General features: G+C 39.6%; 1 protein-coding gene across 4 annotated transcripts; it reads right to left on the bottom strand.

The window, feature by feature from the left end:
• Positions 1-3,996: 3,996 nt before the first annotated feature.
• On the bottom strand, positions 3,997-51,788 carry sfswap (splicing factor SWAP). 4 transcript variants are annotated; one of them, XM_068574104.1, is made up of 20 exons: positions 51,432-51,506; positions 50,368-50,439; positions 49,751-49,914; positions 47,720-47,851; positions 45,880-45,956; positions 43,124-43,349; positions 42,869-42,969; positions 41,468-41,618; positions 37,819-38,080; positions 37,443-37,595; positions 37,171-37,264; positions 31,855-31,921; positions 30,830-30,933; positions 30,596-30,725; positions 26,927-27,123; positions 20,233-20,726; positions 18,705-18,836; positions 18,131-18,271; positions 10,877-10,949; positions 3,997-4,648 (listed from the first exon to the last, which is right to left on the bottom strand). In XM_068574104.1, exons 2-20 carry the CDS (start codon positions 50,394-50,396, stop codon positions 4,583-4,585), a joined length of 2,793 nt encoding a protein of 930 aa, XP_068430205.1. In that variant the 5' UTR covers positions 50,397-50,439; positions 51,432-51,506; the 3' UTR covers positions 3,997-4,582. The 4 variants fall into 4 exon arrangements, with proteins under 4 accessions (XP_068430205.1, XP_068430201.1, XP_068430202.1 ...); XM_068574100.1 differs by lacking the exon at positions 50,368-50,439 and having other exon boundaries at positions 51,432-51,788; XM_068574101.1 differs by lacking the exon at positions 50,368-50,439 and having other exon boundaries at positions 37,819-38,005; positions 51,432-51,788.
• Between the last annotated feature and the right edge of the window lie 70,108 nt (positions 51,789-121,896).

The raw sequence follows: 121,896 nt of genomic DNA, 5'->3' as shown, positions 1-121,896 counted from the left end.
TGAACTCTACTGTCCAAATGTTTTGGAGAGGCGACTACATGGGTCAGACCTTAAAATCCCTTCGTACAAAGACCTTGTTCAGCGAAGATGGAGACTCTAATATCTATAAAAAAAAGTCACTGACCATCATTGAACACAATACCTCTCATTATCCTCTTAAAACCCCCCCGTCCATCCTCACTGACTAAATTCATAACAATAATCCAGAATGTCGGCCCTAATGGCACTTTAAATATAGGGAGTTTTTCAGTCTGTCATGTTTACCATCAGAGCATCACTGAAGAGTTTGAGGGTTCATTCATAGCCAGCTACTTATATTTCAATTCACAATGTTAAGCATGTATTTAAAGCTGCGACCACAAGATGTGGGTCAGTGCCCATTTGACCAGGTCTGAAGTATTACTACGTCGGTGATAACAGCTGATAACAGACATTTAAGGGGCTGACAAGATTTGAAAATGGAGCCATATAAATTAATGCGATAATATCTCACAGATGCTTTGCTTATGTGCTACTTCCCCCTCTTTGTTATTCATAGAGCTGTTACTCCGTTACTCACTGTAAAATGTTGGAGATTACAACTGATTGCTTTTTTTTATCTGTATATTGCAACAGAAACGATAAGAAACTTTATATTATTCATGGTCTTTGCCCAAATGGGCTAAAATGATCAATCTGTGATAATGCAAGCGCAATCTTCGAAATAAAGGACCAAGTTAACTAAAAGTGATGCCATGGGGTCTCCTTTGTAAAAAAAAAAAAAAAAAAAGAGAGAAAAAATGAACATTTGAACCTCTCATCATCTTCAGAGAACACTTCATTAAGTACGATAAAGAGTACGAGACGAGCCATGTTAGGTCACGCACAGCAGGACGCTGTTGTTGCACATTCTCTGATGAAACTTTCAAGGATGTTGTGAACACCATCAACGGCACAATGATCAGCATCAGCGCCGTGGAAGCAGGTGTTTTGTTTATGACAGCTGGCGGAAAACACCTGCGAAGGCAATTCTTTTCAGAACTTGGCACAAAGCATCTTTGAAATAAAAAACGCATGGGCGGACCAAATGTTCTTGGCAGAACTTTCAAAGCATCTCCTCCTTTGGCATCACTATTAGAGAACACTTTTTTAAGGATGTGAAATCCACTGTAGCACAACCTGCTTGTTTATTATGTCCGTTACCCATGAGCGAGGTCGTATTAGGAAAATCAATGAACTAAATAAAACACGTCCCTTAATAGTTTCCTTTCGTGCTTTATAGTCAGCATCTTTTAGCAATTATGCTGCTATCTGTGCTTCACCCATGCTGGATAAGATCACAGGCTTATTTTATCGGACAGGCAGGTGAGTGTGAGGCAGCGAGGGAACAACCCAAATGCAGATAGCAGAGGCAGATAGGGACAGCTCAATGATTTAATGACAAGTGGGAGATATAAAATAGGCTCACGAGCAGACTCAGGTAGGTTGACAAGCAGGCAGGCGCACGTGTGCGCGACACCAAAGCAGCAACACGGCAACTAATGAATGACAGCTAATTGGGGAAAATGAGCGTACGGTGTATGTCCTGATGAGGAAGTGAGGTGCAGGTGCAGGATGCTCGGTCGGGTGCGGGTGAGGGGAACGAGGTGATTGCAGGGTCGATGGGAGCGGCAGGATCCGGAATGACGTCTGAAGGAGTGCGGCGGACAGGTGAGGAAAGACCCCGAAGGGGTCAGGGACAGTGGGCACGAGAAGAGAGGGACGGAGAAGCAGGATGGACGGGAAGCCGTTCACACAATGACATCAGCAGCCATGCCTGCATGACTGCTTAGGGTTATTATTGCCCTAAAGAGCTGGTTGCATCGTACATTACCTCGTACAGGTTTTTTTAAAACATTATTCTAGGACCTTTGATGTCTGCATGAAGGGCCTTGGACTTGACTTGCCCTAAAGGACCTGTAACCTGACCTCATCCTGCGCTGACATACTTAAGTCGACGACTTGGACCCGTTTCAAAAGACTTATGACTTCACTTGGACCTCCTCTAAAGTAAAGCTCTGCGGTTACCCAACACCCCAGTGTGAAATCAATAAATAACCTTTCAGCTTGCCTTGAAGAAACCTTGTAAGAAGAAAAAGTGCTGGCAAATGTGAGACCGTTGCTGGCTTCCAACAGTTATTGCTGGAACTTGTTTTGACCTTTTCTATAAGATGCTCAGCTCTATCCCTTCAGCGTGTGCAGACACGGGGAGAAAAAAAAAGTGAAGTCGCAGGCGTCGAGTGTACCAGCAGAACTTTGCAGCTCTAAAGTGGCCAGCTTTGCTGTTTCCACCTCGGGCGTCACTCTGTCGTTCTGGATAAGTAACGAGAGGTTTGGTCTTAATCAAAAGGTGATGAAATACATGAATTACATTATTGGAGAAATGGTATTGCTTCTGACTTCCTTCCAATCTATTTCTCCCCGTGAACATTTGAGCTGTTTGTGTCTTTAATTACATTGAGCTGATTACTGACTGATTGTTTGTCCTTTTTAACTCCCATTCACAGAAAAAGAACAAGCTTTTTTTTTAAAAATACGACAACTCATTTCCCCATATGATGACAGTTTCCCTCTTTTTTGTATTGTTTGGAAAAACGGTTGATGTAGACTTTATTCACTTACTAATGGGATAAATAACTACTATTTTACGACATAAAGCATAATTGCATTGGCAGGAAGTCGGAAGTAGTATCAGTAGGAATTGTGGTAGATAATAAAAAAAAAAACAGAAGATGCATCTAATAAACAAATCCATCCACTATTTAAAACTCTTTGAGAGATATTCTCAAACAAAAACGAAGGTAATTACTTCTCTCATGCAGTTGTGTTCAACCTCTGTACTTGCAAGCGGAGACAAAGCCGTCCAATTTAGGAGAATAGAACAGAAACCTATCCAATCCAATTTTCCACTCTGTCTAGCGACTCTTTGGACAACACCGCACTCAAATCAGATTAAATAGAAAGAACTTTTGCCAGAATCCGTGTTCAGGCAGAGTGCTGCGAGGGGGATTTTGAGACAAATCACTGTAAAAGGGAGCAAATTTCGGGCTCTTGTTAGTGGAGACAATTTTAGTGGCTGTATTAGCTGAGTTATGGACCGGGCCAGCGCCAGCAGACCCCGGCCTGCCAGAGGGGGGCCGCCAAGCTCCAGGCCTTGAACACTCCGCTACATGGGTGCTTATAATGTGAGCTGACCACAAGCCCCCCTGAGCCCTGGTAGGTTACTGACAGGCCAATATTGTGTCGGGAAATGATAAAACCGAAACACAACTGCGTTTGAGTCAGACGTTCGTCAGGAGGGTGAAACTGTTTCACATTCTCACAGCCGGAGGCTGGAAGCAGCTTTTTGCTTGTTGGTGCAGGTCTTAATGCTCCTGAAGGTGATGAGGGCACAAGCATATTGACTTTCCTTAGCAAAGAAGGCGCACCAACTGCTCTTCCTATTTTCAGAGTCGGTAGACCTCGATCTACTCGGTGTCCTTTCACCAAAGTGAAGACCGGTTGTGAATGAGAAGACCGCTTTAGTTTTATTGACACTTTAGGAAGAGGTCGTTGTCCAGATGCCGTGATGAGAATACTGGGGACGACTAAGGTCACGTCAGTTCATTCTGCAAACTATTTCTGACCCCGCTTTGACTGAACAAGTACAGCGAAATGGTTCGAGTGCCAGCTAAAGGACATCGGGAGTCAACAGTTATGTTTGTCTGGTTTATCAGCAACACCAGAGTCAGTACAGTCGATGGAGGTGAAGGTTTAGGGGCAGTACACACCATCTCTTCAATCTTATCAGTGTATCACAAATGAAGGGCGGTGACGAGGAGGACTGGAGGACGCAGATGCGTTTTGCTTTAAATAGTTTCAGACAGTTTAAAAACTTTTGTTCCCAAAATGCCAGAGTAAAAAAAAAAGAAAAAAGAGAACAGCCACGAGTAAATCATAATTGAAAGTTTATTAACAGTTTGGATTACAAAGTTGTTCTGCATTAAATTTCATTACAGTACAAACCAGGAACTGAAGTAAAAGGCCACGCACTAGAGCTGAGGGACAGAGGAGGAAATTAAAAGAGCTTCTAAAGCAGACGTGTGAGGTGCTGGAGAGCAAAGACAGCTGGGGGCGAAAATAAAAGGGAAAACAACAGCAGAGAGCAGTAGATGAGGGAGGAGAGAATTGAGCTCATCAGAACAACACGGCCCTTCATAGAAGGAGAGAGCACACACCTCCGGCAGCTTCACACAACACTGCAAAGAATAGCGGTGAGAAAAGTCAAGTTTTAAAACAGGATGCAAAATGAAAAATTGATTATTTCCACATTTGCACTGAAACTAAGCAGCCTACTGCTGACATGATCTTTGAGGTGCCCTTTAATCTCTCTCACAATACTGCAGAAGACGTCAAATAATCAAACTGAATCTGCCAACGATCCCAATCCAGATCAATGTAAAAATGGAGGACGAACAAAGGGAGGTGAAACAGATTCAGGCCAAACGAATCTCCAGGCAATCGGAGAATGCCGCTCACTGACTGGCCGACGGTGTCGCGGCCAAGTGGAGAGCCGCGTCCTGCTTCAGGAATTGGGAGGCTGGAAGGTCTTGGAGGTGGCCAGCATGGCTCGCACTTTGGCCATCAGATCCTGAAAAAGAGAGAGGGATGAGTTTAATGTACATCTCCACACATCAGATAACTGAGAATGTACTTAAAGTGTCCATCAATTGATCCCTCCGAGTCCAATAAAGGACCGCAAAGAAAATATCCAGCTGCGCTACAACGAGCAGCTGGATCTTATTCGGAATTATTGACGGGAACATCCACTGTCAGTGTTGCTATTGGTTTGAATCGCTCCGGGTAAGAGCTGCTAATGTAGCCACTGAATCAACTCCCCGCCCTGCAAGCGTTCAGATACTCATTGTTTTGTTTTACCACTGTGAGCCGCCCACTCAAGTTGAAGGTTAATATGTTGTGTTGGAATAAAAGTCGTTTCGGAGTGTGCTTCCCTCCCCCGAGCCATCAGGAATTCCTGAATACAGCTTAAAACATACTTTAAGTACCAAATAATACCCTGTAAGCAGTGGGAATTAGATGCATCCTTTCCTCCTCAAATCCTTATATCTACAGTTACATAAGCCTCTATTTCAATAGCTGACCTACTCAGTAGAACTTTAAAAAAAAGAAGAAGATTTTCTTAAATGAAAATTATAATTCCATTGTGGAGGGGAAAAAAAAAGCAGCATTAGCACAGCGGCCTGCCTGGCGCGCACCGATTACACCGCGTGACGGGACTCAAACAACGTCTCCTTTAATTAGAAATGAAATGTAACTTTTAGGTGGAGCTGAACGGCAGCAGGCTTCACGTTACGGCTTGTGGGGGGAAAAAAAAATAAAATAAACACATCCCCGTCAGCTGTGTGCTTCAGATCCGACCGGATGCGTAACCACTCGGGTGAGTAGAACTGGCTGTCTTCTCATGTTTGTACTTCGAAACAGAAAACACGTTTCATATTGTGACATTCACTAAAGCTGATGTTACAGATACAATACGACGCTGGCAAAAAAAAAAAAAAAAAGAAGAAGCAGAAAACAATCTCCCTCCAGCGTTTTGGAGCAAAAGGAGGAGGTATCGTATGGATCTGCATCGGGGGGTTCCCAAACACTGGGTCCTGGACCCACAGGTGGGTCGCAGGAGATTTTACTCGGGTCGCTAAATAGATTTCTTCGCTACACCTTTGAGCCACGTGAGAGAGCCTGAATGTTCGTGAAGTTGTGATAACTGTAGCCGACTGACTACATTAAATATAATATAAAAGGCATGCGTGACCAAAAAAAAAAGCCCGCTAACTCCACTTAAATATGTTTTGTTAAATTGATGAAAAGAAATGTGAAGAATAAGAGGAGCCTGAAATCATATATTTTGGCAAGTACGTCACAACTTCATGGATCACAATATTCAAATGTCAATTTTTGACACCCGTAGATTGTAGCAAGGATGAAAAACAAAATGCCAAATTCCATTCTTTCCCTTTTCAGGTGGAAATGTTCAGTGGGCTGTCCGGGGGCAAGCGCTCGCATTTCCGAGTGAGGACGTGTTAATCTGCATCCCGGGAGTGATTCACACACGCATGGACAAACACCCACCCTTGAGCTCTCCTGACAGACGAGACAAATTAACAGCTGTAATCACAGAGGGAAGCAGCCGTCATATCACATCACTCAAAGGGCTTTTTCCCCCTCGAAACCCCGGTGTATCCGAACACACGCACGCACAAAAGAAGTCCGGGGGGGGGGGGGGATGTGAGAAACAAACAAACGCTCCATATTATTGACAGCCAAGCGGGAAGTTGCTTTACGGATGATTCTCGTCTCTGTCCAATGAAAATGCAGCGAGGATTGTTTGACATGAATAGATTGTCACGTGTTGCGTTGCAGCTTTCGACGGCCGACTCTGGCTGGATTACACTGAATAAGGATGAAGCCCTTACACAGAAGAATTCCTATAAAAAATGCATCGAATGATGACCTAAATATTCATTATATCATCGAGCAGTTTATGAAACATAAATACGAGTTTCTATTTGAAAACTGTTGAATGATCAAATCGCTGACTGCTCAGACGGGCTGACAGACAACGTGTTCCACACTGGCCTGTGTTGAAACGCTCAATAGTAAAAAAAAAAAAAAAAAAAGAGAGAGAGAAGAACTATCTCGCAGAGAAGACAACAATTCACAGATGTTCTCATAATGGCAAAATAAAACTGCGAGTCCAAACTATAACTGTGTAGCTGAATATCTTGAGGGAGCGATGCAGCATCTTGAGTTCTCTCTTTATCTCGCACACCTTCACACACCCGCCTGGGATAAATTCTCCAGAACTTTCCCTCTTTCATCCTTTATCATGCTCGAAGACAACCTCCACGAGACCTGACCATCTCAAAGTTTGTACAAAAAATGAAACCGAGAATGAAAGAAAATCCCACACGCAATGTAACAGATCCCAAATTAATTCCACGAGAAATATACTACAGTTAAACTTTAGTTAAAAAAAAAACCAAAAAAAAACCTAAGGCAAGTCTCAAACAAAGCATCGAACAAGAGTAAACTAAAAACAAATGGAAAAGAAGACGGAGGAAGAAAAGACAAACAGGAGGAGAATGAGAGAGTGGTTGAGGCGAATAGCAACCAGGCGCCCTCGGGGAAGAGGAGACCATTAGGCAGATGAGGATGTGCTGAATTATTCAACATGTGTTTGTAAAACATCACAGATGGGGTATAAGTAGTTAGTGGTTGTGAATCTGTGCATGTTGCAACAGCGGCGAACAGCATGTTTTCATGAGCTCGCTTCTGTCGGAACCGTCGAGATGAAGGAAGGGCGACGAAGTTCTGTTTGATTATGTGAGCGAAGGGAATTCAATGTGTCGTTTCATGCATCCAGACTGGTGAATTATGGGGCGCTTTTTGTATCCGCGGCGCATCTGGGGGAGTAAACACCGGGCAGTCGCACGCAGACAAAGTGGCTCGTGGCCAGAGGAGAGAAAATGTTCCAAAATGTTGTGTTAGTTGCACCCGTGTTCACAGAACAGCCCGTGCTGCCTCTCCATTCACACTCTATTGACCTCCATTAACTCGAGTCCCAATGCTTCTTGGATTCTGGCCTTGACTTCAACCTCTCTACAGTCAGTGCGACGCTGGCTTTCTGGCAGGCTTAACTGTTCCTGCAGCACAGGTTTCATACGTCCAGTGCCACACAACCGAGTAACAGTCCACTTATGCTGTCAACACACACGCCCCCATCCTTTGACGCGCGTCGTTGCACACAGGTTGCACGAGGATCGGTGAGACGTCCAAATATTGCGTCACGTGCAAGTAGAAATGAAATGACTGACATTTCGGGAGTATTAATCAAAGATGGCGCTCCAACCTAAGATGTGTATCATTAGGTCAGATGGAGTTAAGGTCGTGAGACGGACGCCGACGTGCCTTTCATCTTGGAATTGATTTCAGGCTTTTGACAAATCGAGGCGACGCATTCGGAAATTTGTCTGGAGGAATGTTCCTCCGTCTTTCGACAGCAGTCCAAATGAAGCAAACGAACAGTGTGTCACGGTATTACACTTAAGTGCCGGTCGAGAGAGGCAGGCAAGACGAAAATAGAAGAGAAAAAAAAGAACTTAAATTGAAGCGAGGACAGTCGTGACTATTTGTCTTAATGAGAACTGATTGAAGTCAAAATTGTCTTGACAACACTTTGGATATTTCACAAAGAACGGTGACACGAGCGTCCGACGAGGAAAGAAAAATAACTCAAATATGTATTTGATTAAATTACTCTTGTGATGTGTGCACTCTCCTTTCCATGAATAGACAGCCGAATATTTTTCCCTCTACGGCGGTGGCGTGTACATTTGAAGCGGCACGACAAACAGTCATACGTTAAACATTGTTATTTGAAACAAGGTGGTAAAGAACCACTGAGGAGTGTGACGTTACATTTTTGAGTCATATTTCTGTGCCACTGTTCCTTTTATCGTGTTTATGTGCTCTAAACACCCCAACGAGGCGCACAAAGCTCCACGGATAAACAAAACACATCCCATTCAATGTATCGCATACCAACAGCTGGAGCGAGCGCAGTGCACCACGCATTGTCATTCCCACAATCGGTGCACAAACTGTGAGAAACTGGCCGCACGCAGAGCCCGGAGTGTGATTGCTGTAATTTTATGGATGAAAGTGCCTATGCTGTCTTTAACTCTCAACGGGTGGTCGCGGCTTCCGCGAGCCATCGACGACAGTCAATACCATATCACAGGGTTCTCAAATTCAAGGACGTTGCAAAGATTTTATGGGCACAATTCCCTCAAATTGGAGGATCCAATACGGCGTGGCGCGGGACACAAACTGAGGGTAATTACGGCTGACGCCCCCGTAGTGTGAACCCTAACTCTGCATGTGGTCAGTCTTTGTAAATGTCTTCAATGAGCCTCGAGTGCTGGAATTTACATTTGCCGGGCTTAGCTGAAGGTTTGCTCAGCGTTCATTTTGGAGCTTGTTTGTGCCCTCGAGGCAGATGGATTGTGAAACAATGTTGGACCTGTGGAACACACACACACACACACACACATGCAGACAGAAGATGTACTTCAATTCACTTTTTTAAACTTTCCAAAATGTTCAAGGCTTTGACTTTTAGCCCCCTCAAAGTCGCACGCTTCTCAGGATATCGAGGACACACAGGAACCATACCATCGCCACTTTTTATATTTGTAAACCGACAACGTGAACACAACACTGACACCGTTATCGTTTAAGTTGATACGATGGACATAACTTATTCACACATCCAGCAGTTCCACATGGATGCAGAAACATGAGCGTCCATGTGGAGTTGTGTTTCTGGACACCTGATGAATGACAAGTCCAATATTCTATTCGCTCCATTTTTGGTGCTTTCCAATCTGAGCGGCACATCCGGCTGTGTGGCTGCTTCACGCGCCGCTGAGCTCACCAGCTACTTGCTAACTGTGTCCGTCTCCACTTTGGTGCTGAGCAGGGAAACATCAACCCCAAACCGTAAAGTGCTGCGCAGAAACACGCCGCAAAGCTGCAGATTAAACTCATAATCCTCCGTGGGAGTATAAATGCGAGCGACCCTTGCCACATTGTCGTTTTATATAATTTATTATCTAAAAATATAGATTGGAGCCGCTCGACGGCAAAATTGGAAACAAACTAAACAAAAACTGCATCCTACAGCCAAGGAGACAATAAAAACGGGAGGAACATTGCATTGAACTTCACCTCCAGTACCTCAGCAGAAGTGGCAACCCACTCTTTTTTCTTTCTGGTACACGGAACATTAGTTCTGCCTCCGTCCTCCACAGAGAGGTAAGATCCCACTTCCAAAGAGACAGCTTTTTTTTTTTTTTTTGTCAGGGGCAAGTTTGCCAAGGTCTCTGTATTCACATTCAACTGGCATCCACTCTTCCTAAAGTCTTGGCTTTGCTCCCAGAAAGAGTGCAGGGGGTGGAGGTGCAATTCCAGACGAATTGCTACAGTTGTAGCATGCAAACGTTTGTCAAAATGTTCAAATGGGAGAGTATGGGTGATGTAAAAAAAAGGTAGACAAAATCCCGGAAACCCCTTTCAACCCTGGAAACTACTGCTTGAGAAGACTCCAGCTGATTGGACGGTGGGCTTCACAGAGTCTTCACACAACTCAAAGTCAAGGTTAAAGCTTTGAGCAGCTGCAGGTGCTCACTGAACAAAAAGTCTGCCGGTGAGGGCGGTGTGGTACGGTCCACTGCTCCGGGTGAAGCCGGAACAGCTACTGTGTGGAAAATTAACGATTCACTCAAACTCAAATGATGCGGGTGTGATGTTTTAGACCTCCTCATTTTGATATTGACTACAGGATATAAGTTAACACACACACACACACACTTCAGTGTCATTTTCTACTAGTGTGTGTATGTGTTGAGTAATTATTTTCTACTACACACCTCCTGTGTGGTAGAAAACGACGTCAGGCAAGAGATAAATGAATCTATTCTACAAGATGCAGGTGAGAAAATCTGTACCGTTAGACCAATTCTCAAAAATCCAAAATTAAACAAATTAAGCTTAAAAAAAAATACAATACATGCATGTGTTGTATAACCCATACAGGAGAAATAACAGAATATGTAGATGGTATAAAACATTTATTCATGTAACATTTCCCTTCAAAAAGGTCCGAGACAAAAAACAAGGCAGCACTTTATGCTTTTCCTCTGTGCATGCTGGAAAGACATAAAAGCACTATACTTGTATTTGGTCGGCTGTAAAGTTCAGCAGAGGACATATTTGGGGAGAAAACAAAGAACAATACCTGAGTTATTTTGGCCTGAACGGAGGATACAATGGATGAAGCCACTGCCTTGTCTTTCTCCAGAGAACCACCCCTGTAGAGAGAGAGAGAGGGAGAGAGAGAGAGAGACACACACACACACACACCAATCATGTTAACAGGAGAAAGGCTATACAAAATTCAGAATATCTTCTGAAATGTTCAAAGCTAGACCGACATCAAGAGCTGCAGAAGGGAGCAGAGAGAGAGAGAAACGGAGCGGTAAAAAGAGGAATGACATGTGATCTGTAAAAATAACTTTAAATAGCCATCCAGAGCCCAGACGACCACATCAACAATGTCAAACGCTGATAAGTTTCTAACCACGCAGACAAAAAAAGGACAAAGTGGCTCAGATTCAACTTCTTGGCTCTGTCCAAAGCTTTTCATATTTCTTTATCGGACTGCCCCCTAAGAGTGTCTGTGCAGGGCTCTGACGAAACCACTTTTGGAATAAGTTGTGTTCTTATCTCCTGCACGTTGTCTATGTATGAGACGCAGATCTAAAAACAGCGACTTTAGTCTCTCGCGGTGACACGGCAACGCTGCGTTTACCATTTCAGGGTAATGCGAGTTAGAGAGATCCTAAATTAACCGGATCAATTACAACTGAGGGCCGAGCTGCCGAGAAGATCAGCAGTTTTTACATATTTAGGGAATATTTCAGATACCAATTTACATTTTAATGAACACTCAAGAGTGCTTTTTTTTTATAAAAGGCAATGCAGAGTGTTTCTTTTAGGGATATCAAATAGCTTTCATGTGGGAAATATCAATTTTTCATATGTAAAATAAGAATTTCACAAGCACTGCCAGCAATAATACACAGAACCCTTAGAGACAGTCCAGTACGGAGGAGGAAAGACACATTAATAGTCCAGGACCCTTCACGTCCTTCACTTAATTAATTTGTAAATCTCTCTTTAGGAAGACGATACCCACGGCAATGATTAACCTCTTCTAATCCATCATCTGTCATCGTACGAAATAAAGGACTTTACCGTGGCTTTTTAAAAAAAATCACAACTCTTTAAGATAATTCATATTTTGTTCATACTTTAACACTTTAATCCCATCCTTTTGGCACACTTATAAATGATGTATTGTTTCTTATCTCGTGTTTTGCAACCCATGGCAACAGGGAAGTTTTTGAAGTGTACATCTGTGACGCCGAAGACGAATATCCATGCGAGTGGAAGATAAAGATGTGTGTTCTCCTATCGGTGTCTACATTTTCACAGTTCATTACGAGGTGTTCAGAATAGGAGAAGCCACGTGCATCAAGTTGATAAAACACAACGGGGGACAAGAAACGGCAGAACAGGCCGCTGCTTGAGGAATGGACTCCTCCAGAGTTAGCCCATTGGAAGAGCGGGACAATTCAGAACGTGTTTATCTGTGCGTGTAAGTCATTCTTGGGCATTACACCCGTTTAAATTCATAATGTGGGATCTGTATGTCTCGATCTCATCTCTCGTTCAAAAAAAAAAAAGAGAGAAGAAAACAAGCCATTCCCTTTCTGGAGTCACTCCAATAACTCAGAAAGGACCGAAAATATGTCAAATTCAAAAGAATAAAAAATAATTTAAAAATGAAATTAAGGTTTATAAAATACCGATGGGATGTGAGCAAACTCTCCCGTGGCTTTATGTTTGTAAAAGCAAAACATATTTCCATGGAGTGTCATTTTTCATGTTTTTTTGTGGATAAGAGCATATTTATTTAAAGTTCCACAAATCAAATATGTGCACAAACAACATCTGCTCAGTAGTCGCTAAACATAACTTCCAAATCTAACGGCTTGTATTTGGAAACTTCTGGGGAAGAATGGTGAGTATTCATCTGTACTATACATCTTTCATAACATCCCAAGAACTGCCATTGCAGCTTCTTTAACGTACATATTTCTCTCTCACAGAGAAATATGTAACACAGGGTTAACCTGGGATATTCCAGGACTATTATATTGCTTTGGATTTGGCCTCCAAGCGTTTCTGTTTTTGTGGTCACTCAGTGTGTGGAAGTGATTTACAAAAGCTAATGCGTGATCTGGAAAGATGAGGCTATAGTAAGAGCTTTTAATACGGTGATAAAGATTTGGATTTAGAAAGATTGACTTCATAAGGGCCCGACAGATGACCTCAATAAAGAGGTCAACAATTTGATTTTACAGCGCTTTCAAAATAGGCCTTTCCTTTGCATAAAAGATCCAATCTGTTCAGCCTTTTATGGCTGGTCTAAAATACATAAATCCCCAATAGTGGCTAGTATTGGCGTTTAATGGAACCTCTGTCCCAATGTGATGCTCATTTGTTCAGAAAATATGGTCTTATGTTTTTTTTCGGTGTGGCACAACAGCAAGAAAAATGCTGTTTTTTTTTATGTTGACTTTGTACACTCGTATCCTCAACAACACCTTTCACCTTATCTTTACAAACACACACACACAGACTCAATATTTTTCCGAAGGATTTCACGCTGACCTTGACTGAGATTATGTCCATGAACTTCTTCTAGATATTCAAGGAAATATCCGACACGCAGCGGCGGGGAGTTCCTTTGCCCCCTCGTGCCCTCGCTTTGTAACGGCTTTATGGGAAGAAAACATCATTTTGAACCCTGCAAATCCATTCATCTCGAAAATGACTTCAAGAGATATATTCATGATGTTCTGATAAGCTGGAGAGGCAGCACTTAAGAGTTGCATAATTTTCTGTCACAACTGATTATTTGTGTTTCACTGTGGATTACAGCGTGGAAGGTATTAACTTTTTAAACTTCACGATTTACATTTATAATAATACTTTAAACCACCATCTTTTGAAACCCCGAGCAGCGCAAGTGTGCTTCACAGAGTGGACAGTAATCTCCCAAGAAACCTTATTCAAAATATAACAATAGTACAATTTTTCCGGCTACGCTCAAACTGTAGTGAGGCTGATGATGCTCGAAGGCAGGGGTCAGCAACCTTTCCTCTCCAGAGGGCCATTTTGCCCTTTTTTCCACCGAAAAAAAAAAGTCTGGAGCCACAAAAGCTATTTGATATCACAGCTTCTGAAGTTTTATATATTGTCATATTATATATATACAAAAAAACTATAGGTTGTTGTATTCATGATAATTATAATAATTATAGAAGAAGAATAAAGACAATTTTTGTTTGATTGAACTGAATGAATTCATGTTCTCTCGGTTCAAGTATAAAAAAAAGGGCCGCATTTTAAGAATAAATTACATAACAGGAAGCTGAAATACAAATCTTAAAATAAAGTACTTCATTTTCGAAAAATTCATTTAAATGAATTGTCTTTGCCCTGCAGCTTTAAATTGAGTTAATTTCGATTTTAAGGGATGCCGCCAGAAAAAAAGTCACGATATTATATTAATCTCATCTTCTAATAAAGACACAATTGTGTGCAGGGACTTCATCTGTGGTTATTAAACCACTTCCAGCATTACTCCCCTCTCCGTTTACAGCATTGTTGGGCAGTGAATTCATGCGTTAGTATTCTGATCATTTTGGGTATTCTGATCGTTTGTATTTTGTGCTTTCATTTGGGATGCGAGAGCGGGTAAGTTTGCTCAAAAGAGTTGTGCTTTGTCTCGCAGTGGAGCGTCACATTGTCTCGTGCAATAACCATCACGGTCTCTGCACATATGAGACATACTGGTTTTGAACTGCCCGTGGGAAGAATTAACATTTCAGAGTCTGTTCATTCTTGGTTAAAAGCTCTGCTCTCGCTGTTCACGTTTCTCTTTTTGGAGGACGCTATGAAATAACTTCTCTGACTCACGTATTGTTCTCTGACTACTTGTTTCCGGCCCCGTCCTCCATAGGTACATCCCAAGTCTCTTAATAGCCCTTTCCTCTTTTCAACCGGAAGTTGCTCTGCGCCACCGTATTGACGGCCGTCCCAACGCTCTTATTTCAACACTGAGCAGCGAGAATGAAAGTCTGAGAGATGAAACACTTTCTACATAATGTATTGTTAATTCCATTCAGTGATGAGAATCATTCATGAGCGCCGGGTATGATGACTTCTGTCCAGTGCTCAAGAGAAAAGTCATGTTCTGGGTTATTTAATAATGATGTCACAATCAAAATTGAACTAATAAATAAGACAAATGCATTCTGCCAGTCGAACTTGGTCCTGTTGTTCTTAGCAGGTAACATAAGACTTTCTTTATTAGTTTAAGTGTGTCATTTCTCCTCGGAAAAGACGCAAGTGAGGGAAACAGGGATGCAAATAAGAGACTGGCGATGTATCCTAAATCTCACAAGAGTTGGGAAGTTTATCAGAATCCACACATGTGATCGGCCGAGTGGCACCACGTGATGTAATTTACAACGCATGTAATTGATCGGTGTGTTTCCTGGACCTCTGACCGAAAGCTGTAAAAGATAGAGAAGCTGCGCCGCGCTGTCAAAATGTAATAACTCTCAACGATCTATGGTTTGAGGACCAAGTCCGGCCACAACAGCGTCTGGGTCTGGACTGCCTATTAGTGACCCCTGCCTTATCTCATTACACAGCTTTTCAGAGAGCAATGAGAACAAATAGACATTTTAGATATAGATTGAACAAAAAATCCCCACATATTTTACAATATGGTGTCTGTGCAAATAAACCAAACAATACTTAATCATTGGCACTTCTGAACAGAGCTATCCGTCTGAGGGATATAGTTTCCAAATCTCTCACTTTATTCAGACGAGCATATTACTTAAAAAAATATATCAATAAAAAAGCCTCTTTTAAAACCTTCCTTGTCCACTTGGATATCATTTGGCCCTGCCAGCTTTTACGGGTCTCCTCCAACTCCGCTGATGCAGAAGGGGCTTATGCACTCACACACGGGGAAGAAACTCAAAGTCCAGTCGTTTATAAGCTGCAGCAGCAGCACTCAACGTTATCTATACACTTAAATGTCCTCGCAGGCCGGATGTATGTCGACCAAACCAAACAAAGCTCTAAAACTGACGGTAGAAGAACATAAGACTGCTAATCGCACGAAGAATCTTGAGCATGCAAAGTGAACACAAAAACCACGGATTCAACTTAACATTCTGAGGGAAGTGAAAATATTTCCTTAACCCCAACAGGAGGCGGGGACCGAAAAGATAAACTGTTATGCAGAGAAAGTGACCGCATTCAGACACGGAACGCAATTGTACCTCACGGATTAAACGAGGAAATTAAAGTATCTCGTTTCTATGGATGGTCTCAGACTCCACCGCCTAATACATGGCATATTTGATTTTAAAAGATATGCATTTTCAATGTGACATCTGACACTGATGCTTTGGAGACGCTAACTGCGAGATTCAACATTCACAGTGATATGACCCGATGCGACGTGAAGGGCAGCATTTCTGTGTCCGTTAACAAGCCAACTTTCTTCTGCTCTGTGCTAGATTGATGTTAAACAACTGCTTCATCCCACTAATCATCACCTCTGTTCGCTGAGCATTTAGCACTGTACAACCCCCCCCCGCCCCTGCACACAGCTCCATTCTTGAAAGTATGCTGCTGGATTAGGTAAAATCATCTCCTGTAGTACAGTGGCTGTACATTTTGTTTGAGAACAAAGAGGGAGGAAAAGTTGGAGAGTGAATTAGCCTCATGTTAATTTTGCAAGCCTACATATTTCCCCTCTAATATTCCTAAGTTATTGTACGCCGCTTTAACTGTCTCTTTGTTGGAAATATTAATACGAGCAAACCAATAACCCCAAGACCTCAGAGGGGATTGTGTCCGCTGCCGTGAATACATTTGTGTCTTATGACCTTGAAGCTGAAAGATGTTGGCTCTCAGCCATCATCTCACTGGCTCGTTAAGATTTAATGCTTCGGTTATGCTGGATATAGAATTCCTTTGACAAACGTTGTTTTACCCACTATATTTTCATATTCTCAAACTGAGTATACTTCAGACTGGCAATATGTCACCCAGCATGGGCTCTAATCACCACGCCATTTTTAAGAGGGGGAAACCATTCCACGTCTTTCGTAGACAGCAACACTGTTTAGAGGAAGATGAAACACGTTTAAAGTTCTATTTTAAATGGACTCATGTGAATTTATCACTGACCTTTTATAACTGAACAGATGCTGGGTTTTCTATCCCCCCAAAAGGGGCGTGGCGTTTTGTGAAACGCGGTCTAATGATGGCCCATAATTATGGATGAAAATTACACATATTGATCATTCTGAAGTAAAATGATGAACGTTTCGTTCTGCCAAACAGCGATACAGTGTACATTAGTGGAGGCAGATTTACCACTCAAACCACTTTTTCACTGCCCCTAACCCAGCTAATCAATCTAATGTTGTAAAGCTCCTGCCGCTCTGGCTGACACATTTTTTTTACAGGTCACTTCTTTTAAAACAAGAACATTTTAAAATGGTCGTAACTATAATGGCTGCGTACTTAATGTCATGCTAAAAAGCTGAGGCTGAATATAACATAAGCGTTTGCCTGTTTAGTTTATGCCAGGACAAGCAAGACAGAGGTTACATTTAGGCTTTATTGTACATATTTTCAAACATTATGTTTCACTTGAATGGTTTTAAGATGAGGACTAATGTGTTTGATGAACATAATGCTATGTTGGGTAACAGGTTTGGCCGCAGTTGCTAGAGCGTACAAATCCCCAATGTCTTTTTCCCTCTGCAAGCCCACAAAATTGTCCTTGGAAGTTTACTACTTTAGGTAGTATTCTGCGTGGTTGCTTCCAGCATACATTAGAGGAAATAAACACCGTTTAATCCATTACTTACACTTTTGCTGTTTTTTTTAAAAAGGCCTAATGAAAATACACCACCTTCAAAACATATTGTATCGCTCTTTCTATAGCCCCAAGGACACCACTTCAACATGTGGAGAAAAAAAAAATCATTGTTCATAATTGTTCATTTCAAAACAATAACAGTAAAAACGTGTTTTTAAGAAAGAGTTAGTGTTCGTCATCATGCTCAGTTTGGTCTTTGACAGGAAGTATCAATCAGCACAGTTTCCTTCAACAACCAACAGCTGTGTTGTGCTGTTTCATGAGACGGAAGATCCAAAGACTTGATCTATTGATCTAATTAAGACGCATTTAAAAGCAAAAGTAAAACAAATTGTATCAATCTCCTTGGCTCTACTTCCTGCCTACAAGCTTTTGTTTCTCTAGTGAAACAACATTCAGTTACACCTGGGAAAGCAGTGGATTGGCAGCCGTGTAAAGGGTTACCTGGAGTGGGTCAAGCTGGAGGCGGGGCTAGCTGATGGGGACAAAACTCTGCCGGGTGAAGAATATGGGGAGAGAGAGGAACCCACAATTTGCATCTGTCCTGAGGATGACAAGAAGCCTCGTCTTTTTTCAGGAGGGGACCTTGGAGACAAATGTGAGAAGGAACTGAAACATTGCAGATTCAAGCAGTGACACCATCCAGCACACAATCTATCAAGGGCATGGGACACTGTCTGAACATAGTGCTTGTGTATTCAGAAAGGCCCTGCCTCATATTCATGCAAGTACAAGCTGCCCATCGGAGTTCCCGTCAGTGGTCATTTGGGGATTAAGTATCTGCCTTGTAGGTATGTTGGCTAAATATACTTCTATACAGACACAATTTAAAACCAATACTCAATGTATAGTAGACACACACACTATCAACACTGTATTGTGTGACTGTTAGAGCATCTTTCTGCCTTAACGGGTGCGATGATCAATGCTTTCAGTGATAAAGTCAACACAGTTCTACGTCAGAGACCCATGATTGTTTCTCTCCATGCAGACTCATGACATCTGCTGTTAGGTTTACCTGGATTTCGAATGCCCCCTGGGCAGGCCGGCGCTGCTGCTGGGATGATGGTGCTCCCGCTCTCTCTCGTCACGTCTCCGCTCGGACGAGACGCCCCTCCTGTCTCTTCTCCCCGGGGAGTGCGAGCGGGATCTGGCCAGACAGGCGGACAAAGAGGACAAGGCATTCACTTACACAACACAGAGCCTTTAGCAGGTGAGCTGATGCATTTGAAATGAAGAACATGAATAGAAAAGGGTGAAAAGAAGGCGATAAGACAATGACAGAGGTAATATGCAAGAGGAAGAAATAATGCAAGCTATCCGGATGTTTTTTTTCAAGGAACTTGAAACTAGGAATAGCCAGAGGATGGTTTGCAGTGATTCCATTAGACTCGGCTGAGGTGGATGTCACATAATTCACATGAACGCAATACAGTCTCAATGCAGTGCAACTGGGCCACAGGACAAAAACACATATGATAATTATGTATTTTACTTTAATATACAGCATGGACTTTAAATATGTAAATACAGTTTTTCTAATCTAGTCCAAAAAGAAAACTTTTCACTTTTCACTCTCAGAATTCACTTTTCAGAGTTCTTTGCAATTGATTAACTTTCTCCACTTGCTTGTATGTAGAGACGAGACAAGGAAATTATACCTCTTTTTCTTAAAAACAAAGCCAAAAAAGAAAGAACAGCAGGGTTTAAATTAGCTTGTGGAGACACAAAGTCAGCTGGTCAATATTGGCCTATTTGACATATAAATGTCAAACCAAGCAGCCCAATCTCTACCTTTGATCACTTGACATCAACCTTTTAGTTAATTCTTAATTCACAAGTTCTTTCTCACGCGTTCTGTTAATTCTCCCTTTTCCTTCATTATGCCTCTTTTAACTCCTACATTTGTTTCATAAATTCATTCCACATTCATCACTTTCTTCCCAGAAACGAGAACAGAGACCAAAAAATGCATTATTTTCTATTCATGTTTTTGTTCATATGGATGCAGTGTGCTATGCGCTGAAGGTTTAGCTGAAGTGAAATATAAAACAGAGTGTTCAATCACTTAGTTCTCAGTCTGTCACATTAAATGTCTTATACAGCAGTTGCACCAATCACAGTGCTGCTTCTACGTATCTTTCTATTCAAAGATAACTCTGTTTCTTGACTCATCCCCTGTAATTTGCATAAACTGAGAGGTTCAAATCTTTACTGTACAACAAATGTAAATTATTTATGCAGCAAAGCAGCAGAAAAGAAACCAATAAACCAATATAAGTGCTTCCACCGAGGGGCTCTGACTGTAGCGACCAGCAGCAGAGGAAAATAAAGAGCTGGACTGCTACACTGAGCACACAGTCTTTTCTCCTAAAAGACTCATTTATCTTGCTGAATCGGGAAAGTGACATAGTCATACAGTGAAAGAATATGGATGTGTAATCCAAGCACAACACTTTGAATAAAGCTCAAATGTAATGGTTTTATACTGAGAGATTCCCAGGCCTGACACTGGCAGTTTTGAGCACACGGCCAGGGGGTCTTACCGGGTCCTGCGGGATCTCCTGTAGGCACTGGGAAGGGCGTGTTTGCTCTTCGTCTTTGACTTTGACCTCGATCTCGACCTCCTCTTGTGTTTTTTCTTCTTTTTGTCTTTGTCCCTCCCTTTGTGCCTGTCTCTGTCTCTATCCCTATCTCTCTCTTTCTCTTTCTCTCTCTCTCTTTCTCTGTCCCGCTCTCGATCCCTCTCTCTCTCGCGCTCTCTTTCTCTCTCTCGATCTCGCTCTCTCTCCCTGTCTCTCTCTCTCTCCCGCTCTCTGTCTCGATCTCTGTCCCGGTCCTTGTCTCGGTCTCTATCTCGGTCTCTGTCTCGTGCTGCTCCTCTGGAGGTAGTGTGGGAGGAGGAGGAGGAGGAGGATGGAGGGTCCCTGCTGCGATGCGCTCCTTTGTTCCCCACGGCCGGCCTTTGATCCTGAGGATACGCAGATGGTGCAGACGACACTTGGGGAGGGTCAGACAGGACAGAGAGGGCTTCTTGCAACTAGAACCAAAAAGAAATAAAAGGAGAGAGAGCAAATACGTCAGTGAAGGGATCGTTGCAACCGACACAATAGGACACTGGACCTTTTCTTTTTAATTGCTAATGTATTGATTATAATAAACAGTCAGGCTCCCTCTTTATCAATTGGGAAATTGTATTAATTCCCAAATGCTTCATCTCTCTATTGAGCAGGATTGATGTAGCAACAACAAAAGAAGGTGGTGGTATAATATAATAAGGAGATACAAAAAGAGTCATAGTTCCTTACTCTGTTGAGAAATGATTGATTCTATTCTTCTTACATAAAACAAATCCTTACTCAGCTGATTAAAATGTGTGAGTTACACAACCCAGTGCAGCCCTTTGGCTACACGCTGAGTTACAACTGTCAGCTGCAAAGTGCCTCTAATTACTCCAATGTGGGTCTGCCTGCTCGTATGAGATTGACCTGCTGCTGGATTCCCATTGAAAAGACGGCTTCAGACCATCAGTGGATTAAACACGACACTAAACCCTTCAAGGTCAGATTTTATCTTCCAGGGTTGGGTCTTAGATTGCTCCTGGGGTTACCCATGTTACATATGTATGAGTTCGTGGTACCAAAGGGGCAATTAGATCAAGAAAAAGATCAAATGGCATATTTTATATGTTACCGTTCACATAAATGGAGTGACTGGAATGATGAATATGGAAGACAGCAAGGAAATTAATCTGGCATGTGACTTCAATCTCTCCAATTCAATCAGCCCGCTTTTTAACCTTCTGCTAAAATTGGTAAGAAATGGGTGGAGCATAACAACAGAGGCAGGGAGGCACAAAAGGAAGTAAAGAGGGAATGATGCTGATGAAAGAAGATGAAACTAGGAAGCAAATGTGGTGAAGAAGTACAGGCTGGAAAGAGAGTGCTCACAACAAAAGACAATCAATACGTATCTATAAACAGGCAGGGAAGAGGAAGAATATTTATTACACCTTTCTATTTGCACACTATCTGGTGTCTGGGCTAAGGGAGAGATAATGAAATGATAGGAAGCCAGGTTTGGTTTAAAATTAGGACTGACATATTGGGAAGCTTATCCCAACACCAGAATGAGAAAATGTCTGCCCTCTCACGCCTGCTCCGGCAAGATACGAAACTTCGGACAGTAAAAGGGAGTAACGACGTAAAGTTTCAGTCCATGGAGAGGAAAGGAGATGGGAAGCTGAGGAAAGGAGACGAGAAGAGGAACACAGGAGGGGCATTCTATCAATATATAATAATAATTACTCAATACAATAATACTAACAATAATATATACATTAATATTATATAATAAAGAAATAACTACTCATAACTCAAGCTACAATTTAATACCAGAGTCACTTTTACGTAAAAGTCAGGTTGGCAATGTGATGAGGTCGGACTCGGCTACATTACGTACTACTTTCCTCACAGCAAAGCTCTGAATTAAATGCCATAAGATGAATAAAGAAACTACAGCAGCACAAGCTAAAACAATTCACAGAGAGAGTTGAACATATATATATATATTTTGCTTGATTAAAAGCCCAGTAAAAAAAAATACATCACTTAATTATTATCTCCCAGGCTCAAAGAAAATAAAAATCCATTTAATTAAATGTGCAACACTGTGAAAGCTTCCCTTTTTTACATTGTTAAGGAGAATCTTCTCATGTTAAATTAGTCTCAGCACACAAAAACAGCCCGTAGTCCCAATAATTATCAGACCAGACTGCCTCTGTATTTTCATTTTACAAACGGCACATAATCAAATACGAAGAAACAACTTCTTTTTACCGTTTTTTTTATTCTATGCTTATTATCTGACATGACTCGTATTGAACAATGCAATGTGTATTGTCTGACATGAAGACATAGATAAGAGGCTCGGTGACAAAATTCTAATTAATTAGATCTAATTAATAAGGAAATTGATGGGAAAATGTTTGAGGAAATTCAGTGTGAGGAGCAGGCAAGCCTCCCTCATGTTCACAATGGTCATTAATCAAAGGCTTCGACTGCAAAATACGCTTTAAACTCCATCACTGATGGCAGCCCGCGACAGAACCGAGAACGCTCGTATTCCTTCATATCATTATTTTCCAATTCATCTGCGTTCTAAGCGGTGCCACTGCTCCCCTACTGGGCATCGGGGCTCTTTCCAGAACTGTACCGTCGTGCCTGAATGAAGAGAAACATTTATGTTGTCATCTTTGCCTGACTGACAAAACAAATCCACAATTGTGTGCAAACACCAGCAATGTCCATGGCTGAAAAGAGCGCTTTGTGGAGTTATGATGGACATCTCAAAGAAAGAATTCTCCAGAGCATATCTACTGGAGCTGCTCCCGATTTTAGATGATTTTAAAGTCTGACCTACTAATTTCAATTTTGGATTTTCTTTCCTTCTATAACTAACTAAAATGTGATGCATGCACACATATTTTTGAAACGTTTCTTAATTAAATTGAATTGTTTGTTCACAAAAGAAAACAGAAACCCACGGTCCCAACATACTGCACTGTATCACACCAACCGGTTTTCTGGCTTTCAAAATACAGCAGCATCAACTTGCAAAATGCTGCTGTCATAATATTCACCACAACTAGAAGTTATGTCTAATGACCTTAAAGTCATTGTGATCTCCCTTAACATTAGTTCTTCAAAGTGCTTCTTCAGATTATCACATCATTACACATCCTTGCGCCCTTGTGCCAGCTGACAGAATCAAGCCGTAAAAATAGAAAATAAAACCCACTGTACTCAAAGTAATTGCTTCAACCTTGTAATGTCATCGCCTATGTTACTTTTCATTTTACCGTCCCAGCACATAATGCACTCTAATCGCTTCTGAACATGTCTAATGCTTACCAATGACCACTGTTGATTAAATAGAACCCGGAACCTCACCACCCCGCTCCTCCAAAAAACAGAAAAAAATTAATGATTGTTAAAAAAAATTTAAAAATAAATAATTAAAAATAAAGTTTTATTTTAAAGAAGAAGAGAAAAAAAATTGGGAAAATGTTTTATTTTGAAAAAGGACCGGATGCATCCATCTCTGCGTTTAAGCGTCTTGACATAGGCTACGTTACCCCAAAAACAAAAAAGTCTGCTTCAACTCTTCCGGTATTCTGGTCTAAAATCAATACAGAATATCCTGAGATTGCCAAAAAAAGCACGAAACCTCTGCTTCCATATCCAACATCCTGTCTTTGTGAAGCAGGATTTAAGATAAGCAGAAGACAGGACATAAAGGTTTAAGTTAAGCAGTAGACTGGACATAAAAGTCTAAGTTACGGAGTACACCAGATATAAAGTACACACATCCAGTGACTCCCAGCACCCTGACCCGGCTCCCACTGATTCAGCGTAATAGTGAGTTGTAAATTTATGCACTTTATATTTGCTTCATGCCGGTCGTATCATTTTATTAGGTCATATTTATTGCCCACACCGTGAAGGCCGGTCCGTGAAAATATTGACTGACACGAAACCGGTCCGTGGCGCAAAAAAGGTTGGGGACCGCTGCGTTAACACATCCAGCACTAGACTGACCACCAACCAACACAAGCTCACAATCACCAGCTGCCCATGCATCCATCTCTAACACGTATTCATTAGTATGCCAAAGTCCTGGATGTTGGGAGTTCCTTCTGGACACACACGCTCTGATGGACACTGCAGCAGTCACAGAACATCTGGAAAAGAGTGACAGAGCTGGCGCAACATCGACAGGAGCGCGCCAACCGCCACCTGGCCCAACCGGCTATAGGCCAGTTCACCACGCTTCACTTGGGTTCACACGAGGAGCTGAAATGAAGCATCCATCAAATGGACTCGCAATCTACACGTCAAATGACCACCACCGAGACATATTAACACTAAAGTATATGACAAAGGGCTTTTACAATCTGATAATATGAAACTATATTGCAATACCAAAAAGAATTTGGGTTGACCTCTTCTTTAATCACTTCAATTGTCACCTCACTAGTCACTGCCAAATCTACATTTACATTCCTCTACATTCTGTATTGATACATGTTAGTTTAACAGATCACCCAAGTGCCCACTTCACAAGTGTGTTGTGTAGATAAATACCATACAACAGTAAGGCATTAAGAAAGCATACACAAACACTCCGATTCCTATGGGATAAAGTCATGAAAACTATAAACTCATAGCTCCAACAAAGATGACAAAACAAGCTCACTTGTTCGGTCTTTTATTTAAAACAGGACATAATGAGCCGAGAAGGAAAATAAACTAGGCTTGTTTTGGAGTGCCAGCAGCTGCGCAGTGATTAACTTATCCAGCATACAAATCCCACCTTTTTGATTGATTGTAATTGCTGTCACAGTCCAGGCTTAAAGCTGCTCATTCATTGGAAGCAGTCTAAGCTGAGCCTTAGCACAGATTTAGCTCAATAACAATACGTCACGTACTTCATCTCCTGTGATTGTGACCTTTAAATGAACGCCGTTGATGAACATGAACATAGTCCCTCAAGAACCAGACCTTCATCTCCTCCTAATCAATTATTGCATGAACTGAAAACGTCCATCAATACAGCCATACACAGCTCCTAACCGCCTACAACTTCATTTGCACATCATCAATAACGAACCATCATAGAAAAGAAAACACAATATGCCATCTGGTATCAACAGGCATACAGATTGAGGCTCTTTTGGTATGGGGTACTAAGCCAGCTTTACTACATGTATTTTTATGTTTACTGAACCTCTTCTATGAACAAAGACTTGACTTCAGTTAAAAAAAAAGAGAGGATAAAAAGAAAAAGCAGAGCCAGCTAAAATGTGCCGCTGACCTGAGGGTGCATACGTCTAGCCAGGGCTGTGGACACTAACAATTTGATGAGGCAGGCTCCATTGTGCTGACAAATTTGTGCTTCTTTATCCAGTGCCATTGGGCCAATAGTGGGTTTCATGTTTGTACTTTGAGTTATCAAACACCATTTATTATTTTTTTTTAAAAAAGCCTAATCTTTGCGGAAAAAAAACTGTTGTGTTTATAATCAAGGATTTTCGAACATTGTAGTTAATAAAAAATCTCAAAATTTGTATGTTAATAAACAGCTCACAGTAGCAGGTATTGTACAAATGTGCAGGGAGGTTATGTCAAGGTCTGCAAAGTTTGTATGCATGTCAGTTCAAAATGTTTGTTATTCGACTGCTATGCTTATAACAATCAAATGCTTCTGAATATTAAGGAAAAAAGTGGGCAAAAACAGGTGAGAGATGGTCCTCGTCTGTTCTGATCACAGCCAGATACTACTGTAGTTCTATGAGGGAGGAGAAAATGATTGCAAAGACAGAGATGAGGAGATGAGTGATTACTGCCAACCTTGACAAATAAAACTGAATCATCAATGCTGGCTGAAGCGGCAGTTTGAATATGAATGCAAACATGCAACGAATAATGGACACTGAATTTTCCCTTGACATTATAGACGACTTCTATTTTTATTCTGCCGGCACAAGTGACTCACCGCACCCCAACTTCAGTTGGACAAGTGTGACGAATGTGTGTCTCCCTGTACATGACCTTTGGGATTTTAGAGACCCAAAATGGTTCAACGCTGACATAAAGTCTCAAACTGCAATCAAACATAATGAATGTTGCAGCTTTTCGGATTGGCCAGGTGTGAAACAACTCTTTAAAATACAGAGAAGTGTATATATATATATATATATATATATATATATATATATATATATATATATATATATATATGTCACTCGTTGAATCAGGGGCCAAGACATTTGTACAGTGTGAAGTCACGCCCTCCTTGGCCCGTGATTCATCACGTTAACTTGAGTCATCCATGTTATCGACGCCTGAATATTGCATCTCGCGAACAGATGGCTGAATTTGAAATTATTGCAGGCATTCGGTCTGAGAGATTAATAGGGACTTGCAGTGATGGGAACGTGATTACATGAATATATTCTTTACAGCACAACTTTCTTTACGCTGTTGTCGCTCTGAAAGTTATGAAATATGATACACTGAACATGTGTCTTGAAAGGACACTTAGGACTTTTGGGATCAACCACTCAGGATTGTGTCATGATTTGAGTGAAAATGATATGGTCACGCTTTTAGTTTAAAAATGGTTGGCGCATAAACACGTGTCAAAACGCTGGCCAAAGTGTATAAACAATTCACCCACCTCAAGCTGTGCAGCTGAGTCCAGCGCAGCTCTCTTGGCCTCAGGCTCTCCAGCAAAGGGGCCGCGGAGGGTTTGTAGAAAGAGCGCTGCCTTCCTCTTTCTCTCCGCCTGGAGCTGTTTCTCCTTGGACTCCTTAGACGCCTGGGCCAGCTTCTCCCGGGCGGCAGCGGCCAGACGGTCCTCCAGTTTCTGCTTGGCTATGAGAGGGTAAAAACAGGTGAGAGATGGTCCTCGTCTGTTTTGATCACAGCCAGATACTACTATAGTTCTATGAGGGAGGAGAAAATGATTGCAAAGACAGAGATGAGGAGGTGAAGAGTGATTACGCTCTGCTCCTTCTGACCCCACGTAAATGGTCTTTGGAAGGCAAAAAACTTAGAAAGACAGAAGAGGGTGAAAAGACAGAGAGCGAGTAACACACGCATGTACCGAGTGTAGGAAACCAGAAAATATAGAGACAGGCGTGAAAGACAATAAAGAAATGATGTTCAAAGTAATTCTCAACAAGATTATGTCACTGTCAATCCGCAGCAGATGGAAACTTCCTTAAGAGAAAAATGCAAGTGTTCCTGCTTTCAATTATAAGGCCTCACTCCCTATGTGGTGGGTATTTTTCGTGCAACACAAGGATTATACAGAAAAAGCAAAGTAGGAGGGAATTTGTGGGTGGGGAAGAGGAGACAGACATCTGAGTGAAATTGGGGGAGGAAAATATGCATGGTTTTGAGAGATGAGGAAAAGAGATAAAGTGACAGAGACGGGTGGGGGATAGATAAGTAAAGAGAGCGCAAGAATGAGATGAGTCACAGTGAGAAAACAGATGAGTGCGACAGAAAAAACAAGACAAGATGGTAACGTATGAAGCAAATCCTAGCGGAAAACAAGTTGTTGAAGTTATGCAATCACCGGGTCTTCTGCTATCTCTTCAGGGTTAAACAGACTAGCTGCTGAGGCCAATCATATTTGAGTATAGTGTAAACAACAGCCGAGTGGAGCAGAATCCCACCGCAGCCCAGACGGTGACACAACATACCGCGCTAGCCAGGCTAAGTCTGGCTGCTGTATTTATTCACTCAATTTATTGTGGAGGGAAAATATTCAGTGATCAACAGAGAAATGAATTAATTCACAACAATTTTGAGATCGGATTGATCATTTAAGATAATCATCAAGCAAAATGCCGAACTTTGTCTGGTTCCAGCGTCTCATTCGGTGTAATTTGCAGATTTTTTGCATTATTGTGTATTAATGACAAAACATTTACGAATAAGCAACGGTTCAGTATCTATAATTACAGCGTATCAACTTCCCTGAACATATTCTCCCATTTAGTTAAGAGATACTGGTATTTTCACCAGTATGAAATATACACTGGAACATGTGTGCAGCAACTTGAATGATTCATGTACTTATCACTGGAAACCGCATTTATAGTGTGGCTGCTTTCCAGACCATCACTACAGATTAGCGTTCTGCTGTCTGCCACGGATTCTCCTGCTATCTGATCAAGTTAGGCCCGCTGAGTGACAGCCACTTTGCCACACAGCAGAGCCAATTCAGTCAGCTATTTATTAGGCTTTGCCAGCCTCTTTCTCTGGCTGTCTGTCAGCTCAGAGGGAGAACATTACTCTCGGAGATTGTTCCACTGAACCCAAACGGGAGCCGCCAGCATGCTTGGGGAGTAACGGAACGCACGGTGGAGCGGTTAGGACACGAAAACAGATCCCCGCATTCGGTTACAGTTACAGAAAATACATTTTGTAAAGAATAATATGTTATTCTGGTTGAAGGGAGATTCCGACCCTTTTGCTCCATCCTTAAGGGCATTATGACAACTACTTTAGAGCACCACCACTACCTCAATCATGTGTCTCTGCGTGGCAGCCTCATAACATATCGCAGCAGAAAAGGAGTATGTCGGTATTAAAAGTAGCAAATGAGTATTGAAAGAAATAGAATTACCTCAAGCAGAAAAAACATGAATACAGAAATGTAAACTACTTGTGTAGGACCTCACCATTCATAGCATAAGAAGACGACAACTACGGACATTTTTTTCAGGTCATTTAAGTTGCTTAAATTACTGAAATACATTTCACAATAAAGCATTACCGTAGTATGCTTACGACACAGAGCAAACTACTACGTTCACAAAGACGATCTTGGTGATGTACAGTTCAACCTACATTTTTTAATTAAGATCCAGAGAAATGTCTGGCAACAAATATCCACTCTCGGGAAAACTTTTAGAATCGCTTTGGTCATTTGCTTTTTTCTTTTCTCAGTAAAAATGTCTCAGCTTTCATGGCGGAGGCTTTGAGAGGCCGACATCTCGGCGTCTGCTCAAGCAATTCTTGAGTCATTAGTAATGATCAACTAGGACAGACATGATGGTTATTTAGTGGGATGATGGAATTTCTTTTTTTTTCTTCACACTTTTAGTATAGAAAGCTTGTGCGACTGGTTAACAGCTACGGTCAGATGGATTATTGATAATCACAATTGCATCAGCAGGTTGTCAGTTCTTGTTTGACAGAGATGTGAAAATGTACTTTTGGAAAATCATTTTATGTTTTAGCTGCAGACGAAGGTGAAGTGTCTTTTTTATGCTAAAAAGGGTGCAATTGAACATTTTGGGGTGTGCACAAGTACAACAAGATGCAATGAATCAACTTCAAGTGCAATAGCTTCCAGCTCCAAGTAAAAAAGCCTATTAGTTTTTAAATTAATAGCCGGTGATATATTACAATAAATGAATATTTTAGACATGTGACTCTAACCTTGAAAATAAAATTGGCAACATGCATGAGACCATTTTTTCTTTTTTTATTCAGTCCCTTATGCAGGTGCTCTCTGTAAAAAAAAAAAAAAAAAAAAAAGGCACGATCACCAACCAAGCGTGATCGTAATACATAAGCGGAGCTGGATGCCATAGGTCCTATAAAAATCCTGATCAGAGCGAGTGTAAACCTCTTACAGGACAAAGAATGCTTTTTGCGAGTGCTTGCATTCTGAGGTAGACAAATGTCAAGTGTTTCTGAGTGCAAAGTCACTGATGCATTCCTTTAGTTAAGGAAAGACTGAGGAGAGCGAGTGTGCAATACTGTACAGCCAAGAGTGAACAAAGGAGAGACAGAAATAGAGAGAATACATCTCCATTAGGCCTTTGGAGAGATATATGCTGTTGTTTGCTGTGCCACACTGCTCGTGTCTTACTGCAGGGTACACCCTGTTGAGAGAATATATAATTCAGACTCTACAGATTTATTCATCTCCACTCTTCCTTTTGTTTTTTTTACTCAAATTCCAACCCTCATGGTAAGTAACAGCATGCCAGTGGGTGTGACAGAGATGTCTTGTAAGCACCTGCACTTACTCTGTGCTGACACAGAGAATTTTAATTCTAGCACACCCACGTTTAATAGCCACTGTTGAGGGAAAACGCAGGAAGAACGACACCGACGGGTATCTAAATGCACAAACTGACAGATAGAAGCAAGGAAGTAACAGTCAAAATCTAGTCGGATTAAATGTGTAACATGTTCAACAAAGGAGGGTGAATATTAGTGTTTAGTGTTTAAAGAGGTACAGTGCCTAATGCAGTGAAGGATCAATACTGTTTTTCCAATAATGGGTCTCAATTTCCCAACAATCTTTTCATATTGATACCTTGTTTTGCCTCCAGCTCCTCCAAGCTGAGGGAGGGTCTCTTCTCTTCTGGTGCAATGCCGGGAGCAGGATCCTTATCAACCACATCAACTTCACCCATCAGAGCCTGCAGCCCCTGCTCATCCAGCAACTTCAGGCAGAAATTGATGACAACTTAGCATTAATGCCAGTTTTCTATACACACCAAAGCAACCCTTGATCTACGTGCATTGTACAGAGCAAGCTGAACTAGACCTTGTCCTCGTCAGAGTCGTCGTCCAAACGAAATCTGTTCTTCTCTAGCGGCAGCATATCATTTTCCTTCGCTTTGATGGCAAAGCAGATGGGGGCAAAAGAGGCTGTATTGGCACAAAGAGACAGGAGGCATGCGATTTAGAGAGGACAAAAGCATATTCATAAGTTTATAACTGGTAGACAAGTACATCCTGGACATCATTTGTGTGACAGTAAAATGAAAAAATGCATTTAATAAAGCAATTAGGCTCTGTTTTTTTTCAATGACAAAAGGATGAAAGGAAAGGCTGGAGAAAGGATTAATGAAAGGAAGGGCAGAGAGAACAAAAAGATGGAAAAATAGAAAAGAGATCAGGCAGAAAAGGCAGGCCGAAGAATATGTTGAGTGAGAAACAGATACAAAACAGATATACACAGAGAGACGGGCAAAACAAATGAGACAAGAGGCCTAATACAATGAAGAAAGACAGACAGACATACAGACAGACGGTGGGAGTTGACACTGTGATAGTGTGACACATTGGATTCTATTTTGTAATCAAATGTAGACAGTATAGAGTACACAGTGTGCCTCATTCCCTTAAGAGATAACCTTCATATAGGACTTGGATCCGTATTGTAGAAGGCTGGGTAGTTTACTTGTGTACCACTGTGTGCAGTTATTAGTTTTCTTCGGCCTGCTCCGTGACCTGTCGCCCCCCAGTAGCCTCAGAACACAGCCCTTAATTTGCATATACGTGCATGTTTATGATCCTGCCAGCGCTGCGCCAAGCAGACTCTTTCATCTTTGCATAGACATTTCCAGCCTGACATCACCAAATAAAATTGCTCGCATAAATACCAACAGACTCGCAGGCAGCTGTGTGTAAACACCAACATATGAAAGATACACACACACTAGAATAAATATGTGCATGTGTACTCACATAAACACATATTTACCCATAGGATTTGCAACTAATTTACTGAACGAATGAACTAAAGAGGAAGTGAAAGTAGTACAATGTTCTGAGCATTTTTCCTACCTTTTGTCAGCATGGAATCCTGGACCGACGTGTCCGATTGAAGCGCACCATCGTCCCCTGTCTCATTCTGGATGAACAAAAGGAAAGTAGAGAAAAAGAATAAGTAATTATTGTCACATCTATAGTAACATATCTGTATCAGTTTCCTACTTTTATACATTGAACCAGTAACAGTGAGCACACAATTGTAATTTACTACCGTATATTTCGCTGTGTTATGTGTTAACAAGAAGGATGAGAAGATGAGATAGAGATTCCATAGAAACCTGCTGTTCTTCGTGTCAATATGATGCACTTTCATGATGAGTTGGAAGTGCAGTAGTAATATGTGCAAGTTGGTGTTTGGGGCATTTTCAAAATGTTGTTTCTCCCAAAAAGGAATTGTTGGTGTGAATGCTTGTTTGTAGTAAAACATCACCGGTGGCTGGATTTGAAATGTTAGGATGAGTCACTCCTCTGCATAAATTTCCGATTACACTAAAACTGTTGCGTCTCAGTAAGGTAATCGCTCCTCTGCCAAGTTCTATCCACCATTAAGGTTTGCACCCCTGAAGTTGGCTCCCGACTGTGCGACAGAAAATGCTGCCGTGGAGAAGAAGCCAACAGCAACTGATGAGAACAAAAACCTCCGTGTGGCCTAATGGATATCTTCAAGCACATCGCTATAGTGGAAGCAAGTAGAGGAACTGAGTGGACGAGAAAAGGTCAGAACACCATTAACACTAGCAAATGACTCTTTAGAGCAGAGCCAATCTTCTAAGATGAAACATTTGATTTCATACCGTCAGTGCACAGTAATGGGAAGTAAGAAAAGAAGCAGACACTGAAAATGATTAACTTGTGTACAGCAGCAGTTTCTAAAGCAAGTCCACATTGTGCCTCTTCATGTGCATTTCGGGTTGGCTGTGCAGCACATGAATGCAGATCTCGCCTTCATTCACACGTCAACATGGAAACACACCACTCGCTGGACTGTCATTGGTCTTTGAAAACATTACGGGTAAAAAACGAATCAATTAAAACTCTACAAAGACAGTAATTTAAAGTTAATTTATTCTGATTCGCTTTACTCGTTGCAACAAGGAAATGTCTTTACTGTATAACTGTGATGGTTATTGTCCTGATGCAGAAAGATAATTGGACAATACAAATCTATGCTATTTAAACCAGCTTGTCCTTGAAAGATGCTAAACTATAAACATCTCCATCACCTACTTGTACAGAGGCTTTAAAAAAGGTGTCGTCATATACGGTAAATTAGGTTTCTGTACATAACTGATCAGCATCACTTTTTTTCAGTGTTATTTGTTTGATTATAGTTCATAACTCCTCACTTTTTTCTGTAGTATAACTTGTTGCTCACATAGTTTTAAACACCCCAAATAGTCTCTCTAGAATCCCATCGTACGGTCTATCAAAAATACTTTCCAAGAGCCACATTGTGTGCACAGGTCGTAGAACCACAAACCCTCCGTCGTGACACCTGTGAACCAAGTGTCCTTCGTCGTTATCCCAAACACAAACTGCTGATAGAGGGAAAGGTTAAAGTGGTAATGAAGCCGGAGCCGCATGAGGTATGTCTTACCGTGTTTGAAGGATGCTTCAAATGCCGCGTCCTATGCACAGATGTTATTTAACAGTGCCTTCAAAAGTCAAAGCACTTCACCAAGGCCCCAGAGAATATAAATTCTAAAAAAAAACTCACATCTAAATGCTAAATCAAAGCTCACAGGCGAAGAAAGTCACTCTAATCCAGTCTAGAAAAACCTCACCAGCTGGAGTGAAGAAGGTTTTTGTGCTCACACACACACCGTTAGCTTTGTCTTTAGAGTCATTGGATTGATTCGCACACAGGACAGTTGAGAAAGTAATAATCCTCTTTTTACATCGGCAACTGAATTTCTGCTTGTTTTCTTGTGCAGATTTGTTCAAAAACTACCTTATATCCCCCAAAAATTAAGTGGCGGCTCAATTCAAATATAAATTGAATAATAATCAATTGACATTGTTACATTTTGTTTATGAAAAATAAGTAAATTCATTGCAAAAGTAAAGCTTTCACATTATAGTAAAATGCTCCGCCAAAAGTAGAACATTGTGTGTTAAATTGACTCATTCCTAAATAATCAGACATGATGGGATGAAAACGGCTCTGCTGTGGCCGAATTCAATTGCCTTGTCGAGACTTCATTTGAATGCCTCTCGTAACTCGTCTCCCTGTTGTGACATTCTCATAAATGTGAGTTCACATTAAGTTAATTATTCATCTTTAAAATTGGCTGACAATCTTATTTTGAAGCTTACGTTCGCACATTAGCCACAAACTCACTCTCGAACCCACATAGGGTCTGTTGAATGCTCACCAAACAAAGGACGACGGGGTCCCAGAAGTGAAGCGGGACTTCTATTAGAGCGTCAAAGACTTTCTATACAAACTTCTGAGCACATCTCTGCAAATGGGAAGCAAACACATCTTCTGATGGTTTGGACGATTTACAAAATGCTTCTTTTCAGATAAAAGTTTGTATTTATCCATTTCAAAAGTGCCCTGTTCTGAAGATTGTGAAGATTATATTGACAACAGCAGCACCACCATCACCTCTTCCTCCTCCTCCTCCTCCTCCTCGTCCTCCTGCTGCTGCTGCTTCTGCTGCTTTTTGCTTCGATTGACTTTACCTCAGTCTCACTTTTTCATTACCTATGAAAATATAAATAATAGCGCTGACAGAGCAGCGATATCTGCCTCCCATTACCCACGGGAACCAAATCACAAACACAGGGCAGGTTTCTTGATAGAAAAGCTGAGCAGCTGCTGGTTGGAGCAGCCTGAGCTGTGTCATAATGGGCCACACTCCTCTGCACTCTGAAAAAGCTAATGGATTTGATTCATCAGAAGACAAATTACTCCTTTCAAAACATTCTAACTTTCTACCTCTCTCTCGCACAAAGCAGATCTGACGCACATTGAATATATGAGTATACATTGAATATATGTAGCTATGTGGGAACAATCTATTCATCTATCTACCCACCTTGTTTTATGCTACAATCATTTATAATTCACTTGTCGGCGAGGGATGATGGCTTGATGTGGCTCCTGTAAATTTGTGAACACCGACTGAATACAGATGACCGAACACCAAAGCTCACTGCGAGACCTGAAACGCACTCGCGCTGAGACACTCTGACACATTCTTGTTAGAAAAAGGTTTGTCCTCAGAAAGTGAACTTCAAATTAATTAAAATTGTGCATTTACTCCTGACAGAAAGTGGAGAAGATGAGGGCTAAACTGCCAGTTGGCTATTCTGGAGAAGTTTTCTAAAATCATATGCAACATCAATAATTGTATAAACCCAACTAAGAACTACTTTATTTATTAAAAGAAATTGGAATTTTTTTTTTGTAGGTGCATGAACTCCAAAACAAAGTAAGTGTGGAAAGCCTTGAAACAGCTCTGATACCTGGTGAATGCACGACACTACGCTTGGTCCATTCATCCTCAACGGTGTCATGAGATCAGATTCTAAAAAGGGACCTTGACAGAAAAAAAGACTTTGCTTTGGAGAAGTTAAGATCATATTTGCTTTCATTTGGTGAAAGAAGTTATCACTAGTTATCATCAATATAGAGAACATATACCACTTGTCCTTGCATTTGTCTATTCACAAGTTAAATTAGTGGCATCTTTGGTAGAGTTAATTTTAAAGCAACCAAGTCAGGCCATTGTTTAGTGAAGCTGACTCAATATTAGGCTTAAGCAGTCGGAGTTAGTAACTCTAGGAGATGCCCACTTGATTTGACTGTGTTTTTAGTATAAAAATCCCTCTTTGTGTTACTATTCTACCACTGACCGTTAAAAAAACTAAAGAGGGAAATCTCTCACCCAACAGATTGTAAGATGAAGGCTGAGTATCTATATAGCTTTTTTCAAAAGTTCCTAATGATAAGACTTTTCGTTGCAACCTGAGTTCAGAGCGTCCAGAGTGTTTCAAGTTAAAAGGCTAGTGCTTTTATGCCAAAATTCTATACGGACACTATAAGGGATCTATAGTTCAAGACGCTGGCAGGCATGTGCAATATCCTGTGGGGCTCGATTGGAAAAATTGCAAGTGTATAAATTAACATTTATGGTTTTTTTCTTTTCTTCAAGAGTAAATATTTTAAATAAATTACATTATTCCCCTTCCTGTTGAACTCAACCGGAAGGGGAGAGAAAAAACTACAACGTGCTCGGCATTATTATGATAGTTACAGGTTCTATTGCATATCAGGTGTGTGTTACTGGGGAGCTAAGCTGGCCAGCAGATCTAGCTTTTGACAATCCTCAGCCAATTCATCTCTTCCTCGTTCTCTTTGTCATTCTCACCCTCCACTCCAATATTTTTCGATCAGCTTATATCTAACTTCAGGATGGCAGGTTCTCGCTTATCAGGAGCAAATAAATCTGCTAATTTCAAGGTTGACTGTAAGTGCGGTGAATGCTTAGACAACCTTTTCTCACGTCTTAACGCTGGCTGCAAATGCTGTTAAACATAATTACATACAGGTGTGTGGAGAACAGTGACAGGAGACAAATGGGAGAACAGTGTCTCCTTGGTGCGAAGGTCATTCTTGGGTTTGTATCTGCTCATACTGAGCTTTGACTGAGCATCAGAATGAAGAAAATGGAATGAAGAAATAGTGAGTAGAAAATTACACCAAGAGGAAAAAAACAATATAACAATGACATAAAATGATGTCGGTCAGGAATAAAGATATGAATGGATCTCTCTCAGAAAGGGAGGTTAACCTTAATATTGCATGAACGATTGGGTTCAATTCTTTATTTTTAGGTTTTATACCACCTTCTGTTAAAGCCACAGAGTCCTACTGATTTAATATTTAATACACGCTTGTTGTTCCTCCACCTGATTGTACGGAACAGATATCATTTCATTTAATCATCTCTACAGGCAATTTTGGTTATGTTGGTCATAATTACACTCATCTGTCACATGGCCAATCTCAATTTACCTATTTAGTGTTTTGATCATTCATGAATATAAAGCAGCTGTGATAATATTGTGGTTGTAAGAACACAAGAAGCATGAGAATAAATTAACTGAACACTGCGAGTACTCATACAAGTTAATGGCGATGTGGTAGATGTGCTGGTCAACTGTATCAAACTCATTCAAATGTCAAAAATACAAGTTGTGTTCAAAGTTGTGAAAACGGGGACAGGATGTTAAGTGGCTCACATGCTCGACAGGAACATGTGTGCACACTCATGCACAGGCCCGCATCCATATAAATGTGTATAAAGCTTGTAATACCTCTGAAAAGCATCTTCCTTCCTTCTGCATGAAGTAATTCTTCTTAAACTCATAATAGCTGTTATATTGATTCCATGACTGCAGAAAGTCAAACCTGCAGTAGACAGGGGGAAGAAAACATACTGTATAAGTAAGACGTGAGCATTCATAAAAGATAAGCCGAAGGATGATGAAGAGGCTCTGCAATACCTAAAAGGAGAGTTACTTATAAGAGTTCCTAGAAAACAAGATGTGACAGGAGCAACACATTTATTTTTGGTAAGGACACTTACCGCGGATCATTCTTGGCACGGACACCGGCCTCAAACTTAACGCCGTTCCTAGCAACGTACTCGGCCAGCTTGTCTATGACTGGCTGGGTGTCAGGCGGTGGGGGGATGATGGCTGCTGATGCCGGTGCGGAAACTTGAGCTTCAGGTTTCGAGCTGTTTTGGGGGGGAAATTAAAAGGTTAAAGGTGTTAAGATGAGGCAGACGTTTCAGCCATTAAAACAGACGCAATCTGTATTTACCTGTCTAATTGCGCTCTTAAATTACAGTGTTTCATTTGAGTGATATCTCAGACCCTATGTTTTGAGAAAATAATGTAAATACCAAGAACCCTACAAATTCATCTAAAAATGTCACGAAAAGTTCAAGTAGATCGTACCTGGTTTCTGGTACAACAGCGGGAGCAGCAGAGCCGGCGACCTGAGAGGGAGCTGCCGCTGGCGGTGCCATGGTAATAGTTTCAGATGGGGTGGCTGTGGTTGCCAGATTAGGCAAAGTCTCAGAAGATGTAGGTGGAGCCATGACAGGCGTGGGCATACTGTTATAGTACGAGCTGGCATCTATCCCTGGGGGAGGCGGAGCCAAGCAGAACGTTCCATCAGGAAGCATGTAGTAGCCGTAGTAAATTGCTGCTGCATTTGCTGAAAAGACATGAGGAGGACAGTATTACAGGAATTTCCTTCCAGAAATGCTTTAATTGTGCCTGATGCACAAAGCATGAAAGGGACTGTGTGTGCAGGGTTGTATTAGGGACCATCTATGCTTTTTTTCAAAGCCACAAAACTGTAATTTTACCTCACAGAATACAGGATTTGTTAGACTTTTCCTCCACACTGGTTGCATGCCAACCGCTATCTGTAAGTTAGTACACCAACTATGGATGAGTACCTCTTACAAAAAAAGAAAGCAATTGAACCATCCCTTTAAAGGCCATAGTTTGTATGGCGCTGTATGGCGGTATTATTGTTGTTTGATGTGAAATGATGCTGCTTTCACAACAGTTAAGGGATGATTTACCAACTCATTCCAGAGTATGGTCTTGGCAATCTATTTATTTATTTATTTGTGTCCATTTCAACCTTGGTGAGGAAGAGCAACAGGTCAGGCAAAAGTCATCTGCCAGTGGAAATAAAAACTGTCAAAACCAGGCTTGTTTAGTGAGCGTAGAAATAAGAAAATTGCCATATTTGGGATTAGTTAAAATGACATTCTATGACAAAGATAATAATTTACATCATGATTTTGCCTTTCATGACACATCATTGTTTCCCTTCTAAAAAGGTATTAAGTTGACTTAAACCCATGGTTTGTCTCATTTTACTGTAAATAATTGAAATTGGCCACAGGACTGCAGCACATCTGTGTGCTTGTTGTGGTCAAACCTCAAGAGTTAGGTGGAGTAGAAGTGTTCATTATACAGATGTGATGGGCTTTCTGTTGCTGGCTGTCTTGTGTCCTGTTTACTGTTGAGCTATGTTTTTGTTGTTTTGTTGCGTCTGTTGCAGCAATTATTTCACATCAGCGGTGGGACTATGAATTAAGATGTGACCTATGTGTGACAGGGTCATCTCGCTTATCAGTGCGTTTGTATTACAAAGTTTCTTTATTGAAAAGTGAAAGCGGAAGAAGAGGGTTTAAATATACAGGGACGAGGATTTAAAAAAAATGGTAGGTGTTAAAAATGGAGACTGTGTGATATTAACACATTAGTCACTGTGTGTGTGATATTAACACATTAGTCACTGTGTGTGTGTGTGTGTGTGTGTGTGTGTGTGTGTGTGTGTGTGTGTGTGTGTGTGTGTGATATTAACACATTAGTCACTGTAGTAGTTGACTTTAATGACACATCCAATTCCCTCCAGTAAGGAAAATTGAAAACCACAGCAGCAGCAGCTTTCATTTATATACTTGACATAAGTGACAGTTGAGATAAAGACTTAAGATGTAGAAGTGGAAGGTCAAAAAGGAATTTAGTTTAACGGTTTGTCAGATCGCTAGATTTATTTCAAAGATTTACTTTAACACTGAAGTTAGTTAGTGTCTTTGGAGCTGCTCTCATGAGGGTCAGATGGAGTAATTAAATACAGTAAATTAAGAGACTATCCAGTACAAAAGAGATAATGGAGCCACTCATTATCCAGACCCTGTATTAACATCATAGGTGGCAAGACAAAAATGCACAAAGGACAAGAGAAAGCTTTCTCATTGAACCAAGCATAGCTACATGGATGGGCAAATTCGCTGAACCCACTTTGAGCATTAATGCATATCAATGGGCTTAAGTAACAAGGTCATCCACAACCAATCGACTAATATCAACAGCCCTTTACCTGCAGCAAAGATTAAGTTAAAGGACATCCTCCACAACTGTCTTGAGATGAATAAATTGCAGTAATGGACAAGTTAACACTCACGGGTCAGCAGAGGCCAATGACCAGAGGTAAATTTAAGCATTCATTTTAGGGGAGGATGGAGACATAAATGAAATATGTACTTAAGCATGAGTGTGATGAATAATGTGGAGTGGGGGAGAGGATGTGACTAATCATGGATGGATACGTGTATGACCTTGCATACAGCATATCCACGAGCCAGGTATTCTTTTGAATTTAATGGAAGTGCTATTTTCTACAGGTGCTCATAATTCTACAATTCATCAAGTTCTGTGTCAAAGCGATTCACTACTGCGATGCACAAGTAGTTGTGGTTCCAGTGCTCGTTAACTTACACTGTGACGTACAGGTACATGTTAGATAAAGCCAATTGAACATGGAGGGAAAAGACCTTGTGATTTTGAATAGACATTTAAAACTCAATGTATTTAGTGAGTACTTGTGTGAGCAAGAAGTGACTCCTAGACTTGATCATTTTGTGTTGCCCCTTATTGTCAATATAACGAGAGATATCCTCCGCAAACATTTTTTAAAAGGCATAAATAACACATTTAGCAAAAAAAGTTTCATGCAGTTGTCATAAAGTGGGCATGGTACTGGAACCCATGGAACCCGTTTCCATTCATATATCTTAAGGTGAGAGGTGAAAAGTATGAATTTTGTTACCTTTATAAGTCGTAAAAGAAGGTTCAAGGTAAAACTTTTTTTGTTGGACACACTTATTGTCATTCTGAGATGAACGGGTTTTGACTTATCTTCATATTCCTGTTTATCCATTTAACTTACAATGCATCTTAGGCGTTTGTCAAAGCGTGTGGGACTATGATTACTTGACTATATCTTTGATGTAATGTACAAAATTTCTAACACAAAGAAGATTAGTTAAAATCAGTAATGCGTTGTGTTTTGGTCAGGATGCTGTATACATTGTTCATGTGAACAAACCTTATTAGACACTGGCTAATCGTCTAATCGAAATGTTGCGCGCACAAGGAGCACGCATCCATTCAAGTCTGATATGAGCTCAGGTGGATTAGAAAGGATGAAACTGAGAGATGGTTCAGGTCAGGTCCTCTGGCTTTCAGAAGGCGCCGTCTGCCCTGGATCACCTCTCAGCTCAATACTACTTTGCTGAAAGGTGTTTAGAAAGCCTTCGTGTCAATAACAGACTATGGTCAGCATTAATTAGTGGGGAGCTTTATTGAACAACCAGCAGCAGAAGAACGCTTTTAAGATGTTTGAGGGCTGAGTGGAGGACCGTGGAAACGGCATCCTCAGTGGATTAGTTGTAAACTGGTGAGGATCTGAAAATATCTCTTCAGAATGGGAGCGAGTGCCAAAGGGCAGAAGTCACTTGGGCAGAAGTCACTTGGACACTCCCGCCCTTTTAGGTACGGGTAGTTAAAAAAAGTTTTTAAAAAATGGAACAAGACAACTATGATGGTTTATAATGGGACTTATTGACTTTGATGGAGCTGGCACAGATGCAAAGAAAATTGGAATACAGTCAGAGACATAATCTCTCCCGTTTTGTATTATATTCCTTGTTGCAGTGCATGTGAATGACATCAGCCGGCAAAAAGTTAACATCGACCAAGGCTGTTGCCTAGCAATGCAATTCTGGTCCAGACTCACGGTCAGCAGAGTACTGCGCTGGTGTGCTGGGTACTGCTGCGTCCGTCACTTCTTCTGCTTTGGTTGCCACTGTTGCTGTTCCGTTCCTTTCCTGTCGGGCTTTTCGTACAAGTGCTGCCAGAGGATGGTCTGGATCCATCACTTTAAGAGGCTGCAGAAGAAGAAAGCTGGTTTAGTGCAGAACAGTATCACACCAACAAGTTATTTTTTTCTGGAAATGAATACTAAAGACATTGAGATAACACCATGTGCACCATGTATAATATATATATTATAGAAGTGACGGAATCCTTTTAGAGTAATATCATTATAGATACACCACATATTCAAAGATGTGAAGTCAGAAACCATGAAATGCAGAGTGATATTTAAGCATTAGATACAGAATATAATAGTTCACCCCATACAACATGAAGCCTTCATAGAGCATTGGCATAGCTGAGGAGAAGTGGAAAGCCTTTGTTGGGAAGCAACTGTCAGACAGCTTACTGTTAAAAAGAGCTCATTATGTTTTTGAAAACATAACATGCTTCCATGCTTCTTCCTGCTCTGTCAAAGACTAATCACTGTCCTGACAATGTACATGAAAGCTCCGACAAGAGAACTAACGACATGAAGACAGAAAATAGTGATTATAGAGAATGCAGTGACAGACTTACAGACATACTTTTGCAACATTAAAAATGTATTTCTCCTTGAGATGAGCCTCAAGCTACATGTCTGGTGGTGGAGAGGGGGGGCCTCTCATTTTGATTCTGAGATGTGATTATAAAACGATAATCGATACATCTTGATGCAGCTACAGTTGTATATACTGTATTTATATTTTCTCATGTGACAATTTGCTTTTTTTCCCCTTCTTTTTTTTCCTAAACATTGCATACTTGTAAGAAAAAAACAGTTGTATTTATTTTCATTATCTTTAATTAATACAATATTAGTAACAAATAGAAGAAATGTGTGATCTGGAGTTACATTTCCTCGCATTTCAAAGGGAACCAACAGAAAAATGAAATTAGTCCTTGGTCCAGATGTCCACTTATGGTGCGTTACTACCACCCGCTTTCCTCAGTGACTCCATGACTTTAACTGTGGTTTGGTTGTAAAGTATCACTGTGCCGTAAAAACGCTTAGCTGTATTGAGTTTTAAATTTCTGCTTATCGAGTCATAATCGTTCAGGAAAAAATAGCGATGCATCTAAGAATATACTATATTTTCCCCACAGGCATATATCCAAAACACAAAAATCCTGAAAAATTGCCTGATGGGCAGTTTTTCTTGACATAGTCAAATGTTGTGAAGATGCATGGTTTTAACATCACAGCATCACAACATAAAGTATCAACTGCGTCCAACAGGTAAAGCTCCACGCTGGGGGACAGACACTCTATTTGCATTACCTTCACCAGCTCCTCCAGGCGCGAGCACCTTTTAGGGGCAAACAGGCTGGGATGGAGGTAATTGCCATCGCCATCGTCATCTGAATCATCAGAGTGGGATTCTACAGCAAGAAAAAAAAAAAGTTGAAGAAAAGGTCATGTTGGACATCATATTTAATGCAGAGCGTCTTACTGCTCTGTTCGATTGCTCGTGTACAATAGATGAGATATTCCTGAATTAATTACAGGACATGATGATTCTTGACAGAGACTCACCCTGCGACTGCTCTTGCTTCTTGGCGGTGACAAAGTTGTATCGCCCTTCCTTCATGGCCCGCAGGATGTGTTTGTAGTAAGGGTTCAGGTAATGGTCAAAACGAAGAAAGTCAAACTGGGAGTTTCCGGACTGTTTAGCTTTCAGGACTATTTCAAACTGAGCCCCCTGCTGAGAAACAAAGTTGGCTGTCCTCTCGATGATGTTGTTGGTCTTGATTGTTGCCGGCTACCAAGAAAGTACAAAATAGAAAAAGCATATATGTTTTAAAGTGAACATGTGCAAAAAAAACTGTACATATTTCTTGTCGAAGCACTCTTAAAAACTCAAACTGGGGTTGCAAAGTTCATGGAATATTCAAGGTGGAAACTTTCCATGGAAATTAACGGAAAATACTGGGAATAAAATGTGATATATTTGCTTAGGCTGCACATGTCATATGCAGATAGAAACACACACACACACACACACACACACACACACACACACATATATATATACACACATAAACATACATATTCACCCAGAGTAATGTAACTGTAATTCCTGCAATTCCTATTTAATGGCACGTAGAGCGCTGCTGAAATTAGTGCCTGGTTACAATTAAATTAAATCGGGATGCTTTTAACCAAAACCTAAAACTATGTATTGTTTTTAGTTTATTATTTGCATGTAAAAATCAATTTACTAACCCTTTGTGTAAAGTGAGTGAACCTGACGGCTGCACATAACATTAGAATGTAATGCACACTTCATAAATGCCGTCTAAGGACATGAGCCATTTTGGCCTGCAGGCATGTTCATGCCAGGCCTCTATGTTCATTTCAATGACATTAATTCTTAAAGCACACGTGGGGGGAAAATCAGTGAAACAAAAAATGATCCATTATTAAATTTGGTCTCCCTTGTGTGCTTTTAATGATTAAACCGGCATTACCTAGTGTGTGCAGAGAATATCCAAAAGAACCAACACATCTCATCAAGATGAAAGTGGGTAATACTTGTTTTACGTTGACTTGATATACACGAGGAAAGCTTTCTCTGCCTCTCTGGTGCATTTGTTGCACATCATCAGGGCTGCAACTAACGATTATTTGAATAATCAATAAATTGGATTAAAAAAAATGTTTCCTCAAAAAGCATTAATTTGCAACCTTGTTTTACACAAACAGAACTGACAGTGCAAATTCACAGTGCAAAAAAATCTTAACAATAAAAAAATATGAAAATAAATAAATCTCCTTTTAAATCCTTTTAAAGTATTTTAAAAGGAAGAAACATTTCAATAAGACATTATCGAACCCAACAGTGCAGCTCAAACACGGGGATGAATGACTAGCTAGAAAGCTAACGACAACGGTTAGCCTAGCTGCTACGTTATTGTACCAACCAAGCAATGTGACCAAGTAGTAACATACGAGAGGATACAACGGGCCATACCAGAACCACCTGGACCTTCTGTCTGCTGCGCTCTGCGCTCAACTCAACTTGTATACACAAACATCTCCGCGACTTATTGAGTGGCATAATTATCGTGTGACACAACGAAACCGATAATGAAATTCGTTGCCAACTTTTTTAATAGTCTATTTTTATTGATTTTATCGATTTGTTGTTGCAGCCCTACATGTCATCCCCTCATGTCGCTATACTATATTATATTATCTATTGTGACCACTGTCGGCTTTTTGGTAAAGGTAATTGCCATTACAATAATTGTATTTTAGGAGAATATCGTATCAAAAATAGACGGTTTACTTGTTAGTTAGTGGTCTGAAATGTGAAAAGTGGTTAGATTCTGGCCAAAGAGCGTTGACATTGTCAGTCCCTTGCTTTCTCTGCTATAACTATATGATAAAAAAAAAATCAAACACATAGTCTTAAAAAAGCAACGACAAACACACTGCACTGAGATAAGAGAATGATATCCTCTCACAATCTAGGGAGTAGACACATATTATATGCATCTACAGCAGCTATGTTGTGCTCTGTATGCACAAGGGTGTTTTGGCTGTTTCATACCCAGCATGCCATATACTGAATATGCACACAGACCGTGCAACCATTAAAGCTTGTTTTTCTTCTCATGCATAAGAAAGCAGCTGAAGAGAGTCATTGAGGGTTATGGTGGCGGATTGGCTTCGTCCAGAGGGAACATTGTCTGACACTAAAACACCAGATAGAACAAAACAGCAGCAATGCATTTAAAATGTGTCTGTTTGTTTTTTTTCTCCTGTTGTTATCATTGGATCTTATTTCAATATGACACATTGTGTATATATATATATATATATATACACACACACACACACACACACACACACATTTATATATACATATATATATATACATGTGGCATGTGCTGTTTTATAGCAAATATGTGGCAACATTATAAAAGAATGATTATGACACACAAACCTCTTATTTTATAGGGAAGGAGAAAGGAGATGTTATTTCACATAGCAGATGCTTGAGCGGCTATTGATTAGACATTTAATGATGGGATGTGTCAGGATCTGGGTGGCTCTCTACCTATATTATTTACACCAGCAATATTAACTATTTCTGGTCTAAGTCACACAAAATGTACATCCTTTGGAGACATCCTGATCCCAACTCGCATAAGAATTATCAGACTTTTTTTTTTAAGCTTATACACCAAGTGGATACCCACTGCATGTTTATATGCTGTGCATAAATAAACTGTGTACAAGCGCACAACAGGGCATTAACATCAGTAAGGATATTTAACACTCACCAGTTCCACATCAGGAGGAATAGCGAGTCCCGGGGGAGCTACAAACGGCTCCTCACTCTCCTCGGGCTCTGCCTCTTCTATGCATGTGAAGAGATAGTAGGGCACAAAGCATGAGATGAACTTATGCGAGTCATTCATAATGACAAGTATATAGACCCTGCTAGATATCTATCCAGTTCAGCAGTAACTTCAGATTAATTTTGAATGTCTAAAACGTTTTAAAAGTGGGTGAACCGCATGTGCCCCCACATATTCTATCCATTATTCAAATATATCACAAGAATGTACGACACTCTTCATCCTCTATTCTTAACCTTCGTCTGACCTGCGTAAAAATATACAGGTTCGGTGAAAGTTAGATTAACATTATAATGTTGCACTGTGGGGGTGTCTGCACAGCAATAAAGTAGACAAGCTACTCAATTCAAAACATAGCATTCATGGGAAAAAATAATCCAGGCATCCCCTCGTTCCTACAGATTTCACTTGGCTTGTCGTGCGAGGTGTGACATGGGTACAGTTTTTGAATCAGTGTTTGGCGGGGCCTGAAAGCCAATGAATTGATAATTCATGTAGGAGATACCGATCCCTTTGTTGTTTGAGAACGCTTTAAACAACTGGCCCGTTACACCACTACGATTGACAAGCTTGTATTTGGCTGCTAATTCTGGCATAATATGTAAACTTCACGGTTATTACACATTACAACTATCCCATCAAAATCAAACTCCCTTTGAGGCTACACATTAGCATTTTGGTGGGGGACATTTTCATGATTTTGTATTTGTGACAATGTCGGGGACCGTAAAGAAGGAAAGCGAAACACGATAACAAACTGTAGCAGGGATTCAACTGAAACCAGCTCAAAACATTAATGGCCACTGTGACATGACCCTCATTGACTTATTCCCAAAGGACAAATTCAACTTGCATCGGGAGTTTTGGCTGATGTAGTCATACTCTGGAATGGCTCTACAATCTCCCCAGAGAGAGGCATTTAGTCTGGATAACTGTCAGGCCACTGGCTGAGACAAAGTGCTTCTAGCTATCACTACATCAAATATTCAAAGTTGCAAGTGTGTGTGTGTGTGTGTGTGTGTGTGTGTGTGTGTGTGTGTGTGTGTGTGTGTGTGTGTGCGTGTGTGTGTGTGTGTGTGTGTGTGCGTGATGAATGGATGACAAGCAGAGCGGGAGTTCACAGGTGATTAGCTGTCTAAATGTCAACCCACCTACCACTCATAGTGAAACATTTTTAAACAATTTTCGTGCAACAACTGCAGGGCCTCAATAGAGGGTTGTTACAAAGAGTTATAGTTAGGTTTTATGGTATCATTCTGTAATATTGAATTAAATATAAATAGGTTTGACACCTTCACTGTGTTCGCTGCAGGCAAAATATTTACTTGAGCAGCACCATTGAGGTCGCATACTTGAAGATGGTCGCATGGATTAGAATAGTTTAAAAAGAAGAAGAAGAAAAAGAAGACATGGATAAAACATGGATTTGGCAGACTTGCTGTGTTCTTCACAGCAGAAAAAAAAAAAAAAAAGTCAAGCGGCTAAAAACTTTGGCACAGATTCCACCACAGGGTTTTTCAAGCAGTACATTTTCATAGAATAGTCATGTGAATTCTTCAAACAGCCAATAACTTGTTGACAAAGTACTATTCGGTGAGTTAGCTCTCCGGTCAAAAGCCGAGTTTTGCTTTCCGGGTTTTGTCGCATGGTTCCTACACAAAGTGTGTATGCGTGTACGAGTATGTACAAATGACCGACCAACTCCATACTCAACCGAGATCGACTGAACTTTCTGACTCGTTTGTGAGTGATGTGTTCTCACCACATTCCCTGTTGGCATCCTCCTCCACGGTGGGCTGAGAGGGATCATAGTAGTCAGCACTGTATTTGAAGGCCACTGCATTGTAGGTTCCTTCATCAGCCAGAGCCTCACTCAGACGTTTGTACTCCTCCTCTGAGGAAAACAAGAAAAGACACAATGGAGAAACATTTACAACAAGGTTGATGATGATCATTCTTTAATAAGTTAGCAGAAATTGAAAAGGTTTCTCTATGGTAATGTAACATTGGATCACTCAGAAACATCCACTCCATAACATCCATATATTAGGAATACTGTATTATGATATGTATTGTGTTATTATGTATAATACTTATTTGGTTGGTACCAAATACTTGATGACAATTTCATGGCATTCTCAAACCTACAGATAGTTTTGTTGGCTTGAATCCATGGAGATTTTTTTCAAACACGGGGCACTCTCCCTTTGGTTTCGTTTCTTTTCATTCAGAAGAGGAAAAGAAGCATTGCTTTAAGCCAAAGAGGAAGAAGTTCCTGAAGAATGTTGCATTCACCCAAATATCAACAAGGCAACCTACTGCGTCGCTAGCTCAACGCCGACCCCGGTTTATTCTGGCCAGCTGCTAACAACTGTTGATTTTACTAGACAATTATACGTGGTTGATTGGCCCTATACACTAACCTTTTCCTATTGAAATTCATGGGAAATTATATCTTATCAAAGAAGCAAGGGCAAAATTGCCACTAAAAATATCAATATTTCTGATGCGTTCCTCCTGCTGTCCTTTTTAAGGGACAGATGGGTAATAGCCTAAGTGAATGGGGGTCAGGCAAATTCAAGGGCAAACTAGCCTGGGGTATGAACCTTCTGCGGTGCGAGTGTCCGTGTGTGTGTGCGTGTGACACAAATCATTAGCCGACTCATTCTGTCCTGTCAGTTTGGGCATGAGACACATATTTCACATGAAACTGTGGCTTATAAATTCAATTACACTCATTAAGTCTGCATTTCAGAAGGGTGCTTTGTCATCGAAACAGCCCGTTTCATTATAATGTAAAACGACTGAGATGCAAGTATCCAAGGGTTGAAATGGGATTTCCATAGAAATGGCAGCTGTTGAGCTCAGCGTCAAAGACTCCTTTTTTAGGGAGATGAAAAGCTGGAAGTGCCTTAGAGGGGGCTAGAAATCATGATTTTTGGAAGCCTAGATTGAAGCGTATACCAAATTGTAAGAGTTGCCACAATTCTGTCTGTACAGACACGCTTGTCAAATTGGTGTTAGTCTATTTAAAAGTGTTAATAGAGGACACTGAGATTAAAGATTTGTGGGACACTAATTCAAACACTGACTGACTGCCTGCCTGCCTGAGAGCAGAGTGAACCTTTTAACTGCCGATGGGAATTTCTATCGGCAAGCATCGAGACAATTTGCAAGAATCATAACATTATGCAAGTAGAAAATGGCAACACTTGCCAATGTTTACAATCATATACCACAAAGTTCTGTTTAATGATAAATGAATAGTATGAATAAACATTTTCATATAAGTATATGTACACAGAATATATTGTACATAGCAAACATCAATGGTTAATTTTAAGAAGACATGACCTCCCTTTGAATTTCTCATTTTAATTCCACATGTTATAGAGCCAAAGCATGTATGTGGGTAATGAAGGTATCTCACATCGTGTTTAAAATACCTGCAATTACATTTGGTCGGGACTTTGCTGTGGCTCATTAGCCCGTCACGTCATGAGATGATGGGGTGAATGATCATAACGACGGATGATTGATGGGCCCACAAAAATTCTAACAGGGTTACTTTATCAACTGCTAATTAGCTGCCTTCATCAAACAATGATGACTAAGTCATATATATATATATATATATATATATATATATATATATATATATATATATATATATATTTATTTATATACACACATACTCACACACACGTCCATATTATCCAGCAGAACCTATTAAGAGCAGATTTACATTGACATATGCCATAAGTGTATGTGTCAGAATTAGCACTCCATTCACCTTGTCTGGCTTCCTCTTCCAGCAGGTCAGTGTGCAGAGCCAGGTACCTCTCCTCATCGCACAGCGCCTCAATCCTGGCCTCCTCCTCTGACAGCTGGTAGGATGTATTCCATGACCCGCTGTCATACTCTGAAAGGTCATGTACGTGACCACGCCCGTCGTATCTGTCGGATGATAACAAGGATTAGAGAGAAGGAAGTTGACAAAGAGTTTTATTCACAATATGGATCTACTTACCGAGGGGGAAAAAAAACAAAAACAAATTTACATTAACAATGCTCTACCTCAGTAAGTCTGTATTGAAGGGTTATGCTTGTAAAATACTTAAAGTGAAAATGTATCACAATACAGACAATATAATAATGCACTAATTAAGTCCTTGGGCTTAATTGTCGATAGTGCTCTTAAGATACCTAGCAAGTTTTCTGCCGCTATTTCCTTCTTGGACAAGTCCTACAAACCAACAACCCTACATCAAAAGAAAGGCAAACAAAAGAGAAACAAACAAAGCAACTCGCGTCTTACCTTACAGGGTTCAAATCCCCCCTGTAACACTCATCACTACGTCTACATCTGCAAAGAGAGTTACATTCACACAAACCCGAGCACATAAATACCTATCCGCAAGAACCCAAATGGACGACATTTTCCAGGGTTCGTCCCTCTACGGCACTTCTCAGTTGCAGTTTCTTCACGAAGACAAAGAAATGGGGTGCTGTGGTTGGCATTCAGGGTTTGGCAGGCCCCTTAGCCTACCTTGCTGCGGGAAAACTGGGTTATGTGATAAAGACACACATACAAAGGCTGTACAAATGAAACACAAGTTGGGCCACCGCAGATCAAGGTGATTCAAAAAAAGAAAAATGCACTATTTTAAGGTCATTAAGTGCTCTGCATGGAGGTGGCACCAAACCATAACTGCATCGCATGCAGTCACAGTTTTGTAGCAATGTTAAAAGTACCTATAAACTGTTTTAGTCAGTCTATTGGCATGGCATATTTTGAATCACCTTAACTGCTGTAACTTTAGTCTTGGTTAGAATTTGCTCTGGCCTTGTGGACTGTGGCACTGCATAGTACAAACCCACGTCCTTTGCTTTGTGCACACTAAGTTTTGTCTGCAAAACTGAATTTGAAATGGACAGAGAGAAGGAAACATCTTCTGCGTGGTACCCCATTATCACTGCTATTTTATTACACTATTAAGTGGGCCTGTGCTGAGGCTAAAAAGTTCCCCAGAGGAAATTCTCCCCAACATGCCAAGATGCAAAGCCCACCGTAAGCTAACATTTGTAGTCTTAGGTTGGTTATGGAATTTAATTATAGTCGCTTTTTTTTCTCTAAAATAGACGCCAATGCCAGTGTATGAGCTACACAGCCCAAACTAACCAACTGAGTACATATCCTAAAGATAATTCAGCATCATGGCTACTGTTAGCAAAGATTTCCAGGAGTTTGCATCTTCACAGGTTTTTTTTTTTCGAAAGATTAGATACAATTTCTTGTCAGTTTCAAGACATCCAAAAAACAAGTTAACACACAAAGAAAGTAAACATCGTCGCCAGTTGCAGGTATTCCCAAGCTTCTGCAAGACAAACGCCAAGTGGTTCCTTGAAGTCTGAGGCCAACTGTAAGGATAGATGGTTAGCGTAATGGTTCGGTCTAAGTTTGTTCAACCGACCTATCAATCATGATGCTCTTGTCCCCCATCCATGGGATGAGATGTTTTCCATGTTCATGGTAAAGCGCCCTTTCGTCGTCTGGAAACAGTTTGCAGGCATATCCAAACACCAAGAGGTCGGCGTATTTATCACTGTCACTCACATCCTTCTTCACCGGTTTGTTGTTGGGGTCTTTCTTTGCCGCTCCGCGACGATACATCTCCCAATTGCTCGTGAAAACGAGACGAATAGTGAAATAAGATAGTTTCAACAGTATAGTGACGGATTTCTGATAACGAAATAGCTTGCATGTGGTCCAAATGGTACGATAATCCGTGATGTTGTATCCCAAAACTAAATTCTACGTGCCGTCTGTCGCCATGTTGGAAAGGAAGTAAATGCACTTGCGTGCACAGTCCGCACTTACGACAAATTGTCTCCGTTGTTAAAATAATCCCTAATGAAAAATAATTAGATTTAAAAATACATGTCAATTACTTTGAGACTTGGATTTCATTTGAACATCAAAAATGTTTTATATGAGTCGTAATTTCGCCACTGAAGTGATTTTACATTAGTCGAATGTGCGGATGATGAATGACGCTAACTGAAAGCTTTCAACCCAACGTTACCGCACGAGGAGCGTTGAGGGTAAAATAAATATAGAAATGGTCAGGCTGTCTAATCAATAGTGCAGTGACGGCCACATTATTTATCCCTGTTTTATGTTCATTTTATGTCTATTTTACTTCATTGTAAATCCCTTTGTACTCCATCAATTGTATGAAGGTGTTATAAAATAAACCTAATGTTATAACAGTTCAGTAAGAATCATGTATTACTCATTACTGCTGCTGACCATATTATGATTGCTTTATTGTTTTAGTTTTGTTTTATATGATTCTTCCAAACTCCCAGGACAGGCAATAATTGTTTGTATATATTAGTTTTATTATGTAAAACACAGTATACATGAGCAAGCATTGCATAATGCAATGAAAACTGTAAGCAAGATATACAGAAAAGACAAAGATAAATACTTTTTAAAAAAACAGGTGAACAGCTGAACAGTTAAACAGGTGAACAAGTGAACAGGAGCTATCTCTCCTCACAGCCTCCTCAGCCTCATAACACCCTAATCCATGCATCTCCCACGCCACCATAGCAAAAGCGAACAGAATGGCGAACAGTGGATACCATTTAAGGAACTGAAAAAAAAGAAGAAAAACATAACCCACACATCACTGCTCACCTTGTTCAGGCGAGAGTAAGCCCTGTGTTGCAGACACTTGATAACATTTTCACACACCCCTTCTCTTGGGAAGCAAACTACAGTGGGTTGAGTGCATGTTGGACCTAGGACCCTAAGGAGATGGAGCAGCAGCCGATCTGAGGTCTTACTTATATGTGGCTTAAGCCATCTTGGAAACGCTCTACGGGCCAGCTGCCAGTTCTCCTCTGGAGTGATCAGCAATGATTTTTTTAAAAATTGTATTTGGTTGTGTCCCTGATTTGGACTAAACTGTTGAGTTTAATTACCAGTTATATTTTTAGACACGTAAACTAATATCAGTAATGGAAATACATGTTTAGCCTTACCAGTTCTATTCATGTCCTTTTTAAGCATGTGACTGCATCAATAATTTCTTACACAAATCTGGCTGTGCAGATGGTAGAAATGAAGCATTCACAGTCTATTGTCTTCATTGATGAATGCAATGTAAGCCAAACATATTTCAGAATAAATAGCACACTAGCAAAGACTCGTGTGGACCTGTATCTCAATATGATTGTAATGGACTTACTGTTGATCTTGGTATTGTCATGGTGTTATCAACAAAAAAACACACATCTTTCCACATAAAAATAATAAAACGCTATTGCTGCCACAAGACCGTGCCTGCAGTGGATCAATGTTGGTACTTCTTACGTGCTTCCATGCACTATTAATAACAGTCATTAATATACAGTCATTTGGAAATTTGATTAACTATTATTGTATAATATGCATGGTATACATATAAGACATGGCATCCAACCCTTGTGCTCACATTTAACATCTTTCAGAAGCCATGTCACATAAACTTGCCCAAATTACCACTGGTGACGCCTACATCTTTTAAGTGTTATTCCACAGGGCTGAGAAGTAGACCATGCTTGGTTTCCTTCATAGGCATTCTAATAACCCATTCATAATCACCACGGGACATTATTATACTGCATTTTTAGGATTTTCTTTTTTTTAATAGCCGGCCAGGTTCTAATATTTTTTTATTTCCAGCTATATTATATAAACATATCATGTAGCTTTTCATAGATTAGTAGGCAATGAGAATTTATGGTGAATAGTTTAATTTTGGGCATTTATGTTGCACTTTCCTCCAAAGCATCTCCTTCAACATTACCACACACTGATGCTAGCCAGCTACTATCGCCTTCTACAGTTTCCTTTTGCAGGTTATTGCATCTTTCCTATGACGTCTGAAATGGACCTCTGTATACATTTGCGCAGTGCGTTAACGTAGAGTGGATTACAACATAAACTAATGATAAGTGTAACAAAATAAATGTGTGGAGGATCTCAGCAAGTCCTTCACTCCTTAGTGATTTGTTAAACCCTGTGGTTTACCGCTTGGAGGGAGTTTATACAACGAGATTTCAGGATTCAGCCAAGTGCCTTTTTTTTATAGTTCTTCTACACTACAGAGCTTTTGTAACAAGGCTTTGCATTGAGTCCAATCTGATAACCGGGAATAATACAAAAACACAATGAACAAACATTTAGAACAACCTCAATGTCATGTGAAAGAATGTTCTTCTCTGCTTAATGGATAATTATCTCAATATATGTTATTGAATACTAAAGCTTGATGCTTGAAAGATGTGTTAATCCATGATTTGTAAGTATGTGCCAAATGAGAACACACCCTGTTGAAGTGACAGAAGGTAGTTTCTGACTTGAAATATGACCTATCTATACTGCCTGTGGAGCTTAGGATACTTGTGTCTGATCTATTAACTGCAGTAGCTGGGATCAATGTTGTCATTACATGTAGACTCCAGAGGGAGAAGCCGTTACTGTTGGTTATCATCCTCAGGTCCCTTGGCTGCACACACTGTAACTCACTAGTTCCTATGAATGAACAGAACGCTGGCTCAAGGCAATGTAAGAAAAATGATGGTTGTCAGCTGATAAAAAGGTCTGACTTCAAGACATGGAACAAAACAGTGAGACCCTCTCTATAACAAACACACCAAACCAAACTCTGCTGGTGCCCTTCTGTTGAAGAGGCACTATGTCACACGTGATGCATTATCAAATACCAGCCCTGTCAAAACCATCAAAACCAACTGCTTTGTGTTTCTACTCATTAGCATCAAACTAATGAGCGTCTGTGACAGACACAGTTTCAACAAGCAGTAATACATTATTGCTTATCTCCAAAAAACACTTGGGGTGAATGTATTAATTGTGAGAGCAAAATATGTGGTGTAGAATTACCTGATTCTTTTTAAATTAAGGGTTGTGGATATCTCAGTCTCAAGTATACAAAATGGGGAGATGATTTTGTTTGTTTGTTTTTTTTAAAATCAAGTTTAACAATGAACAGAAGCTGAAACAGTTATTGATTGTGCACTCTTCTGTGCTAAAAAAAAATAACAAAGAAATGGAAGCCTGGGGAAATGTGTACAGCATGGGTTGTTTGTTTTGCAGGGTTGGAGGTAACGCAAGAAGCTGGTTTGTATTTTCCAGCTGTTCTGTAAATCCATGTTAATTACTGTCACTCATCAGCACCTGAACATGTTTTCACTAGGCAAAGTTAAAAAAAAGAAAGAAAGAGAAGTTAAAATTAAGATTTGTTTGCGATGTACTGTGATTAATCGCATAATGCGTCAATTTCAATAATGAAGGAAAAACTAGTCTATTCCTCACTGTTATTTTAAAACAATGTTATCAGAACAATATAATAGGCACTCTTGGAGCAACAGCAAGTTACTCTGGTACTCTGAACAGGTACCAGAAGAAACATTTGTCTTTTATCACTGAACGACAAGCCAATCCTTATTTTGTCCATGTTCAGGAGTAAGGGTCCCTGTGAGGGACAAGCCACTCCTTTTTTTGTCCATGTTCAGTTTGTTGCTTACCTCAATGTCAAAGACCAGCAATTGATTCACTTCATACAAAAGCAATAAGCACTTTTGATGTTTTTCAGTTCGGTTCAGTTTTTCTTTATGTCGCACTTTCCTCCAAAGCTTCTCCTTTAACATTACCACACACTGATGCTAGCCAGCTACGATATTTCAGGATTTCAGGATTCAGCCAAGTGCCTTGTCCACACTGAGAACAGAGAATAATACAAATAAAAACGCCTTTTTTACCATTATCTTTAAGGTCTTTTATTTTTTAACTGTTCCAGTCAAAAGTTACTGCTTTGTCCAATTTATATTGTTCTTCTGTGTTTATACAATCTTTTTCACAATAAAGAAAAACTTGGGTAAGACACATATCAAATATTCTGACTTATATTATGTGTGTTATGTGTGTTATTTTCATAGAATTTATCCTGAACACATTTCTGTCCCACAATTACATTAATTGTCATTTAAGGTATTTATATATGATCTGATTTGTGAATTTAGAGGAAAAGGTTACTTGCTACTATGATAAACTATGCAGGAATATATCTAAACAATGGTATTATTGTCTCCTGAGCAACATTTTACCACCTGATGCCTCACTAATCAGCTCTCAAAATTAGGCCATTAGACTGCAGCGACAACATGAAGAAACTTTGAATGCTCTGAGTCTATTCTTTGATCTTGCTGAGTCGTCCTCTGAGAGGATTAAAGTGTCACATTAGATAGTTTTGCGTCTGTTGAGAATAATATAAATCTTCCAGTCCCCCACAGTGTATGACAGCATGAATGAAAAATGCAAATCGCTCCACATTTAGACACTTTGTTTTTTTCTTGTTATGCTTGGCACAACGTGTCAACATTCACAAGGGTGACGGGAAAGACAAATTTACAGTCTCGGATAAAAAGGTTGCGTATGAAAATTAAATTTAGTTTGCATTCAGCGGCATATTGAACAAATTCGTATGACTAAGCATGGGTTGTGTTACTGATACGGGGATCTTAGCAAACATGCTGAAAGTCAGTCACAACAGACTTGTAACCTGCTTCATGTGATGTCCCACACCGTGAAAAGAACAGACGTGCGCTTTTGACATCAAAGGTTGCGCAATCAATCCAGGCGGTCCCTTCTCTGAGTGACAGGTCGGACAGGGCGTGAGGAAACGAGGACAAATGTCTTGGTGCCGAAGCTGTCACTTTTATTTAGGAGCAAGATGAGTCAAGTTGAACTGTATTGCAGAGGCAAGTGGATTTATTGGGATTAGTCAGAGGCTTAATGGGACCCCTCGGCTCTTATCATTATCTCACAGAGCCAACCCTTCCAGGTGGGGTAAGACAAAGTATGAAATTATTGGTTTAATATGTCTGGCCTTCTCAAATGAGGCCCTGCTAATCCATCAAGATTGTTTGTGTGAATAGGCTGTTTATCTGCTTTGTTCACAATACCTGGGTGATTCATGTAGTAATTAAGCCTACCTAAGAGAGATTTTAGCTTTTATTAGCCATCGAGATCTGTCATAAAGGTGTTTATGGTTTGTCTTAAAGTGATTCAAGGTGTACATAAACACAAACCGAAATCCCAGCAAGTGTACGTGCGCGCGAACACAAACTCACACATAATGAGAAGATGAAAAACGAGAAAGATGAAAACGCTCGCAGAGAGGATAAATCAATATCTTGCACCTTAGTTCTGTGTGTTTTTCTGTTGAAACACTACACACAATCCTCCTTGTACTCGTACCATATACTATATTCTTTATGCATATTTAGCATTTCAGCAGGATACTATGCTAAACATGTAATTTTCACAGCTGCAGCCGTGAAAATGGCATGAGTTCAGTGATGAGGAATGGGTAGATATTTAATATATTCTGCATGTCACCTCTGTTGTGATTAAGTTCATGTTTTTAAAAAAAATTCCAATTTATTTTTGCGTCTCTTCTCTTATCAGACTTTTCCTACACTGGAAAATTGTTCCAACTCTGCGTCTTTGTCTCTTTTCTCCAAGTTTCTGTCTTTCATCTTTAACTTCCTAACAGCTTAAAGCAGATATTTTAATTCATATTGTTTTTAGTTAATAAATTGCTAATTGTAGAGACGTTGCTGCCTCCTAATTGGGTTCTCGGTCTTGCTCTTCCTCAGTGAATAATCAGGTAGGCACAATTGTTCAGACCTAAGGCACCAAGAATCCATTGTCATCCAGATATTTTAATATTACCATCATATATTTGCACTTCAATTAATTTATGGAAAGCAGGTTGAGCGTGGGCTCTTAAATAATGCTTGTGAATTTTGTCCCACAATGTAACATTTCTTCATTCAAGTGAAATTACACATTCAAATCATAAGAGCTTGCGTTTCTTTCAGGAAGGCTGCACTTTGAATGCCTGCCTCTGCCTCAGAATGATCAGTCTCTATGCAGTCAAAGTCAATCAGATACATCAACTGAATCCAGATTGGCTTCTTTAATCATACTAGACAGCAGATCTTAAACATGAACTTTGGAGGTTTTTTTTGGGGACTGATCAAAATGTATTATTGTATCAACTATTTAGAGGTAACATTTAAATAATCAATGGTGGCTTTCTTTCAGTAAATTGACCTTTTCCTGTGGCCTTTTCCATGAATAATCGAAATGCTGTGTGACAGCAGCTCTTGGCAGGATTGAATTAGTGCGAAGTAAAGCCCATTTTATCCTGACCACTGTCTCAGAATATATAGACGCTCCCATGAAGCCCAGACTTGGCATTTCACTTGCTGAGCTACAGGTCCAAGAAATGTAATCACAGGAAGTATCTGTGACCGCAGAGGAGAGCAAACACCTTAGCTGGCCCTGATCACAAAGCAAGCAAAACGTTGCTCCATTTTGAGTTAGAGTTAGCTGCTGGGTGAATATGATATTTTGTACAAACATTCATAGTTGAGGTAAAGCCTGTTGACTTTGCTGAACGTTTTGATTTGCACCACCAGTGGGTCAAAGCTACCATTTCTCCTACATAAATATCTCAACATGTAGTTAATAGATCGTCCCATATTTTTGTTGTACAGATATTCATGGTCCCAAAAAAAGAAGCATAATGGTGGTCTTTTGAGTTTTCTACAAGCACTGTGATCAGGTTGGTCCAATACTTTGGTTTATAAGCAAATATTACAATGGATAACAAACTAGAGTTAATAACAAACAAGATGGGGGGAATGAAACATGTATGCTGGTGTTTTAAGCAGCTATATGCTTCTGGTGTTATTTATTTTTATTTTTAATTTTGTCAGAAATAACTGTGCCACGCATCGAATGATAATGCTTGGTTCGGGACGTGGCTGTGGTAGATTTTCTGGTCATTTTGTTGCAGGTTTTATTATGCTGTATTTATGTCTTCATAACGTTCAAGTCGGCTGCTCAACAACACTGAAACCCCACAGAAAAATTAAAGACAAACTGCCTATTTTATTGAATTGAATTGAATCTTTATTTACCAGAAAATCTCATTGAGACGAAAAAAATCTGTTAATCATGGGATACTTTTCTTCTCTCCTACAGGAACATATTTTCAAAGACAAAAACAGAGCTGCAAAGCAGAAAGAGAGCAAGAAAGGGAACACCACTCTGCATGTGCTGTTTCTGCCCAAAAGCTTTGAATGAAAACAGAAAATGGATGAGAAATAAATAAATGGAGAGAGACAGAGGGAGGGCATTCAAAAGTTGATCACCAGACAGGGACAGCCAGTCGGCCGACACTGGCAAAAATGGTGAGCCTTTTTTTTCTGAAGAATTGATGAATAGGATAAACAAGTAGCACTGACTGAGCTGTGGTCAGCACCGCAAAGGGCTCGTTCTTCATTTTGGCCTCGCTGGAGTCTGATGGAATGGCAGCCTGACAGTCTCTGACGGAGAAAGCACTGGAGGGCAGGACGGTGACATATTTCAAATACTGGACATCACCGAGGATGATTCGACCATTATGTTTATGTCTTAATCAACATATTTAAGTAGAGGCAAAGACTGAAATCACAGCCGGCTGACATGCTCTGCTGGTCCTTGGTCCATGCAGAGAAAGCTCCATCTGCCATGGGTAACAAAAAACAAAAAGAAGAATGTTTTTCTCCATCTCCATTAACAACTAAGGCATGTGAATAGAGAGAAGCAGTGTACAGCCACAGAAGGCAGCTGTAGTTGGGACCCATACAAAAGAGCACTGCACTGCCACTAAGGACACACAAAGACGGGAAGACACAGCGTCCTCCACAAACAACTGCAGATAGCTAGGCAACCTGTTGAAAGTGCCATGAAAAATGATGAATTGTCTCGCACCCCCACTCTATTACACCGTTTCTATAACGCATTTAGCATATGGTGTGTCTGCACAGCTGCTGCTGTTGGGAATATTTTGCCGCAGAATTAATTTACCACTTTGGTTCGACTCCCTGTGACAGGCTGGAGAGCTTTTCTGTACCTGAGTGTTAACAATTCTCAAAGGTATCCCTTGGTTGCATTGTATCTTTGCAAATCATATATGAGATGTAATGAGGTGTTAAAAGCTAAACTATTGAAAGCCAATTGTTCTGTGTCCAGTGAGTTCTTATCCCGCCACACTTCTTTTTCTGCATCCTAGAGAGCAAATTAGATCTAGGTGTCTCTGAATAATCTATTAAACAATCTGTTGTATTCCAAGTCTCCAGTCTGTTTAGCAAACATACTTTGTTACCCAAGATCATGCCTTCAATTGGTGGCTGTGATGTGTTGTTCCCCAAGATGGATCTGAAATGGGACCGTAGATTGATTTGTCTTCATTCATTCTCTCGTTTGTCCATCAATCACATGCCTTAAAAAGATCACTGATTGGATGTTGATTCATCGAGGGGGTTTGGCTGGCGCTTAGGCTGATTGACCAAAGGGCAAAGCAGATGAATGCTGAAACAATCTCTTCATTTACAAAGCCATTTCTTCTTTAAAGTTTCAAATATGTTTTGTTTACTCGCCAACAGTCTTCTTATTCTCTGTCTTTGTTGGCTCATTGCTGTGTTTCTCGACTTGACTTCCACCTGTAGATCAGTGGAATAGTTTGATACCTCTGTGATACCATTGGCGGGACTGTGTCTCCCATGTGAGTGTATATGTGCCCTTGTGCATGTACATAAAAGAAACAAAACAAGGATCCACTACTAAAAGTTGCTCCAGTGCGAATAGAGGTCAACAATTCCAAGTGAAGATTTTAAACCACTAGTGACAAAGTACTGCTTGAGGAATAAAAAAATGTAAGCTACATAATTTAGTTGACTCATAAAATATTGAAATTTTCCAATGAAAAACCACGACTGCAAGCTGGTGTCAAATAAAAATGCAAATGCATGTTCGTTAAGCCTCAAGTATGCACACAATGTGTTTTGGTGAGAAATGTTGACAACAAAACTGCAATCCAAACTTCCCTTTTACGTATGCCTAAATATGAAGTCAGCAAAAAACTGCCACATTTTGAAAATCATGTAGCTCCTGTAAAACTTTACGTCACTTTACGTCGCTACTTTATAAAAGAAGTTTGCATATTACTTTTTCGCTTTTGTTCAATCAGCTCAGAAAGGCCCAGATGTTACTTGCATGAAAAGGATTTAATCTCCATCTCTACTCATTTCTCCTTCATTTTCCTGCCCCAGTTTGAGAGTATTGATCACTTGTGGAGATTGCTGCAGGATGCTGCAAGTCATTGTATAGACATGCCAGTAATGAGGATATGATTCCACCACAGTTCACCTGGGCTGGAACGGTTGGAAGGAGGAGAAGTGAGGAGGTGGGAGGAGAAAGCTGAAGCTTGGCGGATCCTACTTCTCCCACCACCCCAGGCTCCGTCTGAACCCACAGGCAGCATCTGCTCAGGGCTACAGGAGATGGAGGGAGATCTATTTATTACAGTAAGTATTATGAGATACACATGCAAGTTGCTGTCGGTCTATGCTAAAAAAAAGTACTTCATCAAGTAGCACTGAATTAGCATTTTGGACCTTCTAATAACTGACTAAAATATCTTATTTTTCTTTGTTAGTTACCGTTTCATTTGCACCTTTATTTTAGTTTCACTGTGATGAACTGTTGGAGGTGAAGTATGCACGTGTAATAAGTGAGCAAACTGTGGAAATACTGTGTTCACTAGTGCCAGCTGGGACTCAATCAGTCAGCAAAGGCTGAGTCTAAAATGAGCAGCAATAGCGGAATTAATCACGATAAAGCACGGTCTGCATTTTCTGTTTTTTCATTTGTCAAAATGACACAGAGAAAACAAGACTAGCAGTGATGATTAAACACACAATATTACACGCCTAATACGTCTGAGATCTGATAGATGGTCCAGAGAGCGGGCACAGAGAGAAAATGTTTCCAACCATGGGTTGTGACCTGTTGATAATATATATATATATATATATATATATATATATATATATATATATATATATATATATATTTATATATATATATATATATATTATATATATATATATATATATATATATATATATATATATATATATATATATATATATATATATATATATATATATATATACATATGACATGTACTGCCTGTTAACAGATATGAAAACATTGGTCTCTTGCGCTGTATGCTGTATCTGGCACCTGTTTTCTTGTTGCCCCACACAGAAGCTGATTTATGAGTCAATTTGTTCCTTCTGGTGTCAATAATGCATTTTTGGAAGGCACACCTTTCATTACTGGAGATGGAGGGCAACATGTTAATTAGTTTTGATGGTGTTAATTAAGTCTCATAAACAGCTCAATCTTGCCACGCATTATGGACATTTTACACAGGTTTCATCTTGCTATTCACTATTTCTGTGGAAAGAAAAATCAAACAATAAAACAACATTCGATGATGTACTGTGTTCATGACTAGTCTATACAGGTTTGTTGCTATCCTTAAACATGTATAAGTACATATATGCCAACACATACCATCCACCTCCTCCTTATACTTTACCAAAATAGAAAAAAACTGCTGAAGATATACACTCCAAATATAAGGGAATATGTGTAACATATATGTGTAGTGGAAAATGTAATGCTTTTCTTCTGAATGTGAGTATTACTTTGAAAGTTGACTTCAGTTCATCTTGACGAGTCGGATGGGCGCCATCGAAGTGGGGCAAAAACAGCACAGCCAAACAACATCTTCCAGACAGGCACCAAGGCTTGTCTGCATGAAGGGAAGGAGCGTAAAGGGCAAACATTTCAATAATAATTGTAGATGTATAAAACTCATCTTGACCTATTTTTCTGGGTCAGACCTCCGAACATCGGTGGTGAAGAGCTCTGCCCATTTAATTGAATTATTCAAAGTTTCGGTTTAATAAACACAGACATTTAGGTGTTTCACATCGCATTTGGTTTCTCTAAAGGTGATTGATAAGGTTAATATCCATTACAATTGGCGACGAGGATGCGTTTGGACATGTGATCTGGACTCTGCTGAATGACAGAAAGCCACTACTGGTTGATTCCTCCTGGAAGGTGAGAGGCTGTCCTCGGACGGGGTTTTTGAGATGGCCTGATTGTGAGCGGACAAGAAACCCAACGAATGATAAAATATGAGCAATCGGATTTGTTGTACCTTCATGAGTGGTCTATAGGACCATCTGACACAGAAGCATTACAACTCATTACACAATTGCTGCTTTGAGAGACAGATTTATACTTATCAAATGGTTCTGCCTTGTTGATGACAACATGTTGCAACCTGACAGGTAAAGCATGCTAATTAGTAACAGTAGTTCTATTACATTTCTTTGCTGCAAATGGTCACTAAGCGATTCTATTTAAATTGCAATTCTCTCCCTCTAAAGTTTGATAAAAAAAACAATGAAATTCATAGTTTTTGTATAATAAAAACTATTTATACACCAAGTATAGCCAACACAATTACAGATTGAAATAACACTTGAAGTTATACAAAGAAAATAATCCTTCTAGAGCAGAGAGGTCTTCTCGGCTGAACATTTATGTAAAAAATATACAAAAGCTGCATAATGTTGACCACTTACAAGAGAGATGAATATCTCAACAACCATTATTTTGATCTGAACGTCCCATTGCGTTTCTGTTTCAAAATGCTATGGAGATTAAGCAGCTGTGTAACTAAGTATAACGTACATCAAGTACTAAAATTCAGCAAGGTCCAGTTCGAGATAATTTGCTCATACAATGGATGTATCTAACTAATCTCCTGAACAAATCTGATTATCCGCTTATCCTGTGAAATCTCTGTAATCTATACCGAAACTGTGGCGGACCAAAGTCAAATCTTCCTTCAGTCACTAATGGATGCAATCATCCAATACAAAACAGACTTAATATCACAGCTTGATACTTCTACTAAAACCATTAACACAGCAGTGGGAGAGGTAAACATCATGCTGGAAATGTTTGGTGACCAAATTACTGAAGTACAACAAAGAGTCAGCTGCAACGAAGACACCATTGGGAAATCTGCATCAGTCCCATCGAAAAAGAAAATGGCTTCCTGAAACAAAAGACGGACTCAATGGAGAACTACAGCAGACGTTCCGACATCCGTATCGTTAAAGTTGCAGAGGAAGCAGAAGGCCAGGATATTACTAGGTTTGTGCAGCAGCTGATCCTCCACCTCTTCGGTCAGGAAAACTTTCCTTATCCTCCGGTATGAGAGAAGCGACAGCACAAGCTCAACTAATCCAAGGCCAATTTTGGTAAGATTCCTAAATTTCCAGGGCAAAGTCGAAATTCTTCGCTATTCCAGACAAAAGGGCGAGTTCCTCATCAGCAAGACAAGGATTCACTTCTACCCAGACGACAGTGCCAATCTCGTCAAGCAACGGCGTGAATTTAAACCCATCCAAAGAAAACTTTGGGATATGCACATGGACTATTCGCTTCTCTACCCGTCCGTCCTTCGCATAAAGTGTGGAGAAGAAAAGCCGCGACTGTTTCGTAACCCCAAGGATGCCCAGGACTTTATAAAGGAAATGGAAAGACGTCGCTCTTAAAATGAATCTTAACCCATATGCTGACCAACAAATGTATGGATAAGTCAGTGGTGGGATTGGACCATTCAACATTGCTGAGGGTTGTGTGACAGTGGTGTGAAAAATAATTTGTCGTATTCAGTAAGAAGTCACAACCTTTGTTGATGTGGCAGTGAGTAGCTTTAGTTTCAGGATCATTCTGGGTGAATTCCAGTAGCATCATACTGAGGAAGGTGGTTGCATTTCATACTTGGTAGTCTGTTGTATGCATGGGCCAATCTATACAAAGGAATATACGTGGTTTGGACAGAGGGCCCATTGCAGCAGTTTGCCTTGGGCCTGGCATGCTCTTGCTCCAATACTGATTCTCACTACAACATGGCAAAATCCCCATATTGTCACTGTGAGTAACAACAGTTAGTGACCAACTAACATGATGGCATGCAGAGAAGCAGAACCCTTGTACCCTGAGTCCTGTCTGTAGGTTTTTTTTACTGTCTCCAGACTGAGTACAACACACCAAATGGTTTGCTAGCATAGCCTCACTCTGCCCATCACAGGATCCTGTTGGCTTACAAGAAGACCTGGATCTGGACAAGGCAGCGCAAACTGTAAAACAGAAAGCAAAGCAATGGCCAAAAACATAGGACTGGACAAAAACAATCAGGGAGATCACCTGCAAAATAATTAGCTGAGGCTAATTTTTAAATTACCTTTGGCTGGCATGTAAATATTGGGCCTACCATCAAGCAAACTGTGAAAACTATGAAAACCCGATCGACGACTGAAGTGTAAAATCATAATTTACCACTCCAGAGGACCGATCTTGGAATGTGTAATGCATGGTGGTTATTGATGCCAGAAAAAGTCTGGCAGAGCTTTGCTGGTTGTTGCCGAGTAAAGGCACATGAAGCAACAGTTAATTCCCAAGGTATGAGTAACACTTGGTACTATTAACAAACAGGTGTACCTTTTATCATGCTACCCCTTATTCTTCTGCTATTCTGCTAATATTATGAAACTATATGTACTATGAAGAATTTAGTCCAAAAAATAATGGCACTGGGTCAAGAATAAAGAATGATAACTTAAACACATCAGAATATTGGTAAAAAATTGTAAAGTGAACTATTAGAATAAGCCAGTAAGTTTACGTAGCATTAATCACGGCTTTTTAATAAAAGTTTAAACCAAAAGTTAGCCACTATATGATGGCAGGTGAACATCCCTCCAGAAGGCTGTTTTATAACTTGGGGCTTCCTCATATTTGGTTATTGACAATGGACATACATATGCTCAGCAGTTTTGAGCGGAGTATGTATCCTGAAGGATAAATAGGATCAATGTGATGGCATATTTCCTTGTTTTAGGCTGTTGTATTTAGATGAAGTAGTTGGAGAAAAAGACTAGAGATCTAAAGAAGTCCTGTACAGAGATGAGGCAAAGATTAACTCTGACCACAGAATTGGGAGGATTTAAAGGTAAAAGTGGGTATCATCAGCATCTGTGTGGAAGGAGACTTTATCAATCCTGTATGAACTGTATAATAAACCTAACAGTTAAAAGGTGGTTTGGATTTTACCTTGGGGATTACCACAATTCATAAACTACTGCACATGAGACACAGTATTCCATATTTATTTGAAAACTATACAGTATATGCAGGTAAGAATGAAAGAGGATATGGTATTCCCATGTGGGGCTTCATCTCTTGTGTATCAGTTTAGATCAATGACTTACTCCAGGAAGATCAGGTAAGATATTGTTACATCCTAGCTTAGCTCGTGGTAATGTAGTTCCATGAGTGGTTACACATGAAACTACAATCAACATAAGACAAACTGCAACTTTCTTGACTTGGCTAAATCAGGAAACACACTAACACATTATCCAAAATTAAATTGACTTAAATTGAATGAAATCATAATTCATGGCGCAATTCAAATTGGGCTGGATTGATTATATTGTTAAAACTTAACTATTGATACATGGTCTGATGACAAGTGAATCAAAAACTGGCTAAATTTTAAGTAACACATTTGAAATCAATAGCATTTGTTACATATATAAATGAAATGTGTCACTGGCTTTGATTTGCTTTTTAAGTCAATAAAATGTCACAGCAGTGAGGCTTCATAACTTAGAAATGAAGTGGCTTTAGCTTTCATCTTGACTGGTCTACCACCTCCATGTTTTATCAAGGTCTCTCTATCCACTGAGGCTTTTCACTAATAAACACTCGACAACACAATAAAGCCTGGAATAGAAAAAGAATGAATAACAGAGAGGGAGAGGGGGTTGTGCTAAATCTCGAATTGAGCCATGAAGAGAAGACTGACATAGAAACAAGAAAGGACATGATAGAGCAACTGGAAGACTGTTTTGACCGTCAAATTATCTACAGTACCACATTTTCTGAATGCAATGTTGAAAACACACAGATAAAGGCTCAAACACAGACACAATGTACATAGTAATGGTAAATGGACCTGTACTTGCGTGTTTCTCGTCTTCCGACCACTCAAAGCGCTTTAATACTACATGTCATTCATCCATTCACACCCATTCATACACTGAAGGGAGGGGCCTAAGGTTCCACCTGCCGAACTAGCTAACATTCATCCATGTGAGCTCGATTCTGAAATACACTTTGATAGAGCATGCCGCGTATCCTGTATATGTTTGAGCGTTCAGTGTGTTTGTTCATTTCTGAATGTGTACCAAGAGACCGTGTTCATCTGGTGTTCACAAGGATTTAAGAGCCAAAGGCCATGCTGCTGATTATTTCATCATTCTTTTTCTTTCTATTTTTCCAACCACTTCAATCTATCTTTCTATATTTTCTCTCTCTCTCTCTCTCTCTCTCTCTCTCTCTCTCTCTCTCTCTCTCTCTCTCTCTCTCTCTCTCTCTTTCTCTCTCTCTCTCTCTCTCTCTCTCTCTCTCTCTCTCTCTCTCTCTCTCTCTCTCTCTCTCTCTATCTGTTCTTTCAATCTTGACATGTAATGCTATCTTGGACCTCTTAATGAAGTTACCAGTCACAGGTGTTTATGCCCTCGGGAGGACTGAATCCTGTCCGCTGTCAGGAACACATTGTTCCACCAGTAAAGATGAGCAGATAAAGAGATTAGAGGTTGCACTCGCCATGGTACCAAGACCTCTGAATAGACAGAGAGATAAAAGAGAAGATGGAGAAAGACAGAGACGTGTGAATGAGATAAAGCCTGCTTGGTCAGCCGTCAATGATTGCAGGGAGTTTGAAAATGGACGCAGTGGCAAAAGTGATTCCCTCATTTCATGTTTTACACCCGCTGTTATAAGTGGACGCTCCGCTGATGACACAGTTGTGTTGTTTTAGAAGTATTAGTCGGTCTTTCAGCACTTCACCTCCGTTCCTCAACTGGATCAATGTTTTCTTCTTTGATAGACGTCATACTATTGGTTTGTCAGTGAGATGTAACAATCTGTCTGTGAACCATTTTTGTCATCCAATCCGCTCTTTTTGTTTTCTGCCCCCCAATTAAAGAAGCTTTAGAGTACTGTGTATCCCAAATGGTCATTGATGTGATTAAATGCTGGGTTAGATGTTTTACTTTCTTTTTTTTTTTGATAATCCATTGTGAATCTAATTGCACTTACTTTGTTTTTGCTTTTGTATGTAAACCTTTTTGTGAGTTGTTAAACATGGCAGTTTTTTTTAATGCAAATATTAAATGTAAAATATTTGCACGTTATTCTTTGCAGAATCTCTTTGACATGTCCTAAAGACTAAAATGCTTTGCATAACTACAGCTATTAGTTTGCATGTGTAAATTCAAAAGTAATTCATACCTGAGTCATTTGACACTGCAAAAATGTATATTCATCTCCAAATAGTTAAACTGTTAGATGATGAAAAACTACTTTAGACTGTCACTTGCTTCTTTAACGCTTCTGAACTAAGTGTTTTTGTAAGGTTAGCAGTATCTTTGCTGTGGCCTCTGGGGCATGGGATAGTCTCCATCCTCAGAAATGTCTGTGATCTGACAGTGCCACACACCCAATAGTTTAGACGGATAATAAATTGGAAGCAGACTTGGGAATTTTTGTAAATCAATTATTCAGTTGTTTTCCCTTGTGCAAATGGAAAAGCAATATAATCAAGACTTACACAGATTTCTTTTATTTATTATTGAAACCCCATCTCAGTTCTCTTTACTCTTACTGTTCTTCCCGCCCACTCGCACGTCCTCATATTTATCACATATTTATTCTCTTGGTTTCCTCTTCCTACCCTACGCACTTCAGCTGTAACTGAACTCTCATCTCCACTCAGTTCAGTTCATTGTTATAATGATAGGCGACATACTCAGTTGCAATTCCCTAATGATTCTTTTCCTGTGGGATAGACGGAAAAACCAATAAATGCAACTCCTAAAGTCATGCATTGAAAAACAAATAGCTCCAATACTGCATAATTTAAAATCAACATGAAAGTAAATACCCTCACCCATTTCAACATTACAAATGACATCATCATCTAATTTAAATTAACATCACAAAACATAATGCATCAGCATGACGGAATCAAATAAAGTCATTGCATCTGAGTACAATTCTACTTCTCAGTCTTCATCCCACTTTTTTATTCTCATGACGACTGTAAATACACACCAGACTAAAAGTATACAGTGTACAATGTGAAGCTTTATTAAACTTTCTTCTATACTATCTGCTCCAGTGCATTTACTAAAATGGAAATCTGCTGTTGCGGAAAACCATTAAATTAGAATGAATTGTTGCCTCTCGCTGTTCAGAAAAAATAGTTGAGTTTTAAATGAACCATATGGATAGTAGTGACTGCAGTGAGGTCCCAATAAATTGTTCATAGTGGTGGCAAATGAAAATCTTGGGGTGGCACACCGAAATCCAAAAGCCTGAACTGAATTTTGAACATTTTTTTTATGCTGTTGAAATTTAGACAAGTTGAAAACTATGTCAATATGAGAGTAAAGAAGTCGCATACTGATTTTAGTGTTAACGTTACGAATCATCTGATGAGTATAGACAAACGACTTTTGCAAATCAATTCTGTATTTCGAATGCATTTCTTTAATAAATTATCTGATAAAAATCGTCATGCACAGAAACCTTGTGTACTGAATGCCCTACATTGCACTAGACTCATTTCATGCTCCAGTGTATTCTATTTAATGTGGCTCTCACTGCATGTCACATGGATGTGCCAGTACCCTGAAAACAACGCCTTGTGTCTGGGAATTAAACATTTCTAATTTCTAAGCTATATTGTATTTGTTCTTTAGTTTTCATCATTATATAATTATACTTATATAATGTGTTCAATATGTCAGCTAACATGCCCCGACTAACTGAAGAGCAATGCTTCAATGTACAAAAACCTTTCCGTGGAGGATCATTTTAAAATGTACCTGAAAGAATACCATGCAGGTGCTGGTCATTTTGAGATATACTGTAAATTCAGATGTGCAGCTTTTTTGTATAATTTTTAATGTGAAGAACAAAATCGTATACTGTACATGTTATTTTCCATTTTTTTGTATGGCAAAAGTTTTATATGAACAACAGCATGCCATAGAAATATAATATAAATATCTAAATATATTTAGAGGTCAAAGATGCTGAATTATTCTCTTTTTTCACTACTAGTCGATGGCTTTGGGACAGAGTTGATACATTTTTGGCAGCAGCTTTACAATGCTATTCGGGATTTTAAATCCCATTCTGCTAAACAATATTTGCCAACATGTAAAATTGATTTCTGCATTGTTAATACACATTCTTGACATTTCTGTGGAGCCGCTTTGCTGATGTCTGATTATAACCAAGCAAAACTTAATCGAACAAACTGACAGACTTCTGGCTGAGTGTCAAACACAAGAGAAGACAGGACAGTAGAAGACACTGGACACCTGCTTTGCACTTTATCTGAAAAACAAAAAAAAATATCCAAAATGATCACTGGCGTGATTAAATGCCGGGTTTGATTTTTTGCACTTTATGACAATCTAATTGGAATTGCACTCACTTTGTTTTGGCTTTTGTATGTAAAGGTTTTTGTGACATGTTAAACATGTCCGTTGAGTTTTTTTAAATTCAAATATGAATAAAGTTTAGCAGTATATTCACTGTGGCCTCTGGGGCATGCGATAGTCCCTTTGTCACATTGTGCTCATAGCTGGATTGGAATCACCAGAGATGACAGCACATTGATCACAAGCTTCATGAGACCAGTTTACCATGATTGACAGTTTGTTTTTGTGAAGCCAGATATTGCAAAGATTAGACCAGCCCCATGGGTTGTGAAAAGGGACACAAACACAGAGAAACAGCAACAAAGACTATATGATCAACAGTCTCTGAAATACCAATTCCCTCACTGTGCTGAAAGACTACCAGCTATTACACAACTAACCCAAGAGACACATCAATTAACGGCCCGACAATGATGTTAAAAGAGAAGAGAAATTAGTTAAAACTCTCTCTTCTTTAAAACCTCAGAATGATTTTAAACTCTGAGCCATCTCAACACTCTTGTCCTCCACCACTTTCCCTACAACGAATGATTTTCTTCCTGCGAGTTGCGACTATATTACCATCTCTTTTCTCCCCTTTCTCCCAATATCGTGGCCAATTTCCATGCTATCCTCACTCGCTAAAATCTGTCCGGACCAGAAAACAATTCATGAGTGCAGACACAACTCTGTCAGCTGTTAAAGCCGACTGACAGCTGATCACATCGACGTCCCTTCGCGTGACGCTTCAGAGGAAAGGACGTCTAATGTCACTTAAAACATATTGCGTCTCTCCATGCATCCCTGGTGGGAGAAAAAGACACAAGTTAAGGGAAACAGAGATGCAATTAAGAGACTTGGGACGCACCGAAGGGATCCATGCGAGGAGAGGAGGAACGTGAATTATGTTTTAAGAGAAATGAGATGTCTTTTCCTCCTCACGTCGGTTTCTGATGACTGCAGCCGCTGATCACAGCTGGATCAGCTGTCAGTCGGCTTCAATAGTTGAGAATTATGATGGAGTTTGTGTCTGAACACATGATCAGTGTCATGGAATTGATTTCTGGTCCAGGCAGTTTTTAGCAAACGTTCTAATAAAAATGTATTAAAGCCAGGTGACGGTGTTGTTTGTTATGTTAATTCAAAATGGGTGAGGATATTTACTGTTTTGTTGATTTGAGATTCTGCAGTATTGGAGCTATTTGTTATTCAATACTGCTCTGCATGACAGTAACTATCACCAGTAAATCTTTATAGAGCTGAATAAGGGTGATATTGTCGTCGCCCTGAGGCTCTGCTGAATATATTTATGGGGTCTTGTGCTTGATTTGTTGAAATGTAAACATTTTAAATAGTTGCATATGTTTGTTTTTCCCTTTATCCCACAGGAAAGTAATCATTAGGGAATAGAAAGTGAGTATGTTGCCCATCATCATAACAATGAACTGAATTGAGTGGAGATAAGAGTTCAGTCACATCTGAAGTGCGTAGGGTCGGAAGAGGAAGCCAAGAGAATACATATGTGATAAATATGAGGGAGTGTGAGGGCGGGGAGAAGAAGAGTAAGCGTAAAGAGAACTGAGATGGGGTTTTAATAATAAATAAAACAAATCTGTGTAAGTCTTGATTGTATTGCTTTTCCATTTGCACACTGGAAAACAACTGAATAATTAATTTAAAAATTCTCAAGTCTGCATCCGATTCATAATCTGTCTAAACTTTTCAATCTCCCGTTTGAGTATAAAGGGTGCGTGGAACTGTTCCAGACATTTTTGAGGATTGAGAATGACCAAATGGCTTCATGTTTTAGCAAAGGCTAGCGATGTATTTCTACTTCCTTAGTGAGGCTCATTAACTTAACAAGAGAGATCATAAAAGTCCAATTCACAAAATCAGCAGAAGAAGTGGTGTGAGTGTGTGTGTGTGTGTGTGTGTGTGTGTGTGTGTGTGTGTGTGTGTGTGTGTGTGTGTGTGTGTGTGTGGTGTGTATGTGTCTGCTTGAATGCCACTGTGGATCTCCTTTTGCTTCATTGGGCCATCAACTGCAACTCTCCAGGCTTGTTCTCACTCACACACACACACACACACACACACACACACACACACACACACACACACACACACACACGATCTATGTATTTATCATTCAGTTGGACTTCCCAGCCTCTCCCTCGCCCTCTAACCTCACATAATAATGAAGGCTTTGCTAAGTAGGTGAACAGTTACTCCATCAGAATAATTTATTGGCCAAGTATGTTGCACATGCACAACATTTGACTCAGGGAAATAAACAGATATAGAATAAAAAATATAATCATAACATTAAACAGAATAAAACAATGCAAATACATATTTAATCAAAGCAATGAACAGATACATATGGTAAACAAACATATAACAGAACTTTAGAACAAGTATATTTTATACAATAAAAGTGGCACATGTATAATAATTTGAAAAAAAATGTGTGTAACGTGTGTCCGGGGCTTTTTTTTTGATGAATCCCACTACAAATACCGTTCTTGTTGCGTGAGAACTTTAAATGGTTGCATCAATGAATCCCAATAATGCTAGCTGTCCAAATATACGTTGCATCAGTACCTACCTAACATATTGCAGTTGTGTTCATTACACAAGTTGACTCAAGTTAACAAGGAAACTACTATTTGAAATATGGAGGTTCACATCTCAAAGACTCAAAGATCAAACAGATCCAAATCTCAGGGCATGAGTGGAACGGCTCCCTTTACTTTTTTAAAAAGTGTCAGTGGGTGCAGGCTCTCGTGGAAACACATCCGCTATCAAGGGCTAAATGTTATGAAAATGTTTTTTTTATGATGGCAGCACTTTGTCGGAGCGGCTGAACTGCATTTGGAATTAGAAAGCTGTGAAATGAAAGTGGAGGGCCACTGAGGCTGTTTGCTTGTTTGAAGTCAGGACCAAAGAATGAAAAAAAACGAGCAGTGGTTTGTTGGCGAATGCATTTCACACTCAAACTGTGTATTTCCAAGTGACTTTTGATGTGTTTTGATTCTTCTAATGATTTCATAACATGCAATGTTTGACGTTTACCTGTGTAATTTCCCCTCGGGTGTCGTAGCGGATTAAGATGCATGGCCCTGACATTTTTTGTTTTAATTGCCTGAAACATATTTTCGGCCCGACGAAGGTCGCAGTTTTAAACATGCGGTTCACGGTTAAATAGCAAAATGCAAAAATCACCTAGTTGTTGAGGCAAAGAAAACAGCCTTGTTAAGGTTTGGTAAAGTTACCAATGGCAATGATTTAAGAGAGATACTGCCTCTTCTGACACCTGAATATTTCACCCATCATGCTTTAAACATGGAGAAAAGTTTCAGCTTTCTTAGATGCCAATTGAAATGGATGTTTGTGTGCACAGATTGGTGCGTCCTGTTGATGCAACCTCATGCGAGTCAGTCTGTGCATGTGAAATGGTATGACACGTCTCATGGTAATGGTGAGAGGAGGATTGACGGAGCTCATTGAATGTTACGTCAGCATTACATAGCGAGTCAACAGCTCGGGAAGTTATGATACGGAAAGGAAAAAAAAGGGAACAACGATACACTTCTGCAGCCTTATCACTTCAGATACTTAATGCAAGTTCTACCAACGTTTCGTCTCCGTGGCTCATAGAAATATAACATTTGGCTTTCTATTGCAAGGACCCAACGTTTAAGTTTAAGCGAATAAACACTGAAACATTGATGCATTGTTACTTCATCATTTCTTTGCAACTCAAGCAAAGTCCCTCATATCACGCCATCTTTGTTCCTGAATTGGAATAAGGACAAAGTGTGTTTGCATGCCTCAGTGACAGCGGGAGAGAGGGCAAACAATTTAGGAGTGTTTAGGCTACTGTCAAGTTTAACGTTGATGAATTATGTGCAGTGTTTTTTAAGCGAGCCCAGATCCTGATCCCCATGCTCGCCAGACGTCTAAATTTGCCTATAATTGACTTAGTTAGACGAGCCGCAAAAATTGCAGGAGTCACACAGGGGGAGGGGCAGTGGAATTCATCAAGGACGCCTCCACAGGAAGAGGGAGGAGGATGTGATGAAGATGAAAGAGGAAAAGGAAGAGGCAGCCATCGGGCCTGAAGGAGGTACAAAGAACAAGGTCTACTGCGTGAAATAAACACATTTTCAGTCGTGCAATACGACTGAAAGACAACCTCGTGATATTAATAGAAAGTGTCAGCCTTCTGAAAATATTAATTGTCAGAGTTTCCTAAAGCGTTCCAGCACAGCCAAAAACAATACTAATTTAATCAATTTAATAATACTTTACGGCAGCGATGAAAGTTTGTTTACAGGTTTCTTTTGTCGATTATTGATTACGTTGCTTAAGCTTTCTTAATCCATATTAAATACTGGCTTCAAACGTTGGTTATTTTTCATAAGACAAGTACTAAGTAAGTAGCACAGCAACACGGAGGTAGGGAGGAGGATTATATTTGGGAGACTTTGAACGTTATTTTTAGTGTGAGAGAACTTTCCAATGAATTGTCAGTTGTCACAGAATTCATTTCCATATGAGGTGCACAGGCAGAGCATAGAAATAAGTTCTCTCAGAGTTACAGATTAATTTTGTCTCGAAAGTCTGAGTCCTTTGTGTTGACTCATACTGCCGTAACTATTGTGTCATATTTTTCTCATTCACAAATTATATTAAAATAGATAATAGCATTTCAACCAGTGCTATTGATAATAATAATGATCATAACCACAATGACATTTTTGAACCTAGAGTAAAGGTGTATCCCTCAAAGAGCCGTCTCCATTTGGTTTAACAGAACAATGAAGAAATGATTCCTCAGGTTTCGTAAGGCTAACCCTTACAGCCGAGCGACAATCGTCCTCCCGGTTCAGGCCATCAATTCTCCAGCAGGAGTGTCTGAAACGAAGGGGCCAATAGTTTAGAGGGCTACGTCTACACTCATAGAATATGGAGTTACATTGTGTGACTAACACTGGATATTGTCTAGGCTTCGCACTGATGCCTAAACGTGATACCCAGGTTCACAAGCAGACACCATACACGAGTTTACATACATTATTTTGAGGGTTCATAAGACACAGGGACACTGACCGCCTTGGTTAACATCCAGACAGAGCTGTGTGGAGAAAAATAGGCTTGAGTGATGTCGTACTCGGTGCACACAGCTGTGCTGATGTCTGCCTCTGTCATTCCACTCAGGAAGGCCATGACGAGGATACTACTCTGGTGGAGTGTACTTTGTTGTGTTTGCAGTTTATTTCACTCTTATTACTAACCAACTAATAGATGTATCTATGAACTTCTGCACTGAAGACATTTTACACAATAATGGAGGACTGTAGCAGCAATGCATACTGAATTAAGATATTTTTGATATTCATAAATCTTTTTCTTCATGAAGAGTCATTTTGACTGTAAAACATTGCATGTTGTCACTTTAATAGTGTTCTCCGCACAGGAGCCAAACCGAGCAAAACCTTTAGGAAAATAACTAACAGGAAATATCAAAATTAATAATAAATTCGTTTAACTTTTTTGTTGGGTAAATGTTGCTTCATGACATGAACATTTGCTCCTCCATTGTGATTTGAATCAAGACTTAAAACATACTTATTCTCCAAGATTAATAATTAGAAAACTGCCACTGAAACTAATTAGAGTGTGTGAACTGAATTGATTGTTACATTCTTACACTTTTGCCGTGAATCATAATTTGTCGATATCTCTTGCCAATGACATGTCATGGATAAATACACGAACACATTAGCTACTGAAACTACTTTTTTTTTTTTTAAATGCACTCGCCGTGTCAGACCCAGAATGCAAAAAAAAAAATCCACTTGTGATTCGTGATTCATATCTAGAGTTTGCTGAGGGCTTATACATTTTGAAGGTGCAGTCTGCAGAATCCCTTGATGATTTCCCTTAACAAAAATAAGTTTAACGTATTACTTCCAAAGAGACTGAGAACGTGAAATAAATCTCCTCATGCTTTAAGCAAGAAAAAGAAAAATACCTTCAAGACAAATACTATTTGATTAAACAAAGCACTTTTACCAAATTGTTATATGTGAGTAAATAGAAAGAAGTTTAAAGGTTTAAAAAGCTCTTTTACATGTTTTAACTGGCCTTGTGTGCGCTGCATTATACTTCAAATAATGTTTCTCTAACAATGTGTTGATGTCATTAAATCATCAGCTTAGCTCTAGAACACTAATGTCGGGTGATTTATATCTGTGCGATTGTCGTTATGTTATTTTCATTGTGTTGCTTTTGTCTGACAATTTTGCTGACAATTCCCTTATTTTATTTACCCGATTTTGAGCCTTTTTTTCCAAAGCCAAAATCTTAGTTTGTCACATAACAAACTTGCTCTCCGGGTAACATCTAGAGACCGAGCGTGGTTGCAGTGGTTCACGAATCCTGAATCTCTCTGCCATTCTTTTCCATTGTCTTATTTGTGGAGGAAATCCCACTGACACTTTGGGGCCACCCTGTGATCCAAAAAGACAAGGTGGCCCTGGGACCTCAGTGTGCTCTATAAAGACCCTGTAGGGCCGGTCAAGCTTACAGACTGCAAAACTTGTGCGAATTTGGAAACAGGAACTTGGTCTTGTGCAAAACAAAATGAGTCACATTCAGAAAGTCTTTTTTTTGATTTTGAGAATAAACAAATTCTTCAAAGCTGCATGGATAAACACTGATTCCCTCAGTGAAGCGCATCCAGGGTTGAAGTTTGAATTTATTTAAATCTACGATTTCGATTTCTCTTCCAGTGATCAGATGGTGGAGCGTTTCTGCCAAAAGAATGTGGTAAAGTAGTTGACTGCCATTGACAAACAATGATGTCATGGTGCATCAAGGCTTTACGATTGTACTTGTTTGCTTAATTGCTATCCTCAAATGGACTCCGTTTGTCAGGTATCATTTTCTTACCATGACACAGTGAGACTTAGAAGGGTAATCGGCATTAGAAAGGCTCAGCTCCGTGTTTTTTCTTTACAAACTTAGTGAAAAATAGCAACATTTAAAGCTGCTTCTTTTTAATATGAAGAGCAAAGAGAGAAAGACTTGTCTTTCATGATTATAATATCTGAGTGTTATTAATAATGTATTCAGAAAGCCTACGGGGAGTAGCTTGCGAACACTCACGCTAAATATGATTACAACGAGGTAAAAACAAAAAGAAAAGGCTCAACATCATACATATTCCATCGCCGCTGCTGATTCTAAGAGTATTGAATAAATCTTTTCAGGAGTTGGATTAAATTTGCACATATTTTCTGAGGTAGTGACATGGATATTCTTCATAAAATGCTTGGAGTGAATGTGATATAAAAGCAAACGATTTCAATCTGTTGATCCACCGTGATTTAGTGTGTGACAGATAGGAAAAAAGGCTCACAGCGTTCTTCATAACCTGTGAGTGGGAAACAATTGGCACACGGAACAAAATGCTAGGCTACTCCAAGCTTATGGCTCAGCCAAGACACTTGGGAATGATGTCTGTATACACTCCAGGGCATGTCTCTGTAGACGTGGCAGTTGGGAGGTGAATCTGAACCCAAAATTATTTGAGAATCTAAAAGGGAATAGCTTTGAATCGACCCCCAGGAGGAAAAGAGGCGGGGATCATGATTTGGCAGGCGGCTGCCTGCTGGACGGAAAGAGATATCATCTTTCCCTCTCATCTATTTCAGCCACCCAGTTTTCTACCACTTTGTTCAAGATGATGTTGACAACATAAATGATAGAAATGCAGCAAATTGACTTCTCAGCACTGTAGTATTGATTATAAGAGCTCGCCATATCACGATTTTTTTCTCCGCCACATTTTCCATCAAGCTAATAGTAATAAAGACTTAGAAAGGCCGGGGGAAAAGAAAACATGTGTCGCTTCTACGATCCTGTTATGAGGGAATGTCTGTTGTAAAAACATATACATAAAAAAACTCGCTTTTCACAACATTGTAAGTTCTTTGCTCATTTTCTTTTACATCACATTTAAAAAAAATACAGTGTACCACATTTATTTCTTCCATATTAAATATTTAATTAGAATAATTGAGACTAACTGAGAATAATGAATTCATAACTTTAACTGTATGAGTTGAAAGCTGCTACTCGATTGGGAGAAACACTGAATGAATTACAATTTACATATCTGATCTCTGTCTCCACAAATTCATGTTTTTCGGTTAACTTGTGGTAAAATACATAATCTGTGTGTTAGAACAATAACACATCTATTTAATTAAATGGTCGATGAGAGACAGCAGTGAATGTCTGAGTGTTGTTCAAACACAGTCCTCTACTTTCAGCAGTGCACTCTAAATTAATTCAGCGGTTTGAAGAACAGGACGAGGGCAAACAGAATCCAACGACTCCATTCATATTTGCTCCAGTGTTCAAAATGGATCTTTATAGAGTAAAATGTCCTTAAGTAATGACAACACTTAAGAGAACAATTGTGCTGTGGAAGGTATTATTTTGAGAGTGCGAAAATTACCGTGAGAGTGATGAGTACATGACATCTTTTGCAGTATCTATTTGCTTGCAATGCTTAGGGGCTGAGAGGGATGCAAAAGTAAAGCATCAATCTAAAATACCTAAAAATGGTTATCATCCCAGAGTGTAAAGATCACAAAAAATACAAAAGGGCAGAAGTGGCAGGAGATGCAATGATTGTACGTGCAGAAAAACTGAAAATAAGAAAATGCTATATAAAAAAAGCCCAAACAGTGCATACAGCATGTTTACTATTTGTGGTTATTGTAACAATCAGAATGCACTGTTTACATTGCGTTAGGTGATTACCATATATTTCAAAAGTCTCACTAAAACATATGAAAAGTGATTATGCAGATAGTTTGAGAAAGCTATGTTTTTTTTCATTTTGTGGTTCCATGACAGACGTAAAGAGCGCTCTGTTTTACATGCGTGGGAGTGTTGGCATGCCGGTTAAATATTGGCTCAAGCCAAACAGTTATCAACACATTTTTGTCAGGAATAAAGTCAGCAAAATAAAGTGCTCAAAGCCTTGCACTTTCCTTCTAAAGGTGATTGGGCAGCTACAGGATATTTATCTGTAACCTAAAGGTGACAACAGCAAGGCAACCTGCCAACCACTTCTTTCTATTTTCAAACACACTCTTACAAATGTCCAGATAACCGGGCCGCCGGGACGATATCAGCTGTGCGATCTAGTGATTTCAGGAGGGAGAGAGGACAATGAATGGAAATAAAAGAACCGGAGGAAAGTGGAGATGACAGACAAGAGTGTATGAAAGGTAGGCGCACAGAGGTCTTTAACGCTGTTCATACAGAAATACGACTCAGGCAGATTATTTCAGCCTAGGATGTGAGTGCGATTTCGGTGTGATTTATGTGCGGGGGGGGGAACTGAGCTTCCATAAGTCCTGTTCAGAAACCAACTTTTTTCATATTCCTCTACTTCCTGTTTTAGTACTACATCTGAGGATCTTACAAAATGACAATGCTAGTACCAATACTAGTACCTTTTAAAAGGATCCCACTACCATTAGTGTACTTCATTTGATACCCATCATGTGAATAAAAACTGAGTGTGTCCCTTGGCTGGCTGGCTGATTGACCAGAGAGAATCATCAGTTCATGCCAAAAGTAGGCTGACCAATCGTTCTTTATTGTACATCGGGCAGTCATACAGTTTCAGCAATTTTCTGCCGATTAAATCTGGAAATTTACTTCAGAAGAATATCCCCTGGGGAGTTCTAACAGCGGTCTGAAACTGTGAAAATTAACACCTGTCAAAGACTTACAACGACAAAGTGATCTTTTTCCAAATCCAAAAAACTAATCAAACGACATCATGAGCTGCATGGCACAAGAGGAAATGAATAGACTGACAATTACATCTATTAAATGGTCACAGCTGGGGATGGAGATATAATGGACTTTGTAAGGACTCTGTACAAGGCCGAGCTCATCGGTGAGTGACTGCTTTCCTAAGGGGCTTTGTGGTTTATGAAGACCGCTGTGCCAACCTGTTGAAGCCCATTTCTATCCCGGGTTTCTACTCCTGCAACTATAAGCAGATATCAGATTTGCTGTGGTTCAAAATCCTGCTTTTGGGTGTAGCTTTGTGTCTCATGGGATGTTCCCATTACCAACACATTAGACTGACTACATATATTATCAGTAAAAATATTTTAGTATATAATTGATTCAAGATTTTCGGGGAAAAAAACCCTTTCATGTCTAATGAAAAGAGGTGCAACTTCTTTAAGAAAACCTAGCAAGTATTTAACACAGAAGGACTTGTTTTTTCCATGCCAGCTACCACTCATTATTACACATATTCAAACCTTTTTCTCCTCATTCTGTTCTTGGCCACCAATTGGACAGGATACCAACATTTAGAGTTTGTCTAGGCAGATAATTGTGTGTCTGTGCCCAATATTTCCTTTTAAAAATACATATAAATGAGAGTTAAAGTAGTGGCACAAAAATGAAGAATGAGAAACAAAGAGGACAGCATGAGATTCGGGGTGTAATGTCAGACAGTATTTTCCAACAGAAGTGGAGTGTAAAGCAAAAAAAAAAAAAAAATCCTTCTTTCATGTGTCCTCTGTCTTTCTTGGTAGACTGCTTCAGGCCAATGCATTAGCTGTGGTCTCTTCTCTGATTGGGTCTTTCTCAAACGTAGACACAGAGATTTGGTTTGATCAGAGCCAAGTGATACATCCAGACCAAAGAAAGGCAGTGTCTTCAGCGCCCAGCCTTTCTATCACCATATGTGCTGCATTATTGCTCTCACTCAAGGACGTGTCTGGCAAAAACGCCTCCTCCTGGCACAGCTAAGTCCTGTTGCTGCCTGCCAGGTACACAATTGGACAACAAAAGATGGCAAATGGCCACTGACAAATGATAGCCTTCAACATATGCTCTGCGAGATAGGTGGCTTTTAGTTCTGGTAAATGACAAAACATGTATTTACTTCTTTCACCACCAGTCCTTTCAGCAAATTCAGCTGTATTTTCGTAGTGCACCCACTCATAGAATAACACTATATCTATTAGACTATATAAGCATCCCGGCAGAAAATCATTCACCTGCAAGCTATCACAGCCCACACTTATTAGACAAATGTGGGTGGACATCCTGTCAGACAAAATGTATTCTTTAACTAATTTCTGTCATGGATAAAACATGATAGTGGGCTGTTGCTCTTCTAACGGTTATTTGACTCATTTTTCATCATCGTCTGTTCAACACTCACACACGTCTAGCTCTCCTATTGAATTGTTGTATGTATGTATGTATGTATGTATGTATGTATGTATGTATGTATGTATGTATGTATGTATGTATGTATGTATGTATGTATGTATGTATGTATGTATGTATGTATGTATGTGTTGGATTTATCTTCTTAATAAATCATACTTTTAGTTGTAGTAGATTGTTCTTGACTGAATGATTAAATCTCTATAGTAAAAAAAAAACAAGTCCACAAACTAATTTTCTAGATAGCAAGAAAACAAATGATCGCCAATGTAAATAATTCAATAATCAGTGAGATTGAATTTCAGAGATGTTTTTCATCAGCGGGGGTGTGCCTCTGTTGTAGACAGCAACAGTCAGCAGGGTGAGTGACGGACATGTGAAGATCTGAAATGTCATGAGGAAAGAACTAAATGAGCCCATTAGAGACAACATACCCAAAGGCTCAACGGATCCTATCAGATGGTAGGTGAAAGGTTATGGTAAGGTTCAGAAGAACACTTTCCTCGAAGTGAAAAGAAAAATGGCTGATGAGCCACTGATCTCTGATACCTAGTGCTTGTTAGCTCAAATATCTTTTGAGACTTATATGGGATCTGATTTGCAGTCGTCTTTCGAGGGCAATCTGTACAATTGAAACCAGATCAGACTCACCAAACTCTGTTCATTATCCAGTCAGCACTGCCATCCACACTGGGTCAGGTCACATGAATAAATATAGACACACTTTAATGGGAGCTGAATGCCTGGCTATTACTAGAAAGTACCAAAGCAATTGAGTTTGAGAATTCCAAGGCAGAAAACTTTGCTCCAAACAAAAGCTCATTACAGCTCATTTCTATAAACACGAACAGAGCCCTTTACTGAACCCTAGGGGTAATACTCTCCTCCAATCATGAGCACGCATTCCCCCACTGGCAGCAGCCCGTCTATAGCAGTAGATACCCTGCACGCCACATTCCCTTGGTCATCAAAGAACGGTGGAACATGGAGGTGTATCACGTCCAGATGGGGGCTTCATGTGCAACACAAGCACCCTTTTTACTCGGCATTTGCTGTTCCAGTGATGGCATGCATCGCCGGGCGCTAACCATATTGTTGTGACAGGGGCCTACTCTTCTTCCAGTTGATCACAAACCTCAACTTGGTTTAGTGGAAGATAAATTGCTCCACTAGCAAAACACCCAACACACCCAAACTGTAGAGCCCAGCAGCGGGCATTCAGTTCAGGCCAGAATCAAAATACTAAAAATATAATTTGGGAGGTTTGAGATGTATCGCGGCCACACAAAAAAAATATATTTGGCAAAAATTAGGAAAGTTGATGTCCCCACATCAGTTGGGTACAAATGAGACTCACAGCTGGGGTGCAAATGCAACCAGATGTTCACTGTCATTGGGGACACACAGTGCAGTCCAAGCCAAACTAATATGCATACTGTTGATTGAAAAGAAGAGAAGTGTTTCAGAATATATGTTCACGTATGTGGAAGTTTTGGCAGGTTTCAATTCTTTATTTCAAAGTTTGATGGCGGCGTTTGAATTTGCTCTAGAAATGGATCACGGATTAACAATAACAAATCATACACCTGGGGTTTCATCTGTGTGTCTGTATGTAATGTAGCTCGTGCACGGCATGTAGTGAAAGCATCTTGTCAGTTAGTTTGAATTATGCCCTCATGCCTTCTCGCACTTATTCTCAAAGAGTTTTTTTATCGGCCTCACACAGAGGATTTGGTGTTGGACCTTCGCCCTACAGACAACTGTATGCTAATTTCATGCGCGTTACAACCATGCAGAGGACAACGTAGCGGAGCTCGAAGGAAAAGCGGATCCAATGCATTGACCTCCTCACGCTGTGTCATACACTCAATTTTGTTTAGCCACTTTCGCCTCCCATCCTTCACTCCCTTCCCCGAGCAAGCATTTCATTAGGAGCAGAACTCCAATTCATTTTTTTTTTGAGGTGACTCTCCTCTGAGCACTGATTTCTTATTCCTCATTGCTGAGTGAATGCTGCTCTACATTTAATAATTCATGAAATGCAAAACTCGGGGACAAAATGGAATTGTTTATCTGCATGTTGTTCGTGCCACACACCTGTGAAGCCATGAGAAGCAAATCAAGTCATGTCAGTTAAGTATAACATGTTATAGTAATGGAATTTGATAATGAGTACTGCTTTGATCAGTTACATTTGCAGGTTGTTTTGTGACCTTGAAGCAAACATATAGACACCAAAAAAAAAAAGAGGATTTTATGGAAACAATCATTGTTGTTTGTTGCATAGCATATGGTATTGAGATGCATCCTGAATATTTTAAATAAAGCATGAATATATTTCATACACTGGGTCGAGGCAGAAGTGTGCTTCACTGACTAAAAAGCCTTTGACGAGTGCTCAACCAAAAATAACAATATTAGAAAAGGAAAGCACTAGACCCACGTAGAAAAGAGGAAGTCAATAGAGAAATATGACATCTGCTTCAACCTTCACCAGAGTTTGAAATGTCTAACAAGGTCAAGGAAGGTAGTTCCAACCGGTGAGTGTAGTAAGTAATTAATGAAAGGATGTCCTTGTGCTCTAACACAGCAGATAATGTGAAGACATTGATGGTAACGCGTTTGCATTTAAGTGTGACGGTAGGTCATGCCTGTAAACCAGCATGCACTAAGCATGAAACATTGACTTCCTGCCCTAAGGGTACTTAGGTACGAGCCGCCCATGAATCTATTAGTGGTCATAACGTGTCGTCATTTATGACATGTCATAAAAGTAATCAATAAATTGAATTTAAAATTGAATAAACAGTTGAAATCGCTAAATGGATAATCAGCTTAAATATATCTTAAAGTAATGAATAAACAATAAAAGTAGTTATGTTATGAATAGACAAAAATACTATACTAAAAATACAAATTTTATAAACTGTTCCAACAGCTTAAAGTACTGTGTATCGTCTCTACATAGCGTACATACAGTTTATAGTCCATGAGGAACACTCTTTTATGAGTGATACTGATGATGGGCACTTGAGCACCTTAAGCACCTTCTGCCAGGACAAATTCCTCGTCTGTGCAAACTTACTTAGCAATAAATGATTCTGATTCTGACTGAGGTGATCAGATCCGGCTGTGTGGGTTTAGACGTTAAAGTTCAACCTTAGACACGCCTTAGACATACATGTCTTAGAACATGTGTTTCAAAGGAATGCAGCCACTATACTTTGTATTAGTTACACCTTTGTTCAACAAGTCAAGATGTCTGCTGGCAACGTTGTATGTGCTCAAAAGTAATTCTGCCAGACAGTGGAATGATGGAAAATTAAAATCAAGCAACATGGCAGACTAATACATGACCGTATAAATGTTTTTATTTGATTTGCTGCCTTTTCTCAAGAAATACATGTGAAGAACTATTACGAATAATTAGCTTCTGAAGTCATTTTAACCTCCAGCGTTTGTAGTAGGTGTGTGTGTGTGTTTTAATTGTGCAATATCAAATTCCACCTGTGGAACAACATTGATAATATGAAACAGTGAATACAAGGCATTAATGATTCTTAGTGGTGTGAGGTTCATACAGCGCCTGTAGCACCAGGACGAATAGGGATGGGAAGCAAGGAAGTAATACTGCACCTAAAAATGCTTTTCCCCACTGGACTAGACTCTCCAGGCTTGCATCTCTGATTACCACTGCTTCTGTTTGGTTGTTTTTTTTTTTTTTGTTCTCTATCTTTTTAGTCTCTTTTTCATCCATCCATCAGTCTTGTCTTACCGTCTGCCCTCAGACCCGTTTCGCTGGAAGGTCTTTTGTAATGAGCTGTGGAGGAGTTTGTAAAGCGAAACACGATGCATTATTGATTCCAGCTATGGAACTCTGAAGTTGTTAATGGCTGGGATTTTCCACAAGACGTTTAAGTTGTAGATCATAGTCAAAGAGAGGCTGTAAGAGTGGGAGAAACCATTGAGGGCCTCGTCAAGAGAAAAGCTGGCAGATGGGAGTTTATGATTGAACGTTATTCCAAAGCACCAGCACGACATTAAAGCATTATCTACAAGCTTGGCAGCCATCTACTTCTGGATCGAATCCAACATAGAAAGAAACATGCATCTTGTGCGAGCCTGTTGTGCACTATGTTGTTACCAGAGTGGGCTAAAGACCTCGGAATAAGCAGTGACAGTAATCTTGTTTGTAACGTTGACTTTGAGCAGTTTTCATGCCAAACCACAGGTGGCCCTAAATATCTCTCTGTGACAGAGAATTATCCTACTGCATTTAGAGTAAAAGACTGTGTTACTTAACACATTGTGGTTATGTGATTACACTTTTCATTTATTGTTAAAAAATGCCTGAAGTGTTACTCCGAAGACTAATACCAACAATATTGAGTGACTTGTTCTGCATCGTCCAACCAGAACACCATTACATTCCTGCAACTGTTCCAGTTTACTATGTTTGGACAGTCACCTTAGTAAAGTCAATGTCATAAACGTAGATTAGTTTGAAGCAAAAGGACTGGCATATTAATTGCAAGTCAGTGACCATTAAATTGCTTTTCACCATCCAGCATCTTTTTAGCACTACATGCACTTGATAAATGGGAAATTGTTAGCAAATATAAGTGTTTTGTGATTTATTTTTTTTCAACAACTATAACTTCTCCTCTTATCACCCAAAAGTGTAGGCTGGTGTGTAACAAATTACTTCAGGAGAAGTTGTATATGCTGACAAATGCAGCGCAATTAGCACTACAAAATGTGGATTGCTGCGCACAACGTTACAGTGTGTTCCCAGAGATATTAAGAAATGACTCGTTATCTGCATGTTTGACAAAACCATCTACTGTTGATTGATAGGATATTACAGAACAACGTAGTTGTTGCTACCCAGGAACGTGGCACAACATCCTGGGCTCTGGACGTCTTCCTTCCCGTTGGCCCCCGCATCTATGATTCATTGCTGTATCTTTGAGGGCTCTTTTCACATGAGGGCCCTGTGCACTTCCCCACACTATCCTCCAGTACAAGTGTTTTGTTGACTATGACTGTTATTTATATCCAATCTTCTGAGCAGTGAGCAGTCAGCGTCAATAGCTCAACTAATTAAAATCCTCTCAACCTTGCGAGCTACGGAGGAAAAAGGTAAACACTAATGGACCTCGAGATGGAAATACGATCACAATGAACAATACAAAAACTGTGCATTTTATAGGTGGACTCCCTGGTATTGAAGCTTCCATTTGTGTGATATTCAACTTTGGATCTATTCTGTCCAGATGATTTTTCAGAATATTTTTTTTCATGATATTTGTTCGTTTTAAAGGACATTTTGATGTTATCATTTATTCATTAGGAGTAATTTCCGATCGCGGTTGCTGCTGGCTTCCAATTCAGCCTATTTTGACGTGTGAATACATACATTTGTGCATGCACATGTAGAAACCTCTCATAACATATTTGGTAGAACATAAAGGACACCCAGATCAGAGTTTGAGCAACGAATGAACCCTTCGTACGATGCTGGTGTCATTGAAAGCATTCGGTGTGTTTCAGAAACCTAATTGCAGGTGCATCTCTTTTTTTGGGTCAAACTCCAAGCCAAAAACGACTCCCCTGGGACAGCATATGGGCATGGCTCCAAATTGAGATTGGAAACAATTTCAAATGGCCTCAGCAGGTACTGAGCCCAATATCCAGTAAGGTTTTCCCAATATTATAATCAATAGGGGCAGCATTCAGGTATAATGGATACTCTGTGGACCTCAAATAGCTCAGCAACTGATTCACCATCAACAGGGGCTAAATGGAAAAAGTGTCAAGGTCAGAGTTTGTGTTGTAAAATAGACGTTTTCGTTTATTAAAATTATTTTCACATCCTTTTAGGCCGCGTGAAGGCTAAAACACAAAACAAGGCATGACGTAGAGCCAGCTGCAATCGTTTTGGTTTAAGTAAAATGTGCTGCTGACAGGTTGGCCTTGTGGAACAGATATACATTTTTGTCCGGCTGATTTGATTTGTTTGATGGGACGTTTGAAGTTGCCTGAGTTTTAATGAGCAGTCTGGATGACTGCAGGTTCTCCAGCTGAGTGTCACCAGTGACTCACACCAGCTCGTCCTGCTACAGCTGCATTCTGTTGATGCATCGTTTAGTTTAATATTGATTTCCGGAAAATGAATGCTACTGCTCTGGGAGCACAGGATATTAAGGTTTCAACTTTGCAACCTGCCACTTTTGTGATTCATATTCTGTCTATAAGTTGGAATTGTTTACTTTGCAAGACCCATTATAGAGTGAGAAAGATGTACAAAGGCAAACTGACAAAAGCACGTCGTGTTGGTTAAGCACAGCGTGGCGTGAGGTATATGGGTCGGCAATCTGTCAGAAATACAGAATATACTGTCTTCCATCATCAAACTATGTTGAAAAGTTAAAGATGAGTCAAAAGATGGAAAACACATGATCATTAAGTCGTGTTTGATTTAAAGTATTTTTTTCTGTCTGAGCTGTTTTAACATAAGATTAGATTGTATAAACCATTTTAGTATAATCAAAGTAATTATGCATAACATGATTGGCAATGAAAGCATGTAAACTTCAATGATTTAATTATTACGTTCAAAAAGGAAAGCTTTTTTGTTTGCTGAGGAATTATGCTATTAACTTCTATAAGATTGTCTTTGTAAGTGACATGCATTTCACGTGTTAAGACTCGTGTTTAATCATTTTGCACCTCGTCAGTGTTGGCTAAATGTCTCCGGTTGACATTTTTAAATTCACAGTTCCGACTTCACACATTCTCAAAAAGTGTCCGTGATTAAAAGCTGGGCCGAGTTCTTGAAAGAGTTGCACTGCATTTAAATGACGAGCACTCTCAGATAGTACATGTTGATGATGTTTATTACTCAGCACAGCTTTTAAGCCCGTCAATGGCCGCATATGATGGACCGGACTGACAGTCAACCGTTCAATCATTTTGATCGAATGTCAAACACTCCACCTGCAGAGTGACTGGATGAGATGTGGAGACCCAGCTGATACAGATGAGTCTGCGGGAAAGGGAGCTGCATTTGTTTTTCCACTGTGGCTGTTAAAGAGTGTAACTTTTGGAATCCATCCATTTGCAGCGTCAAGCACTTTTCATTTTGAAGTGTCATCCTCGTTTTCTTTTTCTTACTCATTAAATTCTGCTCACAGCAGGTACCTTTGGCAGTACCTGAGACATTTGATAGTTATTCAGAAACGACATCTGTCCAGATCAACAAAGTATACAGTACTACTTACTCATACAGTCAGACACAAAATGTAATACGCACAGAATTTATGAAACTTTCCAGAGTATACAAAGGCCAGTGTTGCACCTCAGGAAAAGGTAGAAACAACATCGACGCAGTAAACGGACGGCTGGTCTTCGACTAGAATCTCAATGACAGCCGTTTGACTTTAGTGGGTTCAGTACTTTGACTTGGTTTCCTGTATTTTTCATGGGAAATAATTAGGTAGCAAGAATGAGAATAATGAGGCTGGGTTTAAAACGTAGCTCGGAGAGCAATGCAGTCAGAATAATTTACATGATTTTCATGAAGTCCTTTCATTGTGCAGCTTAAAAGTTGAGAATAAATGATTGCTGAGTGTAAGACACAATCATTACACTAAATAACGGATGCCTGCATCGCAATAGAAGGGCAGAGCTGCCGACAGGATTTACAGAATAAGTCATGTTTTTCTCGATTTGCCGCAGTCATAGCCAAAGTGTATGAATGACTTCATCATCACTTAGGCCAATTTGTTCAGGTCACATATACGGTTTAATAATTGTGCACAATAATTCAATATTAATATGTATTTTAATACCATGCCAATAGAATGTGTGAACCTGGTGGATGGCTAATTCTTCGTGATTTGGATAAGATAAATAACCAATTAATAAATAAAGTGTGTGGTATGTTTTGTACCGATCTCGATCTCATGAAGATACAGAAAAATGTGTTGTTGTCATTAGAATACATGTCTCAATTACCAATGTGACAACTAATCCAACGTAATGCATCTGTTCAAGCCTGAAGCTGAACATCTGTAATCAGCTTCTCACGCGCACCGTATAATTTTACAGCTTCACTCATTTACATCCCCGTGCTTATACAAAAGGCTGGTGGATCTTTATGACATGCAAAAGCTTTTTATAGAGCAAATGAATGGATGCATTAACTACAATAAGCTGTGGAAAAAAAAGGCATCATCCACATGGAGACAGAACTCAATCTCTTCTGATATTGTTTAATTCTTGTTTTTTCAGATTTACAGTTCACTCATCTCGTTCCTCTTTCCTCTGACATTTACGGTATTTTAATTTGAATCGCACTACATTTTCTTTTGCAAGCAAGAGTTCCACAATATAATATGTCCCTGTGGGAGTTGTAGTATTAATGACGTGTGTAGTAATGCCTGACGGGAATGTCAGTCGTTGTGGGTTTCATTGACAGTGAGGTCACAGATATCACTGTTCTCTGTTCCCCAAGCTGTGACAGTTTGCGGCCACATCATAAATTGCCTCAATTATAATGAACTTGAGTTCACGAACTGAGCTTATACCTACTAATACATCCTGCACACACACACACACACACACACACACACACACACACACACACACGCACACACACACACGCACACACGCGTCCTTGTAGTGCTATGCTTACCATCATAACACTGTAACCAAGTCCTCCTTGAAAAAAGAATACTAAAAAATAAAGTTTTCACTTCACAAGACCGTCCTCTCTCTGAAGGTTTAACACATCAATTGATTTTCACTTTTCACAGAGAAAGACGTAGAGGAGCGCCCACACACACACACACACACACACACACACCTAGAGACACCAACACACACAAATATATATATGTATATATATATATCATATCTTGCTTTTTTTTTAAAAGGCCAGTTACACAAACAACAAAAGTTCTTAATTAAGTGGCTCCATAATCACAAGTGCTGGGATATGTCACTGATGGTGTAGTACAGGCTATTAATCAATTGTGTGTGTGTGTGTGTGTGTGTGTGTGTGTGTGTGTGTGTGTGTGTGTGTGTGTGTGTGTGTATTTGTCTAACTTTCCAACTGAACCATAACAGAGAAGGGTAATTCTTTATTGTTTTAAGCTTGACGATAAGACATTTTAAATGTGTCCTTGTGAACTTATCCAGCTGGGGACTGTTGTGATATTAGGGACTGTACAAAAATGCCTTTTGACTTATTAAGGGGACAAACTCTTATATTTCGCATCAAGGACGATGCAGAGTCAGCGCTGTGGCCGGTGAGGCACTTTGTGCAGAATGTTTTAAAAGCTCCAGTCATAAAGCAGGAGGCTGATTAGCTAAACCTTTAGCACGACTATTTGACATCAGCCAAGCGTTCAGTTCATTGCAGCTTTTTGCTCCAGAAGCCTCCAGTCAAGTACACCCTTTAGAGATAGATGGGCACGTTAAAAAAAACCGCCAACTGCTTGCAACAACCTCTTCTTTTGAGTCAGAGGAGGTCTGTGTGTTGTTCAATAGAGAGGGCTGAAAAGTTTTTGCGAGTGTGCAGCTCTGAATGATAATAAATCATTTCCTGCACTATGAAAGTTGCAGTCCAGTCTGCTCCCCGAGAGATGGAGAGGACGCTTGATAGAGCAGACGGTATATTTTTAGCTGCATTTTTAGATGAATTGGATTTAAAACGGATTCAAATTTTTCCACAAATAGCATCATCAGAAACTGGACACTTTGACCGGCACGAATCTATTCGTAAACAATTTCAATATTTTTCGGAGCAGCAGCTGGAGACTCATGCACACGGAGAGGGAGACGGCTGAGCTGTCATGCTGCGCCAGCGCTAGGCTCGTTTTATGTCCATCTTGTTTGGTGTTTTACCACCAAAGTCATACATTTAGATTGATTGATTTAATTAGTGTGATGATTTAAATACACACAACTTTGTAATAGCAGTCATTAACTAGATTTTTTCCTCACATAATACTGTGCAAGTATTTCTTGGAGGCCCCATTAAACGTTCCCTGCGAAATACTGTGGTCAGATTGTTCCACTGTCCTCCATCAGGCCACTCAAGTCCGTCAAGCTTCCTCTTGTAGAGGAGCTGTGATCTTCTCTTAGTAGTGAGAAATAATGAATGAAGTTAATATTTGGTAAGTGAGGAGCATCTACATATAAATGACTCTTTTATCGACTGTAAATCAGTTGAGCGTATTCAAATGTTCACGATCAAGATGCGTGGGTTAATTTTAATATAGCCCTTATCAATTTTCTTTTTTAAAATTTCATTTCCTTTTGAAGTGTTGTGATGATACAGAATTGGCAGCGTAATAAAAATCACTTTGATATAGAGCTGCAGTTGAATTGGACTGTCCAGAAAGGAAGCTTTCCTGGAAATTTAATTAGTTTACTAATCTTGGTGAGTGCTTTTAAAGCCACATTTGCACCTGATAAAACTAGTCTTTAAAGTTGTCAATGTCTTCAGCTGCTATATATAAACGAAGAAGGTTTTTTTTTCGGAAGATAGCTGCTTTTAAGTCATTTTCATCATCCTGCAATTGTATTAATTTCTCTTTTTGCACTTGCACATAAATGTTTTCCAGAAGGACGCTCACGCCGGTGAATTGGTCGTCAGATTGTTGAAACACCTTGAACACCTCGCTGTAATCGCTGTTTTTTTTTCCAGGTTAGCATTTGTAAATTCTTCAAAATCAGTAATCGAAGAAGTATTCTTAAGTTTTACTTTAGTAAAAAATAATAAAACTAGAGTTTAAAATGACTTTTACAAGTAAAAGGTCCTGGAGACTAGCATGATGTGACGGTGGCAAATAGTGTGGATGTGATGTTTGTGTGTTTTAGGCCCATCACACCCCTGGACTCCCTGGACAAAGCCCTTGTATGTGTGACAACCAGGACAATAATTATATTCAAAGAAAATCTATACGGGTAATCTGTATAGTGCATCTTAAGACATTTCCTATCTTTAACATCACTGTAATCTAAAGAGAGATTGGCAAGCTCAGCAAAACGTCCATGGTCAGGCAAAGATAAATAGGATTACATACACGTGAAAATACTCGCGGCGTAAACAACAGTGGAAGCTTTCCGCAGCCGTTCCTGCTTTTAGCTGATTGACTAGAACTAAAAACAACGAGCTCTCTCTAAATCATCGTCCCTTCACAGATGTGGCTCATTGTAAAAGCTCTTAAAATGCGACGGACATCTCGCCGTGCCCGCTTTCCTCACTTGCCAGGAATCCTTTCTGTAATTGCTAAAGCCTATACTCCTTTTTTTATTTTTTTTATTTCTGCAAGTGCATCCACCAGACTCCCACTTGCTCATGGCATGTCTTCCACCTCGCACCTGAGTATGAAAGCTATCTTAATCAGGCTTCCTTTATCAATATGTGTGTAAATCTGAGCAAGCCAGCACTCTCATCAGTCACAGAATTTTCCCTCTTAGGGCCAGTGCAACCCCAGGGATTAGAAAGCCAATTTCTTAACCAAGGTATTTTACTGCTCTCAAATGATTTTTGCTAGTTACATTATTGAGTGGATGTTTTCATTTAGCGGTCTGTCCTTCAGGGGAATGTAATGGATTTTCTTGTTCAAAACAAAAGGAATTATTTTGTGATTATTTCAGACCACAATTAATGTTTTATTTTGGCAATTTTACTTTCTGTTGTGCTGGAAATGTCCTCGCACGATGCCAGTGACATCTACACAACGCAATGCAATACAATTGGTGCAAATTAGATATGTTTTGTGTGGATTGATTAGAAGGGGTGGTATTTAAATAGTTTTCCCCACCATAGTTAGTGTTGAGGTTTGTTAAGACACCAGTCGTCCCACTTCCTTCCTGTAGGAGTTTTTTAATTATTGGAAGATACACATTTTTTTCAGGTTCATGTAAGGAATGAAATCCCTTTTTTTTGCGCCATTACAAACCTATAATTGAGGCTTTATACTTAAATAAGATTTATTCACTCTAATCCTATAAAGAAACACTTTTTCACGTCTTGATAGTTAAATTTATTCCAGCAATATGCCGGCTACTGTATGCACTGAGAGTTGCAGCAGCCTAAGTAAAGAAAGCCGTAATGTTCAGATTAACTGTTTTTTTGTGGGTTCTCAATGTCAATACTGTCTCATTTGTTTACGTTCCATTAGCTTTTCATTAAGGAAGTATCAGGCCTATGATTGGAGCTCCATTTAGCCAAACAAGACTCCTCTCAGGGGAAAACAAATGGCATTAAGAAGAAAGGGTGCAAAATGCCTTTTAATGGTTTGTAATAAGGTTGGAAAGCCAGAAGCTATGCAATATCTATTTCTGCCTAAACCCGTCTGCCCCCTGATCCATGACCAATCTGATCAGTGCAGCTTGCAGGGGAAATAATATGCAAAATGTAATAATCTGTTTAAGCGGTTCTTTGGTTCTCACATTGGAAACAGAGCAGCGGCTCCCAAAATGCCGATGAAGTCGCAGACAGAAAGAGCTTTAGATCTATTTAACAGTCCTCTCACCCGGAGGGGTTTTGTCTTGTGTGAGTCATAAAAATATGTATGAAAGACTATTAGCCCTCTTGCCTTTTCCTCTTAAGTTTTTCTTTCCTTACTAGGCGTTTGTGTTCTGTCAAACTCATTCTGCTGTGTCTAACATCAGCTCATGCTCAGTGGTCGTCCCCTCCGTCTGTGGCCAAGTTTCTTCCTTTCTCCCACTCTTTCCCTCTCTGTTGCATGCACATAAGGAAAGGAGTAAAGAAATACACTTCCACAAGGCTACATGCGTGTGTGTGTGTGTGTGTGTGTGTGTGTGTGTGTGTGCATGTGCGTGTGTGTGTGTCAGTGTGTTCATAATTTTAAGGGGCGAAAAATTGATAGACGAGGATGAAAGTGAAGACAGAGAAAGCATTCTCTTCGGTTTTAGGTCCACTACAGGAGGAAATACTTCAAAAAGTGGTATTTATTTATTCATGTATTTGTTCCTTCCTAGCAGGTGAGCTTTTGACATTTCTTTTTGGAGCTCATTAAAATATGCTAATTTGCTTTCAAGTTGCACGTTGAAGGCCATTGCTCAACAAGTCTTTATTTTTTGTATGTAAATGTCACATGCGATTTTTTTTTTCCATCAACCAATAAAATGTGTTTTGCACAGAAAGCTTGCACAGTGGGTCTGTGCTTTTTATTACTCTCTTTATTGTGGAAATTTGCAATACAAGACACAACTGAACAAATGCAATGGAAAGCATGAGTCTAACACTTTCGGAGCTGTTCTACAATCACCTGCCACGCTCTAACTTTACATTCCTCATCTCTGTGTTCTTTACTTTGTTTGTGGGGAAATAGTTTCTGCTGGGAAACAAATGAAAGTCAATCCACCTTGACGATGGTTCGGAAAACTTTAATTATGAACAAAAGTTTTGAAGTCAGTGGGTGAATCTCATTAACAAACGTGAGATTGTATTTCCGTTTTTTATTTACAATATCAGATGAAAAATACCAACATTTCAGATGAGAAGATGAATACCTATCATATCTGTCTGTTCAGTATGAAGCTGGAGCCAAGAACTGCAGTAATTAGTCTGCTCGCAGAGCTCACTAATTAACACATTATATCTATCATCTATAATATGAACAACAAACAAATTATAAATGAACAATTTGTGGTTTTACATTTAGGGCACAGAAGTGCAGAATGAGAGGGAATTCCTGGATGATTGTATCCGCGTAGGTTGTGCTCGTTCAGTTAATGAACTAATGCAAGCAGCGGTCAAATCAACACGTCTAACTGTCTTGACCTTGGTGAATTGTTTCATATTGTACTAATCTGAAAATAACACATACTATTTGTAAATATGTTTCTTCTTCACTACTTGCTGAAGAGTGCTGAATCCGAGCCGAGCTAAATTGAACAACGGACAATACACGCTGACCTTATGTTGATGCCTTTTCAACTGGACTTGCTCTTTACGCTGTTGGGAATTACTGATCCAGCACTACTCCTCTGGATCTGTCCATTATATGGATTGCATTCACTGTGTACAGACTCCTTTCATAGAGAAAACCAATTGTTTTCTGTTTGTTAGAGGGCACATGAGACAAGCAAAAAGATGAGGTTGTCTCTAATTAAATGCTTCGCGATTGAACTTGTGATTCTTGTCATCATTCTCCGTCCCATTTTCGAATACGTCCATTTAATCTTAAAATATCCACACCCATCCACGAGAAGAGCCGACCACATATACAACACATATAGCAGTGAAACCATTTGTACTAGACTGCTGCACCCGTGGGAAATTGCTTGTAAAAATTGAAATTTTCATCAGGTAGCACACGTTGGAAGCTGTCAACACAGGCTCGTCAGAGCTTTCGGAGCTTTGTGGAGTCTGTAAAGAGACCGCCGGCGTCCGGCAGGTCAAGGCGTTGAAGTCAAGCCTGGGAGTAGGTACGGCTGAAGAGAAACAGAGAGAGCAACAAAGAGATTATTGAAGCCGTGCTGAGTAAATAAGAAAGTTTGTGAAAATGAGGATGAAAGAGAAAATGAAACGAAATGAGAGTGAAGGGGAGGTGATGACGATCCGTCACTGTAGGTACTCCTAGTGGATTACGGGGGGGACATGAGTGATTATGGAGCGTGTCTGAGCGCTGTACACTAGACTCTTGGTATCCCTTCTGACTCATGAAGGATGGTTGCTGCCTGGCTGCTCTGCGGGCTACGCAGGCCTCAGAGTGGCGATGGATAACTCTGACCTGCCACTAGGTCTTAGGGTCCGCATCACTAATCCATCAGCCAGGGTGGAGCGAAGCCTTCACACAGACACTCTCGGCCTGAGAGACTCAGAGATGTGTCCCTTACGAGCATTACAAATGTATGTATTCATCAGGGCTGATGATTATAATGACCATAATCCAGCCCGTTTGTAATTATATTCACTTCATGCAGTTGATGAGGGGGCAGCGGGAGGAATGGGCGGGGAAAAGATTTCCAATATAATCAGTCGAGGGCAAAGGCCAGTTTCTTTTACGCTGTGCACTCGGAGTGGGCGGCATGTGTGGTTGTGTGTGCATTGATTTATTTCATTTTCTCATTAAACATGTAGATTGAGCTACTTCATTATTTTAGCATTGCTCTCTCATGCCATATTTTGACATTTGATTTGTCATTAATCTGCTAAATTTAATAGATCTCATTCCAGCAAGAGGCACAGTTCATATTATGACCTATTAGATGGGCCATTCCAGTCATTTAATGGGTTTTACATTTATATTGTTGGGATCTACATTAGATTTCGGAAAAAATGCTTTGAAGTTTTAAGTTATCTTATCAAGAGACTATTCCGATTTATTCAACTGGGTAGAAGGGTCAAGCGTAAAGGACAATTGAGTATTTTGTACCATATGCAAAATGGAATTCCTAATCTCATAAATGGGGTTATTCAACTGTTCTGAAAAGGTCAAGAGCTTTCTGGCAAAAGGAGAGCAGTCATTTTATAATGAAGTTGTTCTAAATACGACAAGTGTTGCTCGAGTTTTTGACTTCCTCAAACGTATCTCTCTCTGCGTGCACCTTGGAAGTCGATGCAGTTAATGCCAGAAACCCCTTCTCTGTCAGTGCACTGTTCAAAATGTAGTGGGGGGAAAAGTGTTGCAATAGGAAGCATTAAATAATAGAAGACATATGAAGCTTAAAAAAACACACACCATCTCAGACAAGTAGAGTGTTTGTTTTCTATAGTTTTCAGGTAAACAGGATACCAACTATGCCAAGACAAGCTAAATATACATATTTTAAACATTCAATTTCTAATACAGCCCCGTCCCTCCTGTTCTTTGGCTCATTTACCAAAGTGTATACCCATATGTGTATCTCGGATGAATACAGAAAGAAACTAAATTCCTTATTACATTGTGCACAATGTGGTGATGGAGTTCGCTAATTATATTGTTGTTTTCCCTCTGAGCTCCCCAACTAATTCATAATCCAGCCTGTGGAATCACCATGGATAAATGCTGGAGTCTCCAAGCCTTTGTAAATGGTTTGCACTCATTTGCACCCATTTACAGACGGATGGAAGGGAACTTTTCATTTTGGGGGTAAAATATATTTACAATAATTAGTACTGTGACTTTCTCCTTGTGAACACCAACATACACTTAAAATAATGACTTAAGGACTACTTAATACATCTAACCAGTTGAATACATGCTTGGTGTGGAGCGTTGATGACTGAATTGTTACAGAACGACCCCGGTTCAATTCAAGTGACCTTTTGTTGCGTGTCACACTTTTCTCTCCCACTTTCCCTTTTCCAGTCTGCCTCTACACTACAAGAAACATGCTCCAAAAAACAAACATCTTTAATAAGTACTCAGTGTGCTTAGTGCAGACAAAAATGTGGCATAACAGCCACCGAATGGTACAAGACCCATTGCATTGGGTCAAGTGCGTGGGACCCCTGCTGGTGCTTGATCCCTTCTCTGCGGAGAGTGCCATATTTTACTTAGTTTCTGGTCATTTAAGGCTGTGTCTCGAAGCCAGAAACATTTTGGTGCCACACGAAACATTTTGGTCTATTGCTTTGACTGCCTCTCTTGCCCGCTTGCCTGCTGTGCTCCACAACAACAACAACAACAACAAAATCCCCTTTTTTAAAGCTTGAACATTTGCAGCCTGAAAGTTTCCTTCATTTTCTACCACAAGATAAAGAAAAGTGCTGTGAATGGACTGATTCTTCTGACTTAAGATATTTTAGACTTCCATTTCTGCTACTCATCATTTTTGTTTGACAAGTGTGTCGCTAAGTGGAAACCAAAAGTAGCTCAGAAAGAAGCATGTCCATGCTGAATGCCCCATTAGTCTGCAGGGGGGAGCTGATGCCTTGACAGACTGAAATCTATTTCTTTGTATCTTTTCTTGGTTTGCCACTTTGCACAATACACACTGGTGTGTGTGCGATCCCACTCTACTCTTTTTGCCAATAAGTCTGCCCAGTGACACAAGACTGTCAAACCACTGTGGTTGGCCTCCAATGATTGGTCAACCGCATAGGTGCCATCCTCTTAACATGCTGAGAAGAGATGATGACCTGAATCTGTGACTGGACTGTCCCTGGTTGAGTTTCATTTTTCTGGTACTGCTACATTGATATTGAGGGGTTAAATTGTGCACACAAGTTAATTTAAAACAGGTCACTTACTTGTTTGTGACTTAAAACACAACACAGACTGCTATGAGTCATCCCCGGTGTGTGAAGGAGAGGTACCACAAGTCCTTCCTTCCTGCTGCTGTCAGGCTGCACAACCAGCTGAGCTCTCAGTAGACCACAAATAACACTCAATCACTTTGGTCACTTTAACCACTTCAACTAGTGCAATATAAATACATTTTAAATAGCTCTATGTAATCCAATTGGAGTCATAGATTAAATATAATCTGTAAAACCTGTAGCAAAATGATCGACGCTATAACATTTTTGTATTGCACCTTTCATACAGATCGGTGCAGTTATGTGCTTTACAGATCATATATAATCTAGATCTACACAAACTCAAAATAAGAAAGAATAAGAGCGGGCCACAAGAACAACAGAACATTTAAAAAAAGTCCTTAATGTCCCAATTTATACTAAAGATAATATAATAATGAAATGATATGCAAAATAAATAAAAGCTAGTGTGAACAACTAGATTTATTATATAACAATGAAATAAACATAATATAACAACTTAAATACAATTTTAAAAACTAGTTCTGTCTCTAGTCTTGCACAGATTGCAGTATACTGTAAACTGGGTAGTTTTGCTTGTCTTTCTATGACATTAATGGTGCTAACAGCACTTGTAACATCTTTCAATTCAGTCCAATACAATTGGACATATGCCAAAGCATTGGATCAAGACAAACTTTGAGTTTCAACAGATGCAAGACATTAAGTGTTTGCAGGGTATTGCATTGCATTGCATCATACAGGTTTTTCTGTCATTCTGGTCATTCAATAAATTGTTTTAATGAAGATGGAGCAACGTAGGCTGGACGTGTAGCACCTGCCTTATGCAACTTACAGGCTTTGTATTTGATTGTCTGAACAAAGAGGTACTTCAATTATGTTCTATTCTTGTTCTTTTTTCATTGTAAACACAACACACTCACACAGTTACCTATGGAAGCCCATTTCCGCCACACAAAAAAAACAACAATATAGGCCCAAAAAAAAAAATAGTTCTTTTTTTTCCGTTGACTTGAAAAAAGGCAACAAAAAAAAAAAGTTTCATTCCAGGAGAGAAATGAGAACTTGACTACTGACTACAATTGTCAAAATTACAGTTACAGCCTAAATATAATTGCAGCTAATATATGTACACAAAAAGTACATTGTTGTCCTTCCATGGATCATTTTTAAGAACTGAGTAAAATGCAAAGTCCACACATATAATGAATGAATTATTTACTTTAAAGTAACCCATTAATAGGCTTACGGGTTGTTGACATTGCCAAGCTATCTCTTGGTAAATAACAAGAGCACTTGAATATAAAACACTGCCTGCAATTGGGCTTGCAATTTGAAATTAAAAGAAGACGTGAATTGAAACAAGATTGGACTATTTTGTGACTTGTACTTGTTTTGTTGTATGAACAATACATATTTACATTTAAATGAAGGTATTGTAAAACCAAAGTGAGGAAATAACGTATCGCTTAGATGTTTGTTTTTTTATTTTCGTCAACGAAAAAGAAAAAGAAAACACATAAATAATGAATAGAAATGTTGTAAACAAATTAAATAGCAGTTTTGCTTTATTTTATTGTCCATTTTCCACATTGGGTGCTCAATTTTGCATGCATCCCTCTATTCAACATAAGACAACATAGAGAAGATATTTCTTCGGCGTTAACGGCAATCTTCCCTCTATTCAGTTTGAATCCCATTGTGACTTTCATGCCTCCTCTTCATTCTTTTTCTCCTCCTTTGTATCCCCATCAAGTAGGCCAGTTGATTTGGGACAGAAAAACAACTCCCTCCCCTTTTCACACACTCTCAGTGGAGCGGGTAGGGAGCTCACAACATAGCGCCAGAAGGAATGATCAGGAATTATCTTATCCCATCTCTAACCTTAACAGTTAGTGCAGTGCATCTTGCCTCAGGTATCATCATTTGAATATGTTTAACAATGCACCTTTTTTTTGCAGTGTCAGCATTATCTTTAAGGGGGCGGTTTTAAAGTGAGGAGACTTATCCTGAGAATTGGATTTTAATTGCTCCTGGATTGGCCCTAAATCACAGTAAAGTGATACAGTTGTGATTTAACGAGGCTGAGCATATTTTGGGAATATTTGTAAGATACATTAAAGCTAAAAGGTTGCACAGGGGAATTACACTTGCATAAATATGTGAAACAATTCCATCTTTGACATTCTCACTGAATTCAAAAATAAATAAATGTTTAACTAGCATATCTAAATTGTCTAATCCCACCATGTTTTGCAATGGTGCCGTTCATGTGCGTTCTGTCGATAAAGGTACAAGGATGTCTCATCGTTAACATATTTCTAATTTGCAAAAGCTAAAAAAAATGAGGCATTTTTTAGGTTTATGCAGTCAAATGTTCTCACTCATATTAAATTGAGTCAAATTATATTTGACGTACATTTTAGTTTCCGTTTTAGTTTCGAGGACACAGGGTTGAGGGCAATGCTTTAGAGTGTGTATGACAAGATCACCAAGACACAAATACATCACAGTATGTTGGTAGATTAGGAGAAGACATTTGGATTAATCTGCCATCGCTTGAAGTGAGTTAGTACAGAGCAGCTTTGCTGTATAACGGCACTTTTTACCTTTTACTTTACTCTTAATAATTATACTCCCTTGAGCTTCTCTCCACAGTTATACAAACACAGTGGTGGAGGCTTTTGCATTTAAGCAAACGCTTCAGCTCCACCTACCCCCTTTCCTCTGCACGAGTCATAGCACAGGGCGTCCTGTTGTGCGCCCACACCAATGTGCCAGTGGGCTGAGAGCACTGTTAACTAACTAATTAGCTGCTGTATGCATACATGATAATCATGCTGTACAGAACGCCCAGAGCATTTACATTTACATTCATATATATATATATATATGTTGCAAAGTGTGGAGACTCAGACTTTGGGTCAATTATAGCACTCACACACAACGGTTACGGCTGACCAGACAATGTTTAATGACGTGATGTTTTACGACCATTCCTGAGGAAGCAACCAATTGTAATAAACTAATTAAATAAACGTTTAATCTTCTGCTTCTAGTCTTAGTAAGTCCCTGTATTTTTTGGAATATTGAACTTCTGTGGGTAAAAGTAATGTATAATTAATTTCATGATCGCCAACTCTGTTTACAATTATTGTAGCTTCCTGCCATACAAACTGGATGTTTTAATTACTCCGCCTACATGTTGCATCTCAACCAAAGCGCCGAACAACATTACAAAAAAAAAATATCATTTCCTCCCTTTTCTTGTCTCTCACACAGGACACTGATTTCTGCTGAAATGTTGAGATTGAAGTCACCCATTCATTTATAATGCATATAATTTTTAATGCATATAGTTACACACACGTATATCTACACAGGTCTGTCTAACATGACAATATCTCTCTTTGTCGTGCAATTGTTATATTAATTCCTCCTTTAATTGATTAATCCCACTTCCTGTCTTTGTGTGTTTTCCCGCCAGTTTTGGCTGTCTTTCCAGCACAGATTAGTTTCACCCTTCCTTCATTAATCCTGCAGTCACTTGATCTCACTTACCCAGTCATCAGTCATTCACTACACATAGCAGCAGCAACGGTGTCTTTCCCTTTAGTGTCTTGTTTTCTCTGTGGTCGCGTTGCTTTTTACTTTTCTTTTGTCCTGTTACCTGTCTTTGAATGAACCTGTTTGAGCTGCCTCAGCGAGTCCTCTCTGAAGTGCTGCAAGGCTGTTGGAACAGGTCCAGCAGGAAGCCTCACTCACACACACCCATCTTCTTTACATTGACTCCCTATCAAGTTTCGGGATTCACTTAAAGGTTTTAAGTATAGCCGCCCGCGCATATTCCGAATATTGGAAAATCCCCAGGGCCAGTGAATCTCAGGTCATCGCCATTCTCCGCTGTGTTTGATAGGGCTTTCTCTAACATGATGTTCATCACGACAACATATTGAAAAGTTAAACGGCAGGAGCCACTTGTGCCGTTTTGCTTCTTTGCGTTATTTTTATTTTTTTCCCCACATCTTCCACCGGGAGCATATTCATTTGACCATGCAACCACTGCCTTCCTCTTTCATTCCTTCAACCACTTTCTTGAAAAAGTCGGTGTTGCGATATTTGCTTATCTCAAAAACCTGTTCATATCAAAGTCCTTCATAAGTTTTAATGTGTTTCTCCCACCAAAATGTTGTGTCTGTAGCTCTACTTCAGCTTTGAATACTATTGGCTAGTTGGTTTGTGTTCAATGGACAGAGCTGGTTGTAAACAGAAAAGAGTCTGTGTGCCACAAAGTGCTGTAAAATCTCCGCTGAGACGCATATAATCCAAATGCACTGTGTAGATGTCTAAAGAAAGCTCCTAAAACCAGAATAATGTCGGCATAGCCCAAATGCAAATTCAGAATATGGCCTAATTCAGAATATCACTGGGATGTTTGCTTGAGGCTTAAATTACGATTGTCATATTCCGGTGAATGGTGGATTATGAGTGTGCAAGTAAACAAATATATGTTGCTGCTGATTTATTGTTTGTTTGTTTTTATACATTTTATAGTTTTAGTTTGAATCTTTTTGATTGTAAAGCACTCTGAGATCTTGTTCTGAGAGGTGCTATAAAGTTTAATGACAATAATTCATTGAACCCTTACTGCCTCCTCCCCATCTGTTGCTCTGTGTTGGGGTCCAAGCCCGCATCTCCTGAGACTTCCCAATATGAGTCCTGAATACCCGCCACATGAACTGCATTTATTTTGTTGTAAACCTCCACATAATCATCCAATTATATAACACATTTAGCAACTCTTCTCTTTTTAATATTTTCCTTCAGGGAGCCTTTGGGCTATGTATATTCCTTTTCATTATTTCATTCTGTGGTAATTAACGATGTAACGAGGATGCTCAACCATTATCACTTGGGAGTTCAAACTCCAGTTTCAACTCATGCAAGACAGGTAAGAAAAGTTCTAAAAAATGATAACTTATTTGTTTAATTTTGTGTAGTTGTCCGTCTAGGACACTGGTGTGAAAACATGTGATTTAACAAATAACAAGACACAAACCAGTACAAGGGACAACTGTGACTGTGTAACAAGACACAGCTCAGGTGGGGTTCAATTTAAGTGAAAGGACACAGATAACTTTAACTCTGGGGCACAATTTTCTTTCTTTCAACCTCGATCATTAACTGCATTTAATTAGTGTATACCATCCTGAAGTATCAAGACTTCACAGAGGAAATGTATAGCAGATTAAAGATGTTCAATATGAGTCTAATTAGAAATGCATTTTTTTTTTAAAAAAGGCCAAACTCTGTGTCATCTAGATAATTGTTGTAAAGTGCTGTTTTGTGAACATGCCAAGCCATCAAATTAAATGTCAAACGCTTGTGTGAGTCATGTCCAACACCACCTCTGCTGATTTGTACTTAACAACTACAGTCATTTGTCATTTGTCGTACGATCAGATGTGTGTCACTGCATGTGTCTTTCTTGTTTCGTGTTGGCTATCAGCTTAATGGTTCTGTAATAGATAACCAATAAAGTTTTTTATTTGAAGGTCGATTTTAATTCCATCTAATCACAGTATTAATTGGACTGTACCGTACCACTTCTCTCTCTAACAACAACTTCAGCATCACTCTCACACCTACATCATAATTGGAGGCATGCACTCAACAACTAACATGCAACAGGTGGTGCTGATGTGTCTCATTGTAATAACTGGCATTGTGTCTACATATACACATATGTAGAATGTGAAAAGGTCACTATAGTTAAATGAATCATTGCTGAAGTCCGGTTAGCTGTTTAAGTGTCTCAACATTGTTAATGTGATTATTAATACCTGTGCATTGCCCACTTTGACAAGGCAAAGTAGCTACTGTAAAAAAAAAAGGCCTCTGCGATGCATCCAAAGGCCTACCTACACAATATATTTATAAACGGATGGCAGCGAAATCGTACACAATCTTGCTGTATATTACCGCCACCTTGAGGACATTTTGATGTGTTATTCAGCTTGCGCTGACTGGTACATCGTCTCCCTAAACCAATGAAATAAAGAGTACTGAGCAAGGAAGACATGTGTCCACTGGGATCAGCTCTTCACATTCGTATTTGTAGAACGTATGGGCTTTTTTCAACTGCAGACATTTGCACTATTGGAACATATGGTGTAATGAATAACGATGATTGTTCTGTTACAAGTTGTTCCAGTCCAAATGTCTGCTGTAAGGAAGGCCTTTTGGATCAAGGGTTTGCCGTCAGATCACTGTCCAGGAGCTGTGCAGCGTGTTCAGGCAAATGTGAACCTCGATCCGTAGCTTATATGGCTCGGGCATGGGCTTTAGCTCATTATTTTTAATCAGCCCCACCGTCTTAGTCCCTTACAGCCGGCTTTAGATGTGGCGGCTCTGTGTCAACACCCATTTGTACCTGCCGATGACATTTAGTGCCACTTCCACACAGATCAATGGGAGGAAAGTAAACTGTGTGCATTTACAGATGCATTGGGGCACAGTGGCCAAACCCCCTCAGCATAGCACTGCAAGCATGCAGAGGAAACATATCTGCACCCTGATTAGGGAAACCCGGGGCTGTAGTGTGCAGACAGAGAAACACTCATTAATCCTTAGTCATGGACTGGGGTGATGCTGAAGAAGCCCTGCCCACACAAACAGATATAAGTCCACAGACACACAACTTATACACATGAACACACACAGGACTGTGTGTTCTCCCGTACAATTTTGGCATTTTTCTCCCACACATGCAGACGTTATCCGATTTACTCCCGCCCACACACATGGTGAGAGTGAGACACGGTGAAATTGCCCATTAAATAAACCGTGCCGCAACAACGGCGACACTGTGCACACTGTCGTCCTGTTGCAGGTGAGGAATCCTCCCACACACCCAATAAAAATTACCATTAAACCCCACTTAAAAGAGAACATGACCTGCTGTTGCTGACACTTCCCCCGTATGCTCATCATTTGTATCACGAGCAAGGACTTATAGCTGCCAGAGTAAATGACAGCCCATTATAGAGTCTTCGAGAAAAAAAGCATTTACACTGTTGCTGCCGTATCTTCAATCAGAGACTGCTTCAGGTGCAGTTATTTATAGATCTGTGTTAGCATTTGGCAACAGATCTCAAAGGCTACAACTTAATTAAGGCAGTGGCCCCAAATAATGAGAGGTTGTTTAATGTAGTTGGGGCTAATAGGTATAATGAGATCTCCCAGCCCCAAAAGAAATGAAAAAAAGGAACCCTGTTTGCATGCTTTCCAAGCATTTTCAATTTTAGGAAAGTCAGCTTTGATTTTCTTTCTACTTAAGGCTTGGAGGCATTAGTTTTTCTTTTTAAGCATGCTTACCTTGCAGTGAGCAATTAATCTAAAACATGATTTGGGGGATTGTATGCAATGTATTTTTGGTGCTGAGGGGCATTAAGTTATTGACACTTGTCTTTTATTTATTGTCTAGCATCTCAGTGAATAGATGCTTCGGGAATACAGATTATAAAAGCTTTCATACCTGTGTGTCATAAATCAACTTAGACAGCGAATACATTAACATAACTGCATAAGATTTGCACTTTCCGTCATGTTAACGTTTCCTTATGAATCTGATGAATTCATTATGAGTCGTGGTGGTATGCAATGATACAGCAACAAAGTTTGTTAGCCTCTAACTTTACGTAGTTTTTTTTTTACATGTGTTTCTGTTATTAATTTGAAACTGAGGCATCGCTTTACTATCTGGGTCAGGCTTAGTTGATGAGTGTAAGTATGCACACACACACACACACGCACACACACACATTTCAAATGTTTGTTTGATTATGACAGGTTAGAGTAGTAAGGACATTCTGATTATTCTATTGGTATTATTAATTTGCTTAAGCCCTTTCGCCTTCATAGTTCCTGGCTTACCCAGGACCAATCTATGCAATGAATAACTTTATGTAACAAAATACATATATTTTATGTTGTCTTCTTTATCCCTGGAGTGCCATGCTGTAACCCATGATAGAGCACATCGTTGCAAGGGCGGTGGTGTGTGTGTGTGTGTGTGTGTGTGTGTGTGTGTGTGTGTGTGTGTGTGTGTGTGTGTGCAACTGTCTTTGCATTGAGGTGAGAGATATAAAAGCATGAATATATGAATAATTTGGTGTGTCTTTGTGCTTTCGTTAAGAAGGGAGAACTAAGTGAAGGCTGAGTTAGTGTGTATGTTGAAATGTGCATCAAAATGAAGTGCTTTCCAAAAGAATGCACAGACACAAGCAGTTTCAAGTAATATTGTAAACATTTGATCTTTAATGACATTATTTCATTTGTAAGGTACACATATAGTGTTATTGTTTAAATAGATGCTATTTCAGATTCATGAATTGAATGGGTATATGTGTGTACATGCAATACAATTATATGTAACTTAGGGCAAACATAGTGATTATCCACCTATAAGGCACGCACTATTACAGTGTGTGTACACGTACGAATATCCACATGATACTCAGCATTATCTTTGGAAATGTTGCTGATATTTGACAGTAGGTACAATATTTCACACTGACTCTGCTCACACCCACACAACACAGAAAAGATGGTGCAGCAAGACAGTGACAGAGGGAATAGCATTATTCTCACTGTGCTTCCTCCCTTTCTTCCCTGCTTAAACACTCAGCTGTATCATCCCCTGTAATTCTCTGTATTTTTTTTTTTATACTTTTGCTCTCTCCCATAGCCGCAAAGGCATTATTCTCTTGTTGTTCATCCTCCCACCTCCTGCCACCAACTCTGGGTATTTGCCTTTTGAAACAGTCTCCCATTCTGTCCGGACTCTGCCTTTGTCTTGTGTTGACTTCAGAACTCTTCCTCTGTTTCAAGACTTTCTGACTTTATTTCATCGACTCTCTCGAAACTTTTTTTTCACTTGCGTGGCATAATCGCCTCGCGGCCCATCAGTGAAGCTCGCAATGAGCAGACATACAATTATATTTTATGGGCAAAGAGAAGGAAAATTAGTTTCGGGTTCATTCATGCAAATGTCGCTTTGTTCATATCCTTCATGCATATGGGACCATATGGGAGCAAAAGTTCTGACTTCAAACAGGGAAAGAAGCCCAATTTTGGGGTAAAACGCTACAACATCAAACATGAGATATGCAGGGTAACAGGAGGCGCATGCTCGAGTGAGTGTTGACTGACTTCAGAGCAGGTCAGCTCTGCCTGCTCAGTGACAGATGAACTCTGTGTTGCAGTTTGCCTCTAGTCTCTCTGTCTTTGAGAACAGAGTTAAAACAATAAAAGCAGAGCAAGCCAGCTGTGCATCCATAGGCACTGTGATGTGAATAATTCAGTGTGTGGGACACTCGGACACTTTTAATGTTGCTGTGGATGCATTGTAGGAAATATAGTGCGGCAACAAGAACACTTTTTTTTCCTTTTTTTTTTTTTTTTTACCAGGTTTACTAGTCTACAAAAGCCTTTTTTTTAATGTCTCGTTTATTCAAGATTTTACATTTAGACACTGCTCACAACCAGCGTCAACACAGGGTTTGGAAAAATGACGTTCATTCCTTTAAGTAGAGTCCCAAGGAGAAGCTTTTCAGGCAGTTTGTGATGCTCAAAATCTTAACGTTGTACTTAATGCTGTTGTTTATTTCAGTCTGTCATACATCTGTATTTGTTCTGTTTGTTCAATATTGCCCTGCAGCTGTGGGAGCCGGTTCCTACGCTGCTGCTTTAGCAGGGGAAAGAGCCAAGTCCTGTTGTCTGACCTGCAATCAGCAAAAACAGAGACAGTTGCCAAAAAAGGATTTAAAAAAAAGGATAAGTGGAGAAAATACTTGCTTGTACGAAACGGTTGAAGGCCTGTGTATTTTACTTTGTGTTGTAAATGTTACAGACTTAAAGCCCAAACGGATCAAGATAATGGAAATAGATGATGCACCTACTGAGGCACACTGTTGTCACTATTTAAATCAGAGCAACACGTTATTTCCCTTCAAAGCCGTCTTATTGCTGACACCATTGACTTTCTGCTTGATTCAATACATGGCAGCTGTAGGAAAAAAACAAACAGACATTGGGTGTTTGGATATTTGTTTCCGTACCTCAGACACATGGCATAAACAATACAAAGAGACTATTTTAATATAGAATTATATTTGCATATTATAGCTTTACAACTTGGTATTTAGTTTGATAGTGCAAATGGCCAACGGTATTGTATACTGTATGATAAAAAACATACTTTTTTTAATTGATTGGTCTTGTGGATCTTCTCATGTGGACGCTCAACAGAACAACAAGATGTGAGGTGACTCTTTGACTTGTTCATTACCATGGGCATGTTACCTTTTATCCTGTTTGGTGCCACATCACAGTGGCGTTCCAAGGGATCAATAACTCCTCAAGCGAGGACACCGTAACACCTCATTAATAATGTAAAAGTCATTACAAATGTGTTAATTAGTACAAACCCTCATAGAATATGGAAGTAGGACAGATACACACACAACGCAGTCCGTATTTTTTTCATTCAAACCAATCCTTTGTCATTGACAAAAGCCTGATGTTTGCTATTCACAAGGGACAATTCTAACCTTGATTAATTTTCAAACACAATTATAATAAAAGATGACTGTGCTTAGGGGGTGTCCTACTCTGATGTTTCAACTATTTGGAAGGATCAAAGAAAGAAACCTTGACAATGCAAAACAATTACCATTAAAAACATTGCAAGTAGATTACACTCATGAATCGTATTATTTAAAAGCTGGACTGAAGGATGATAGTCCTGAAGCGATAGCTCAGACAACATGTGTTCTGAAAGGGATCATGATCATATTACTGCTAAACGGGCCACATGTTTTTGTGGGCAAATGTTCAAGTATCTAATTTGGGTTTGGTAGATTTCAGTCTATGATAAGTATCAGTAGGCTATATAGATAGTATAAACCTGAAATAGATGTATGTTAATATATTCTAAAAGGTTAACAAGCTGTATGGTTTTGATATATGACTTAATCTGTGTCATATAAACCACTAAGCCACTAATAGATGCTGGACCGATTTATAATCACTTGATTAAGAGACCGAGGAGGAGAAGGAAGTAAACACAGCGCTCGATGGAAACATCACCAGCGCACTCGTTTCTTATTTTATCTTCCCCGTTTCTGCCTTTCATATCTCCTCTTCAAAGTTGTCCCAATATCTTTCTTCAGATTCTTGTGTTTTTATTTCATTTTCTCAGTTTCTCTGTTTGTTAAAAAGAGCAACACTACCTTGTGTTTATAACAGCGGTTAAAATATGTTAACCATAATTCATAAGCACAGGCAGAGCCCTCTATTGGATTCTATGGAAAACACTCCTACAATTGTGAGCACTGAATATTTGCATAAGCCGACAATGTCTGCCAAATCAGGACGTGCTTACCCGAAAATATGTGCAAACCCCACAGTATACATGGCATGACAACATGCATTTCCAGTTCTTTATACGAAACAGTATATTTTTACCCAACCGGTGACTAATGTACTCAATGCGAGCTATTACACTGGCAATGCTCTTCATTAAACATCTCATATATCTATTCCTATTCTGAGCAGGCGTGTTGGAGCCTCTCCTAGTTTACCCAATTAAAGAGTTTCCACTTCACCTAGAAACAAGAGCACCTGGAGGATACCAACAAAGGAACGTACAAACTCCAAAATGTGATAACGACCCAGATGGTCAACTAGTTTGAGCCAAAGAACTGAGCCACTCTGCCACCTGCAGCGGCAACCATCTTGTGCCGGCAGTCTGCATCGTCGGGAAGAGAAGCTGGGCCTCAAGTGGCGGCGGCTTCTTTGTTGTACACCAGACCCTGAGGGCCTGTGATCTTTGATCATGAAAGGACGAGAGTCTCAAGAAAAATACTTTAAAGTCACGTTGGATAAGTGATATGGGCAGAAATATGTCCATCTTGGTATTGAGACTTCAGAGCATTACTACTACTACTACTACTACTACTACTACTACTACTACTAATAAAAGTACTTTATGAAAAACACTTTACTACACATTCAAATCTCTTACTAAAGCGTGTACATGTGCATGTGTGTGTGCATGTGTGTGTGTTTGTGTGCGTGTGTGTATGTCAAAGCCAAATACAATTGTTAAATGCTATCCCTACATCTCAAAACCTTTGCAAGGCCTTGAAGGTTTTGGATCTTTAAATCCCATCCTTCACATTCTGTGATCCTCCAGTATAAGTAACAGTGTTATACATTGTTTTGTATAAAAGGACAATCGCTAAGATTATTATTTTACTCAAATATTTGATTCCTGCGATAGTTCAAATTTATACCCCCAAAATTCACAAAAAAAGACTTGCGTGTGGTTGCCAGCATGTGAGCAAGAATGACAATTTAACTGAACATCACTTCAACCTGCAGCACACCAACGCTCACGCGTCTTGCGTCTGAATTCTTTTGTCATTCACGACTGCATTTCTGACCTGTTTTTGTGTCTGCAGTTGTGTCTTGTAATGACACGTTGGGGCAGTTTTAAATGGAAGTTTGCAGCAGTTAATGAAGCGACTGACCAGTGAACACTTCATAGCAGGATTAAACTACTGTGGAATCAACAAAACAATAATGAGCAGGTACAAATTGTTATTGAGTTTTAAATGCCATTGGAAACAGCAGCTTATAGTGGCTAGACATACATTCCTATTGTCAACAGGGTTAGAAAAAGACTTAATTTAGATAGTATTTGTGTCACATGTAGACATAGGTGCATCTATGTACATCACAGAATATAAATCCAGTCCGGCCTTTTTCAACTTGCATATAATTACATCAAGCTCTCTTGTTTGTGCAATACACTAATCTGTTGTTGTTTGTGCACAACAGAAGAAGCAGAGGTGTATACAAACACATCAAATTGCTGTCTGAGACACATTATTTTGTTTCTGGGAGTGGGGGTGAGATATTACTTCTCTCGTGGGACATACACGCGCACACACACACACACACACACACACACACACACACACACACACACACACACACACACACACACACACACACACACACACACACACACACACGTTTTACCTTGTTAAACTCTGCTTATGCACAGAGGATTTTAACTCCTGCAAGAGCAGAGCTCGGCAACATCTAGTCTAAAAAAACTAAACAGGCACATAGAACGTTGGACAAACTCCCTTCTGGGAAGAGGAAAAACGCTGATGACATACATAGATCTAAGTAAATAGCTCATTAACGCACATCCTTCAACTGTTCTGTTTACTGTTCTTGGGATCCACCACAGCACCAAATGCTGTGGGAAACACAAATAAACAAGTGGGCAGTTGGCAGCAGTACAATCTGATTTAGTAGAAAGCAGAGGATAACTTTCCCTGCTTCAGGGCAAAGCTCTCTGTAAATCTTTCTGGATATCACAAAGTCAGCTTTAATAAGTGTCCCTGGAACTTGAGCAAAGCTGTTAGCTATTTTAATCTGCTGATGGTCATATTTCCTTAATGACAGGCTCTGGGTAACAGCTGCATGTAATACAGCTTTTTCAGTAAAGGCACAAGGATTGAATGCTTGCAGCGGATATACAGCGTATATTCTGCTTTAGAACATGACCACTGGGAAACATTCTGAAAGTTACGTTATATTCTTGTGATTTAAGGCTTTCTTCTCAGGCCTAACCCTCTCCATTCACTCTGCGCCTGTGAGTAACAACAACAACAAAAAACTCCTCCAGTTGGGAAAGTGTCACACCGCACCTGAAGGGTACAGCGTAACATTTGTAGATCCACTCAAAGCTACAAGGTGCTCAAACTGTGTCACACTCTGAAACACTATTGAAGTTACAAAATAATAAGTCCAGAAGTGCATCATCATCATTTGTAGAAATAAGGGAACGTATGTCATCAGGCCCTCCAGATATCGGAGATCCTTTTTGGAATTCAAACCCACTTTGACTTTGACTCAATGCCAAGAATGGGAACTGTACTCACTGCGGCGGTAAAGGGCCCATATGGCTTGCAGAAGCAGCAATGATACCTACCGAACGACACCTCGAGGAATGCAGTCATAGTCCTGACACTGACTGATCAACTTTACGACGCCTGAATTACAGCGCCTCAGAGAGGGGCAGCAGGTTGTGCAAACAAAAAGCAAAACATTTCCTCCTTATTCGGCACCTCAACTCAGTTGGTGGCAACATATTTCACGCATACACATCTCTGCATATATCAGATACATGTGCAAGTTTGTTGACTGTTTCACCAATCAGCCCCCAGCAGCTGGATTCCTTTAATTAATCACCTCACAGAACACGCTGAAAGACTTGCAACACCTCCCAGTGATGCATTCAATTATGCCTGCAGCAAACTGTAAGCAAATGTAATTGATTTCTTGCAGTAGAGACATAACTCTCTCTTATGTTTTGTCTAAAACTTACTTCATCTTCAGTGTCCACATGGGACCTTTTCAAGTACACACAGAGAAGCGAACCATCACAGTATAGCCTACCTTAGCTGGTGCTTCTGCCTTGGCAAAGCAGTAATAGAACGTCCAGCAAAAAGTGAATTTATAATGTCTTTAGACTGCAGTGCGCAACAACAAATGTGAACCAGAAGATTTCACCTCCGTCACGTAACCATTTTGGCATGACCGTCAAGACTATATCCATAAAAAGTGGCATGTATTGGATTTGTGTCAAAATATCACAGAGAACTGTCAGCTACTGCACCAGTTCAAGGTTTGAAAGAGAAGTTGATAGAAATAAAAATGTTCACCAGGGGCAAGAGCCTCTAGGTTTATTTTTTTATTATTTGTATTGTTCAAAGGTTATTTTAGTTTGTTTGAAAAAGAAAAAGAAATGTGTCAATTGAATATTACCCTTCAAGTTAATATTGGTCTGTACTTTCCTAGAATGAAGGATTTACTTTCACCAGTTGAACCAATTTATTTATGTTCGTGTTTCTTTTTGGAATAACTTTAAGGATTTAAGAGTCATCTATTGACATGATGCAACACAGGGTCGCACAATAATATGCAGTATAGCCCACATGAGCTAATTAAACAAAAGGAACAAAAGAAAAAACAGTTCAACTTTATTGTAGGTGAACAGGTAAGTCCCCTTTCAATTTCACCTGTCCAAGAAGCGTAAAATGCAATCCAAGACTCAGCATTCATTTCTAACAAAAGTTAAGTCTATTAGTCATTTATCTTGAATTTATGTCAATGAAATGTCACACTCAAGTCAGATATTCCTTTAGTTTCAGTTCCAGTTCAGTGTCTCAGTTTAATTAGCTCAACCTTGACAGTGAGGGGAAAAGTAAAAAGTTAAACAGTACAATTAACAAAGGACTGTTTCACTTTTCTCCACTATTTAAAAAGTTCCCCTACTGTAAAATGATGGTGGAGGAGCATTGTTTTCTCCCATCGTTGGCTGTTCTCCATTTACTAGGTTGACACAGACAAACTCACAATATGTAAAACATGAAATATTGTTACACACATTGCCCTTGTTAGTAGAACAATACAGCCTTCTGAAATCAAGTTCTCTCTATTACCAAACTAAGACATCACATTGTGAGACCTTTTTCTAATTTCCATTGATTGTTATTTAAATCTCTGCTTATTTTTAGGTGTATTGGGGACACTTGACCAACATTTCAACAGTGGCCTTGCTTTTCAAGAAAACCATCAACCATGTCAGGAGGAAGTCTTCTCTTCTCCACTTTATATTCTAATGAAGGGTGCTCCCATAGGGAGGTGAAGCCAAGGTTTAATAGAAACCACTAACTGACATTGCAGTAATTATCAAACTTGTGTGTGTGTTTAAAGTCTGCATTTGAGCTGTATTTATGAAACTTGTTCATTCAGGACCTCATTAGTCGCTGGTAATAGTGAGACACGATTGTCGAACAGCAAGTTTCTAAATAAAACTCCTGCCACAACAACTTTTTTTAGACAGTTATAGTTTGAGGTTTGGCACACTTTTGTTTAAATTATCTGATCTATTATCTGACACAACCGGCACTCAATAACATTTAAGTAATCTATCAAAGTGTAGGGTATGACATCACTTATTTTGAAATAGTGTGTCATGCAGTATGTATTACAGGATGTCTCTTCTTTTGATTGGCAATGTCCGTCTGTCGATATGTTAGTCAAAATATTGTACAGAAACGATCTTTAGCTGTTTCAGATAATCAATCCATATTTTTTTTTTTATTGGAATTTAGAAAACAGATTTATTTAGGTAGTTTTTTTTCTCCAGAATATTGAGGCCTATAATACAAGTCAAAGTGTACTTTAACAAATGATAACCTGTGAAATAAGAGTTTAATGTCAATTAATTTGGATGGAACCTCTGTTAATTCATTACAATACTAGTTCTAATGTAACGGGGTGTCCACAATCAGGGATAAACTTTATTAAATCCTATGATTTACACCCAATGTTCAAAACAAGGTTATAAAGTCATATAATATGCTGACATACATTTTCAGAATGGTTTTATTTAGTATCAGCCTTGTCATGTCATATCAGTTTGACTATGCTAATAGCTATTTCATTTTAAACAAGTTTTAGATGGGACATAGAACAATCCAGGATCAAAACTTCTCAATCCTTTTTAGCATACAAAGTTATCAGTGATTTGGTAATTACAACTTTAATTAATTGAATATGATTGGGTATTGTTTAGAATGCATTGAGATTATCATGCAATAATTATATGCAATTTGGAGTCTATTTCACAGTCGAGCAGGCTGCTAAACTGTGTCTCTCTGCTTGTGTTAGCTGTTTACCAGCATGGAGAGGAGCAATGGAGTCTGGGTAAAATCTCAGTGGGACTAGGATGAATGTTATCTAGCTCCAATTCTGATTGAGCTGGAGAAATTAAAATGGCTTAAAGTCTAAATATACTGTGTTTTGTTTATCAAACATCAGCTGCCTTTCGCAGCTGGTTAATTCTTCTCTGTATCAGCCCTAAAAAATAAGAAATAAGAAAGGAAAATAAGATATTTTTTCGGTGAACATGACAGATAAAGTGTCACTAATTAAACATAATATAAAAGGACATTTGTAAATTCCTTCTACAGGAGTGTGTATATGGATGTTCTTGTGTGCCAGTGTTTTGAGTGTGTGTGTGTGTGTGTGTGTGTGTGTGTGTGTGCGTGTGCGCAAATGAATGTACGCGTGTGACAAATTGATGTAAGGCAGTGCTGTCATTTTAGATTAAGTGGAGTGGCAAGCATCAGTGCTTCATACTACAGGAGATCCCATTTGATCAAAACTCCCACATACCTGCCAATTTTACACCTCAGAGCCTCTGCCTTTCAAACCTCGCACAGAAGTGTGTTTTCCCCAGCATTTTGTGGTTTTACAGCCTTTAATCAAAACTGTTTTTTTATGCAAAGTTCTTTATCTGCGCAAACAGATAGCATGGTTTTAGAAATGGTAGCATAAAAAAAATGTAATAGTAACACAACAGCAGTCATGTTGAATAAGAAGTGTGGGAGGGCAGGCAACGAGGCACAGGTGGAAACAATCAGGGCGGGGCTTGCAATCACCGGAGGAGGAGGCACCAAGGTGAGTGACAGAAAAACACAGACGACCTGACAGTGACAAAAGCGACACAGAAGGGCCGCATGTCACACAGATGTGGCTGCCACTAGCTCCCATGGATGACATTATATACCATTCCATATAATATTTTCAGAGAATTCACTAGTGTGTTCGTGGCTGCTGTTAACATTCCTTCTGACACAACAATGTTTTTCTTGTGTAGCATGAATAGTGTTGGCAGCAACTGCCACTGACATGAAATGGTCCTTGAACTTTGAACTTCTGTTTCTGAAGTGAAGATGAAGTGGTTTGGCCCTTGAATAATGTATGCACAGATGAAAGATTGCTCATTAAAATGATTCACCTGAATGTCGCTGTACGAGATCCTGCTTACGCCCCCATTAAATCAAATTCAAAAGCATAACTCTTCCGTCACATGTCATGATAAAGGAAGAGTAGCATTAACTACTCCTTGGGTACATTTGTGTGAGTGGAAAAGGAGAGATGGTGGGAGTGGGGGGGGGGGGGGGTGAAGCAGCCCAGTTTAACAGATAACATTAGAATATTCATAGTTACGTCCAACACTCTTTTTTTTGGTCATTGGCCACTTTTCTAAAACGTCCACATGTCGTAAGCAGATTCAGTTTAAAGCATTCACATCCACTGGGTGTGGAAATGAGTACCCACGAATCCTTTTTAATCTTTTATTTAATAGGTTTAAGAAGCAGATATTCATGATGATTCAGGCTAGAACTGCTTTTTATTCATTTAAATCATGTTTCAATCACTTCCCGTGTGTATTGCTGAGCAGCGGGGGTACAAGCAACGGATCACAAACTGTTCTAAGTGTGTCGCTATGAGTCCCCCTCCCCTCTGTATATGGAGCATTTCGAGTGAAAAGGCGACAGGTACAATGATATGTGACACTAAACACTCACCACCTGTCACACACAGATAACCAGGGGTGACAATCATTATCGGTGAGACAACTGACAGAGTGACAGAGAGCACATTTTATTTTAGAAAAGAGCGATGTGGGGAGAAGAAAGAAAGTGAAGAGAAAGGGGTGAGAGAGGGTTGCAAACACTGAGTAAACACTTGCATTGTGTGAAATGAGAAAAACTCAAAATGTTGCATTAGTGACCCCATAAAAGTGTAACTGTTGGCATCAGAGACAGCAAACAAACACTCCAACTTCTGGCAGGTCATCCACTCTCCACTCTCAGTATGGAGCCATCGCTTTTCCAGTGAAGATACTTTCTGAATTCTTCTCGTAACCTAAAGGTACTCTGTTTTGCTGCCGAGGTTTCATGCTGAAAAGTTGTTTTGTGAGTGTATTATGATGTATAAATATATTTGTTAGTGCTGTAGTTGCATTTTATTTTTGCATGCGCTATACGCAAACATGCATACTTTGTTGCTTTGAGTCATTGGTGTCAAATGGAAATGAACACTTTATTGGTGAAAGTCTGAGTACAAACTAAGTACGCCTGCATCTGTCAGATGGAGGGGCACGGAGAAGAGAAAACTTGCAAGTACATAGCAAAGACGATACGTGTGTTGGGCAAAATATGTGCACAATAAATCGACACAAAAGATATAAACAACATAAATATACGGGAGGCAGCAGTAGAGGGAGAGATACGATAAGTAGACAGATTAAGTACAGCATAATAACTCAGCAGTCTCTCAGGAGAGATTATTGAAAAGTACAGACATTCGTGTTATTCTTTCTGTCACTGCTACTTACTTATTTAGCAAACCTACTTTTTAACAATGCAAATTGTCTTCTGTCCCTCCATCAGCACGTCTATTAAAAGCAATGAATGTACTTTCAGGGCACATTTATATCTTACTTTAAATCCATAATACAGAAACATGTTAGGGCTTGTTGGGGCATGCAGTCTAGCTGCTTGCAAACAAGTGTGAGTAGAATGTAAATTGCTGGGTTTTCTTTTACTCAGTAAATACAATTAGATTCAAGCAGATAGGGGTTTGCCAGTACACAAATAATTGTACATTTGTTAAGTAATTTAAGTCGCCCAACATAATGTCTGTTATAGTTTCTGATTTGTTTACATTTTTAGCAATACTACATTGATTGGCCTCATACATAAAAAGCTTGCTTTCACGACCCTGCACAATGATGACGCTGCAGCTTTCACGATACAGCCGAGTTCAGTCAGGAAACTAATTAGAAATGTCTTAATGTCCTTTTTTCCTGCTACAGGACTCGGCACCACCTTTTTAAATATTGCTTACATCAGGTGCTATATGCATATACCTTATCTGTGAAGTGTCTGTTTCCTGTGACCGCAGATGTTTTATTTCATACCGACAGCGTTGCAGTCTGAAAGTCTAAGCACGTGAGACATTCTCACTTTCAGCAGACACTTGAGTATTTAAAATATGAAGTAGACCAAATGCATCTCACCAATTATTGGTAGTAAAAACACAAGTTTAGCATCAGTGCAAATCTCGACAGTGGCAGGGAGAGCACACTTTGGTGCTGCAGGGAGATGAAATGAAGCAATGAGTCTTTGATTATTATGGTATTTATCTCAGCTGGTGACAATAGAGAGCTCCACTTCATAGCGGAGATAAAGAATCGTCCGGAGAGGTTTGGAGAGGAGAGGCTGTTGTTTCAAAAGTTGAAGAGTTTAGCAATGACTTTGTGTCAAGCTTCTCATTCAATGTTCTTTCAGAATGAGCAAAGAAAATGAATTAGCTTTTTTTTTTTTCAAGTAATATTAAGGCAATAGGACCTCTTTACACAATGTGTATTGTGTATTGCATTTCATATGTGTGTCCACCACAAAAAAAGGAACCTAATTTACTTTCCATTGGCATTGTTTCAATTGTACTGATTCACAATGCACGGACAAGAGTTTATGTTTTTTCATTGTTGTTCTGTGAAATCAGGCCGAGAACTCTTTTGACATTGCAGCAGTGAAGCTGAGCTAACCATGAATCTCCTCTGCATCTTCTCCCACGGCGAGCAGATTGAGGGGATAGCAACAAAGCAAATCAACCAAAAGTCGAGTTTCTGTTTGTTTCTGTTTCTCTGCTCTCTCCTAAGAACAATGCTTGGGCCTGTCAGTTCACCTAATAATGATGAACACAAAACCCATAATAACAGCCTGTCTTCCATCACTGTAGTGGAATCAGAGAGCCATCTGTGAGGATAGATGCAGTCCGCCTGCTCCCTGCTCCCAGCAAGTTATTCTTCTGCTCAGTTATTTATTTTTTTCAAAGTGAAGGGCGAAGTGCATATTCATTCAGCATCTGCTCGTTTAGAAATTATTGGATATCTCAGTGGAGAGATAAGCTCGTTTGAATATTCAAATTGCTCCAGTGTGTACAGACACTATACATTTTCTCAGCAGTTCTCAGCATCTTTAAATAAATACATTATATATATATATATTTTTGGATGAATCTTGGATGGATATGGATATAAACTGCAACTTGATTGGTTGGTGAGGGCTTACAACCGTGAAGCTGTGAGTCTAGTTAGATCTAAATACCTCCAATCTATTTTTTCAAATCTATTTTTAGTTTTGAAACATTTACTTTGAGCTTAGATTATTCAAGAATGTTAATAATCAATATGTTTTCTTTTACCACCCCATGGACAAAAAAAGCTTTCCTTTTAAAAAAAAAAGAAAAAAAAAAGAATTAAGATAATTTCCTGCAAATAATCCGTTTCCTACTTATTCATTGGTAGCCCCTTAGGAAACGACATTAGTGTGCTGTAAATTGGTTAAAAATAAAGAGATGTAGGGCATTTAAAAGAAAGACAAGTGAGGCTGATTCACTTCCTCTGCACTGTTGTCTATAAATAACTTAATAGGCTCGTGTGGCTCGATTTGGAAACATGTCTTTGAAAAAACACATGACATTGCAATTATTTTGTCATTTGTTAAGACTGTTGTCCGGAAGTGCACTGTAATTAATTCCCCAAATATTGATTCACAGGCAATTGAAGCTGCACATCCCAAATCTCATGTAGGCCAAGTAGCCTGAGCCTGACAATAGAGATGTCTGAATACATGCACCCGCAGGGGAAAGAAGGAGAAGAAAAAGAAAAGAAGAGAAGAGGAGGATCTGTCATCGATAGTTGACATAAGCACAGAGAGAAAACACTTCCACAGCGAGTACGGTGATGATGCTATAGTCAAAGCATGACACTGAACAAAGCCCAGATCTCTCACCTGTAGCATCGGCATGGTGACAGGAATAGCAATGTAAAAACTGACTGCCCTAAGAAGGCCTTAACCGGTCCTGCTGTCACATTACCCTGACACATTTAAAGGGCAATAGTACGTAGAAGACATTTTATTGGAAAATGATCACAAATAGCTGAGATTAAAGCAGCAATGGTCAATGTTTTGACATTAACAATGGATTGCCTGAGTACTCGTCAGTGAAGAGGGTCGCTTGTAGTGTCAAATACAGACTCTGCAGTGGCCCTCAGATTCCTGCTATGAAGCTTTATAGATCTCTTTACAGTGGCTAAAGGCTCAAAACCCACTGCATGCTACCATCCCATGAACCTTACAGCTAAGCTGCCATACAGGCTCAATGGAGCATTGAGCAAATAAAGAGCCAGATATTAGTTGGAGTAAATATTGGACTTAAATTCATCAGATGTCCAGACATATTACATTGAACATGTTGTTCATTCAACCGAAACCCCTTTCACACAGTGTATCTTACGAGGAGCTCTTCAAGGCAGCAATATATACGAACGTATCCAACCACTGCTTAATTATCCTCGGATGTTATAGTAATAATCAAGTGCACTTGATGCACTGAGTTAGATTAATTCTTTGTTCGCTCTGTGATCCTATTGTCTGCACAAACTGCTCCTGTCATAACTATGTTCCATGTCATTAAGTCTGAAAGACTCCCTGGACGCAACAGGTGGAAGAACGCTGTCTATCTGCTGATCAATTCAACTTGTTAAATCAGTAAAATTACATTAGCATTTTTTCAATCACCAGTTAAAAATGTATCCCCGAGCTGCTTCTGCAGTGGGATTATTTACTCATTTCCTGCCACAGTTAGATGTTCTGTGCGTAGGTTTGTGGTTTGCACTGCATTGGTTTGAGTCTCTCTCCCAGAGAATCCTCTGCAGACGCGGATTTTAAAATGAATGTATTTCATGCCTTGCA

Source organism: Clinocottus analis, unplaced genomic scaffold (assembly GCF_023055335.1).
Source record: "Clinocottus analis isolate CAN_PGR_092001 unplaced genomic scaffold, fCliAna1.0.p SCAF_13, whole genome shotgun sequence".
NCBI classification, from domain to species: domain Eukaryota; kingdom Metazoa; phylum Chordata; class Actinopteri; order Perciformes; family Cottidae; genus Clinocottus; species Clinocottus analis.
Note: the sequence above shows the minus strand (reverse complement) of the source record. Positions and strands in the feature narration are given on the sequence as shown.

Coding starts and splice junctions, on each gene's coding strand:
- sfswap (XM_068574100.1), bottom strand. CDS start 51,631: ATGTATCGTCGCGGAGCGGCAAAGAAAGACCCCAACAACAAACCGGTG. Junction 45,957..47,719: donor GGATGCCAACAGGGAATGTG/GTGAGAACACAT, acceptor TCACATGCATAG/AAGAGGCAGAGCCCGAGGAG. Junction 18,272..18,704: donor AGGGGGCATTCGAAATCCAG/GTAAACCTAACA, acceptor TTTGTCTCCAAG/GTCCCCTCCTGAAAAAAGAC.